The sequence below is a fragment of the Antechinus flavipes genome, chromosome X (assembly GCF_016432865.1).
Source record: "Antechinus flavipes isolate AdamAnt ecotype Samford, QLD, Australia chromosome X, AdamAnt_v2, whole genome shotgun sequence".
Classification (NCBI taxonomy): Eukaryota; Metazoa; Chordata; class Mammalia; order Dasyuromorphia; family Dasyuridae; genus Antechinus; species Antechinus flavipes.
Window position 1 is genome coordinate 18,700 of NC_067404.1, and position 144,179 is coordinate 162,878.

General features: G+C 33.8%; 5 protein-coding genes across 5 annotated transcripts; 2 read left to right on the top strand and 3 right to left on the bottom strand.

Annotated features, from left to right (window-relative positions):
- Positions 1-661: 661 nt before the first annotated feature.
- Positions 662-68,663, bottom strand: LOC127542752 (THO complex subunit 2-like). The gene is made up of 39 exons (XM_051968521.1): positions 68,601-68,663; positions 66,186-66,244; positions 63,883-63,974; positions 60,859-60,910; positions 60,572-60,642; positions 57,405-57,526; positions 56,218-56,351; positions 54,676-54,842; positions 51,981-52,073; positions 46,951-47,048; positions 46,441-46,492; positions 44,689-44,861; positions 42,731-42,926; positions 39,588-39,718; positions 39,402-39,503; positions 36,259-36,343; positions 35,506-35,599; positions 35,038-35,118; positions 34,815-34,911; positions 31,745-31,862; positions 31,133-31,312; positions 29,713-29,877; positions 28,698-28,973; positions 28,344-28,485; positions 20,386-20,543; positions 19,076-19,204; positions 18,095-18,226; positions 17,823-18,007; positions 17,115-17,299; positions 15,323-15,425; positions 13,558-13,976; positions 13,370-13,428; positions 10,608-10,640; positions 8,080-8,217; positions 6,939-7,008; positions 6,305-6,462; positions 2,784-2,860; positions 2,289-2,332; positions 662-927 (listed from the first exon to the last, which is right to left on the bottom strand). Exons 1-38 carry the CDS (start codon positions 68,660-68,662, stop codon positions 2,305-2,307), a joined length of 4,716 nt encoding a protein of 1,571 aa, XP_051824481.1. The 5' UTR covers position 68,663; the 3' UTR covers positions 662-927; positions 2,289-2,304.
- A 2,123-nt stretch (positions 68,664-70,786) lies between these two features.
- LOC127542704 (heat shock transcription factor, Y-linked-like) lies at positions 70,787-72,755 on the top strand. The gene is made up of 2 exons (XM_051968469.1): positions 70,787-71,411; positions 71,917-72,755. Exons 1-2 carry the CDS (start codon positions 70,839-70,841, stop codon positions 72,685-72,687), a joined length of 1,344 nt encoding a protein of 447 aa, XP_051824429.1. The 5' UTR covers positions 70,787-70,838; the 3' UTR covers positions 72,688-72,755.
- A 3,295-nt stretch (positions 72,756-76,050) lies between these two features.
- LOC127542693 (RNA-binding protein 10-like) lies at positions 76,051-113,074 on the bottom strand. The gene is made up of 23 exons (XM_051968446.1): positions 112,981-113,074; positions 108,952-109,135; positions 107,293-107,481; positions 104,606-104,675; positions 103,811-103,884; positions 102,819-102,905; positions 100,888-100,948; positions 100,562-100,738; positions 100,287-100,447; positions 100,025-100,122; positions 99,859-99,946; positions 78,806-78,992; positions 78,579-78,721; positions 78,364-78,487; positions 78,108-78,199; positions 77,850-78,014; positions 77,414-77,563; positions 77,242-77,307; positions 76,977-77,162; positions 76,805-76,879; positions 76,607-76,710; positions 76,383-76,512; positions 76,051-76,260 (listed from the first exon to the last, which is right to left on the bottom strand). Exons 1-23 carry the CDS (start codon positions 112,995-112,997, stop codon positions 76,135-76,137), a joined length of 2,754 nt encoding a protein of 917 aa, XP_051824406.1. The 5' UTR covers positions 112,998-113,074; the 3' UTR covers positions 76,051-76,134.
- Positions 113,075-115,928: 2,854 nt separating this feature from the next.
- Positions 115,929-125,471, top strand: LOC127542597 (ubiquitin-like modifier-activating enzyme 1). Its single transcript, XM_051968330.1, has 26 exons — positions 115,929-116,096; positions 118,003-118,119; positions 118,214-118,272; positions 118,379-118,547; positions 118,644-118,778; positions 119,046-119,152; positions 119,415-119,505; positions 119,630-119,762; positions 119,868-119,965; positions 120,178-120,324; positions 120,465-120,641; positions 121,022-121,126; positions 121,208-121,288; positions 121,472-121,627; positions 121,774-121,939; positions 122,541-122,737; positions 122,832-122,896; positions 123,069-123,264; positions 123,357-123,431; positions 123,695-123,884; positions 123,969-124,057; positions 124,195-124,287; positions 124,437-124,628; positions 124,717-124,818; positions 124,906-125,006; positions 125,244-125,471. Exons 2-26 carry the CDS (start codon positions 118,003-118,005, stop codon positions 125,377-125,379), a joined length of 3,177 nt encoding a protein of 1,058 aa, XP_051824290.1. The 5' UTR covers positions 115,929-116,096; the 3' UTR covers positions 125,380-125,471.
- A 13,134-nt stretch (positions 125,472-138,605) lies between these two features.
- On the bottom strand, positions 138,606-143,242 carry LOC127543246 (high mobility group protein B3-like). Its single transcript, XM_051969295.1, has 4 exons — positions 143,084-143,242; positions 142,122-142,261; positions 141,367-141,541; positions 138,606-139,612 (listed from the first exon to the last, which is right to left on the bottom strand). Exons 1-4 carry the CDS (start codon positions 143,231-143,233, stop codon positions 139,472-139,474), a joined length of 606 nt encoding a protein of 201 aa, XP_051825255.1. The 5' UTR covers positions 143,234-143,242; the 3' UTR covers positions 138,606-139,471.
- Positions 143,243-144,179: the final 937 nt, after the last annotated feature.

Sequence of the window (144,179 nt, forward strand, 5' to 3'; positions counted from 1 at the left end):
CCCGACTCTATCTAACCCTAAATGCGCGCTGCCTCCCTAAATGTGCGCCTCCCGACTCTAACCCTAACCCTAAATTCGCGCCTCCCGACTCTAACCCTAACCCTAACCCTAACCCTAACCCTAACCCTAACCCTAACCCTAAATGCGCCTCCCGCCTCCCGACTCTAACCCTAACCCTAACCCTAACCCTAACCCTAACCCTAAATTCGCCTCCCGACTCTAACCCTAACCCTAAATGCGCTGCCTCCCGACCCTAACCCTAAATGCGCGCCTCCCGACCCTAAATGCCTCCCGACTCTAACCCTAAATGCCTCCCGACTCTAACCCTAACCCTAACCCTAACCCTAACCCTAAATGCGCGCTGCCTCCCGACTCCCGACTCCCGACTCTAACCCTAACCCTCCCGACTCTAACCCTAACCCTAACCCGACTCTAACCCAACCCTAACCCTAACCCTAAATGCCTCCCGACTCCCGACTCCCGACTCTAACCCTAACCCTAAATGCCTCCCGACTCCCGCCTCCCGACCCTAACCCTAACCCGACTCTAACCCTACCCTAACCCTAAATTCGCGCCTCCCGACTCTAACCCTAACCCTAACCCTAAATTCGGGCCTCCCAACTCTTACCCTAACTCTAAATAAATTTACCTAAACTCAAAATGCTTTCTTAGATATTTATTTATTTTTAACATTAGACAGGCTTTTTTAGGTGAGAACATAAAATGGAAATACATTAACATACTCAGTCTACTATAAGGTGTTCAAAAATATAATAGAAAATGTACCAAAATAGTAAAAAAAGAAAAAAAAAAAACTCAGAAAATAATAACCAATTCAATCAATGTAAACTGTAATCAGATAAAAATTTAAATCTGAAAATGGTGTATTTCTGCTTGAAAATTTACAGGTTCCATTTCAATCTTCACCTGTTAAGAAAAAATCAATTTTAAGTGAATTCATTTATATCTAAAAACCTATAAGGAAGCTTCAAATTTCAAAATTCACATTCTGAAATTCTTACTATCTGTAAGGCCAATTCAAGCAGGTAAGCACTTTCTCTGCAATTACTATTAGGAATTGTTTAGGATTTTTTGAGATTCATATTTTTCCTTGAAACCTTAATATCTGGCTTTTGACAACAAATCTTATTTGATAACAAGAATTAAGCATCTTAATGAAGGTTAATGAAACGTGTAAAAGCTATATGAAGTTTACATTAAAAGAATGATTGTGACTATTGGTCTCATTGTTTTCTGGAAAATAGAGGCAAAATTTTAAAAAACATTTCTTTAATCAAGTAAATTAAGCAAATTGTTTGATCTTATTTTGTTAAATAATAAGAATACTTATATCCAATTACTGCAAAACTGCCTTCTATTCCCACTAATTTTTACAAATCAATGAATTCTAATCCTAAAATCTTAAGTCTTTATACTTGTGAATATATTTTATATTGTTGTCAAAGGTTATATTTGCTGCTGTAAAATATATTTACTTTGTTCTTTTCTCATCTGTTCCTTACTATGTTTCTATTTTTTAAGCATTAGGTTAAATTTCTAATTACTGTCTTGTAATATAGTTTAAGAAATGGCAGTAAATCTCCTTTCTTTACATTTTTGTAAATTACCATGGACAATTATTTAAAGCTGGTTTTATATATATGTACAAGAATTTTTTTTAGGATTTTGTTTATATAGTTTCTATTGTTATTTCCTTCCAGGTAGTTAGAATCATTTTAAATGGCATATATATAGGAATATGCATGAATTTAGTTTCTATATTACTACTTGGATAAAATGGTTTTTAAGTTAGTCCTTGGATTTTTCCAAATATATCATTATATGATTTGTGATGGTAAAGAACTAAAAATTAAGTCATCCATGAACTGGAGAATCACTAAACAAGTTGTACTATGTGACTCTGATTAAACAATCATAGTTTTACCACATCTGCCTTTACAAACTGTCAAAAGATTTTAAATATCCAAATGAATTTCTTATACAATTTATATTTATGTGTGTGCATATGTATGTGTACATGCATGCGTGTATGTATACACATACCTACCATTTTTCTCCATTGAGGAAGTCAAATGTTAGAAATTTAGACCACAATTTTCAAACAATCCTGGTAATCATTTAGTTCAACATAAATCCTACAATCAATTTTAAGCAGTTCACTTTTCAAGTAGAAAACAAAAAACCTATGGTTTTTATGATGATAATAGGCACTTATGAAATATGCAAATGCATACAATTTTTAAATAGGCAGAGAACAGAACTCTTACCTCAAAAATGGCTCCTTTATCTGTGTTTATCAGAAGATTTATGAGTAAAATTATTGTGAAGGAAAAAACTGACAACTTTATTGGTATTTTGTAATATACAAAGTTACAAATTACAACTGTTTGGTTGCAGGCAATTTACTTAGAATAATTCTCAATTTCCTCAGCATCAAGAAACCTATTGTCCTGGGGTCTTGAATGCAGGTTTTCTGTCACTGTTTCCTTCGTTTTTTTTTTTTTTTAAATTAATAATGAGAATGTTTGGAACGGGCAGGTAGTGGGAATTTAGCGCAAACAGTGGATAGAGCACCAACCCTGAAGTCTGCCTCAGAAAAAAATGAGAGAATGTTGTGAATTGACTACTGTGGCCAAAAAAAAAAAAAAATTACTAAGCATTTTTAAAAAATTCAACTTAAATCGTGATTAAATTTATAGTAAATTCTAAATAAGGATGTTTTCGATACTACTATAATGTCATAATTTTATTTTAAAGGATATTGTTTTTTTTCTTCTTTTCCACTTGTGGTTTCCCGTTTTTCCTTCTTTTCTGTTTTTTCTTTATCATGCCTGGATTCCTATAAAAATCAGAAGAATTAGTAGAACAGAAAATCAAATGAAAAAGCTCTTATTTGCTCTTATAATATTCACATTATGCAAATAATGTTTCTATTAAAACTTTTTTAAAATTTACTTACAAAAAGCCAATTTTGTATTCTTTTATTGTTCCAAACCTTCCCATGACACAAATTTATGATAAAAATGTATGAATAACATAAAATACTTCTTATAAAAAACATTCATCTCTTATTCATGGTATATTTGCTACTTTGTTTTTATGTATTGTCTGGAAACAATCATTTACTAAATACCTACAATATTCAAGATACTATGCTAAGCACAGAGACAAATATTTGAATAAGAAATTGTGAATGCATTTTCATAATCTTAAAAGAAGAAAAGGCAAAATAAGAAGCTTAAGTAGAACTATACAAATTAAAATTAATGGAAATAGGCATTTCTTAAACTTTATTTTCATCTAAACTATAGAAGTAAAACACAAATGTGCACCCACAATTTCATGGAAAAAAATACACTGAACTTAAGTGAATTATAAGAGTCATATTAACACCATAAAAGGAATTTATTCTCTCATACTTTCCAGTTAAGCAAGTAAAAGTCAAAAAAGTTATCTCTTGCCTATCTCTGAAAAACCGTTAAACAAATTTTAACAAAAATTAAAGTTATATGTCAAAAAAAATATTATGACAAAATTGGATTTGTATCAGAAGTCTGGTATTACCTCAATGTCAGAATATAAATCATAAAATTATAAGCAATTTTTTTTTTAGTAGCATTTTATTAGGAAAAGTACCAGTAATTTAGCATAGTGACTGGGCTGCTGGGGTAAGAGTCAGGAAAAATTAAGTACAAATTTTGTTTTGGGGAAAGGTTGATTCTCTTCATTATCAAGATGATTTAGACAATTTCTCTTAGACTAAGATGTCAATAATCTAAAATGATATATCCCTTCACCTTAATATAGGCCATATTTGTTCCTATGTTAATCTGTCATTATCACTAATGGGAATCTTTGGATTAAGATGTCAAAAAAATCACCTTTTTATTAACAACCTGTTGGTATTCTTTATAAAATTATTAAAATACCTAGAAAATTCCAATAAGAAAAAGTTACTATGAGGCTGAAAAGACCAATATAGCAAAGTATTTTACAAACCACAAAGCAGAGATGGAAAAGTAAACATCAAAGCGGTATTCATTCAGCCACTATCAAAATGGTCTAGAGAGAGTGTGAATGGAAACCACCTGGAAAGCCTTCGAATGAAGTCAAACATTCAACACTGAATAAGAAAAAAAATCAGTGTGGCAATTCTGTTACTCTACACCTAAAGTCTAAGAAAGGTCAAATAGTTGAAATCAATCAGGTTTCATTTTAAATCAAGGAAAAGCAGAAAGACGAATTCTAGAATTTCATTATCTCTCTAAAAAAATTTTGTTATTTTTTGGACCCTGAAAAAAGGAGCTGTCTGGCAGAAATTCTGGAAAAAATGAAGCAAAAATGTAAAACTTCTACTATAAATGTAATTGAGACGTGTTTAAAAAAAAAAATTGGAAAAGAAATCAAAGATCTTACTAAATTCTTAAGAAAATGTTTAGAAAAATTGTTTTAACATATAATGCTTGGTTTTGGGGGGATGGGAAAGGAAAAATATTTGGAATTCAAGATTTTGCTAAGGCGAATATAAATGAAACAATAAAATAACAGCTTGAAAATCTGCCTTTTCTCCCTCCCACATATATAAGCACTTTAAAAATATTACCAAACTTATCCTGTCAAACCTCATTTTGCTCCCGCTCTGTCCTATCACAAAATTTCCTTCCTACTTACCTTTTTTCTTTATCATTTTTAAAATGTCTTAATAGGTCTTCCTTATCTCAAGTTTCTCTGCACTTAAATCCTTCTGCAAAAATAACTTCCAAGATTTAACTATTTCCTTTCTTTTTGACAACTGCTAGCTACTTACAGCCTCTATGAGTTTTGTAAATTATGAGTATTTTTATTTTTCCTTAATTTCATGTCTAGAAAATTCATTTCTCCTCCTCTTCCAAACATGGTGCTATTATGGAAAACATTTTCATAATAGTTATGATTGTAAAAGAAGGCACATACCCAAAAGGGAAAAAGAAACAATACTAGAAAGAATAATGAAAATATATTTCAACATATATTCAGAGTCTCTTAAGTCTTTTTCTGAAAATAGCATGTTTCTTCATAAACCCTCTATACTTGTTTTGGATTACTGTATAGCTAAATGAACTAAGTCATCATAATTTGTAATCACACAATGCTGCTGATGCTGAATATATTTTCCTAATTTGGTTTATTTCATTTTGCTTCAGTTATTATATGTCTTATTGCATTATCTTGAATGTAAATTTATGCTGAATGTGGTGATTACATACATATATAATGTATATATATATATAAAAATATTATATTTACATAAATATATATTGCCTATTCTTGTAGTATTACACGTATTTAAAAATAGTCAAGAATGAAACACTAAATTCAAAGTAACACAAGTTACTAATATACAGTTCTCTCAAATATTTAGTAAATCAACCTTAACTTGATACCATCAATTTCTATGTTCTTTCTGTCTTTTCTGGATTTTCAGGATACCATTCCGTCCTACCTTATGTCCTACGTAATGCTCTTTAATATCTTATTTCCCAGATATTGTTCAAGATCAAAATCAATAATCCTGAGTTTTCCCTGCATTGAGTACTCTTCCCTTCTCCCTCTATATTTTATCATCTCTACAGAATCATTACCAGATCTATCCAGTACTAATCTAGTACTAATCTGTCTTTTTCATCATTTATCCAAGGTGACATCTCAGACGACAAAATTCATTATTTTTCTTGCTATAGCTTATGCTTTTCTAAAATTATTTATTACTGTAGAAGAAACCATCATTCAGATAATTAATTAAATCAACAAAGTGATCTCGGTTCATAATAGAATTAACTTTTACTTTTCTTTTAAAGCTAAATGTTCATAATGGTTTTATTCTTTTTCTGTTAAGGGACTGAATTTTTTTTTTTTTTTGAGTTATATTTTCCAGAAGAATTAACCCAGAATACAAGAAGCAATGAACTGTGAAAGAGACGAAACCCCCTGAACTGAAATAATTTGTGTTTTTATACTCTTGTATATCTGGTGCATACAATTAGCACCCCTGGACTACCCCATCTTCATGATCTAATACATTTTTTTTTTTTTTTGGAAAAAATTAGTTCCTTTTCCCACCCCTAATGCTTTCTGTGTGTTTTTCCCCATGAGTACTGCAAGTTGTTTGTACTTATACATGTATATTCTCAAAACTCACCACAGCTTATGAAGTCTATTCAGAGCTTTGGTAATAATCTTAGTTTTTCACATGTTTCCTGAAATTACGGTTTATTGGAGACCCTATTTTTGACAGCAAATTTACCTTTCTGCCACTAGAACTGCTCTTCTCTGTCTTCTCAGTTTTAACTGAGTCACTTTTTTCTTTTCCAGAAGATTTTGACTTAATTTTTTCCTTTTCTTTTTCATTCAAATGAGGAGAATCAGAAGGACTTTCACTTGTACAATGTTTCAAAGAACTAGCTGAAATAACAATTAAGAAAAAGTCAATTTTTTTTTAAATTTTTAGTAAAAAATTTACAAACATAAGGGAATTAAGTAGCTCAAAACGCAAAATAACAAAACAAAGCAATGAATGAAGTGAAGGCTAGACTTACTACTTTAACATCTGAAGAGAAACAATTTCCTGACAGAATAAGCAAGGGAAAATGCAACTAAAGTTAGCAAAAGTGGAGATATACACACCACAAAAGAAAATATTACTTTAAAAAAAGGTATCAGAACTCTTGAAAACAAATCAAGGTTGCCATTGTTGTTATAGGAATACCTTTGGCAAACTTGGAGCTACTCCTAGTTCTGCACTACTCCTTTTATGAACTTTAAATAAATGTCTGAAATTTTGCTCTCTGGCACTGAAGAAAGTTTATTTTTTGTTTTAGACATTTATCTTATCTTTACATGTAATATTAACAAGTTTTAACATTATATGAGCTACCTACTTGCTCCATTTTCTTCTTTACTTCTTTTAGTAGACTCTTGTGGGAAATCACGATCATTGTTTGAATGATCCTAAAGTCAAATAATTAAATCCTGTAAACTTTTTGTAAGAATTGTTGTTTTTTTTTTAAGTACTGAGAAATGTGAAGTTATTTATACAGATTCATGCAGTAATATTTTCATATCTTATTTTTCAACTTTCAATACTAAAATAATTTTTTTCTATATACCAATATTACTATAATCACAGCTGAAAAACACTGACTTCAGTAGTAAGACGGTCTTCACAGGATCAAGGAACATATCTGATCTCTTTTCTACTTAAAAGTATAACAAATCCAAATCCAGAGTAGAATTCTTATTACATGACCTATACTTCCTGACCTATAAAAATATAACTCGTTATTTAATTAAAGAGGCAAAAAGTAGTAATACTTCAATGAGTTAGTAATTCCTTTTACTCTATTCTCAGAAAATTTTTGTTGATTTTTTTTTAGTTCACAGTAACTTTACAATATTTTAATCTTTGAGATGGAATCAATGGACCAACCTAGATCAGATTTTGCCCAGAACAGCTATGTTTTTCAAAAAATCAAAAATCAAAATGAGCCTGATTTCAGGTGACATTACACTTGAGTTAAAACAAAACAGCAACGCGGACATAATTGACATTTTAAGACTAAGAAGGAAAGTCATTATAGAACATATTAAAATCATAGCAGTCAAATAATGAGCATTAATTAAATAAGGCAGAATTACAAAAAATTAATTAAAATGTTAAAAGAACTAATAAAATGACTTCAATATAATATGATCTTCTGAGAAAGAAACAGACAACAATCAGAAAGGATTAAAATAGCAACAGTTGTACTATTAGTGGCAGAAGTATCTATATTGAGGGGTTCAAATATCAGTTCAGCCCTAGAATCTGATTAGCCCTTATATCTATACTTTAAAATGTATTGTAGGACTTTGAAATTAAAAATGTGGTTAGCTTCATGTTGTTTTTTAATAAATATTTATCATCTATCTCCAATGTGTACAGTCTTGCAATTATTGGAAAATTAAATAAAAGCTTGTAGAGATTATGATTATGCATGAATAGTTAATAAATTTTCATAGTCATCTTGAAAAATTACAAACCCTTTTCCGTTCTTTCCTGTCCTTGTCATCTTTCTTTTCTCTCTCTCTGGATCTTTCCCTGGACTTGTCCAAATCTTTCTTGTCCATTTCTTTTTCTTTATTCTTGGGAAGTATTGGAGTAGCATGGTTAATGCAATGCTGTGACATTAAGGCAACATTATTAAAGTTTTAAAGTATTTGAAATTAAATAGTATTGATGAAGAGGGGAAAATGCGATGACATTTAAATTTAAATGAAAATTTAGGATTAGTGCCAAGCTCTACTTATTTCTAAGAAATAAATTATTCCAATGGTCCAATTTGGGAGCTAAAGAAATTTAAATGTAATTCATAATACAGAATTGGAAGGATGATAATTGAGATACTAAAAAACTTCTGAATTTTAATTTTTTTATTACTCAAGAAAAATGGGAAACCATGCTTGCTCGGATAAATTCTACTGTCCAATTATAAAGAACAATTAAAAATTTTACTAAAAATCTATGAGAAAATGAAAACTGCTACACTGCTACTAATGTACTTCGCCAATATAGATACACACAAAAAAACTCAATACGTATTACACATATAATTAACAATGTTAATTCACACATCCACACCCATCAACCTACACATACCCAAAGACAGACACACACACACACACACAAATACATACACACATACACACATGTAAATTCTGCTGGGAAAAGACATGAGCAACTATGGGTAAATCAGGAAAGTCTTCTTGCAGCTCTGTAGAAAAACTGAAAAGTCATTTTGAAGAATAGAGTTAAACAAGTTTCTTATGATGCCATTATGGCACAAAGTTGATAAAGTAATATAAAAAATAATTTTTAGAATAGAGGATTAGTAATTTTTACAATTTTAAGTTTGAGAGAAAAGCTTTAAAATTTTTTCATTAATGTCTTTTTACATCAGATGGCAGATGAGATGGAAGTGTCCTAGAGTTTTCTTATTTTTCCTCTAATAATAATCACAATCACCTATGCCTGTCGATATTATGCAATTCGATCAATCTTTCCCCAAATGATGATCACCAGGAACCACCCATTGTTTTAAAGACTTTCCATGATTTCTGTTAAACATTATAAAGCATTTATCAAAAAAAAAAAAAAAATTAAGCAAAACAAGCAATTATTGGCAAATAAATATAAAGGTTTCAATCTAGTCTCTGTTTTATGAGTTTTTTAGAATTATGTTGGCCAATGACTTGATCAGAACTGTTTTTCAAAGTTATTTATTTTTACAATATTGCTGTTATTGTAAAAATTTGGTTTTCTGGTATTTACTCATTTTACATCACAAGGAATCATTCTAAAACATAAGAGTACCATGATCAAGACAGGGGGCAAAGCGCATATATGTATAAAATATACTGACTGAAAAACTCGATAAAGAATGTATATTTGTTCCTTTTAGGACATGCTAGTTTATAACAGGGATTTTGTATTTTTTTTTTCTGATGTACGAGGGGAAGAGTGACAGAGAGAAAAGATGAATTATTTTATTCTTTGAAAAACTTGTTAAATTGTTAAATTTGTTTAAAATTTAAAAAACAATTCATATTATATAGTGTTCGTGTTAAAATATTAAAAAGAATAAGGACAAAAGGAATTTTATTTACTGTAACTAAAGCAATTTATCATCCTCCACAAGAAGGCAATAATGAAGAAAAACTACAAATGTTCCTAAGGTAAAGTATCAAGTAAACCGCCATAATTATTGCATATTATTATTATTATTACAACTACCATAATATAAATATTATTAACATTCAGGACAAAAATCATTACTTGATAAAAATTGCTGAACATCTAACTTTTAAGAAAATAAACAATCCCACACCAGAAATTTAAATCACCCCTATTTAATAAATATATGCCATTAATAGAAAATCCTAGCAAATCAACAGAAAAACAAAACATTCAAGAAATAATTTCAAGAAATTAATTGCATACAAAAACAGGTGCAATAAAAAGGTAAGTCAGAATATATATATATAATAATAATATGTTAACTGGCTAAAAGTTATAGTATTAAATATACTTTTAAAAAATTATTAAAATAATTTCTACTAGTGAATTATCAATACCACCACTTCAATCAACAACCTCAAATATTCTTAAAGACTAATGAATCCAAGACAAGATAAGTAAGCAAATCTGATACTGTGTAAAGAAGCAACTCCACTGGAGATGATTATTCCTTCAACAGATGCTATTGCACCAAACCCTTACAATTATTGGGTGATTTTTAAAAGAAACCTATGGGACTAACATTAAAAAAGACAGGAAAACTTGGTTTGGTATTGCACCCTAACAAGTTGCTTTTATTCTGCCTCTATGGTATCTTATTATTCTTGCTCTAAAAGACCAATCTATTTATATTCCCAGTGTTAAACATACAGTTTTTGCATGTAAATAGTTAAAAATGTTTTTCTTCATTCACAACTCCAAAGCCCTATGCAAAATACTATATTATTATTACTCCAACGAGGAAATTCTATTATTTTATTTAAAATAAACAAACCTTTGTTGAGGATTCCTTGACTTCACAAATATCCTACAAAAAAGAAAATAATACACAAGTTAGCAGTTATGAAAAAACTTGAAAAATTGTGGAAAAGACATAATTTTAAAAAAACCAATGCTACTTCTGAGAAGTAAAAGTAAAAGTTTGAATTGTTTTGAATTTTGAAGGTTTACATTAATAAGAACATTGTTACGAAAATAACAAAAAACTATATCACATCTGTACAACTTCAGCAAAAAAAAAATTAGTAACTTTATAACTTTCATTTTTAAATTAAATAATCCACAAAATTTCAAAACAATTTTTTTAATCACTTATTTTCATTCATTGTTTTCCCTTTAAGAAACATCTCTAGCACCATCTTGGTGTCTTCATTCCCAAAATAATTATTTGGGTGAAAGAGAAGATGGATTAACACATCATTTTTTATTTATTTATTTATTCATTCATTCATTCATTCATTTATTTATTCATTCGTCTGTTTATTTATTTATTTGTTTGTTCATTCATTTATTTATTTATTTATGCATGCATATATATATATATATATATAATAATATAATATATGTAATATATATTATATATATATAATAATATATCTGATATATATATATATATAATATATATATATCAGATACATTTTTACATATGTATGTATGTATATATACACATACACATACACACACACACACACACACACACACACACACACACTTAAAAATCTATCTGCTTTCCCTCCCACTCAAATTTAATCTATTTAGAAAAAAAAGGTTGTTTCATTATTTTTAGTTCTATTCTCAGACTCTTGAATGTATTAGAAGTGAAATAAATAAAAGATGACTGATTTTTAAAGTTCATATATTATAAAAATTTAAAGAATCCATAAATTACACTTAAAATAGAGCTTTAACATGCTTTATATTTACCATTTCATTCAATCCTTACAAAATACTGTGTGGTATATTTCTGCATTTTATAGATTAGGAAACTGAGAAAAATAAGGTTTTATATAGGTTTTGCATATTAAAGTTCAATACATAAGCATCATTTTTCTGTAGTGCATAATTAGACATTCATTTCCCAATTTTATAAAACATTTTAAGAATTAGGAAGAAAGGGAATTTAAAAAAGGAAAATAGATTTAAAATTTACAACAGTGTAGGTGGGTAGGGAACAGCATTTTCTGTGATCTCAAAAGAATTAAAAACTTAGGTGATGAACACCAATTAGGGAATGGCTGAACAAAATGTATGAACATACATACATATGAATGTAATGGAATACTACTGTGTAATAAGAAATTAGAAGGATGCTCTCAAAAAACCATTTAAAGACTTACATGAAATAATGCTGAATGAAAAGAGCAGAACCAAAATTTACTCTTTGCTCCAACACAATTTATTCATTCTGGAAGATACTATTCACATCCAGAGGAAGAACCATGGAATCTAAATATAAATCAAAACAAACTATTTTCTTATTTTGTGTTTTTTGTTTTTTTGGTTTTTTTTAAGACTTTTCTTTTTGTTCTATTTTTTTTTCATATGATTAATGTGGAAACATTATTCCACTGTTTGTCAACTTGAGGAAAAGAAAAGGAGGAAGAACCACAAAACCTACAACATAAAAGTTTTCAAAAAATGACTGCTAAAAATTCATTCTGTATAACTGGAAAAATAAAAAATCATTTAATAAAATAACTATAATATTAATTAATTTAATAATAATTTAATGATTTATAATTTGTTTATAATTCATTTATTTAATAAATTGTTAAATAAAAATTTAATAAAAATAAAATGAAACGAAGGAGATAAAGAGGGAGAAAAGGTGGGAGTAAAGAAAGGAGAAAAATGAGAGAACTTAGAGAAGAGCTAAAGGGAGGAAGAAAAAGCAAAATAATGACAAAAGGCAAAAAGGATAAATGATGAAAAGGGAAGGGAAAGGGTCAGAAAGAAGAAAAAAAGACAAAAGAAACGAAACACTTTAAAATTGAAATGATGTGATGAACAATGTGAATATAATACAGTTAAGGAGTATATACTAGAATATCTCAATTGTATAGGTAGAGAAATTTTCTACGCAACCTGTGCCCTATGAGTTAACCTAAGCTAATTTATTCCAATTGGGAGATGAAAATTAAGATAGCAAAAATGCAACATCGATCAAGGTTCTAGGACAAGTGACTGTAAGATGATTTCAGAAAAACTTATTAAGATCTACGCAACTAATACCAAATGAAGTCATTAAGAGAAAGTTGCAATACAGTAACAAATATACGATACAAGGATCAATCTTGAATGATTTAACTACTTTCAGAAATGATTCAAAACAATCTCCAATTATTCATGTTTCCAAAGAACTGATGTCATCTGAATATACATTAAATCATATCATTTTTCATTTTCTTTTTTCTCAAGTCTTTCTGTAGAAAATGACTAATGTAGAAATGTTTTATATGATTACTAATCACCTAAAGAGGAAAGGAAGAAGACAAGAAAGGATGGAAAACTGGAACTCAAAACTTCAACAAAAAATGTTTTAAAATGCTTACCATGTAATTGGGAAGAAATAAAATATAGTTTTTCAAAATGCACTAAAACATTTTTAAAAATACAAGCATGCATTTAAAGGAGAAAAGAAAATGTTTATGCATGTCATAGAATATATGATTACTCATACTCAAAAGGAACATAGATGTTAGAATTTCAAACAACTAATTTCAAAATGATTTTTGGTATTTGCAGATTCACACTAACCTTAACTGTGGATGAATGCAATGGGGATAAACGAATATCAAGTTTTCGTCGTTTCTGTTCTGTTATGAGAAAAAATAATTAAAAATTATTCTAAATTAGTTTCTTCATCAATGATTGTAAGGAAACTCAAAAAGAAAAAAAAAATTCTTTTCATTAAAATACTTTCTTTTTTTTTTAATTTCTCTTACCCTTTTCAGATTCTGGCATTTCCAGCCGGAGACCAGATGACTTTAAGAACCCAGTAACTGATTTTTCTCCTCCTTTTGTACTTTCCTTGCCTTTGCTTTCCTTTGGAACATCTCTTTCTCTGGATGGCTCCTTTTCTCTTTCTTTTTCTACAATCAATTTTGAATCTATGTTGACCACACTCATCTTGCATTTGTCATCCTTAGAAGCTTTTTCTTCCTTTTTAACTTTTTCTTTATCACATCTGAGTACTTTTTCTTTTGTTTCCCTTGTCTTTTCATCTTTATTTATCCGGTCATCTTTTGGTTTTTCTTTACTCTCTTTACTAAGTAGTTTAGTCTCAGCAAAAGCAGGTGGAATCTTTTCCTTTTTCTCTTTCTCTTTACCAGTTTTTTCTTTTTCATTGTCTTTGATAATTTTGCTTTTTTATAAAACAAAGAATGGATACAGTTTCCAATTTAAAAGATATGAACATTTTAAAATATACAATCTTAGTTTCACATTAATAATTAAATTATCCAATTTTTGCTAAGCATCACCAGTACACAGTACCTAAATACAAGCTGACTTCCTATTTGATATGTTCTACAAAGAATACCATAAGATCCAGAAGGTACAATCACTCATATAACAAAAACTCTATATGCTAATTATACAACCTTACGTTGGAGATGATACTATATGATTATCCTGTATACAGTGAATATAAAAATTTTTTAAAGTTTCCATGTAAAAAAGGGAGAAATTAAATGAATGGAAAATTTGTCAAGTTAAATTGAGCTTATTCCTGATTTTTTTTTGATCCTGAGACCAAAGCTCTCTAGCTCTCTAGATTAGGAGCAAAGTGTTTTGGAAAAACTTATGGTTACCTGGAGTGGATGAGAAAAAAAAGAGAACAAAGTAAAAAATGTACAATAGTTAAAAAAAAAAAAAAGAAAAGAAAATCTACAAGGTAACCAAGGAAAGATAGTAATTCATGAATATTAAATAAGAAGTATTCAAAGCTTTAAGGGTATAATTTATAAGGCTGGTTCTTTTTTAACATCTCTATCTCCCTTTTGTTAGGCACCAATCTGATGATTTAACCTTTCTTTTCTTGTTTACTTCTCTTCTTTTAAAATATCTGTAGAATAGCATTTGTTAGGGACACAGTAATATTTACACTTATTTGTACAGCATGGAATTAGGGCTTCTTTAATTTTTTAATTAATTTTTTCCTTAATGAAGGTTCAATTCTTTAATGAGGGCTCAGATTTAAGAAATAACATCAATGTGGTTGATAACAACTAGAAAGTGTGAATGTGAAAAGAGGAGAGACTGCTGAATTGTAATAGCAAAGAAAAGCACCTAAAGATAAAAATATTCTTGGATATTCTATTGTCAACACACATTTACTACCAACTAAACTGCAAGCATAATGTTAAATGGTAGGAATATAGTCAGTAAAGAAAAAGTCCTTCATAGATGAAGTGTCTTATATCATTGGATCATAATATGTACATAAGGAAGTAAAAATACTATGAATTTAAAAAGTTTAAAAGGCAAAATTCTGGTTGATAATGGTGATTTTATACTTGATCTTGTTTATGGAATTATAAAATAACAGTCAAACCTGACTTCCTAAGTAATAAGGCAGCAGTAACTAAATGCATCACCACTATACAACATAAAATGTCTTACTAAATTATATCAGATCTAGAGAAAGAAAGGTAGCATAATTAAAATTCATTATAATAATCAGATCAGATAAAACAAGGTTACACTTACCTATTGAAAACACTGTTTCCATTAGTTGGACTCATTTTTAATGATGTACTGGCTGTTTTAGTAAGAACTTTCAGAGAACATTGAAAATTTTCTTTTAATTTATCTGGAATTTAAAAAAAAGATTTACATGATAAATCTCTAAATAAGTACAAGATAATTGAATAAATTACAGTAATACAGAATACAAAGCCTTTCAGTCATGCCCAACTCTCCATGAGTCCTTTTGGTGTTTTCTAGACAGAGATACGAACGTTTAGTTCATCTTATAGATCAAGAAACTGAGGATTTATCCAAGAAACCAGATTTGAATGCATGAAGATGTCAGGAAGACTAATACCACCTAAAGCTAAGCTTCCTTTTTTCAGGTAACAATCCCTTAATTCAGTCAAATTAAAATTTCCTCAGCAAAAAATTCTAATTTTCTGACTCCCAATAGCAATTTATAGCTTGTTGGAAGCACCACTTCCCCTATAGCATGTAGGTGTGTTGGTGGGGGGATTAACAACAGTTTCAGATATTATCTTCACATTAATATAAAGGAATTATAATATAAAGGGCTGCTGTGACTATACTATTAATACAGCATTTTTGTTCATTTAAACCCCAAATGCTGGTAGTTAATCTTTTTTTTGGCACCTCACAAAATATCTACAACTTAAACAAATAACAACTTTAGAGACAAATGATTTAATTTGGCAATAGTAATTAACAATAAAGATTGATTTAAAAAATCTTCTCTTTCAGGTAAAATTAGAAATAACAATTAGTTGTTCTATTAAGTAGAATTTTGTAAGAAAGCATCATTAAAAATCATAATAACCAGAGAGAGAGAGACAGGGGAAGAAAAAGAGAAAAATAATACATATTGAGAATTCTTAGTTCCTAACTTGTTTCTGCTTTCTACTTTGTCTCTAGTTTGTCACAGAGGTATAACTCTTAACTTGAATGACAATTTCATCTTACTCCAAGAAAAAGTACTCATATTCTTTGTCTATTTTCTCTATAATCTTTACAATTTTTCATATTTTTATTTATTCAAGTAAATAGATCTGTTCACTAAAATAAATGAATTTATGAATTCTGAGACTTAAACGAAGTCTCAGGAAACACAGGAAGGGATCAGGTTATTTCAGACTGCAAAAGCTGAAGATTTTACATTTGAACTTGAAGACAAATGGAAGCCACACCTTAATAGTGTGGCTGATATAGGCAGATTCATGTTTCATAGTATTTCTTATAGGCTGGAGTAACTGAGACCCTCTTGCAATTATCCTGACAATAGCATAAGAAACACTGAGACTGCAGCCCACCTCTTCCTTGCACATTTGCAGTCTATTCATAACATACTAAGAGTTCATACATTTTAACACAATTACATTAGTGATATGTTCTCTCTTCTCTATGATAAATATTAAGGTCCATATCTTTGAGGCTTACTACTATAAGGAAAAGAACCACAATACTCCAATTTCCTTTCTCTTTACACATCTTCAAAGTAGAATTTTATTTCTAGAGCTCTCTCTCCTAATTTTATACATACATATCATGTAATATTATAAATTACAACAATCTGTAATTGTTTATTTTTTGTCTCTCAGATGTTCAATAGAAAATGAAAACTCAATCCATGATTATTATAAATTCAATAAAACAAATAGATTGTTAGCATTTTTTTTTCATTTATATCTATTTAGAATTAGTGAATATACACAAAATATTCAAGGACATTAGTATCTCACTAAATATTTAGCACATTAATTTATTAATTCCCAGAATTTTAAAAATGGTATACCAGTGTCTTCAGTACTGCTTTCTTCCACTTTAGTCGCAGTTATGGAGAGGGATGTAGTTAAACCAACACCACCAGCACCATTTTGTATGGGTGCAGCAACAATATTCCTTGGAGGAGGGTCTTTGTGATGAAATTCACTTTCTGGTATCATAGAAAGTTTTCTATTTTTCAACTGCCCAGAATATCTTAAAATTATTTAAAATATTAAAAACACAAGTGTTAATAATGAACACAATTTTTTTCATTACAAATGTAAATTTAAAAAATTTTTATTTTATCTTAAATTTGATTCTTTAAAGAACTAATATTAACTTTTATTTTGATTTTGACATTATATGAAAGCCTTTTAAGAGGTTGAAAAAATAAAGCCAACTCATTTACAACTGCACCTTCAAAAATATAATATTCAACTCAATATCAAATTTAATGTAACAAGGAAATATTTGTTACTAAAGTTTTATTAATATTTATCAAAAACAAAATTTAACTCTTTCAATTCTTAAAATACCATTTTGACTCAACACTATCATTCAATACATCGTATGCATTCTACTTTACCATACCTTATGAAAAAACTATGTTTAGAAAATAGTATGACTTTTACAAATTGTCAAATTTGTAAATCCCCAAGGTCAAAACAAAAGTATTAGAAAGATTTCAAAATCTACTTGAACTATTCTAGTAAATGATTTTAATATAAATTTATACCCCATAGCCAATGCATAAAGATCAGGCCTCTTTCCTTTCTCTTCTTGACAAATCTTAAGGACTCGTCTTTCCAATGCATGACCCAGGTTCAGGACTTTTGGATACCACGGTAGTATTTTTGTAAGGACAACCAAAATATTTCTGATATGGGTATATTCTCCAGTTTCAAGGCAATGTACTGAAGCCTAAAATACAGATTTTAAAATAATGATTCAGGTAAAATAATAAAAGAAACAAAATTTATCACAAAATCCTTAGTTTGTTCTTGTTACCTTTGTTAGCTTATAGTGCCATTTGTGTACCACATGTCGGAAATTCTCATAGTCTAGCTGATCAGCTTTGTTTCCACCATCAAATCCAGTTGCTCTTAATATGGTAAGGAAGCCAGGATAATTACCACATTCCTAAAGAGCAAATTACATTTTAAACCTCAAACAAAACTGCAAACATTTCCAAACATTTATAAAGTACAATGAACATGAAAACAATAAATCCATAAGTATAACATTTAAAAATTAATATTAGTCCCCACAAATGATATAAAAAAGAACTCTAAAATATAAAAAAAAAGAAAATCCATATATTTAATGTTATACCATATCCAAAGATGAACACAAGAATCTTGCAATTAAACCTTACAAATTTTCAAAAGGTACCCTTACAACGTTTCTATAAAGAGAGGCAGCTAATCAGCACAGTGGATAGACAGCCCTGAAGTTAAGAGGACCTGAATTTAAATCTGTCCTCAGACACTTATCATTTCCTAGCTGTGTGATCCTGGGCAAGTCACTTAACTCAAATTGAATCACCAGCCAAAAAAAAAAAAAAAAAAAATTTAAAAAAAGCATTTTCTATAATGTGGCAAATTCTTTTTCATGTTATTCATATTCTATGAATTTATGTTTTGATAACTTAGGCCCTGGATTTTCATTATTTTCATTCAAAAAACTCACCTTAAATTTATCATCTTTCCCCAGGTGCTAAATGTAATTTTATTTGTATTATGGTTTATGTAGAAAATGATATTTAATATTTCTGTTTTTTGGTAATGTTTCCAAAGTTCCTATTAATATAAAAGTTTATATAAAATAGGTACAAAAGAGATACACCAAGATGGGAAATTTCAAATAGAAAAGGCTACTTTACTTTTATAGGTAAATTTTGTATTTTATATTTTTAATATTTTAACTATTTTTTACATTTTAATTACACACTAATATTAATTTTAAAAACTTAAAACATTATTTTCTTACCTTTTCATAAATTTTTCTGTCACTATGCCATTTAGTTACAGTTGCTAGCATATAACACAAAAATCTGCCATATCTACTTGCTTCATTCTCAGTACAACTTGCCACTGTGTAAACTATATCAGAAAAAACCTGCAAAGATGAGAATTTAAAATATACAAAATTTTTTTTCAGCTTAAAAACTGATTTATTACATTTCAAACTCAATTATAAATTTTCTTAAATATGATTACAACAATATTTTTTTAAAAATACTGAAATATCATGCTTAAGATGACAATTTTAGTTTAAAAACACAAATATATTGACACCAAATAAATTCAATTTTATTTCTATTCCAAGTCACATCATAAAAAGCAGAAGTTTCCATCATTCATGTGGACAAGAGCAGAAGGCCCTCAGAAACAAGTTTAAGTGGATGATTGAGAAAAAAATGAATTGAACTGTCTTATTGAAATACAATTTTAAAAAATATAAACAAAATATAATTTATATTTAAAACAAAATAGTGACAGCTTTAAATATTATAGAAAAAAATTAAACAACTTCATGTACATTATGTCTATTTCATCATTTACTTCAATCTTCTCCAATAAGATTTTTCTTGTCACTATGTTACCAAAGTCCACCTTCAGTATTTGACCTCCCAACGAACAAAATAAATTAATTGAATATTGTCTGATTTGTCCTTGATCAAGTCAACAACCACTAATTAGTTCAGCTTTCTTTACAATTGTTTGAATTGTTCTTCCAAAGTTCTGCAATGATTATTAAGCTCAATCTAAAATTTAATATTGTTTCATTCCCTCTGTATTTATCATAAAGTGATGGGACCAATTTCCAAGATCTTAGAGTTTTTTGATGTTAAACTACAAATGTTTCATATTCAAAAGGTTTTACAGCATATCTGAGATTCTCAATTTTTCTTTCAGCAACCTAAATTCCAATTTTTGATTTTATTATGAATTAAAAACTTTAAAATTTCCAACTTTAAAAAATGCATTAATATTTTTGAATACTAGACTTGTGATATTTAAATCTAGTCAATAATTCTAATATCCAATAAATACTGCTTAGGAAAACATTCTACAAGAAGACAATGAAGTTGCATAACTTCATGTTACATCCAAAAATAATCTGTGCCAATCTGGTTAAATGTGGAGATATTTATTTTTAAAATTCTGAACAGTAATTGTCAATTTTATTAAAATAAAGTACAAAACTGATTTCCAAGCAAAAGTAATGATGAAATTAGAGATTTCTGAAGGAGAAAAAATTTATACAAAATTAAAAAAAGTTTACAAATAACTTACACGATCATAACAGAGAAGAGTGGAAAAATTAGGAGTTTTCTGTTGGTGTACTAACTCCACAAAATGAGAACAATAAAGAGCATCTATGGCAGAAAAAATGCACCGAGGAAATAAACACAACTGTAGAAATTTTGTGATAGTCTCGTTTTTGGTAGACTCTATAGAAAAAATAAAATAGAATAATGATGTTCTTAAAGACAAAGATTTGCTTAAATTCATTTAAAGACATATTTTTATGTGGCAGATGGGGAGACAGAATAGAATAAAATAAAAGATGCATTTCTTAAGATACCAAGCATATACTATTAATTCACTTGAAATAAAAATTCAATCCATTAAGACAATTTTTACCTTAAAGGAACTTACATATTACAGCGAGAAGAAAATATATAATGTAGAGCTAAGAATTGTAATGATATGAAAATGAAAACTAATAAGAGGCCTTTCATTTCTTTAACTTCATTTAAGGATAAGGAAACTGAAGGAAAGATTTACATTCTATTGTTTTCCAGGCATCCAGGTTAAGATGCCTCTCAGGTTAAACTTATTACTGTTTATCTCATGGCCACACAACTATTTACAAGTATATACTGAGCCCCAACTTCCCCACTCTGCTTTCTCTCCTCTCTGAACTTTTTAAATAAAGGACTTATCAACTTATACCATCTGCTGCCCTTTCCAGTTTTAACCCCATAAGACAAGATAATTTCTAGTATTTCTGAACCATCCTCTTCTAGCTTTTTTGTGTGGTCTTCCAAGCTTGAGGGAAAAGTTTTTTCTTTCTTCCCATTTTATATGTGCCAAGAATTAGCATTTAATAGTTCTTAAATGAATCCAATAGCATATGAAATATGTTATATAAAATGACAAAATATATAAAATTTACATATCGTCACTGGAAGGAATATATATATACTGTGAGCCCACAGATCAGAATCAGGTCAGAATAGTAGTAAACAATTGAAATATCCCTGAAAATTTAGGAATCCCTCTCAAAGTTTCTTCTTCCCTGTAAACAAAGCAGGTTAAACATCAAGAAATAGGCTGAGTAAATTAGTGAACAAGAGAAAAAAATTTTAAATTACTATGATGACATCAAGATCAAAATACACATTCAAAATAATACAACAAAGTCAAAATTTCTATATCCAAAGCCTCCAATAAACATATGAGTTGCTTTCAAGGCCGAAAAGCTCAAATTCTGAAAAATCAAGAAAAGAGAGTTAAAAGAAAATCTAGGAAGAGAAATGAGTGATGCAAGAAAAATATGAAAAAGGATCAACAGCTTGATAAAGGACACATTAAAAATTAATGAAATAAATATCTGAAAAAACAAAATAAACCAAATAAATAAATAAAACAAAAATCCACTGCAGACAAAACTGTCTTGAAAAGGAGTAATGATGAATTGGAAAAAAAAGCAAAAATTCATCAAAGAAAAAACTTCCTTAGTAATCAGAACTGGTCAAATAAAAAAGGTACAAATATGAAAATAATTCCTCAAAAACTAGTTATAAATAAGTAGAAACTAATTTAAGAATCAAAAGTTGGAAAATAATGTTAAGCATGTCAGTTAAAAAAAACAACTGACTTGGAGTAACAGATTACAGATAATTTTGAAGTTATGGGAGTTTCTGAAAGTCATGATTCCCCTCACCCAAAAAAAGAAAAGAAATCAAATATCATTTTCCAAGAAATTATGAAGGAAAATTGTCCTAATATTTTTAAAACAGAAGACAAAATAGAAATTGAAAGAATCTACCAATCAGGTCTATTAAAAAACATCAAAATGAAAACTTCCCAGGAACATTATTGTCAAATTTTAATTTCCAATCAAAGAGAATATTGCAAGCATACAGCAAGAAACAATTCAAACGTTATGGAACCACAGTCTGGATAACACAGTCTGGATATTAGTTAGCAAAACTTTCTGGGAAGGAGGAGATTATATGACTGTTAAATAAAATAAAGCATTTTCAAAAATTCCTAATGAAAAATCAGAAAATCTGATTTTCAGAAGAAAGTTCAGAAGACTTTCAGTCTTGTTAAAAAAATGCTCTAAATCACTTTTGACTAATTGCTATTAGAGTTGTTGTGAAACTTATTCAAAGAATTTGGACCTCTGACCAAAGGTATGCACACAAAATTGGACACATCTTTTGATCCATCAGTAGGCATATAACTCAAAAGAGATAAATATTTATAGCAGTTATTTTCTGGGGGCAGAGTATTACAAATTGTGAAATGGATGAACAAATTGTCACAATTGTGATAGAATGCTGAAAAATCAAGAAAAGAGAGTTAAAAGAAAATCTAGGAAGAGAAATGAGTGATGCAAGAAAAATATGAAAAAGGATCAACAGCTTGATAAAGGACACATTATGTTTTAGACTAAGGAATGTTGATTCTAAACAGGATTCTAAAAAAATAAAAAAGAAATTAGTAGAACCATAACCTTGTATGCAGTAGTAATATAAAATACTATAAATGACAGCTATTCTCAGAAATAGTGATGCAAGACAACTCTTATGAATTTAGGATGAAAAATATTATTTCCAGAGAAAGAATGGGGTCTGATACCAAGTTGAGGCTTATTTTTATTTTATTTTGGTTTTGACTTGTGAATAAATGTTTTATTTTAAATGAATAAAATATGGAAATATGTTTTACATGACTACACATGTATAATCTGTGGTGAGCTTTTTCTTCTCAAACACAGCCAGGTGATAAAAGTTCAGATCTTTTATTATCCCAATATAGCCCGGTTAGCTTAGAGGCCTATCTCTCTGCTTGGTTCCAAGAGCTCCCTCCAAATGTCACCAAATCCAAAGGTTTTGTCCTTCAGCCTCTGCCTCTGCTTTCTTCAGCCTCCAGCCAGCTCCAATTCTTCATGTCATTCCGGTGAAATCTGATCAAGAGCCTCTGTCTGTTTCTTTTATACAAGAGGGAGGAATTGTGGGATATGAGAGAGAGGGATTATGGGTTTTCTCCCATAGTGCTCTCTGGCCCTAAGAGCTTTAAGGGAGGTGTGAATTCCCAAAGTTACAAAGTTTACTTTGTGAAGCTGGCATACTTGTGAACTCCAATGAGTAAAGGTACAAACACAAGCATTGTACTAATTAGTTCCACTTAGTACCTTGTTTCAGGTTCTGCCCAAAACATCTTCTTGTAAGATTAGATCAACTGTAATGAGTTAGCAGTTTGTAAAGATTCCAACATCTCCCCCTTTCTTTTGATTTAGAACATAGGGTGGTCATGACCTCCCTGATTTCTCAAGGAGGTGAGAACCCCACCTAAAAGGTGATCACGCCTTCCCTGACACCTCAGGAAAGGAGATGAAAACACCAAAGGAAATAGGAAATCAAATCAGATTAGCGGGTTTCTGAAGGGGCTCACTTGAAACAGGTATGAAACAAGATGTACATAAATCCATCCGTATGGGAAGCATTACCCATAATTACATAAAATACATAAGCACATAGCAATATAACACAGGCTAGTAGTAATGTAACAAATAACATGAATCAACCTGAAAATTTACAAATGTCCATAAGTCCTAGAAATAGTCCAAAAAGGATTCCGTTGTCCATTAGTTCATGTGCCAGGAATCCAATAATTCCTGTAAGCTCTGAAGTACTGCAAAAGTCTCATTAACAATTTTTCATCTCAGGGAATCCAATGATTCTTGCTGTTTTTTCAAGAACTGAAACAGTCTCATCTTGTGTTAGGAAATCCAATGATTCCTGAAGATTTTAAAAGCCCTTTTAACAGTTTCATAGTCAGCCATCTGATTCTTTCTCCATCTGTGGAAATATAAGCAGATCCTCTTCCCCAAGCAGTTAATCTAATTCCCTTCTATTTACCAAATTTGGGATTTCTCCTCATCATCTGGTAATTACATTGGAGTCGTTTGCATTGGATATTGTCTTGTTGTCTTAAAAGGCCTGTATTCTCCCCAACTGTAATCCTGATTGCTTTTCTGTTGGTTGATGACCAGAGTTCTGAATTTCTAAAGTCTCTCTGGGTGTAACCTCAGCTGCTATCATGCCCCACCTGTCCTTTGATTGATACTTTGGAGCTGGGTCCTGCCTCTCATTCCTCTGGGTCAATCTACATTCAGAGGCCCAATGAAAGCCTCGGTTACATTTTGGGGCATGGGATTTTGGGTTTTCTCTCACCCTATCTTCTCATTGTATCTCTGTATCTACATTGGGCTCTTAGATGTCCAACTTTTCCACATTGAAAACATCGACGAGTTTCTCTAGAATTCCTCTGCCAAGAAGCTCCTTGTCTTTCCATGTTCATCATAGTTTGGGCATAATAAGCATTTGTGCCCACTGTGGCACAGCGTCTTATGATCTCTTCCAAAGGAGCATCTTTGTCTAGCCCCCATAAATTCTTTTGCAAACCTCATTGGCCTTTTCCTTAGCCAAATGTCTGGTCATTATTTCTGTTGCTGCATTGTCTCCAATGGTTCTTATTACAGCTGTTTGCAAACGTCCCACAAAATCTGCAAAAGGTTCATTGGGACCTTGTTCTATTTTTGTGAAAGCTTTATTTCCATCTTTCTGTCCAGGGAGAGAATCCCAAGCTTTTATTGCAGCCTTAGAAATTTGCTCATACACTGTTATGGGATAATAAATCTGTTCTGAACTCTCTGCATACTGACCTTGACCAGCTAGTTGGTCAAAAGTGATTTCTCCAATAGTTCCTGTTTGCCTATTGTGTTGGGCTTGAATCCTATATAATTCATGAAACTCCGAAAGCCACAATAAATTTTGTCCTGGTTCTAGACATGTTTTAGCGATGGATTTCCAGTCATTCGGGGTTAAGATTTCATAAGACAAATTATCTAATAACATCTTCACATAAGATGATGTAGCCCCATAAAGAGTGCAACCCTTTTTCAAATCTTTAATTTTTTCCAAATTAAAAGGAGTATATTTTCTCTCTTTTTGACCTGAAGAGTCAAGCTTTTCAATCACAGGATATGCATTTATAAAATCAGATATATCTTCTCCTTCATTTTTTGCTTTAATTAATGCTTTTTTAAATCTTTTCAAATTCTGCTTTACAGGAGAAGCTGACTGTGTTTCTGCCTCTCTCCCTCCCCCTTGTTCCACCCATGAAGGGTTAATTGCGGGGGGAGGGTCATGAGATGTGGAATCACCTAATTCCTCCTACTGTGAAGTATCATACTCAGAGTTGTAATTAACTCCATTCTCATCTGATTCGTCTTCTTTTTCACCTAGTAAAGTTGGCACTTCTTCCTCCTGTACTTTCCTTTTCATCATTCTATCACTTAAATAACTTCTTATAGCCAATTGTATTACATTATATGTATTAATTATTGAGTTAGGCCCATTTTTATTATAGAATTGACAAAGATCCTCTCCTACCAATTTCCATTCATTTAGATCTAATTCCTTTTCCAGAGAGAAACAAGGACATATGTCCTTTACAGTTTGTAAAAGTTCAGTGATTTGCTGTAAACTTATAATTAGACCTTGGCTTTCCATAACTTTGACAATGCTCTCTAAACATTTTCCTTGAACAGAAACAGGCTGTTTTCTAAATATCTGTCCCATCTTAGCTGAAATTCTACTTTAACTCTTTTAACAAAATTTCTTTGTTGTACTCACTCTAATTTCTGGGTCAAGAAGACTTTTCCACTGGATCAGGATCAGAGGCTTTTACACTGGAATCAGGTCCCTGTTCAGGCGCCAAAATGTGGTGAGCTTTTTCTTCTCAAACACAGCCAGGTGATAAAAGTTCACATCTTTTATTATCTCCAATATAGCCCGGTTAGCTTAAAGGTCTATCTCTCTGCTTGGTTCCAAGAGCTCCTTCCAAATGTCACCAAATCCAAAGGTTTTGTCCTTCAGTCTCTGCCTCTGCTTTCTTCAGCCTCCAGCCAACTCCATTCTTCATGTCATTCCGGTGAAATCTGATCAAGAGCCTCTGTCTGTTTCTTTTATACAAGAAGGAGGAATTGTGGGATACGAGAGAGAAGGATTATGGGTTTTCTCCCATAGTGCTCTCTGGCCCTAAGAGCTTTAAGGGAGGTGTGAATTCCCAAAGTTACAAAGTTTACTTTGTGAAGCTGGCATACTTGTGAACTCCAATGAGTAAAGGTGCAAACACAAGCATTGTACTAATTAGTTCCACTTAGTACCTTGTTTCAGGTTTTGCCCAAAACATCTTCTTGTAAGATTAGATCAACTCTAATTAGTTAGCAGTTTGTAAAGATTCCAACAATAATTTACATCAAATTGCTTGTCTTGCCAATTTCCTTGACAAGACTGAATTCTGACTGGAGAAATCACTGTCATTTTACCAATCCAAAGCAGTATATAAAACAATGATCTTTTGGCCTATTCACTACTGAGCCTTGCAGGGATTACAAAAATACACAATAACAAAAAAAGTAGTAAGACTAGGAAACACCAGTGAAGAGATTCTAGGAGATTCAATGCTATGTAACAGAAAATTAGACGCCATATAAACCTTTGTAACCCACTATTCATTTACAAAGTCATCGTTTCAGGTTGCTGAGAATAAACCATAAAATTTGAACTACACATGCCAGATAAAAATCCAGAAATTTTAAATTCAAAATGAAAAAATCTCCACTAGACTGTACCAATTAACAGATAACTAACATCTTGCAGTCCACCAGACAAGAATTGTAAAACTGACAGAAGGACAGAACTTCAAATACCCAACCCACTTCCCCCCAAAAGGCATACAAAGTTGATCACTAATATCCAATTAGAAGAAAAAAACAAAACAAAAGGAAAACATGAATTCAATCAAAAGTCAAACTGATCAAATAATGACTCAGAAACGTCTACAAACAAAGCTTTCAAGAAAAATTCATACTGGACAGAAGTCTAAAAAGAATTCCTCAAACAGTTGAGACAAAAAATAGAAAAGGGGCTAAAATTTTGAAAAAATAAAAGTCAAGACTTTAAAAGGAAAGGCTATTTTAAAATCTCAAGATCTAGAAGTATCAGACTGCAAATTATATACTACAAAGCCATAATCATTATTCCTTAGGTAAAAAGCCTAAAGATTATAGATAAGAAATCCAAAGATTATTCAACGGAACATAGAATATTTATATAATTTATAATTATAATAATTATGATAATAATAATTTATTGTTTGCTAAGATCCCTGCTATTTGGCAGAAGTCACTATTCAACAAAAAGTGTAGAGGAAATTGGAAAGTGACAGAAACAAGACACACCTAATAGTATATGCTAAAATGAGATTAAAATGGTTACATTATTTAGATATAAATATTCACATATGCAAATTAGTGGATTACAGGAGAAATAATCTAGGATGTCTATGCACTGTGAAAGTGTGAAACATTCAGAAAAAGCAAAAATGAATAACTGAATTATAAAGATTTTAGTTTCTTGCATAAAAGCAATGCCAAAAATATCAGAAAGCAAGAATGTTTCCTTAATAGCTTCACTCAATTTTAAATTTTATTTTAAGATGGATTAAGATTATAAATAGGCACATTTAAAGTTAGAGTTATAATAAAGATATTTTAAATATAGAAAAATGTGTTCTCAATCAACTAAATCACACACAAAAATCACAGCTTTCATGAAAGTTTTCAGAAAATTTTAGGCAAAATGTAGAAAATGGAAAAATATATTTTCTTTCAATTTAGGTGGTTTATGCTATGAATAGGGTCTGAAAACATAAAACCAATTCTCAGCATGCCCAAATAATGAAAATGTAAACTGCTATAAATTTTTTTTTAATTTTTAGGAAAAATTATATTTAGTATGGCATAAAACAGAATAACTTTGATACTGTACCTAAGAAAAACTAAAAACAAGATTTTTGCTAATATTTTGGACGTTAATATGATAAATATGAATAAAAACATAACTCAGAAAATTGGCAGTTAAATTGAAGAGATCATGTAGACTTACTAGCTAAGAGCCAATTATCTTTTTCCAATTTTAGTCTCTGTAGAACTCTCTGAACATGTTCCATCTGTTTTTTTTCTTCTTCTAGAAGTTTATCCTGAAGAGCAGTACAGCGCTCTTTTTCTTTTTTCTTTTTATTTATAGGCTGTCAAACATAAAAGGAAGTGAATATTTTTCTAATTGAAATTTAATTGTAATTTCTTAACTTATGAGCAAAATTAACACTAACCTGAAAATTTAAAATTAAAACTTTATACTGACACAAATTACAAAAATGAATACATAATAAAAGTAAAGCTTTAATGAAAATTTAACATAATTTTATTATTATTTGGAGTTATTCCAATAAACACATACCATTTCCTGATTGTCATCAATTGCTTTCATCTGAACTTTAAGTTTATGGACTTCTCTTTCATAGCTGTTGTGGGGTACTGCAAGGTCATACATTGTTAATGACCAGAAAGTAGCATAGAACTGTGGACTGATGTCATCCCATACTTTAGAAACATGTAAAGATATGACAGCTTTATGTACAGGGGCCATCACCAACTCACAGGATGCAATATATTTATGAACTTTGTGTTGCTGTTTATTTCCTTTTTCAGCTTTTTTAAGTTCATCATATTTTGACTACAGATAAGGAGAAAACACAACAAAAATGCCACTAAGTATTTTGCACTGGTATAATTTCTTCATAGATATTGTAAATCAACCTATCACATCAGATTCTATCAATCTCAAAATTAATGACAACCATATTTCAGTAATGAAAATATGGATGAATGAGTGAATTGATGATAATCCTGATAATACAAAGACAAAATCTGACAATCCACCTCAAGGACTTAATAGCATCAGGATAGATGAAAGTCCTAAGAATTCATTGGTGACATGAACAGCAAAGCCTAAGGCACCCTTGGATCAAAAGGCCACATGATTATAATAACCAAGAGAAGGCTGACCATAAACAGAACTGATGGATCACTCAGAGATAGTGGCAACATTAACTCTTTTCCTATCCATACCATGTGAACACTTAAATCTGCATAGCTGAGGAAAAGAGGGGAAGGGGAACACCAGGCAAGAGTACTGCAGGACAATTTGAGGTAACATAACGTCAGGAAAAAAAGCAAACGTGGAAGTTAAGGAGTCTAAAATTAGAATTTTAAAAATAAAGATCTTATACAATGAAAAACTAAAAGAAACAGATTTATATTCTTAATTTTACTGAAATATTGAAATTGTCTCCATAAGGAAATTCAGAATACTAAACATCTACCTAACTTTTATCAGCTTAGTAGCAACTTAATGAATCATAGAAAATTTGAAAAAGATCACTCATTATTAATGAAAAAACTCTTCTACTTACTGATATGTGGTGTGCATACATTGGTCTCGACAAAAAAAATGCTGCATCATGAGGTGTATGATATTCCTTGCAGAGTACATCAATTGATGGCACTCGTTTAATATAATCCTCTGTACTCAGATTAGATGCCAAAAATCCACCAAACTGTACCAGGGTATCATGACACTTAAGTAAAAAGAAAAATAGAAAGAAGCTAACAGAATAATATATACTTGCATCTGAGAACTTTTCTCAGGAAACCCATCATTCCCCTCCAAACAAATTTAAAATAATACCTTAAGTCTAATTAAATTTTTAAAGTGCCAGACAAACTCAGCAAAAAAGTCAGAATACTATTTTCTTTTGGGGGGAGAGGAAGGGTAACAAGAAAATTTAAAATGTCAGCAGAAGTCTATGATTGTAAAGATCTATGCAGAGCCAACACTTGCTCAACAATTAGTCAAAAAGAGATTATACGGGATCCTTTTCTAGTACTGGATACAGTTGGGGCTCACTGGCAACCCTATTTCTCACATCTGAATTAAAAAATACTACTTGTAAGGTTTATAAGAGGGACAGACAATTCATTATTCTATAACCCTAAAACTTCTGACTCTTTTAACTCTACTCCCACTCCCTCTTAAAAAAGGACCTCAGAAAACATCCTCTGAAATGTTGACTGCCACCTTTCTTCAGCACTAGCTGTAGCATTCTGCTTGCCAATGCCTTCTATCTTATGTGGATATAAGACACAGCTACAATACATATTGTCCAGAGTATGGAGTTCCCTGAGCTTTTACCCTACTTACTATACTATCATTCTCACAACACTCACTCACTGCTCACTCTTGTGAAGAGGTTCTTGATTATGCTTCCCTTCTTATACCAGATCTAAGTAATCAAAATCTGATTCCTTTTTCCTGATAAATATTACTCTTTCCAAAACAAAAAATGGATAGAAATTTCTAATTAAATATCTAGATCATTATTTCTGACCTTACAAAAGAACACTTCTAAGCCACAAAAGGAAAGTACAGATTGGCAAATATTTAATTTCTAATCAATCAAAATTGTTCCCCAATATAATCATTTTGTCTTCAACTTCATTATATATCCTATTCTGTTCTTTGTTCCTCCTCCTCAAATAACTCCCCCATTAAAAGGTTTGTATCTATTAATAAACTATTGTTTTAATCAGAAAAAAAGTGCCTTACACTAGGATTTTGTTGAATTTCACACACTACAACTGAATCATAGGCTAGTGGGATTGTTCACCTATCCATACAAGTATTAAAAAGTTTTATTTTTATTGCCTTTTCAGAAGGTAAAGTCATTAAATTTATAGATCCATGTCAATAAATTAAACATACTTATTCAAAGGCAAAGCAAATTAAAAATTTAGGCTAGAATACGAAAATAACTAAAAAAGCAGGTGAAATACCTGATCGTATAACTTGCCCACAAGCTTCAAATGTTTCTCTCCCCCTTCCTGGAATATTACCCCATTCCTCTGCTGAGCCATAAGTAAACATAAAGGAAGTGCAAGATCATGATTCAGAAGTGCATCCTTTAACCTCTGAGAGGATTTTTTTGTGTTCCTGATCTGTCCAAAGTAGCCACCCTATAAAGAAGAAAAAAAAAGCTAACTAGTCAGCATATTTATCAAATCTAACAAAATAAAATACTCAAGAAAAATAAAAATGTATTAATAATGATTAAGATAATTATAAATACATGACTTTAAATATAATTTTATCAGAAAAGATATTAAGGAAACACATTTTCAAATTTTCTCAGTCAATGCAAATAAAAACAAAAGCAATATAGCTAAATCCCTATTAGTTCTGCTTTTTACTTTTTCTAGTTTCCTAAACTATTTTCAGCATACCACTGTAAAACAAATACCATGTATTCTTTTTCATAACTGTAAATATAAAAATTTTAAAACATAATTGTTCAAGCAATTACTGCCTCATTTTACACTGAAGAGAAGAAAAGGAATTTTGGAAAACAGAGGAAGATCTAGTCAATTAAAGAAAAAAATGATGCTTACCTCAGCTTTTAGCTGTTCTCCACCAGTCATAGCCTCTAATTGTTCCACTGTCATTTCTTCTGTAATCTCTATTCCTGCCATTTTTTGTACTACCTCTTTCAATATAAGTAGATCAAAGCTACTCACAAGTTAATAAGGAAATTATGTTAATATGAATTTAGAGAAATGAGAATATGCAATGTTTTTAAAGATTAGAAAATTAGAAAGATATACAAAATATACAAGAAAATTTGAGTTCTTAAATTTACTAACATTTAATTGAACTCAAAATAAAAGTGAAATGATTTCTTTCCAAATTCACACAATTAGTGCCTTAACTCCAAATCTTTTCAACTTTTCCAATATAGTTTCCTATAAAATGATAAAATGCTGTATTAAATATCACACATAAAAAAGATCAAATCAAACTCTTTGTTGAAATGATAAAACATACCAAAATATGAGTCAAGAGAAACTGGACTAAAATCCTTAGGAAACAAGATTAACAAAAATATAGTGGGGAATATTATCTTTCTAAAAGTAATGTTTCTTAATTACATAAAACTTCATTTTTAATGAAAGATCCAATTTATCACTTCAGAGTCCAGCTTGCTGGAATTCAGGAATTCTTAATTTACATACAAATTCATGTAATATTCCACAGTAAAAAACATACTGATTATTCAATTTTTCACTGCTAACATGTCTGGTTCAATCTTTTCATTACTTGAACCATGTAATTCTAAAATTGTTTTTTTCTTTTAATGCTGAAAAATTTTTAAAAAGAAACCCTAAAAGAAATTATCATGATTAATCAAACTGCTTAATTTATCTAGTTATTCAAAACTGTTAACTAAGGAACGTTATATACAAAATATAAATAATAAAACTAATGGCAATATTCTTATCACTATCAATCAATGAATTTCTTCAAAGAAATCTATTTTCCAGATTTTTGTTTTTTAACATAGAGTTAATTGTATAAGTCCCAAAGATTGTTTCTTTTTAAAATATTTTCTACTTTCACACAACTTCAATTATTTTGTCAAAATATTTTTGTGCTTTCACAGAAAAGTTTTCTAAGGAGAAAACTAAGGAGAAAAGTTTTCCTGTCTTCCAAGTAAGAAACTGTTGAGCAATTACTATGGCTGGTCCCTTACAATTTGTAATGTGTACAAAGGCTGAAGGCAGAACTGGAGATCTGGAGAGAATGTTACTAAGTGAAAGGTTACTGTACCAAATGGTCAATAGTTGTTGTTAATATTAAATAGAAAAGTGACTGTTGGAGAAGAAAGATGTGAAAACAGAAGATCAATTAGGAACCAAATCCAACAGCACAAATGAAAAGTGAGCTTAGATAGGCAGCTCTGAATGAAGAAAAAAAATGAATTCAGGGGAAGTGTAAAGGGCTGAAACTATTGGGTTGATTGCACTGAGGTCGGTACTGCTGAGCACTTGAGGCTAACTACTGATTGGAAGATATTCTATGGGCATATGCTTGGAAATGGTCCTTCCCACTATCCGTGCTGGCTCAGTAACTGGGACTGGGGGTGGAGTAAGACGAGCCAGGGACACACTCTAGGCGGTAGATGACAGAGAATCTCTTTCATCCCCTTCACTGCTACCCCTAAAAACCAAGAATAAAGACAGACTTTTGCTTATCCTGACTCAGGCTGACTATGGGGTGTCCTAGGTGCTAGCGCAGTTGTTATAGGATAGAGTCTCAAATAGACAAGATATTTTAAGTGAAGTCACATTAAAATAATAATGAGGTACTGCTAATTCTATGGTTTCAAGTATATAAAATCAGAGTGTCTTTCACAAAAATAAGAAATTATAGAAAAGAAAACAATTTGGAGGAAAAACTAATGAGTGCTACACTGTTTAGATTTCAATCATCTGCACAAAGGATATTTAATCCACTGAAGATGTCAGTGACAATCACATTAAAAAAGAAAAGGACACAGGATAAAGCATAACATTTTATGATAACTAGTATGTTTTTTAATATGGATTTGATATGGCTTGAATATTAATTTGCACAATAAAATGAAGTAGCCTCTGCTTTCAAAAAGATTATATTCAAGCTGAGTGTTATGTTATGTAAAATATGCTATATCTGAACTCACTCTTTCCAAAAGTCTTTGAGGTATTCAAAGGAAAATGTTTATCTTCAAAGTAAATGGAATTAGGTGCCCCAAGAATGGGACTTTAATGTCCCAACTGAAATCTGAAGAACACATTAGTACTAATTGTAATAAAATAGAAGTGAAGAGGAGAGTAAAGAACAAAAATGGTACTTGGGCTAAGTTCTGAAGGAAATAAAATAAATGCAACTTGCCAAACTCTTTAATTCTACCATATTGGCCTTCACTCTATTCTATTCATAAAAAACATAATTTTTTATTTCAACATACTAAATTTCTAAAATATGCCATATGTCCTTCCCTCCCTCTCATAATTTTCTCTTCCTTAAAGATGTAGTTTTAGACAAAATCTTTAGCCTTTCTTCATAGTGGCTTCTCTTCCAAGCCATCCTGACTTTAACATCTCTACATATATTTATTACTTGTACTAAGTACTTTGCAAGAGCCATAGAAGGTGCTTAATAAAAATAAAAAAGAGACATTTATCTCCTGCTAAGACCTTATGATGTCATTAAACAAAGAATATGGAAGAGAACACAAGACAAAACCCAGGAGAACACCTACAAAAGTGGCAATATGACTAAGTACCAACTTAGTGATCCAAAAAATGAAAAAAAAATTACAGCAATATCCTTAAATTTTCTAAATATTTTACATATTACTCTACTAAAATCACAACATATTAGCAGAATTCATAAGCTGGAATCTGTGTTTCCATTTCTGAAGTATTATTCTCAGTGGAAATCAATGTTATATATAATGATTTTTTTTTTTAAATCATTAGCATTTGTTAGGAAAAATTCAGATAAAAATTACAAAACAAAATCTGAACTGAATAGCATTTTGAAATATAATATTAGAGACAAAACTACAATAAAAGAACTACATTACTTAACTTTTTATGAAAACATATTTGGATTAAAATCCAAACTTCACAAACTTACCTTTTTCCTGCCTTTAGCTGGTTTGCCACATACTGCAGAAGGCCAGCAAGTTCAATTGGATATTTGCGGAAAACTGCACCACAGAAACAAGCAAGACCTACAACATATAAAAAATAAAAAAAAACTTAAAATGTTATGGAAGCACAGTATTATAAAGAATTCAAAAGCATTCATTCAAAATAAACACTTTTCTGGATATCATGATAAACAAGAAAATACTCACTTTGAAGCCAGCTTGAAATGGTTGTGTCATCATGTTTCATTCTTTCCTTCTCTGGATTAGCCAGAGCTTCAATAATGCAATCTTTTACAAAATTAAGAGAAAAAAATTATTTTGAAACTTTGGCAATAGAAAATAATCAAAACACCAGCATGATTCTCGATGCATTTCCCCATTTGTTCTAATTTGTCCTTAATTCTCAAAGAGGAAGACATCAGGGAGGACTTAGAAGTGAATTAGATTTGAGAGGGATTTAAGAATTGGATTTAAAGTTAACAGTTCACTTTGCCTGTAACAAGATTTTAGTTAACAATTTTATGCAAATTGTACCACATAAATATTTTTAAGAATCATTCAACTTTTTAAGTTTTTGTCCTAACATTTTATTAATTGATAAATATTAAAACACTATTACCACAGTTTTAATTTTTTTTCTGTTAGTTCAACGTTTTTTCCTAAATAAAAGGATACATGCCAAAACATCATAATTCAAAGATGTTAGATATTTCAAGGAATCTACCACTGGTGTTATTAAATTATCATATTTTTGTATTTGTGATAAAATCTGAAAGATATAAAACCAGAAAAAGTGAACAATTTTGAACCCAGTTTCATATTATATGTAAAAATATGCTATATGAACAAATCAAAAGGAATTTTCAAACTTTAAGTTGAAATATATTTTCAAATTTAAAAAGTGCACTTGTCCCATATAATTTTCAATATTTCAAAATAGATGAATTTTCAAATAAATTTAAAACTGCTTGTTTTTAGCAAAATCTAATTTAAATGAAAGGATTAGCAAGAACATTTTCTATAACATATGCTATTATCTCATTTTTATTTATAAGTACTTTATTCCCATATTAAGCTTTTATAGCATAATAATGCAAAGAAAGGGGGATGGGAGATAGGTCGCCTATTTTGGTCTTTATTAGTTGTTGCTACATTGTTTTTCAGTTGTGTTTGATTCAAGACTCCATCTGGAGTTTTCTTGGCAAAGACAGGGCAATGGTTTGCCATTTTCTTCAGCTCACACAACAAAAACTGAGGCAAACAAGAATAAAGAGGCTGGCCCAAGGTTATACAATTAGAAAGAATTTAAAGTTGAATGTGAATTCTGGAAGAGCAGACTTCCTAACTCCAAACCTGGTGCTCTATCCCTTGCGCCACTTTATTGCCCTGTCGGCATGTTTTTAAAATTATATAAACCTCATAACCTACATAATCAAACAAAATAGTTGGGTTACTGTGGCTCAGCTTCCCTATCTGTCTTCCAGAAGGCTTTACATTTTCCTTGGTGAGACGCCTATGGAAAAGAAAAAGGACATGAGTTTCATTATTTTAATTTATTTTCCAAAGATTTCTTATGAATTACACTTAATAAAAGTAAAACTAAACATGCTTCCTAATTATTTTTAATTATTTGTTACTTTTTATGTCATGTGTGTATACTTTGCCAATTTTTTATCTTATAAAGTTAAAATATTCTTCCATATGAAGAGTATAGAATAAAGTTCCTGTAACTAATTCAAAATCACAGTAAGGCAGGATATTAAGTTCTATCAGCACAAAAACTATTTTCTCCTTATCATTTGATTCTGTAGCTCTAATTACCTTAAATATCTTAAAATTTTCTATACTTGTTGCTTCTAATTCCTTATTTCAATCAAGAACAATAAAAATAATAGCTAATATTTATGTAGAGTTTACTATGTGCCAGTTAAAAGCAGACAGATGCTGGCTCAGTTTTCCTCAGTAAATCATGTCAAATAATTAGAGAAAAAAAAAATGGCAAACTACTTAAGTATCTTTGCCAAGAAAACCACAACTGGGATTACAAATAGTTAGATATGACTTTGGAAATATGGTCCTCTTAGCAAAAAGGTCTAAAAGATGGTCCAAGACTTCAATCATATTAGAGGAAGTAATTTAGAGGGGGATCCTATAAAGAAAGGTTAAATACAGGAAAAGAAGATATAACAGAGAGAATAAAGAATGAGGACTAAGAAAAGACCAATGAGTGTGGCAATTAAGAAACTATCAAGTATAGAGAGAGTAATTTTGGTAGAATGATAAGGCAAGAAGTGAGAGTGCAAGAAATGTAAGCCAAAAAGGGCACAAGAGAAATAGAAGAATCAAAGAGAGTGTTATTTCAAAATGGATAAAGAGGAGGACTTCAATGCAGAGAATGAAAATAAGTGGAAGAAGATATCAAAGAGGATACAATATCTTACAGAAAATACAATGTTATGCAGAATTTAAGGGTGAATTTATGAGGAAGAAAAAGCATGATTACTTAACATCAATAAGGGTCTAACACCTAAAATAATAGAACATAAATGTCCAATGCACCTGAAATACTGCATTATTTCTCCAACATCATTCAGTAGGAATAATGCAAGGATGAATTAATATATTGTATGGACAAATCCATTTTTTCCCCAATTTGGAGGGATGGAATTTCACAATACAAAGTATTACTTACAAACTAGTCTCTAACACAAAGTAATATATATTAAGCAATAAAATGTTTCTGTTCAAATGTTTCTGAGATACATAGACTGAAAAAAACCATTAAAAAGTAAGATATCAGGTTACTTAAAGCTTCTCTCTATTTAGAAGGGCACATATTTAATGTGCAATTTTGTCATTCCTTAACATTTATTTTCTTTTCTCTATTGAATTAGTTTGATCACTAACTTTTTCACTACTTGAATTGTGAGAGAAGGAATTATGGCACTAAAGTACTTATAGCAAGAATGTAATATAAAGATGGAAAATAAATCTAGAAAACAAAAAACAAAAATGTATCTGCAATTTCACAAGGAGTTGCAATATGTTTTCTTTATTGTCTTTAACCTATTTTCATTATTTTCTTTTATAACCAAACCACTCCTCAAATTTAAAAATACATTATATAATCAAATTGAAATCCAAAAATTCATCTGGAGGAATATGCTTAATTTACTGCAATTTCCTTGCTTTCTCTTGATTTTTGCAAGACCACTGGGCCTTCTAAATGTAATCTTTCATTCTTGTCACATACTATTAGCAAAAACAACAAAGGAATGATAATGTAAAGATAAGCAAGATAACACAGTATGTATGAAACTAAATAATTCTGAAAATTTAAAAGTTTAATTGTTTGATCATTCCAACCATTATAGACTCTTCATGATTGTGGGATTTTTTGGTCATATTGCAATGGTTTGCCATTTCCTTCTCCAGTTTATTTTACAGATGAATAAACTGAGTCAAAAAGGGTAAAGTAATTCATTCCAGGATTATACAACTGGTCTTGCTAACCAATTCCATTTAGCTAATTTGGAACTAAGCATGTTTTTTTCTTAAATGCCCATTTCATTTAATTTAATATAACTTACATTTTCAAATTCACTATTACCTTTGCAGTAGAAAATTACATACCAATAACTTAGGAAATGGCTAAATAAATTATGGTTTATAAATATGATGAATCAACATAGAAATTACAAACATCAAGAACTCAAAATGAACTGAAAAAAATGAAAATATGAAGAATCCATAAAGAACTGCAACGTGTGAACAAAACCAAAACAAAAAGAGAAGAACTTAATGCTAAATAAACTTAGAAAGTTGTCTCAAAAGTCTGATTCCCTTGCAAAAAAGGTTAGATTTCAGACACTTCTCCATTTTAGTATATAATCTAGTTCAAGTATCTATTTTTATCAATTAAGGAAAGGATAAATAAAAAGCAGCAAAATAAAGGTTTAAAACCAAAATTACATTTTACTATATTAATCTGCAAGTGATAATTTAATAATTAATGTATTATCATTAATAATGCTAAATAATTTTCATTTAATTCCAATTAATATGCTTCTTTATAAATCTTTTTTTTCTCTAAGATCTGACATATCTATGTACTTTTCTTTTTTAAAATTTTTACTAACAGCTATTGTAGCTACATCTCTACCCATTTCAACCAAGTCTTAAATATGTCCTATACAAAAGGAAAATAAGCACCCTTATCTGTGGAGAGGACAAGCTTGGAATTTAAGGTATGCAACACTCAGTTTCATAAATAGCATCCCTTACTATTTTCTTCAAACAATTTTAAAGTTCTCTGAAAACATAATTTACTATTTCTCTCCAAATCCATATTTTTAGCCATTTAATTTGATTACTCCATTATTTTAATAACTTGTGAACATATTATACTACTTTTTACACACACAGCCTATAAATATGTATAAGACACAAATGGTTTTTTACAGATTGTTAGCTAATATTCACCTTTAAGGATGATACAAAGCAAATTGGAAAAGAACCTAAATTTTTACACTAAATCTACTAGTTTACTTTTCCTATTAAAAAGCACTTACTTCATAATATATTTGGCTCTATCAATTGTTTGAGCTTTAGCTTTTATTAAATGTGGATGATTATTGTAAGTTTCATTCTTCCACTGGCCATATAATCGATACCTTAAAAAGACAAATACAATAAATACAATATATAAGCAAATTTGATAAATAAAAATAAAGGGTGAAAAATACTTTGGTATTTACCTATATTGATAAGGAAATGTTTTGAACATTCCCCAAAGTTCTTCAGACATACAAGCATTGCAGTCCATCAAAGTAAGAGATGGTAGAAGGACTTGGTCAGTAATACTGAGCAAACAACTAAATAAAATTTCCTAGGAAAGAAATAATATGTGGAAATCAAGAAATAATTGTGTTATAATATTAAAATAAGAAAATGCCAATTTCAAAATTTGGTACAAATGAATGACTTCAGGACAAAATTGAATTCAGACATTTAATTAACTGCCTATAGGTAAGGGGAACTTTTAGTCAGTTTATTTATTCAGCCCTGCTGTCTCTACTCTCTCCTGAAACCAACTGAATGATAAGACAGTTTCTAAGTAACTGTAACATCACATGATAAAGTCTCCTTGGCTGATTCTTCAACTCAACACAAATGCACTGAAATACTTTTGGGTTTGCTTTGATTCAGAATTCTCTTTTCCGTTTGAGTTTCATGCTATTTCTATCTACAACCCAATCAAAATCCTGATAACTGTTTCCTACAGACGCTCAGATCACTCATTTTTTAATTCCTCAGCAAGTTTAACATTCAGTTCACAAGTTTTATCTCCCCCCCAATTCCTGTCTTCATACTTGGCAATTTCAATATTAAATTTATTAAATGTTAAAATATTAAATATTAAGTAAATTTTTAAAAATACATTTTAAATATAGAGTCCCTTCTCTTCCATGAGTAACTGCTCCATCGCATCTCACTCACAAGGACAGTAAAATCAGACATAATGATGAATTTTCTTGACAGACACATAGGCAAGAGGAAGATATAACTTGAATGCCAATACATGAAGAAAATCACAAAATTATTCTAACGATCTAATAATGACTATGTTACAAAACTTCAGATACTTTGACGAAACAAAAATATTAAAACTGCCCTACTTATTTCTTCATATTCTCACCATCTTCTCTTTATCTTCTTCATTCCTTCCATCAGACTGAAACTAAAATAAAATATACAAATGTTAAAATGGAAACAAAATGGAAATAAATTAACAAAACAAAAATCTTAGACTTCTGAAGTTTTATTTTAAAAATTGTATGTATCTCTTGCCCTTTCCTAAGGATTGCAGCGCTGATTATTTAGAAGACAATTTCATTCTAATTGACAAAGAACTTGGCTTTTGCCAAGTTCCAATTTGGGCTAAAGTTGGTTTAATTTTTAAAAAGAGAAAAAGAAGAGAATGAACAAATTATATAAATTATTGAGTTTTGTTATGTTTCTAGAAAAAATTCAAAAGTTTAATTGAAATATCTCACTGATAAAAATCCTTAAAATCAGGACTGAAAGAATAGATTATGCCAAACTACCATTTCAATGGTAGACAAAAAGAATTTTCATTGGTAGATTAAAAACTAGTAACCTACTTTTTAAAAAATATATGAAGAAACAAGTGCTTAAAGAGATCTAGAAAAAGGCATTGACCCACACTTAACACCATACACCAAGAAAAAGTCAAAATGGGTTCATGATTTAGGTATAAAGAATGAGATTATAAATAAATGGGAAGAATATAGGATAGTTTCCCTCTCAGACCTGTGGAAGAGGAAGGAATTTATGACCAAAGAAGAACTAGAGATCATCACTGATCACAAAATACAAAATTTTTGATTATATCAAGTTAAAAAGTTTTTGAACAAACAAAACTAATGCAGACAAGATTAAAAGGGAACCAATAAACTGGGAAAACATTTGTGCAATCAAAGGTTCTGATAAAGGCCTCATTTCCAAAATATATAGAGAATTGACTCTATAAGAAATCAAGCCATTCTCCAATTGATAAATGGCCAAAGGTTATGAACAGACAATTCTCAGATGAAGAAATTGAGCCATTTCTAGCTCCAAGTCATTTTTAATCAGAGAAATGCAAATTAAGACAACTCTGAGACACCACTACACACCTGTCAGACTGGCTAGAATGACAGGGAAAGCTAATGATGCATGTTGGAGGGGATGTGGCAAAACAGGGACACTGATACATTGTTGGTGGAATTGTGAACAGACCCAGCCATTCTGGAGAGTAATTTGGAACTATGCTCAAAAAGTTATCAAGCTGTGCATCCCCTTTGATCCAGCAGTGTTTCTACTGGGCTTATACCCCAAAGAGATACTAAAGAAGGGAAAGGGACCTGTATGTGCCAAAATGTTTGTGACAGGCCTCTTTGTAGGCCTGGAGAGACTTACAGGAACTGATGCTGAGTGAAATGAGCAGGAGATCATTTTATACTTCAACAACAATACTATATGATGATCAATTCTGATGGACATGGCCGTCTCCAGCAATGAGATGAACCAAATCAGTTCCAATGGAGCAGTAATGGACTGAACCAGCTATACCCAGCGAAAGAACTCTGGGAGATGACTAAGAACCATTACATTGAATTCCCAGTCCCTATATTATTGTCCGTCTGCATGTTGTTTTTTTTTAATTTCCTTCACAAGCTAATTGTAGAATATTTCAGAGTCCAGTTCTTTTCGTTCAGCAAAATAATGGTTTGGACATGTAAACTTATTTTGTATTTAATTTATACTTTAATATATTTAATATATACTGGTCATCCTGCCATCTAGAAGAGGAGTGGGAGGAAAGGGGAAAAATTGGAACAAAAGGTTTGTCAATTGTCAATGCTGTAAAATTACCCATACACATAATTTGTAAATAAAAAGCTATAATTAAAAAAAAGAGAGAACGAGATCTAGAAATGATTGAATTATTGGACTAAATAAACCAATAGCCAAATTAAATATGCCCTAAGAGATGTTTCCAATGGGAGACCTCAAAAAAATTTTTACACACATATTCTATTTTTAACTTTAACTAAAAAGTTGGTGTGTTGCTATAAATATTTTGGAGCTATGTGCATCTTTTTTTTTTTTTCTATCTTTGAATTCCTTGACATATAACCCTAGCACTGGAATCAACTTTATTCTACCTTTTTTTATCTTGGATAAATTGACTCTCAGAAATACGCACTTTTAAAATGTTACTACAGCTTGTTCTATTCTCTCATTGAGAAATCTTGAAATCATCTTCATGTAATTTATTTTCAAAATTGTTTTAAATGGAAAAAACACTTGATGTTTTATCAAAATCATTGCTTACCTCTTTCATAAATGCTTTTCCTAAACGTACTACTTTTGCAAATAAAACAGCATCATGAGACAAGTTAGGACCAAGGTGTGAAAGCATACTGAATACTTCCTCTCTTAAATCTTCAAAATTCTCTACTTGCTTTGGTACTCTTTTGTTTTCCCAAAAAAGAATAGGTGCTCCTTTAGCACCTATGGGTATTCCAAATCTAAAAGATGTGAGAAGAAAATCTTTAAAAACATTCATCTATTATCTAGTTCTTTCATATATAATATCATGACTTGTTGGAATTCTCAGACTGTTAATTTAAGATAACATAAGAAAAAAATCATCATTATCATCACAAGCTATGCACCAATTTTTACCACAGAAGATGAAAATAAAAAGAAATTCCTCTAAGAAATGAATGAAACATTCCAAACTAAAGCAACACAAATGTTGGTAATTATTTCAAAACCAATATTATAAAGCAAAGAGTAAAGAGTGAAAAAGAAAAATCATAATTCTTTAAATTATACTATTTAAATTGTTAGTTATTAATCATTACATCAAGCAAATAACTAAAAACATTTATTAAAACTCATTACTAATACCTGTAAAATAGTTATTAAAATATCTACTACTGGAGGAAATTTACAAGAAAATGAAAATTAAAGAGGTAAAAATGATATATAGTTTAAATTCCACAACAGGAAAACGTAAATACATGTGCAAACAAAAATACACATAATTAAACAAATGTAAAGGAAAGCACTACCATCTGGGAGATGGAACATTAAATTCTGAATGAAACTTGGGATCCTAAGAGATTATGACAATATAAAGAAAAGAGTTAACTAGAGAAAAGCAGGGGGGTTGGAGGACAGAATTCAGGGATCTTGTAGAATAAAATTAATAATAATCAGAAATATTAATTAACTATGTATCTAAAGTAAGAGAATAAAGCGCTTCAAGATTTCTATCAAGATATAAATATGACAAAGCCCTCAATCAAAATAGAAATTTATTAACTAAGACTTCTGTTTTGGATGTTTTGAGTTTTAACTAAAGATAGTTTAAACTACTTTTTTTCTCAAGATATCTAAATGTTTAATTATATCCAGGCTTTTAAAGTGAGCATCTGTCATGACCCAATAATATATTATCTCTCTAAAGAAAAGGAGGAAAAAGCTTTATAACATCTATTTTTGTAGTGGCAAAGAAGTGAACACTGAGAGGATACCCATTAATTAGAGAATGGTCTAGCGTTAGACCATTTGAATGAATAGAATGCTAAAGTGTTATAAAGAATGATAAAAGATCTATGTAATTTTAGAGATATGAAGATTTGTACAGATTAATGCAATTAAGTGAACATAACCTCTGGACCTTATAGTAGTATAACATAAACACACATCACATATAGTTTATTAAGCCATTCAACAATTGATGGGTATCCCCTCAATTTCTGATGTTTTTCCCCTTTTTAAAAAAAAATCTCTTTTGGAAATCATGTCTAGTAATAATGTTGTTAGATCACAGGGTATGTGAGAATTGGTAGCTCTTTGGGAATGTACCATATACTTTTATCATTTATAAATTGGGGTGTGGTAAAAGAAGCTTTAAAACATTAAAAAAACTGGTCAAAAAAAAACTCTTAGTTCCATTTTTAAAAATATGAAATCATTTATATTTTAAGGATAGCTAGATGTCATAGTAGATACTAATTCAAGAATCAGAAAGATTTCAATTCAGATCTGGCCACAAACTATTTAGTAGTTGTGTGAATCTGGACGAGTCAAAATCCCAATTGCTTTCAAAAACAAAACCAGCTCTCCCCCAAAAAACTTAACAACAAAAAGTATCATCCATATTAAAGTATAAATGATACTTTAAAAATAAAATAAACTGAACATTCCAAGGCAATTACGATTAAAAAAAATTTTACACCAATAATTTTTTATATAGTTATCTGAATCATAGTAACTTACTTTCGATATAAAGGTTCAATAGTTACATGAATAAGTTGACAAAGAGCAAACGCTATTGCTTTCTCAGTAGTAGCATAAAAGAGAGGCATCTGATCCATAATATTTTGTGCATGTTGCCAATCACCAATCTTCAATAATGCTTCCAATATACCAAGTTTCTGATTATCATGAGGCTAAAAGAAAATATATATGGCATATAAAAATTTTACGCAATATAAAAAATGAAATAATTCTAATTCTAAAAAGATAATAGTAATAATTTTTATTACTATGGTTATTATGATATTTTACATAGCAAACAGTTGGTGCCAAGCACTGTGTATTTGTGTGTGGTATATCACAACAACCCTGTTATTAAATAAGAGCTTTCAGGCCCTATTTTTACACTTTAAAAAACTAAACGAACATGGATTAAAAAAAAATCAAAATTTCTAAAGTTCATTTGAAAACACTTAAGTCCAGAATTCTAAAAACCACAGCAGTTCTTAGCAATCATAGTTAACATAACTAGACTAATCAAAGAAAAGTAACTTTTATAATGAAAATAAACCAATAAAATTTTTATTTAACTGAAATTATTAATCATGTTTAATCAATTATGTTTGATTTATTATTTAATGCATTGCAAATTACATAGACATTAAAATAAAAAAAATTTAAAGTTAGAAAAGCTTTTTCTTTACAAAATAAAATAATGTGCTTATCTTTAAGGATGTCAATTGTTATAAAAGTAACATTTCTATAACATTTAAAATTATTTTTCCTAATTCTATTTCTATTTTCAACAGGCTTCTTTAAGAAAACTACATCCAGTTAACTTTTGAAATTGAAGATTCCAGAGCCTCTCATTTGTGTTTTTAAAGGATAAAATTGTTCATGAGAAAAAAGTTGCATCTAGATGGTGACTAAAGTGGTTAGAAATCTGGCCTGAAACTGTTTTTGCCCTGACTCTCTGCAACTATAAAAATAAATGACAAGTGCTTCAGTATCTGTGCCAAGAAAATCCTAAGGATCACAAAGAGAGAAATAACTGAAACAAATTATCAAAACATATATGTATATATAAATTAACAATTTATTCTATGCATTCTACTATCACTGACTCCTCAGAAATCACCAAGTACTGAAAAAATTAATGTTAATGAAAACAATCAGCCCCTGTTAAACTAAATTTTTCTCAGAAATGAATTAAAAGCTAATTTATGTTTAAAATATCATGGGAAACAGGAAAGAATTGGATGAAAGGTATTTAAAATGTGACCTACCATACATTTCACTTCAGATATATCCTGCATTATTTCATCATTTCTTTCTCTAGTTCATTTTACAAATGAAGAAATGGAAAGAAAGTAAGTCAAGGAACATGCCAATCATCACATGACTGACACATGTCTCAGGAAAGAATCACATATAAAAAGAATGAAAACTTCAAATTCAAATAGAACAAACTAAAAAAAAAAAAAATTCACACATTCGACTCAGTGGAAGTTGAAAATAATTACCTACTTGGAAAATAATAATGAGAAGCAATATTCCCTGGAAAGCAGGAAAAATGATCCCCTTTAGAGAGCAAGAGAAACAACAATGGCTATTCCAGAGAGCTCAAGCGCCCAATCCCTGGATTCATCCACTAGAACTAGTCCTAGATTGTGCATTTCCGGCTACCCCCTTCGAGACTGCCCACATAATTGTCCTATAGAGAGAATAAGGGCTCGCCCATGGAGACAGCAATGATTATTCCCACCTCCAAACCCCAGAAAGAGTCTGGAGGCCGGCTGCCAGAGAGACCTTATATGGATACCCCCTGAAGAAAGCAAGAAAGAGAACACAACACAACTCCCTTGAGCAACCACTAGGGCTATCCCTGCATACAACCTGTCAATTTACTCCCTGGAGAGTCCACCCCAGAAACACTCAGGACTCCCCATTGGGGGAACCACATGGGGTTAGGTGACAGCAAGCAGGTCTACCCTCTTGAAGGATGACTCCTGGCTACCTTGGAAATACAGGTAGGATTATCTCCTGGAGAGTGCACAAGAGACACCCCTACTAAATCACACAAACACAAGGACCCATGCACAGAGTCAAAGTTCAACCTGCAAACCATAAGTTTGGGACATTGTTCCCCTGGACTCCATCAGGAGAGAAGAACCTTAAAAATAACAAAATAGGAAAAGAAGAAAGAAAAAACAAAGCCAGAAAGACAAAAGAAGCTGAACCCCAAAATGCTACCCTACTGACAAGGAAGATCAAAACACAGACCCAGAAGAGGACAAAATGCCCAAGTGAGAAATCTCAAAGGATGATGTAAGGTGGTCCCGAGCACCAAAAGCCCTCTCGGGATTGCTCGTAGAGGATTTCTAAAAAACAAAGAAAAAGAAAGGTAAAATGGAATGAATTGAGTTTCACGAAGTGGCATAAGAGACTTTTTACAGACAGCGAAGAAGTTATGTAAAGGAGGACTGATTCTTAAGCTCCATAATGGAGGTTCAGAGAGAATAAGCTATTCATTCCAGTGGGTAGACATTACTCTTGTCAATTAGGGAAGCAAAAGAAAAAAAGAGAAACTGTAGAAATGCTAGAAATTTAATTAGTAATCTACTTGAAAGTATTAACAGATTTTATAAAAGTGTAAAAATAATAAAATTTGATGTAAATAACTGATAATAAATCCTCACAAATTAGCAGCTAATGACTCTCCAGAGCAGGAAATAGAAAAACATTTTTGATTCTACCTACCCAGGAATTATATGTACATAATTATAAAACAATTCATACAAATAAAATCAATTCTAAATAATTGGAAAATTTTCAATTGTTCACAAGTATTTCAAGCTATTTTATAATTAAAATGACAATTCTACCTAAATTAGTCTACTTGTTCAGTGTCACAAAAAACAAAAGGCCAAAAAATTCCAATTGCCTCAGCAAACAAACAAAAAAGAAATAGTGGCAGATCAGTGGAAATAGGTTAGATACACATGAAACAATAATCAAGGCCTAAGTAACCTAGTGATTGCTAAACCCTCGAATTCCAGATTCTGAAATAAGAACTTTTGGAAAAATTTCACAAAAAAATTGGAAAATAAAATGTCAGAATATTAAAAAAGACCTATCTCTCACACCTCATACCAAATTAAATTCAAGATGTATACATGTTTTAGATATAAAGAATGATATCAAAAACAAACTAGGAGAAAGGATAATTTTCATATGAGGTCATCAGAAAAATTTATGGCCAAAGGACAACTAGAAAAACTATGAAATGCAAAATGGACAACTTGGATTACATTAAATTAAAAAGGTTTTTCACAAACAAAACCAATACTAAAATTAGAAAGGATGAACAAAACTGGGGAAAGTATTTTATACCCTTTTCTGATAAAGGCCAATTTCTAAAATATAAAGAGAATTGACTCAAATTTACAAGCCATTCTCCAAATGATAAATGGACAAAGAATGTGAAAAGCCACTTACAAAGAAATTAAAGCCATTTCTAGATAAAGATAATGATGAATGTTGGAGAAGATGTGAGAAAACTACGACACTTACATTACTGGTAGAAGAGTGAATGAATTCAACCATTCTGGAGAACAATTTGGAACTATGCCCAAAGAGCCATCGAACTTTGACCCAGCAGTGTCTTTACTAAGGCATCGAACTTACCACACAGAACTTAAAGGAGGGAATGTGCCAAAAGATTTGGAGCAGCTCTTTCTGCAGTGACAAGAAACTGAAACCACGTCAGTTAGAGAGTTATGGAATAGGATTTTTCTAGGTAAGTGAACAGAACCAAAGGATCATTTTACACAGCAATAGTCAGATTGTACGATCATCAATTCTAATGGATGTGACTTTTCAACAATGAGATGACTGACACCATTTCCAATGATCCTATGAATAATAGAGGCATTTGCAGCCAGAAAAAGGACAGTGGGAACTGAGTGTGGACTGATCACAAAATAGCATTTTCACTTTTTGTTAAACATGTTATGCTCTTTCATTTTTTCCCCTTTTTTCTTCTGTCTTTCTCTTAGGTTTCCTTTTATTTCGATTTTTCTTTCCCAACATAATTTATAAGGAAATGTTTAAAAAAAGAATGTCCATGTATAACCAAAAAACAGTTGTTTTTACTTTAGGCAAATAAAAACTTAAAAAAATAAATTTAAAAAGCAAAATAAAATTAAATAACAAAAACGATAAGTATTTAGGGGTTAGAATTAGGCTTAGGGTTAAAGTCAAGTACTTTAGGGCTAAGAGTCAGGTTTAGGATTAGGACAGTTTCGAGGACAAGTAATACGTCACAGCATATGTATCAAGATGAGATCACTAAGGGTACATGATTTGAAACTGAACAATCATACCATAAGAAAATTAAGGAAGCATGGAATATTTTACTGTTATATCTGTACACAAATAATGAGTTTGTGATCAAACAAAAAAATATTTAATTACATGAAATTGAAAAGGATTTGCAAAACAAAACAAATACAGCAAAGAATACAAGAAAATAAGATGATAGCTATGATGTATTTGACTGCTTTCAACAATGTAGCAATTCAAGATAATTTCAAGATTTGAGAGACAAAACACTATTCACATCCAGAGAGCTACAGATAGAATGAATGTGTTTTGAAACATTGCATTTTCATCTTTCTTTCCTATTCTTTTTCATCTGCTTTATTTTTTTCTTGTATTTGTTTGTTTCCATATAGTTTTTCTTGTGCAACAAGACAATTATGGAAATAAAGTTAGAAGAACTACACATCTAATTTATATCCAACTACACGTCATATGAAGGCAGAAAAATTTAGAACATAAAAAGCAGAGGTTAATTTTGAAAACTGCATGTTTTTGGAAAAATAAATATTTTTCAAAAATTATTTTAAAGTTATAATAAAAAATCAGAAAATAGTACTAGTTGGTTGAAGCAATTTTTTCTGCGAAAAGGCATTATTTCTCATATTTATAAAAATCCCAAAGCTATTTTCAATGAGAAAATGAACAGGCAGTTTTAAGCTAAACCAAATCAAAACTATTTACAATCTGATGATTGTAAATGATCTAAATAAATGTAAGGTACTACTTCACATCTATCAAATTGGTTAATATAACAGGAAAGAAAAATAACAAATATTGGAGGGAATGTGGGAAAATTTGGACAATATGCATTGTTGGTAACACAAACTATGCAACTGTTCTAGAGAGCAATTTGAAACTACACCCAAAGAGGTATAAAATTATACTTTATTCTAGTAGATGAGTATTTCAAAAAATCAAAGAAAAATGAAAAGAAGCCAAATGTACAAAAGTGGCAGCTTTATTTTTTCATGACAAAAAAGAATATCCATCTTTCTTGGCTATTGGAGTATGGCTATAGTTGCAGAATATGATGTGATGAAATATTATTATGCTATTCGAAATGCAAGAACACTGCATTTCAACAAAAATAAATATATGGATTAAAGAAAAATATACAGAACCTGGAAAACATTGTACAAAGAAAGCAACATGTAACTTTATCAACTCTGATCAATCCAATGATCCAAAGATGCCAACATCTTATAGCATAAAAAATTTAAACTTTTATGAGTTTAGTATGTTAGTAAAGTTTTTAGTAAAGCATTCCATACCATTCTTGTGGAAAAGATAACAGATAAAGAAATAGTTTCAAAGCTGGCTAGAGATTATAATAGTTAATATGGACATTGAAAGTGCATCATACATTATCATGTACCTCCATAATTTATTGACTTGTTTTCCTTCTGATGCTTTTCCCCCTTTTGAACTGATTTCTTTGCACTACATGATGAATTTGGAAATACATTTTTTTAAATTGCACATATTTAATCTGTATCAGAATGTGTAGTTTCTTGGGGGAGTGGAAAAAGAGGGAAAAATACTTAGAATCTAAGGTAAATGTTTAAAACTATCTTTACATGTTTTTTGGAAAAATAAAATAGTACTAATAAAAAGAAAAAGAAAATAAAAACAAAAAATAGTTCATCATTGTGGCAAGAGGTTTTCAGTTGTTATCTAAGGAAATATCTGGATTTGATCCACTAATATCTAATATTTTTTCACACTCTTCAAATTTGCAGGTAATATCAATTATTGCTAGCATGTATCTTATAGAACACTGGGAAATGAGTATGGTTCACAACATAGTATTTGCGCTCTTTCTGTTTTTGCTTGCATTTTTGTTTTTGTTCCCAGGTTTTTACATTTCTAAATCTGATTTTTCTTGTGCAACAAGAGAATTGTACACTCCCAACTCTCGATACATATTTTATTTAATATATATTTTAACATGATTAACATGTTTGGGACTGCCTCCCATCTAGGGAAGGGGGTGGAGGAAAGGAGGGGAAAAGTTGGAACAGAAGAAAAAGCTATAATAATAATAATAACTCTAAAAAAAAAAGATTTTTTTCCAGCAAAAAAGACCACAACATGTGAGAACTCATATAAATAAATAAATAAAAAGATCCCACATAGACGACTGAAGAGCAAATAATCAACTAACACTTTAACGTACTGTATACTAGGCGACATTCTGATATTCTGAGATATATATTTTAGAACTAAACAATTGTAACAAAACATTTTTTTAAAATAAAACCAGAAAATTTAAAGGCATACAAATAATAGAATTATGTAAGTCTGGAATATCTGGGATTTCAGCAATATTATCTTTGAATAAGTCATTTCTACTCCATGTACTCAATTTGGCTTCTTTAAAATGCAGATATTTTCACTACCTTTTAAAGAGTATAATTGTGAGGAAAGTACTTTATAATCTATAATTTAAAAACTTTTTTTTTCAAGAGGATAGTGTTATGGACCAGCAAAGTCTAGATAACAAAACTGAAAGGAAACAAAACCAATCTATTACTTGGAAGTACAAAGTATTGACATTGTAAACTGTGGCAAGTCATTTTGTGTCATTAGGAAGGAGCTGAACAATATGATTTCTAAGATATCCATGATTTCAAATTCTAAGATAACTTGAATTGAGAAAAAAAGGAAAGAAAGGCTAAAAATAGCATTCTACAATCTATATTCAGATTTTTTGATACATTATTGAATTAATATTCTTGACCTTTTGTTTTTCCATATAAATTGTATTATTATTTTTCTAGCTCTATAAAATAATATTTACAATTCAATTGATAATAGTTAAAATAAATAGAATAATGTAGGTAGAACTGTCATTTTTGGTCGTCTTGACCTGCCTATGAGCAATTAATATTTTCCAACTATTTACAAGACTTTATTTGTATGAAACTTACATGTACATAAAGATCCTCCAAATCTGTAAGATTATGTTGCAGCAGTACTGCTACAACTCTATATAAAGATGATGGAGTCTCTCCATTTGGATCCTAAAAGTAAAGGGAAAAAAATCAGTAAATAAAAGAAAACAGTCATTATCAAACTACGTAATGAATATTTTATGAAAAAATATATATCCCAAGTATAAGACAAATATATTGATATTGAAACATATGATGATTTTAAAAGAAAAAACCACCCTCCAGCTTCTGAGGATAAAATATGTATAAACTGAATCAATCAAAAGGATTTTTCTAGCAAAAAAGACCACATATTTGTACTTCATAGATTAAAAACTTGCTACACAGTTAGAAGAATGAAGATCAGATAATCAACTAGCATTTTAACCTCAACATTCAGATAAAAAGACAAAAATTAGTCCCTGATCTCAAGATATGAATAAAACAAATAAAAATATTGGTATAGTCATGAAAAAATTTTATATAGAAGGTAAAGCTTTTTTTTTTTAATTAAAAGAATTTTTTACAAGAAACAAGGCATTGCAAAAGTTATTCAAGCTCAAGTTAGAGACAGCACAAAGGCAGAGATGAAGAATCAAACAGGAGGAACTTCACATGTGTGATTCAGCTTACTTGATCTCTAAGAAGAAGAAAAATATTCAGTAAAGCAGTTCTCAAAAAATATATATAATTTAGACAACTATAGGAAAGAATATTAAAAATCATCTATAAGCAGAAAAATTTTATGAAAATAAACTGGCAAGGATGACAAAGAACAAGATTGGCCAATGTTTATATTAGCCCTTTATGTAATAGCAAGAAACTGGAAACTGAGTGAATACCTATCCAAATACATGCAAAAATAATTTTTAACATTTAACTTTGGAAAATTTTTATTACAAATTTTTCTCCCTGCCTCCCTACCCTATCTTCAAAACAGCAAGCAATCTAATATAGGTTAACCATTTGCAATTTTCTAAACATATATCCATCATGCTGCACAAGAATAATATCAAAAGGGAAAAAAAAAAAAGAAAAAATATATAAAGTATCACTTTAGACCGCAAATTCCATTTCACATTTTAAAAGCAATATTCATTAATACAGTTAATTCAATACCACTTTGAAAATTTTAATACTGAACAGCAAAGTAAAAAGATCTATATTGAAGAAAAAATTTCTAGAAAGAAATCTAATGAACTCAGGATACAAGATAAAACATTTTCTGAACAAGATAAATTCAAGAACTTGCTGTGCTTAACCATATCTATTTGTTTCGGCAAGTCTAATTTTTGTTTATTTAGTCAGGATGTTCAGGGAAAAGAAATACAAAAAATTTTATTTCCTCTAAAAATTTATATAAAAAATGCTAGGAGAAAGTAATACATTTCAAACATGACAGACAGCCAATACAAAGAGGTGGACGCAAAAAAAAAAAATTATTTATGAGAAAGAAAAAGACCAGTTTAGATGAATTGCAGAGGTCATGAGGGTAGAAAGATAGAAAAAAGTTTAGATTTATATTTGATCCCCGATTTACAGAATATCACTACAACTGGTTAAGTACGACTGTGCTTTCAACAAAACAAAAAAAAAAATTTTTTTATTAAAAAGCTGAGTTAGTTCGTTATTTTAGCATGGGTAAAAATGGAATTAGATTTTAATAATTTCAATCTATGGAAGTCAATGTCATCATCAAGAGAAAAAACTACAGAGAGGAAAATAATGAGATAATTATAAACAGGGAGTATAATATCAACAAAGGTAGCCAACACAGACAGTGAAAAGATAACAGATTGATCTTTATGCTTAAATTTAATCTTGTCACTATCATGCCAAAATATACTGGGATTTTTGGCTAATTTCAATCACATCCAACTCTTCAGGATCCCATTTGGATTTTTCTTAGTTTGTCATATCCTTATCCAGTTCCTTTTGCTAGCGAGAAAATTGAGGCAAAGAGAATTCATGTAGCTAATAAAGCCAAATTTCAATTTAGAAAGACGACTATTCTCTTGACTGCATCACCTAACTACTCAAATGAGCTTTTTGTCATAATTTTACACACATTATTTAACATCTCATTTTTGTATTTAATCTTCTGAAGCTTAGGAAACCACACAAACTTCCAAACTAATGCTGGTGTACACTAGCCAAAATATATTTTCCCAGAGAATTTTCTGTATCAATGAAAACGTAAGATCAAATAAGTAAAGTAATTGTGGGAATTGCTTTGAAAACACTTAAGAAAACTGATCTGAACCAAACGTATTTCCAGAGAAATCAAAATGAAACATGTTACTGTGAAATAAGGAGGTAATGAATGGAATGGAATATATAATGTATGCTGTGTAAAATGAACGTAAATAAAGACAAAGTGAAAGGAGTATGGACAGAACTAAATTATATAATTAATCATATATATTTCTTCCCCTTCTCAGTGAGAAAAAAGTAGGACAGGCTGAATTAGAAATTAAAAATGAAACTGAATTTTAAAAATTTTTAAATTTTGATTGGCAAATTTCTTGTATCTAATCATCTTATATTAGTTTCATGAAAATTAAGACCCCAGAATTTAGTACCATGACCTGAATACAACAAATTACTTTATAAATTAAGCTATTCTTTAAAAAGTAAATTAGTGATGATTCGCATCCTTTAATACAAATCAGTACCAAACATATATAAATACCTGGTAAAACTTGAATCTGAACCCAAGAATATGACAGAGTGTTTCAGGTTCACACAAACAGGTGTAGGATTGGATTAAAGACACAAAGAATTCATCATGTTCTGGCCTGCATTCATAAACTTCTAAGATGATATCCAAAACTCTATTGGGGTCCAAATTAAAGCATCCTATAATGCAAGATATAAAAAAAAATTGGAATTATTTCTCATTACAATGTATAATACTATACTGGGGAAAGTGAACTCTATCAATATCACTAAGTCTTGATTTTGACATAATTTTAATTAGAAAAAAATTACAAATAAATAAAAGCTTAAAAAACTTACACTCTCAAAAAAATGAATAATCCTCCTGTAATATCAAATTATGCACAGAACAAAATATGAAAATTATTCATTGTCAGATACCTGTGTTAAAAATGTAATTCATCATCCTAAAGAGCTTTAAATTGAAAATAGCAATTTTCAATTATTAACACATTACAGTTCAAATTTACAATATTACTTTTTCACTTTACATAATAAGCTATGCCAGAAAATTAATACCAATCAATATTTATGTTTTTTAAGTTCATTTGTTTTAATTTAATATTTTTCCCATTATATAAAGCACATATTTGTATAAAAGTGATAACTACAGAAGTCCAAAATGTCTCAGTTACTCTTACTAATGAAAAGAGATTTTATATGCAAACAACTAAAAACTTTTTATAGAAAATTATAATCAGAGAGCAATTTTTTGCTCATAATTTAAGTACAGATGGCAAGTATGAGATAAGAATGAATGGTTGTAGATGATAGATGTGATTTTTGGAAATTCTCTATGCTCCAAATTTTAATCATCACAAATGGAGAATAGGCTTACTTTTCAATAGTTCTGAGGTTTTGTTTTCTGGGATTTTTTAAGCCCCTTAAGTGGCAAAACCTTTTTTAAGACCAAAACAACTAAATGTATATACTCTCATTACTTGCATTTTTATCATTCTGAAAGGCAAATAAATGGCAAATCAACAATTAAAAATAACTTGAGGCAAACAAGATTAAGTGATTTGCCCATAGTTCTTAACTGAACAAGCTACTAAATTATCCCATGAGAGGAATTTTATCTCAAATATTTACAAAAATACCATTGGAGTCCAAAAGATTATTTTTATTTATTTATTTATTATTTTGTTTATTTTATTTGTTTATTTATAGGATAAAATGTATTTATTTTATTTATTTAAGATGAAGAGAAGTGTTCAAGTGAAATGATTAAATACATAAAACCCAGAAACCAGGAATAAGTTGAGAATCACTTGCATATCTGAATCCTGGGAACTGAAGTGGTGATCAAGTAAAACAATACACACGGAGAAGGTAGGGCTCAGGACACAATGCTCACATTAAAGAAGAAAAACAAAGAGCAGAAGAAATGAGAAGAGTTTCTTGGAGAAATAAGTAAAAAAAAATTTTTTTTGCAAATGAGACATCTGACATTTATTCATTTGTGTCAATTTCATAAGGAATAATATTTGTGAAAGTTAAAATAAACTTTCCTTACCTATTAAAGATTTTATATTTTGCAAAATTAAATCACTAGTAATACTTCCAGATAAATCTTGACCTAATTCAGCAATCAATTTTGCATAGCCTTCATTCTCTTCTCTTAACAAGTTGAATTTTTGTTGCTTATAACTGAAAGGAAATAAATATAAGTCATTTCACTGTCTTTTTAAAACAGACTTTTGTATTAGAAGAATTTTAACATCAATAATTCTTGCCGTTAATTTATTAAATAAATAAATCTTTACCACCACTTCAAGCAATATTCTCCTATGATTTGCATATGAAAACGCTTTAGTACTTTGAACCAAACATTGCTGTTTTACCTCCACACTAACCTCCATAGCTACTATTCAAGGAAAAATTCCCTCATCAAATAAGAGCTAATAAGCTAACTTAAGTGAAATAACAAAGAACTCTGATGAACATATATAGGATTCACTTTTCTAAACTATTTAATTACAATCACTTCAACCACCACTATCCTGAAATAAGTTTTAGACTTAAAACCTAGAAATCAGCCCTGACTCCAGGTCCAAAAGAGCGCCTTCTTCCTTGTCATGAATAGACTAGTAAGACCTACTGTTTTGAGAATATACCTCATAAATAAGCAGTTTCTTACCACATGATTTCAGTGGAAATTATTTTAAAGAACATCTATTATCCTAATGCTTTTTTCTTACAGATTATGGACCCAGATTCTACATATAGTTACTTTCTTTTTACAATGCAAACTCCTTGCGGGAAGAATGTTTAATTTCTATTTATATTTCCAGTACTTGGCATGTTAAGTGCTTATTAATGACAACACATAAAATGTTTTGTAAAATCCCAACTGATTTTCTATATAATTCATAATAATAACAGGGTCCAAAAAGTAATCAGAATAATCTACTTCTCACTGACAGAATGGTTTCAAATTCCTCAAAAACCTGCTAAAAACAGACAAATTAAAAAAAAAAATACCATTCCCAATCTATAAACAATACAGAAAAATTTTTTTAAATTTTAAAACCACAAAAATGTCATATTAAATTACGATGAATTTTATGTTCTTAAATTAACATTCAATGCCAAATTTGCAATTTTTTTCATTTTTAGCTTTTTTCTTTTTTTTACGTGGAATGCAAATAAAATATCAATGATGTCAGTTACATAATTTGCTACTTCAAAAAGGGCACTTACAAGAGTTTTGTCTTGATTTTAACAGATTTTTGGTTAAATTGCTGGGATTGTTTAATAAGGCCTAATGATTCCAATGTTTCTGGTTCCAAACGTTCCTTCAAGATCTTTTCTGAAACAAAATACTACCAAAAGAAAATAGTTAAAGCAATTTCATTCTAAGAATTTTGAGGACAAAATTCAATTTAGTTTTAGACAAAATGAGTAAATCTAAGAAAAATCCAAGAATTTCTAAAGCAATAGATATATATGTATATTTATATATATTAAAAGATTAATCAACCAATAAGCATTTATGAAGGGCAGCAAGCAGAAAATAAAGGCACAAAAGTAGAAAAATGAATTTTCAAAAATTAAAATCAAATGCCCCAAATGTTTTTAATCTATTAAACAGCAGACAATATAATCAACTAACAATTAGGAAAATCTGAAGCACCTAATTGGCAACATGGAATTTTGCCATATAATCAAGTGGATTCACCTTCCACAGATTTAATTCAGCCTCAGACACTTACTAGCTATGTGACCCTGGATAACTCATTTCATCCTGTTTGCCCTAGAGTTTTTTACAGATTACGGATCCAGATTCTACATATAGACTGAAATGTAAACTGAAATAGAATATTTCACAATATACTGAAAATAAACTGAAATAAACTGAAAAAGAAAATGGCAAACCACTCTAGTATCTGTGTTAGTGAATTTAAGGAATCTTAAAATAGGATGTCCTTTTTATGTTTTTTAACATTCAGCTAATCAAGGCATTCTTAAAACTTTTCTCTAGCTTTTTTCCAGGGAAATTGTTCTTGTTGTGAAATACCTCACATTCTGTCTCTCCTTCCCCCCACCCCAACTTGTATGAAAGACTTGGTCATTTGGTCCATTCTAATTTTTGGTGACATTGTTCCTTAAGCAATGTCTTTTTACCTTTTGTGCAAATTATTACATTAATTTCTCTTATAAATAATTTATTTTTAATAATTTTTAATTTAATTTAAAAATAATAATTTTTAAAATTAGTTCATTCTTCCAACTTCCTGACTTTGAAGCTAATATTACAGTTAAGATTTATGTTTTTACAAAATCATCTGATTACTGCACGCTTAATGTGAGATTTGACAGTCCACTTTGTGGATCAATTAGACTGTGATCAATTAGAAGCAGACTGATTCTGGACTTTATTAGTCAGCATAGTTTTGTTGGCAAAGAGTAATAAAATTGCAGGTTCCTTTTGCTTTGGCATTATTTCCCTGGTTATTGCTGCATAGGTTTTAGACAATGTAGATTTGAGATTGTGTTCTGAACATATGATGTGAACACACGTATTCTCTTAAAAGTCCAATATACTATTTACTGCCCTTCTCAGATAAGTTCCCCTTCCTCAACAATCTAGAGTTTGTGACTGATAACAAAGAAACATTTCCCATATGTCTCCTAACTTCTATCAGAATTAAATCTAGTGGTGTGCAACCTGGAATGCTATCATTAGCTTTTTGGAATTAGCCAGAAGTAAGCGTAAGCTTAACAAGGAAAGTAAAAATACTGCAAACAATCAGTTAACCCTGACTTTTTCTTATGTTAAATTAAAAATAATAATAATAATAATTGTAATAGCTAACTGGAGAGTGTTAACAGATGGTTTGGGATTTTATGGGCTTATAAATAGGCTGAAATAAATAGAAAGCACAAATGGAGAACAATAGGTATTTGAAAATCATAGGCATTTTCTCTGATCCTGCAGATATTATATAATATAAGGATAATTACTGGGATTCCCAATGTTAGGAGCTTTTGGTTTACTTTATTATTGGGAGAATATTGAGAGAATCAGGAAAGGAGCAATTTCTTCCAATTTAACAAATTACAATAGCCTAACAGGAATTGTCAATTCTCCTTTAGTTGAAGAAGATATATGAATATTTGATCTCATAAAGCTGAACTTCTATAAATTCACCAAGTTTTCATCTTTTAAGATCTGAAATTATTTTTCTTCTTCTGAATTAATAACTAATTATCATTAATTTTCTCCTCTTTCTACTCCTTCATCTAGAAAACAACTAATATGAGAAAACTTGGAAAAAAACAGTCAAATTAAGAACTGGATAGTAAAAAAAACTAAATTTAGGTTAATAGGTGGATTTTTGCTCTCCCCTATGTTAAACACATAACATGGAAAATGTTAAGTCTCTATGACCAAGATTACAACTGTTAACAAAACAGAATTGATTGTCACTCTCAGAAGCCATCTCTTGAACTTTTTAAGTCACAGATCTTTCTAACTTCTTATTGTCATCCACTGTGTTTGTGATCTTCCTTGAAATGGATTCTGTATATTTTTAGAAATATATTTCAAAATACATAAAGAAAATGTATTTCAAGATAATTATGCATATGTATGCTAATTTATGTATTGAAAAAATTAGTGTCAGAAAATAATTATAGGTTTCACGAGATTGACTAGGTCTGACCAGATTGGTTAAGAACCAAAAAGTCAGATTATATTTCTCTGGCATCTTTTATAAAAATATTTACAAAAATATAAACTCAGATAATTTCCTTCATCTACTACATGATCATCTTTCAGGAAACTCTAGCTTAGTTAGCTTATTGGAATTTATAGCAGTTGATATTGATATACAGTAGCAATCAGTCCCCCAGCCGCTATTTTTCTTAAACCAATTCATGTTTGGCTAGAATATTCATGGCCCTAAATTATAACAATGTCACACTCTTAATATCATGAATAAATGAAGTCATCCACTACCATTATATGCTTCCTTACAAGATTTGTGAATTTATTTATTCAGCACCTATTTCATTACAATTAATATATATATACAATATAATTATAATTATCCATGTCGTTTACTTCTTCCTTCAATGACCTTCATTCAAATACTGTCACATACAGTATTTCTGGATTTTCCCATAAAAAATACTACTTTCTCAATATATATGCCCTTTTTATTTACCTAATTATAATGATTCTTAGATCAAAGTGCTCTGCTATTCTGTCATTTTTTGTTCTCTGTCTGCACAATTTTTATTTTGCGAAGTTATTAAGGTGCATACTACACAAAATTTTATCTTTTAAATCCCTTAGAAGAAAGATAATAGAGGTTATACTATTCATATTATTTCAAAAAAGAGGGAAATTTTAAAAAACTTACCAAACATGCTAATACCAATTGTATGAAATGCTCTCTCTTACTTTTTTCTTCTAAACAACTTGTTTCGATATCTAGAAAAACAAAAGTAAAGCATTTTTTGTTACAAGTAAATTTCCATAAAAATAATTAAATAATAATGACTATGTCAAATGAAGTTCAATTATATTTTCATTCATTAAGAACAAAAAGTTTACTTATTTTTTAACTATTTATAAAATAGAAAAAACAAGATTGAAAAATGCATAAAATAAAGTTTTCTTATTAGCAGAAACATAGTTTCATCCTACCTAATATGCAGAACACATCAGCTAGAATTGAGGGCACATCATCACGAAATTCCTGTTTTAGAAAAATATTAGTTAGAATTCTAGAATTTAAAAAAAATTTTTGAGTAGCTATAAAAGCATAACATAATATGTATCAGAATTACAAGTTTTGCCATTGCAATACACAAATGTTAATAAATTCTGAATAGCTATAAAGCATAACAACATATAAAAATTACAAACTCTGCATTGCAGTACATGAATGTCAATAATCATTAAAATTTAATAAACATAAATCTAGGGAAAGATATCCAAACCTAAAAAAAATCAAATAATTTTTAAACTATCATCCTTTTTAGACATTTTGTTTATTTTTGAAACCATATTTCCCCTGTCAATATACTATATCTAATAAAAGGCAATAAAAAGAAATGAAAAAGCACTAGAAAGAGTACAGTTCACATTACATACCCTACAATGACCTACATTTCTACTTGCTACAATTAAAGAATGTTACTTTTTTCCTTTTCATTTCTATTGTATTTATTGACAAATGCCTTAGAGAAGATTTTAAGATGACTTTCATAAGGGATATAAAATGGAGGAGCATATTATGTGTAGGCAGGGTAAGAAAATAAATTCCTACACCAACAGCACAGACTCCCTTCCTTTTGTATGTTATGTAGCTAACTTATTTTTCTCATCAGTTTTTAATCGGGTAATTTGAAATATGATACTATATGATACTTCAACATTTTTATTTACTGATTGCTATTTTTAATGTCTTTGATACTTCAAATGAATATATCTTTAATAGCCTGGCACAATATGAATAAATTTAGGTAATATCATTTTTATTATATTGGCTCTACACAATGAGAAACCTTATTTACTTGAATATTGTTTTGTAATTACCTTAATAGTTCCTGTATGTTTTGGCAGGTGCCATTTCAAGACTTCTACAATTATTTTTAATGAAATTTCTTTTGCATTCACCTCTTCCTGCTACATATATATTATTGGTATTTGAAAAAAATAAAAATGATTTGGTGGATTTATTTTATATCCTGAAAAAATTATTTCAACTAGTTTTCTGTTTCTAAACCAGAGATATAGTTTTTTCAATCTAGCATTTCTAATATGACACCAAATCATAATAATAATCATAAACATCCTTGCTTCACTCCTGACCTTACTGGAAAAGTTTCTAGGTTGCCTCCATTACATATAATACTTACTCTTGCTTTTAGATATGAATTATTATTTTGAGAAATCTTCTATTTATTTTAAAGGATTTTAATTTTTTAAAGAAATGAGTGTTGTATTTTTTTAAAAAATGAATCTAATGAAATATGATTTTTGTTCTATTTGTTTCTAATATAAACAATGAAATTTATAATTTTCCAATAATCTTGATAAATCTTTTAGCATCGCTAATGAAGAAATTTGTTTTGCTTTACTAAGTTTATAGGTTTAAATTATTTTTTCAGCTGAAAAAAAATAGAGGAAATAGAGAAGGGGAAAACTGTTAATTAAATATGCCAAATAAAATTTATTTTTAAAGAAATAATACAAAGAATCTACTAGTCTTGTCTGAAAATGCCCATAAATGTCATCAAATACATCCAGAGAATGATCAATCACTGCCAGTGGAAAAAATATTAGAAGTAACTTAAAAGAAACAGTTCAAATAAGTAATCAACAAACTACAATGAGAATGGATGAATAGAAATGTTTTAACTTCTATAAATTCTCCTTGGTTTGTCCTTTAAATTCTTTTATCAATTTTTCTAATCTATCCATACATTTCTTCCATTCAGCGAAAAGATTTTTCTCATATGTAACACTACCTCTTAATGATTAGAATAAATTCATTTCCTTCATTCCTCTCTTTCTTTAAAATACAGATCTAAGCAATGTTTTCTGCAATAAGCTTGTTACCTATGATTAGTGAAGTAACTTCTCAGTCTAGGTAGGAAATTTAAGGAGACAAAGAGAAGGAAACTTCTAATAGCATAAAATAGGAAAAAATTAAATAAAACAAAATCAGAACTAAGAATGTGTGCCTTCACCCACAAAACAAAAAGGGAAAGGAGACTCCAAAAGACAGATGATTTGTGAGAGATACATCTAAAAAATAAAGATTAATAAAGATTGTAATGAAAAATTGGAGCAATATTTTTATTTTTAAAACACAGTAATGCAGTTTGCAAGGCATGCCATGTTTGATCAATTAGAAAGCAATATAAAATTATTATAAGAAAATAGTTTAAATAGCTATTTTTGAACTAGAGATTCTGGTTTATTTCAAAGACTTCTTATGCACCAAAGCATTCAGATTAAGTTAGAAAAAAATAAAGATAACGAAGGTTCACAAATCGGTGAGTTTGCAAATGTAGAATTATTATAACTTAAAAAAACGAACACTATCATTTTAAAGAAACTTCAGAAGCTATGAGAATAGATGCCAAATGAAACACCATCAGAAAAGTAAAGGGAGAATAAGTGTGTCAGTGTGTGTCAAAGCATGTGTGTTTGCAAGTAATTATAATATCCAAGGTTGGTTCCAATTAACATAGAAAAATCATATTATGTCAAACTTACTTGATATGCACCTGCACAATTTGATTGCTTACCATCTGAGGGAAGAGTGAAAGGAAAGAGACAAGAAAGGCAAAGACAGAATGTACTCCTCAAAATTTTAAAAATGTTAAAAATTGGTTTACAAAAATGGTAAAATATATATATTTTTCAAAACCTTGTATTTATTACATAAAACATTAAAAACAGCATTTTTTCTTAGTAAAGAATAATTTTTTGTAATATGGTTTTCTTCAGATAATGTATATTACTTTTAGTCTACAAACATCTTGATGTCAGTGATTTTAAAATGTAAAATTACTTTTATATTGAAATATATTCAAATATTCAAATACAAATATATTCAAAAAGAAAATCATTTTAATTTCTAAGAAGTGTTTCTGAATATTATTTTTTATCTTCCCTTCAATATGAAAGAAAAAGCAAACTTATCTAAATACTCACAATAATATCGCTGAGAACATTGGATGCTTGGTCATGCTTTAGCTTTCCTTGGATGACATGATAAGAGAGCTCATAGAAAGCCTGCTGAATATCTAATGGGGAAAAAATCAGCAGGCAAATTTTCACATTGCTTAGATTTTTCTATTCTATACCTCCATTAATATATTTCTTATGATTATAGCAAATTCAATTCACAAAAAAATTTTGAAATAGAGAAATATTTTAACAGAAAAAAATTAATATTTTATATAAATATAATCCAAATCAACTAAAATACACTTTTACCTAAATTAATATCCTTATTCTGTGTCAAACAAACTATTAAAAAAATCATTTTATATAGCTAGAAAAAATAAATTTAAAAAATAAAAAATGTCAAGAATATTCAGGGAATCAGTTTTTCAAAAATCTAAAGGAAAATGACTTAAGCAGTACCAAATATCAAGTTCTATTACAAAGTCAAATCTGACAGATTCATGTGACCCTGGGCAAATTACTTAACATTGTTTAAGGAAAAAAAAGAAAAGAAAAAGAATAATGAGTCAGGCATACATTAAGTGCACAATACACCAAACTACTATAATAATCAATACTTGAAAGACAAGAAATTACTATTTGAAAAACAAATTTGCTAAAAAAGAAAGTTTGGCAGGAAAAGAAGTATAGCTCAGTATCTCACACCACATAAAAATGCTAGCATGGGGAAATTAAAGAAATGGAAAATTTGACATCAGATCTATGGGAAAAGGCCAAATATGACTATAACAAAAATAAAATGACTTTGATTATATTAAATTTTAAAAATTAGCAAAGATTTAGAAGGAAAGGAAGAAATAAAAAATTATACAAATTTTTCTGACAAGGTCTTCCTTCTCAAATATTGAACTCAAATAATGAAATGAATCAAACTTAAAAGAATATAAGTCATTCTTTAACTGCTAAATTATCAAAAAAAATATCAAAAGATATCAAAAGCTCAGAAGAAATCAAGTTTATAATCATTTGGAAAAAATGCTCTAAGTCACAATTCAATATAGGACTTTGAAAAAACTATTAAAAATGGAGACTAAATCAAATGCAAGGTTGGAGGAAGGACAAAGAATAAATCATATAATAATAATGTGATTAACAATGGCAAAAATCAGGCCACAATTTTTAAATACCAAAAAAATTCTTTAAGCACTCTCAAAGAGTTAAAAAAAATAGTTCAGCATATTAGGAAGGCAATTAAAAAACCAAGTGGACAAATTTAAATGAAACATCAAAAAAACTAAAACACAAAGACTTTAATATAACTGAAAGCAAAAAAAAAAAATCAATTAAAAACAATAACTAAGTTTTTTAGACTAAATAGATTGTGAAAGTAATCAGATTTTAAAAAGGAATAAAATCAGAGTAGAAACAAAGGCAATTATGAACAACTATTTCAAACCAGTATCTGTCAATTAAATTGATAACCTAAAATAAAACATTTATTAAAATGTAAAATAATCAGAAAATTAATAAAAAGATGATTTATATAATCCAATATCAGCAAAAAAAAATTTAAACAAGTACCAAAAGAAAAAACTGCAGGGCCAGATGGATTTACAAATAAAGAAAAAAATAGCATTAATACAAAGAAAGCTATTTTTAAAAATCCTACCAAAAAATCCTACCTTCTAAAATACAAATATGATGTTAAACGAAAGATGACTTCTCAAGATAGAAAATAACTGAAAAAATATAGCTAAAACTGATGTAAAAATTTTTAAATAAAGTAACAAAAATACTACACAAAATAATACAAAAAGTTTTTAACAAAATACCCAATGATATTTTAAAAACATATCAGAATATACTAAAAATAATTAAACCTTTCTTTAACATAAATACTATCTAAGATTGGGGTAAAAGCAAATCTCTATTATCATCATTACTTTTTGACCAAATACTAAAAATGTTTAGTGATAATAAAAGAAATGAAGTGACTAAAGCATAAACAAAAAGAAAATATTGTATTTTTGCAAATGAAAATTTAATGGCAAAACAGACAAAAAATAAAAAAATATATATTGTGGGTAAAATTCCTCTAAAATATTAAATACTTTTTTTTCTTTTTTTGAAATGGCTGGGATAATTATTTTAGAAAACAAACTGGACATACTCTTTGAATCATACATACGTTGATTTAAACTTATATAAAAAACCTGAAAAGAGGCAGTACTATTTGGAGAAAAAAACAAATCTGTATATTTGTTCCCAACAATAAGATGTCAAGCTATAATACAAAAACAAAGTACTAGAAAAATGTTATAACCTACCTCTGAAAACCTTATTTCCATGGCCTTTATTTTCACTAAGCATACGGCATAATTTCAGACTGAAATAAGAGAAAATTCGTGAATTAATTCATCATGATTTAAAAAGAAAGTGTTACTTCAAAGGAAAAGTTACCTTAGAATGATATTTTTAAATTTTTTTTAAAAATGGAACCAGAGTGCTACTAAATATTCTTCTAAAATCAAGTAAAATCTTAATATCTAAATCAAAGATTTTCTTCTCAAAACAGAAAAAACTAAACACAGATAAAAATACTTAACACTGATGCAAAAAAATTTAAATAAAAGCAAAAATACAATACAAAGATACCACAAGGATTATATGCTATGATTAAAAAAGATTTATTCTAATTTCCCAATCATTGTTTCCATATTAGAAAAATTATAATCATATATTAACATAACCAAAAGAATAAAAAATCATGATAATATTTTTAAATCCACATCAGAAAATTACTTATAGTTAATAGTCAATAGCTGGGATTTGATATATTCTAATTCATTACACTAAGCTTTTAATTCCATTTCTAAGATTTCATTTAGTGCTTTTAGTTCTTTTCCAATTTTTCCTCAAGTTTTCATTTTACTCATGTTTTAACCACAACTTTATTATAAAAAAATTTTAGTTGACTGTGGTCATGCTATTAAAAATTTTAAACATATAAATGTTTGTTAAAATTAAACTAATTTTTAATTCTAATTCAGCCAATTTTGCTTCTTTTTTAACTTAAAGTTTGTTTTATTCCACACAATATTGAAGATTCTACATTATTAAATATTTTCATTTGTAAAACAAAGATAGACAAAATAGCCTTTAAAGTTCCATCAATGCTGAAAAATAATAGGCAATTCCAAGTGTTGCAAAAGATAGAATATTGTGTTGAATTGAAATGAAGATTTAATGCCTATTTTAATTACTTTTAAGATGAACCAGTTTCCTGTTTCATTTAAGAAAACCACCCACAAATGGCTCCAACTAATCTCCCATTCTACACTCTTCTGTCTGTGCTCTTTCATAAAGGATCTCCTGTTTCTCATTGGAGAAGGAGAAGCATTCTCTACTTAGTTAATGCACTTTTGCAGAAAATATTTACTGAATTTCTAAGGTGAATGAAGAAAGAAAAAGTTCTGCACTTTTATGGCCTAGAGAAAGGAAGACAATAAACTGGAGAAACCACAACACAGCTGGGAAATAAATAACAAATTGCCAAGACTTATACTGTTTGTGACTAATAAAAACAAAGATTTATACAGCCCTTCTGATTACCACTGTTATATATATGCTTTACTACTGATGTCTCATTTACTAAAATACCTACAATTTTCCACATGAGTTATGTGAAGCAGATAAAAGCTTGGCAGAATCTGAAGCTGAATTTCAACCATTGACTTTTTAACTTCCTGGATATAAATACAATGAAAAATACAATTTTTATCACTAGTCACAGAATTGCAGATTGCAATCCTCCCATTTCTGACTCTTCCACATGTTAATTCAAATAGAAAACTTTTGCTCTTATAACAGCTCTTAATAAGCTGTACCCTTTTTTACATTTCAGACCATTATCCCCCTTTTTAGAACATTTTTAAGAACTTCCAATTACTCTTTAAAGGCTCTTTTCTTTATCTTTTCTCCCCTTAATTCAGTATCTCCATTTTCACATATTTTTGTTTTTTAAACACCGTTCATGTTATTTCGATTATACTTATAACTTTGAAAAGCAGTATTTGGAGAGTATATCTTTCAAATGGTTTATACAAAAGGATATGTAGATGTATGTACTTATTTTTTAGTTAGTTCCAGTTTTTAAAAATTAAATATATTATATGAATTTAACTTATACGTATGGTTAGAATGAGGTATCTGTAAAAGTCTGTAAGGGCAGTTTTACTAGGTAGTGTAATGTATATAATATCTGTTTTTAATAAATACGTAAATTTTATTTTAAAGTTTTCTAAATATTTTTTGGTTATAAAGATTTAAAAATTTCAAAAGAATTCTTATTATATTATATTGTTTGGTAGTAAGAAAAAAAATTTACCAAAAAATGCTTACAATTAAAATTAATTTTAAATAACAAGTGATGTCGTTTCAATAATTTGTTTAAATGACTTCTTATAAGACGATAAAAAACTCTTAAAAATTTTTAAATGTTTAAACTTTCTCTACGTATTTACAGATAAAAATTTAAAAGTGTTTTTTAAATATATTTTTTCTGGAACATTTATATTAATAAACTTATTTTCTAATGCAGAAAAGACGGAATCTTAGGTACAGAGAAGATTGAGGCCTAAACCGTTTTAAAAAAAAAAAAAATTCCATCATAAAAAACTTCCTTTTTAGAATTAAATAAATAAGTCTGTTTTCATTCCCACGGAAATTCCACAATCACTCACAATTCGGTTTTTCCTGATTTCTCCCAGTTCGTTATCCACTCCGCCGGGACCATCGACGCCATTTTCCGTTTAGATCCTGAGGAAGAAAGGTCAAAGGGAGATACAAGGTATTCTGGGAAATTTTACGTCGAGGCTTCAATAGGTTTAAAAAAAAAAAAAAACGTCTCTTTTTTTTTTTTTTTTTGACGTTCACGAGGGAAATCTCGATATATATCCCAGTGAGAGAGAGAAGATGAGAAAACTTGAAATCTAAATTTTTTTTATTTTTTATGTGTAACGGGAAATTTTTTTTATTGAATCGTACTGCCTATTTCTTTCCTTCGATTTCTTCCTTATATTTAAAAAAATCCCTTAATACTCGTGATTTCAAATGTTTTATTAATAGAAATAAATGTTTTGTTTTATCAAGTTATTCACGCACCCGTTAATATATCATATTTGTTACTTTTATTAGTAAGATAAGTCAAGTATGCTCATATTTTTCTCCCATGTTAAAAAAAAATTCCCACATTACTAAGTCCTGTTTGGTGATAATCTTTGTAATATGTTATTTTACTATCCTAGCTAGTATTCCAATAAAGATCATTAATGTTAATTAATGAAATTTATCAAGTTTTTTTTATTTTTAATTCTCCCAATTTAGGTTATCATTACATAAAGATAATCAGTTTTACTTTTTTTACTACATTCCATAGTATTTGTTATACTCTCATAATTTCTATTGTCTAGTGATATTAATTGGTTCTGTAATTGGTTCTCTAATCCCTTCATCCCTTAAAGTTAACTTCTTTAACTTTAACTTTCTTTTTTCTCTATTTAAAAAATTAAAATTAAAATCTGAAAAGGATGTATTTTAACATTTAGTATTTCTGCTTCTCTGAAAAATTACGTTTTTATGCCCTATTATTGTTATATTGGTAAACTCTTGTAAAAATAGTATGTAGTAGTGAAAAAAAATGTTTTATTCCTATTTCTTACCAATTATGTCATATCTAAAATTCATTCTTACTGATTTTTCAGATTATATTTGACCAATTTCTCCAAATTATCAAATTTCTCTCATCCTTAACTCTTCTACCACCTTCCTACATCTGATTCTACATATTCTTCTAAAAATCCCTCCTTTAAACTGTCCTATTTCTAAATTTAGAACTTTTATAAATTATAGACATATATTCTTCCCTCTTAAATCCACATATATTAATGAGAATAAGATACTACACAAGTCTTCCACTCACCTGTTTTCACTGTTTTTAGAGTCATCATACTTCCAATTTAGCTTCCTTATCCAAAAGTTTAATTTTTCAGAATTATTCTTTCATGTTCATCTCAATCCCAAGTAGTCTATACATAAACTTTCAAATTATTCAAGTATTGATAACATTCTTGATAACACAAATAACATGAATTTGATATTTTTGGGTCCCTTTATGATTAAGTCATCTCATTTCTCTTGTTATATTTTCTATCATGATCCAATCTTTTTGTCATAAATAGAAATGGCTTCTTAAATTTTATTTTCTAAGTATGAACACAGCTCCTCTCCATCCCTGTAATAGCTAACTAGTGGGTTCTTTTTTCTTTTCTTATTATAATCAAGTTATAATCAAGACTGCAGATAAAAGTGATACTACAGGCTTCAGGTTTTTCATGTTGATTTTCTCAGCACTATCTGGGGGCAATATGTCCCTGCACAATGATATCCAAACTACATACTCTCATGATAAAACCTCTTGTTCCCTCCATGGCTATAAACTGCTCTCTGCTTTAACCTGAAATCAAAATCCAGGACACCATCCTCTATTCCCAAGCAGCATTGAATTTCTTTTTTGCCTTTCATACTAAGAACATAATATTCTATTAGTGAGATTTTACCAGACTTTATTAAGAAAATTTTACATTTGAAATATTCTTTAAAAGAATAAATAAGATATTAGTAGAGGGATATTAGATTTCAACTTATCTCTTTTGAATCATTTACAAAATTTCTTTATATGTGTATTTTGTTTTGTATTTAAAATAAAACTTAAATGAAAATTTCTCATATGATAGTTTATTTGGACTGTTTATTGTTAGATCATTTGCTAGGAAACCAATCATCTTGTGATGTCATAGCTATGTAACTAGAGCACCATTATGTTGTTCTAGAACTGTTTTATCCAAGTTCACTGTTAGTGGCAGTTGAATCTACTTGATGCCAAGTGGCAGGTGGTTAAACATGAACACTGATTACTAATAATGGCTGAGAAAAGTAATCAGAAAAATATAGAAGGATTCGAAATGGCACTTTCTTTATCAGAAACTCAAGATCTCTCTCCTCAAGATGGAACTATTGGCTCAGAAATGTGCATTAGTTCGATATTTTCTTCATCTACTCCAGTATGTGAGCAGACATCAGCTGGTGATTCTGATTTGAGGTCTCTGATTGAAGAAAATGCTTTTCAGGCTTTAACTGAGAGACCTTTGATAAAAAGACCACGCTTCACATTGTGTGATGTAGGCTCAGTAGAAGATAATGATTTTCTCTCTCTCACTTTTCCAAAAAAGCTTTGGAAAATAGTAGAAAGTGAACAATTTAAGTCAATTTGGTGGGATAGTGATGGGACTTGTGTAGTGATTGATGAAGAACTCTTTAAAAAAGAAGTTTTAGAAAGAAAGGGCCCTTTCAGAATATTTGAAACAGATTGTATGAAAAGCTTCATTCGACAGCTTAATCTTTATGGCTTTAGTAAAATGAGACAGGATTTTCAAAGATCTGCTTCTCTTGCTGATTTTTTAGCAGAAGAAAAAGAAGTATCTGTTTTAAGCAAGGTAAATAAAAATAATTTTAATTCTCTATAATTGTAAATGTAAAGATTTATACAATTAAGTAATTTTTCTAGTAAGATTTTTATTATGCTCATTTTAGAAGTTCTCTTTATTGTTAAGTATAATTAATAATTGTAACTACCTGTCATTTCAATATCCTTAAATTTTGTTTTAGAATTAGGTGCTTTTATATAACAACATATTAATCAGAAAATTAGGTATAGTTAAAAACATAATAAAAGTTTTGTATCCTATATATTAATTGTATCTTTAATAACTCAATGATTTGTCAATTTTTGTCATTTTATCTATTCATATAAACATGTAGTAGTAATTCTTTAGTTTCTTTCAGAGTGAATGTAATCTTAATTTGAATTTTTTTTAATTGTCCTTAAACTCTAAAGATAATTTTATTTACAAAAAAGACTAGTGATATTTTTTGCTATAAGCTAAGTCACTATATGATTTGTAAATGTGGAAATAACTTTTTTTTTTTCTTTCTTTTTAGTTACAGTTCTACCATAATCCTAATTTTAAAAGAGGCTACCCTCACCTTCTCGTAAGGATGAAGAGAAGAGTGGGCATTAAAAATGCATCTCCAGTTCCTTTCTCATTAGACCAAGATTTCAGTAAGAGTTGCCTTAAAGTAGGGGGTAATTTAGATAGTCAGAAATCTGACTTAGTTGCTGAGTCTAGTGGGAAGAATGTATTTTCTACATCTACAAATTCAAATGTGCAAAAATCTATGCTGAGGAAGCTTGCCACTACTAAGAAACTTACTAGTACAACTACCCGAATCAGAAGTGGTTTTTCTACCCCACCAGCAGCTTCTGTGAGACCATCAGAACATATTGTTGCAGATCAAAATGCTAGGCTTAACCAGTTGACTCCTTTTCATCTACCCCAACATAGCACCCATACTCAAGTGAATACTCATGATATAGATTCCACTACAACTACATCTGCCACTTCTCTCTATAGGGTTATACCTCCTGTTCAGAACAGTCCTTTTGGGCCTATGATGGGACTTCCTACTTTTCCAGCAATGTATCCTGATTTGCCAGCTATGCAGGCTCATTTAGCTAGTCTGCTGCCATTTTGTAACCCATGGTTCTCAATGCCTATGATAGCTGCTGCCTCAGCTATTTCAATGTCTAGATCTTCCCATCACCGGACCCCTTCTTATCACCATTGCCCTAATTGTAATTGTTCTTCAAGCAATGTTCCATCTACCAAAGGGGCTCCTAAGGGTAACGAATATGCAGGATACCAAAGATAAATCTTTTTTCAAAAAAAATTGCTGATTGCTGAAAAAAATTATGTAATCCTGCAAGTATTTTATGACGAATAAAGTTAATTGTTCGTTTTGGTTTTTTTTTTTCTTTCTAGTTGCATCCTACATTACTTAATTATGTTGATCTAAGATTAATTTTGCAAAAGGAGGTTTAAAACTAAGATTGTTTATATAATTTGATCGTAATTGTTAAAGAAATATTCCATCTATCAAAGGGGCTCCTAAGAGTAACAAATATGCAGGATACCAAAGATAAATCTTAAACAAAAAACGCTGATTGCTAAAAAAAAATTATGTAATATCCTGCAAGTATTTTATGACAAATAAAGTTAATTGTTTCGGGTTTTCTTTCTAGGAGTATTCTAATTATATTGATCTAAGATTAATTAGCAAAGAAAAGGCTTAACACTAAGACTGTTATATAACTTGAAATTTCAATTTCAATTTTTTTCAAATTCAATTTTTCAAAAGCAAGTAAATTCTTACCCATAAATTCCTGAAATATGATTGCTATTTACAAATTAAAGGAAAATATTTTTGAAATGTTATAATACTGGATGTTTTTGTTTTAAATAAGCAGACATTACTCGTTTTTCAAAAGGCTTTTTCACACCTAAAAAAGATTTCAATTCAACTGGAAGACAAAAATTGATGAATTTTTTGAATTTGGGAGATAGTTGCCAATAAGGTGACATTAAATCAGGCACTATTATGTGAAAGGAAACAAGCAAATCAGACTAAAAGGTCCAGTGTTAAGGTTAATGAACTTTTAGGTTGATATGTGTATAAATTTTTGTGAATACTCAACTTCAAATCCTCCTTAAAGCTTATTTTTCTAATAAGCTAATAAGTCAAGCCTAAGTTGTTGAGAACCACCCATGAGAAACCACCTCAGACACTGCATAACTTGCGCTTCATAAGTCTCTTTCACATTCACATCTCAAATATATCCTAACCAAGCTTAGGAAATAGAGGGAACAAAAATGTCATCTTAAAAACATTTTTTAAAGGGAATTCATATTTTTCTGTTATTAGTACTTAACTGCCACTCTTATTGATAATAAACCTAAATAGAAAGGGGTTGATTTAAACGAGTTGAGCCAGAAACAAAACCTGATTATCCTAACAAACTTTATTATATAATGAAAGGAATATCAAAGGTGACCCATCAGACTTATGTCTCATGTTGACTCTTTGCTAATCAGGTTGTTGCAACAAAAAAGCAGATGTGTATATGTGGTGTTGCAACAAAAAAGCAGATGTGTATATGTGGTATCAGCAGTTTTCCCTGTTCATAAAAGTTTTGTCTTCTACCATTATATTTTTTGGTTTCTATGGATTCTATAGCAAAAAAAAAATCTCTAAAGGTGATAAGAAGGTTCAAGTTTTCATTTTTGAAAGAGCACACAAAATGAGGAAAATTTTAAAGTTTAAAGAAAACTAAAGGCAGGCAAAAAGTCAATAACCAGTAAAACCATGAAAAACAGGGATCAATTTGTTGAAATAAATGAAAAAAATTATTTATTATATTTATTAAATACCCCTTTATTATATGCCATGTACTAGCAATGTATTGGCATTGGAAATATATTGGCACAAAATATATGAAACATTGTCAAACTTACATTCTATCAGAGATGTGGGAATCAATAGGAATATAACAATGGGAATATAACAAATACATAAAAGTAAAATAAGATTCTGGACAATTTCCATACATTTCCCTATCTTATCCACAATTTTGAGGCTTTTTGTCTAGCAGCCAGTTACAAAACAATACTACCAAATACATAAAAAATAGAAATATAACCAGTTGGTGGCCACTGTGGGGCAGAATTTGGCCATTTATTCATTTACTAACTCTTTAGAATCAGCTAACTTTTAAAAATACTGTTTTGAGGTCTACAAAGGTTTAAGATTTATATCATTTAATTTTCATAACTTTTAAATACCTCTTTGTAAAAGTAATTGATTAGCCACATCAACATGACTGTAAAAATGAGATAAATCTTAAATCTTTGCAGGAGGAGACAATTTCTAATTCTGTAATAGCAGGATGAAAATTAGTATAAGTTGCCAGAGATCAACTTCTAATCTTAACTGTGTGCTAATCAATGAGAATCTTTAAAGATCCATTCTGCATTGTGATGTTCCCTCTATTTCAATATATCACTGTAGCTTGCATAAACAAAGAGAAATTTTAAAAGGGAAGCTGCAGATATAAATTTTCTGAAAAAATACTTAACTATAAGGGTTGTTCAAAGAACAAAGTAAATTATTGATTTTTATTTTAACAAATTTTTCTATAAATATTTCATACATAATCTTGGGGTAGAAATGGGAACTATAATTGTGTTTCTAACTCTAACCCTAATCTTTATACTTTTTGTATACCAGGTTCCTCATACCATTTTTTTCCCTTTTCTCCCCTTACTCAAATTTCTAAAGTTCATTCCTAACTTTTTAGTGTACTGGCCTGTATGTTGCCTGGTCTGAATTTTTAAGGAATATAAGTTGGAATTCTAATTAGAGAAATAGAAGGGTTATCAAGCCCTGCTTTGAACTTTCTTGATTTTTCCAAATATCAGCTAAATATGTAAAAGTCATATAGGGTAATAATTGGTAACAGTATGGTTCTTAATAAGTCAGGGAAAAATATGGCTTATGAGAAAATATTCTGCAAGCTCTAAGCAATGAAAATACAACAACAAGAATCTCTGTTGGCAGAAGAGTCGGCAGTGGTCTCAGGGGCAAAAAAAGACATAAGAAAAAAATGGAGCAAAACGGGCAAATTAGAAATAAAGCCACATATATGGACACAAGGTTTCACATTAAGAGAATATCTAGAGGGGACCACTGACATTGGTTTAAGTGAAAGTTTCAGAAAATAAATACAAGGCAATCTGAAATCGAGGCAGCTATCTGATATGATCACCTTGCAGCACAGCTTTGTGAAACTTTTCCACATTACAATCTTTTCCAATGAATGGTATGATGGTAACACCTAATCCTAAATGAAATATCTCAGTGCAATACACTTAAGAAATAAAGCCAAGAAGCTTTCAGAACGCAATCATTGATTGCATTTTCAGAACTCTATCCATTTGGTACTTTTGTTAGATCTTTAAATGATACTAGATCTCAGGCCTTCTTCTGATTCAACCAATCCTAGGAGCCCAGAGATCATTCATAACTTTTGTGGTTTTATTAGAAAATTAAAAGGACACACAGGGAAAATGGGAGGTCATAATTTTCCAACAAAAGATGCAAACTAATGGTAGCCTCCTTTCATGTAAACTGTGTGTAGAGAGGGTGTGTGTTTGAACAAAGGAAGAGTCCAAAAAATCCTTTGTGATTTTCCACCATTTACTCCCCAAACCAAGATGATTGTCCCAAAAGAGAACAAGGGGGTGGGGAGGTGCCAGGTGGGGCTCACTCAGCCTCACTGAAGCGGGTCAGCATGGTCTTGTGCAGAGTTCCCTTGTATGACTCAGATGAAGTGATGCTGTAAGAGCTGCCCCGAGAGCCAAGGCCAGAGCCCCTAACCCTTGTCTGGGCCTGAGGATACAGAAGAAAAAAAAATAGTAAGAATAATTCCCCAAAACAAGTTCAATGCAGCTAATTACTAATAAGAATAGATAGGAGCCCAAGAAGCAAAAAAAACAAGATAAAGGTCTCACCTCAATGGGGGTGATGATGCCCTGTTTCTTACGGCCTAATCCACTACCTTCTTTCCATCCCATGGCTTGCAGCATGCGACTACCAATACTGTTGCTACTCAGCCCATCTTGAGCTGATTGTTCAAGGCCCCTACAACATGAAATGGAAAGAAAAAAAAAAAAAAGTGAGTTCCTGAACTTGAATTCACCTTATCCAAGCCCTCAATGCCAAATTCAGAACTCACAAAGAAGTGGCAACCATGGTTCCAAATTTCTTCTTTTTGGGTTCTGGAGGCTCAGGAATGCCATACTTTTCACGACGTTCTGCTGCTCGGTCCCGATATTTCATCTTTTGATAGAAGAGAAAAAGTTATCAGAGAACATGAGAACAAAGAGAGGAAATAAACATTAAAAAATATATATTATGACAGAAATAGTCTGACCTCCATATCATTCTTCTCCAGTGCCTCTAGTTCATTTTCAGACAGGTGGGCACGCCGATGAATCTCTAAGTTTTGCTAAGGGAAGAGAAATATGATAGTATGAGGTTCATAATACAGATTTCCCCTCAAATCTAGCTACCCCCATTTATCTTAGATTCCTCATCTTCTATACCTTGTGTAATCCAGAAAGTTGCTGGTGGCGAATCAGAGCCTCCTTACTAGGGAATTGGCGTCGGCAAAGAAGGCAAGCTAGCTTCTGCCAGTCTGTGAGCCTCTCCTCCCTTTCAGTACTCCTCTCAATCTCCTCCTCACTGTCGCTTTCTCCACTATATGCAGCCACTAGTCCCCGGGGTGGACTCTATAGATTATGAGTAACATCAATAACTGAGCATCAAGAAAGAAAATTTTCTTTGAGCCCTAAAAATTCATGAACTCACCAGGCGCTCATCACTGGTAAGTTTTGGGAGCTCCACAGTGGCATGCTGTCTCTCAGCAAGTGTACCCTAAATAAATAAGGGAGACGGTTTATTCTTGGGCAAAAATAAAATAAAAAGGAAGAATAATCGCAATAACAAGAAAGTTAAACAAAGAATAGATAGCTAAAAGTACCTTCTTCTCAAGGATAGCATAACCAGCATCAGCAGTAGCGGATTCACGCCGCTCATCCTCCCGTAGGGCACTCACAGGCTGGAAGCTATTTTTGAAGTTTTCCTTCTGCTTGTTGAGGCTGCGGGCCCAGCGTTCCATATCCTTTGCAATCTGAAAGGATTACGGAGTTAGAGGGATGATAAGTTGTTAAAACATAGAAACTGTATGGCTCCAATGATTTAGACCGGAATACCTATTTGATTATTAATGGTTCTCTAGTCATTATATCATACTGCCTCTCACAGATACTTTCAACTATTAGAAATATCCATCCAATCAATGTACATTCATTTATTCATTAGTTCTTCTGATGATTCATTCCTGTTTTCATTTTTTTTCATTCATTTACACAGAGTAATGTAAATCTATTCTCAAAATGTTAAACGAGAGAATTCACCTGTTGTGCTGTCTTGGTCTTGTGCTTCTCCTTCTTCTCCTTAGTTTCTTTCAAACTGATCCCTGTATCTTTGTGCCCATCAGCTACTTGCTCTAGAGCAGGTACATAGGTGCGCCTTTCTCCATCCCAGTATAGATAATGCTGAGATTGAGCATTATAATAATACTAGATATGGAAAAAAAAATCTGAATTCAAACTAAGTTTCCTAGCTAAAACAATGTAACAAGATAAAGTATTAGGGTTAAGCTAAGTCCCCACCTGAGAGTTGGCATCATAGTAGAGTCCAGTCTGAGGATCATAATAGTAGCCTGAAGTCTCATCATATTGGTAGGTAGAAACATCAGGGACAGCTAAAGAAAAAGAAGGAAAAGTAAAAGTTCCAAGATCCTTTTCCCAATAGAACCTAAGATCTTAAATGCTTAAGTGAAGATATAAGGAATAATAATATACTCTAGGTAATAAAATGCTTGATAAATAGTTGTTTAAATAAACTACACTCCCACATGAAACTCACGGTATTGGCCATAGGAATCCTGAACAGAGGGACTGGCAGTAGCTGATGATGCAGAATTAATTGGAGCTGAGCTCAGAAGCTCTGCCTTCAAAATAGCAGGAGACACAATTGTGTATGACTGGGCCTAGAGATTGAAAGATAAGGAAAGCACTGTGTACTTTTATTCCTTCAAAAGAAAGGCCTCTAGAGATCACCTTCCCTTGATACCATCTCACCTGGCTAATGTTTACTGTATTCTGGGTACTGCCAACCTCAGTACCTGACTGCTGATAGACAGTAGGTTGGACATGGTGGAAAGAGTGTATGAGTGGCATGGAATCTACACCAGTTATGCCAGGCTCCAGGGAAGTCTCAGAGCCTAAAGAATAAGATCACATGAGTTAGCATTAAGAATATACTCCTGCCCTTGGCCCAAAAGCCTAGTTTTACAAGAACTACTCACCCATTCCTGTCAGGTCCCCTTTGCTGGCAGCCATACCTACAGTCTTGGCACTTTTAATATAGCTGCTATGGCCATACAAAGTGGCTTCACTTCTTGGTCCACAATAGCTTTCATCATGCTGATAGTAGCTATAGTCGGCTACTGGCTCCTCTGAAGTCATCCAGTTTCCCTCTCCACCGTGGGATGTCTGTAAAATTGTTGGGAAAAAAAATCAACATGGAAATATGACTATATACTTGAAAAGAGATCTCTTTCTATACCTGATATAATATAGGAATTTGTTGACAAGAGGAAAAAAAAATTAAACTCAAAACTTTTTAAAATGTTAATATTTTAAAAAGCTTTAAAAAATTTTGAGACTAAGAAAATGAACCAGTATTTTCAGATCTAATATCTCTATTAGCTTTAATAAATAATCAGGTCAAATAATGAACAAAATTCATCATACTGTTTAGACAATACTAACAAAAGAAATGATAAGAAAAATTCTATTCAAAATATGTCATACTTTGCAATGAAATCTAAGCAAGCTAGAAACTTCAGTAACTAAGCTGTGTCCCTCCTCCTAAGATTAACCGACTGCATGTAGGCTTGAAATCATAAGAAAACATAAGGTCCTGTCACAATTACTGGGACATTATGAACTTTCAATAAGATTGAGTCCCTAGAAACTAAAAACATGTTTCAAAATTAGATTATAAAAATCAGAACTCCAGGATGGTTACAGAACATTGTCTTTCATAGTAACAAATGATTTAAAGAGATAAGCAACATGAATTCTTTCAATAAACAGTCTGTTAAATTATAAGAAACTCTATTTTCTTATGTTCAATCACCACTAGCCCATTTATGTTGTGTTGTGTAGCCACAGTAATACTTCATGTAGAAATGAGAATATTGAGGCCAAACACAATTAAAACTAAATTAAGTGACAATTTAAACACAGAACTTTAAGCAAAGACCTAGCTCCAAAAACACATAATATATGTAATATTATTTAAAAGCACCCTGACAACTTCAGATAAATTATGACTATGGAAAGAATTGATATTATAAATTTGAATTTAACAAACCGTCAAAAATAGATTTCACATTAAAATTTTTGTTAGTAGATGTTTGTAAGGCTTATAATCTTTATGCGTCCTGCAAGGTTAAAGTGACTTGGCCAATAGTAACACAGCTGGTGTCTGAGTCATTGACATAACAGAATCTACCACAATGCCATCCATCTGCCCCATATCATGCCACATAACTGCAATTTAGGTGCGACTTAACAACTACTCTCATGAATAGTTATCACACACTTTGGAAGACATTTACCATCTGGCTGCCACCTACTATAGAATGCAGCTGTCCCTGCTCTGCCATCTAGCTGCACCCCCCGGGCCATCTTCTTACCCACCGCTCTGCTATCCAGCTCCTTCCCTTTGCACGGCCCCCCACGGAGGCATCTTTCTGGGCCTCCTATGACATCGTCTCTGATGTGTAGCTGTCCCCCACTTAGGCCACCGGCTGCCCTCAGGGACCACCCATCTGCCCCCCACTGTGCCAGGGAGGTGCACCCAGTGTGTCGTGGCTGCGTCCAATCTTCCGTTTCTACAGCAACCAACACTATGACATCCAATTGCCGCCCTCTATGACATCACATCTGACATATGGCGGCCTCCCCAATACTTCTCTGCCCCCTCATGCCATCGAGTGACCACCAATGTACCATCTAACTGCCCCCCACCAGGCTCTCCCGTTTGTTTTCTTTGCCTGCCCCAACAGTGCCGTGTACAGGCCCCCACAAGGCCCTCTCACAGCACCCCCAAATATTAATCTAGATTCCATCTTTGTGCCAGTTAATGGCCCCCACAGTGTCTATTAGCTATCCCACCCTGTGCCATCTAGCTGCACCCCCCGGGCCATCTTCTTACCCACCGCTCTGCTAGCCAGCTCCTTCCCTTTGCACGGCCCCCCACGGTGGCATCTTTCTAGGCCTCCTATGACATCGGCTTTGATGTGTAGCTGCCCCCCACTTAGGCCACCCTCCTGCCCTCAGGAGCCACCTGCCTGCCCCGCACTGTGCCATGGAGGTGCTCGCAGTGTGTCATGGCTGCGTCTAATCTTCTGTTTCTACAGCAACCAACACTATGACATCCAACTGCCTCCCTCTGTGACATCACATCGGACATATGGCGGCCTCCCCGACATCTCCCTGACTGAACTGTAACAGGGATCTGCCCCTCAAGGCCCTGTCAAGCTGTTACTGTACCATATAACTTACCTGTTCCTTAGAGTAGTCCTTGCTGTGCCTTCTGATCACCACAGTATACCATCAAACAGCCCTCACTGTTCCATTTAGTTACCAGCATTGTGTTGGTCCCATTGTGACAAGTAAATGTCCCCATTGTACCAACTATTCTGATGTGTAGCTGTCCGCCACTCAGGCCATCGGCTGACCCCACAGTGCCATGGAGGTGCTTGCAGTGTGGGAGGCACATGTCCGTCGGTGCCCCCCTTATTGTGACATTTAGCTGCCAGCATTGTGCCAGCTACAAACTATCTGTGCCCAATAATCCATCTGTCTCTCCCCAATAAAACATCAGAATGTGCCCAATTTGCCAGCTGTCATTCACCAATATTCCATCTGTCTCTCCAATAATGATCTGGCTCCTCAATATACAATCTGTTTGTCCCTAAATTATCATCTGTCTGTCCCCAATATTCCATCTGTCTCCCTAATATAGCATCTAGCTGTAAAAATTGTGCCATCTAACTACTCCTGTGCCCCTGGGCCAGCGCCGCATGTGCCATCTAGGTGTGCCCAGTGTGTCGTGGCTGCGTCCAATCTTCCGTTTCTACAGCAACCAACACTATGACATCCAACTGCCGCCCTCTGTGACATCACATCGGACATATGGCCACCTCCCCGACATCTTCCTGACCCCTCATGCCATCGAGTAACCACCAATGTGCCATCTAACTGCCCCCCACTGGGCTCTCCCTTTTGTCTTCTCTGCCTGCCCCAACTGTGCCATGTACGGGCCCCCAAAGGGCCCTCTCACAGCACCCCAAACATTTATCTAGGTTCCAATCCTGTGCCATCTAGCTGCACCCCCCGGGTCATCTTCTTACCCACCGCTCTGCTATCCAGCTCCTTCCCTTTGCACGGCCCCCCACGGTGGCATCTTTCTGGGCCTCCTATGACATCAGCTATGATATGTAGCTGCTCCCCACTTAGGCCACCGGCTGCCCTCAGGGGCCACCCGCCTGTTCCCCACTCCCCCATACAGGTAGTGTGAGAGGCACATGCCCCATCGGTGTCCCCCTTACTGTGACATCTACCTGCCAACATTGTGCCAGCTGCAAACAGTCTCTCTCCAATAAACCATCAGAATGTGCCAAATGTGCCAACTGTCATTCACCTATATTCCATCTGTCTCCCCAATAATGACCTGTCTCCTCAATATACAATCTGTCCCTAAAATATCATCTGCCAATCCCCAATATTCCATCTGTCTGTCCCCAATAACTATCTGTCTCCCTAATATAGCATCTAGCTGTGCAAACTGTGCCATCTAACTACTCCTGTGCCACTGGGCCGGCGCCGCATGTGCCATCCAGGTGCGCCCAGTGTATTGTGGCTGCGTCCAATCTTCTGTTTCTACAGCAACCGACACTATGACATCCAACTGCCACCCTCTGTGACATCACATCAGACATATGGCGGCCTCCCCGACATCTCCCTGCCCCCTCATGCCATCGAGTGACCACCAATGTGCCATCTAACTGCCCCCCACTGGGCTCTCCCGTTTGTTTTCTTTGCCTGTCCGAACTGTGCCATGTACAGGCTCCCACAAGGCCCTCTCACAGCACCCCAAATATTTATCTAGGTAGCTTCCTTTTGCCATCTAGCTGCACCCCCCGGGGCCATCTTCTTACCCACCGCTCTGCTATCCTGCTCCTTCCCTTTGCATGCCCCCCCACAGTGGCATCTTTCTGGACGTTCTATGACATCGGCTTTGATGTGTAGGTGCCCCCCACTTAGGCCACCGCCTGCTCTCAGGGGCCACCCGCCTGCACCCTACTCTCCCATACAGGTGCTCAAAGTGTGGGAGACACATGCCCCGTCGGTACCCCCTTACTGTGACATCTACCTGCCAGCACTGTGCTAGCTGCAAACAGTCTATCCCCAATAAACCATCAGAATGTGCCCAATGTGCCATTTGTCAATCGTCAATATTCCATCTGTCTCCCCAATAACGATCTAGTTGACCCTAAAATATCATCTGTCTGTGCCCAATATTCCATCTCCTCAATATAGCATCTAGCTGTACAAACTGTGCCATATAACTGCTCCTGTGCCCCTGGGCCAGCTAAGCATGTGCCATCCAGGTGCGCCCAGTGTGTTGTGGCTGCATCCAATCTTCTGTTTCTACAGCAACCGACACTAAGACCAACTGCCGCCCTCTGTGACATCACATCGGACATATGGCGGCCTCCCCAACATCTCCCTGCCCCCTCATGCCATCGAGTGACCACCAATGTGCCATCTAACTGCCCCCCACTGGGCTCTCCCTTTTGTCTTCTCTGCCTGCCCCAACTGTGCCATGTACGGCCCCACAGGGCTCTCTCACAGCGCCCCAAACATTTGTCTAGGTGGCTGCCGTGTGCAATCTAGCTGCACCCCCCGGGGCCATCTTCTTACCCACCGCTCTGCTATCCTGCTCCTTCCCTTTGCACGGCCCCCCACGGTGGCATCTTTCTGGGCCTCCTATGACATTGTCTCTGATGTGTAGCTGCCCCGCATTTAGGAAATCGGCTGCCCTCAGGGGCCACCCGCCTGCCCCCTACTCCCCCATACAGGTACTCAAAGTGTGGGAGGCACATGCCCTGTCGGTGTCCCCCTTACTGTGACATCTACCTGCCAGCATTGTGCCAGCTGCAAACAGTCTCTCTCCAATAAACCATCAGAATGTGCCTAATGTGCCATCTATCAGTCACCAATATTCCATCTGTCTCCCCAATAACGATCTGTCTCCTCAATATACGATCTGTTTGTCCCTAAATTATCGTCTGTCTGTCCCCAATATTCCCTCTGTCTCCCTAATATAGCATCTAGCTGTACAAACTGTGCCATCTAACTACTCCTGTGCCCCTGGGCCGGCTTCGCATGTGCCATCCAGGTGCGCCCAGTGTGTTGTGGCTACGTCCAATCTTCTGTTTCTACAGCAACTGACACAATGACATCCAACGGCCGCCCTCTGTGACATCACATCCAACATATGGCATCCTCCCCGATGTCTCCCTGCCCCTTCATGCCTGGCCACCAATGTGCCATCTAACTGCCCCCCACTGGGCTCTTCCTTTTGTTTTCTATGCCTGCCCCAACTGTGCCTTTTACAGGCCCCCACAAGGCCCTCTCACAGCATCCCAAACATTTATCTGGGTTCCATCCCTGTGTCATCTAAATGCCCACACACGGTGTCTATTAGCTGTCCCCATTCTGCCATCAAGCTGCACTCCACGCAGCATCTTCTTACCCACCGCTCTGCTATCCAGCTCCTTCCCTTTGCACGGGCCCCGAGAGTGGCATCTTTCTAGGCCTCCTATAACATCTGCTCTGATGTGTAGCTGCCCCCCACTTAGGCCACCGGCTGCCCTCAGGGGCCACCCGCCTGCCCCCCACTGTGCCCTGTCGGTGCCCCCCTTACTGTGACATCTACCTGCCAGCTGCAAACAGTCTGTCCCCAACAAACCATCAGAATGTACCCAATGTGGCATCTGTCAATCACCAATATTCCATCATTTCCCCAAGAATGATCTGTCTCCTCAATATACAATCTGGTTGACCCTAAAATATCATCTGTCTGTTCCCAATATTCCCTCTGTCTCTGCAATATAGCATCTAGCTGTACAAACTGTGCCATCTAACTACTCCTGTGCCCCTGGGCCGGCTCCTCATGTGCCATCCAGGTGCGCCCAGTGTGTTGTGGCTGCGTCCAATCTTCCGTTTCTACAGCAACCGACACTATGACATCCAACTGCCGCCCTCTGTGACATCACATCAGACATATGGCGGCCTCCCCGACATCTCCCTGCCCCCTCATGCCATCGAGTGACCACCAATGTGCCATCTAACTGCCCCCCACTGGGCTCTCCCTTTTGTCTTCTCTGCCTGTCCGAACTGTGCCATGTATGGGCCCCCACAAGGCCCTCTCACAGCGCCCCAAACATTTCTCTAGGTGGCTGCCGTGTGCAATCTAGCTGCACCCCCCGGGGCCATCTTCTTGGCTCTGCTATCCAGCTCCTTCTCTTTGCACGGCCCCCCACGGTGGCATCTTTCTGGGCCTCCTATGACATCTGCTCTGATGTGTAGCTCCCCACTTAGGGCACCAGCTGCCCTTAAGGGCAACCCTCCTGCCCCCCACTATGCCATGGACGTGCTCGCAGAGTGGGAGGCACATGCCCCGTCGGTGCCCCCCTTACTGTGATATCTACCTGTTAGCATTGTGCCAGCTGCAAACAGTCTGTCCCCAATAAATCATCACAATATGCCCAATGTGGCATCTGTCAATCACCAAAATTCCATCTGTCTCCTCAATAATCTTCTCTCTCAATAATGATCTGTCTCTTCAATATATAATCTGGTTGACCCTAAAATATCGTCTGTCTGTCCCCAATAACCGTCTGTCTGCCCAATATAGCATCTAGCTGTGCAAATTGTGCCATCTAACTGCTTCTGTGCCCTGGGCCGGTTCCGCATGTGCCATCCAGGTGCGCCCAGTGTGTCGTGGCTGCGTCCAATCTTCCATTTCTACAGCAACCGACACAATGACATCCAACTGCCATCCTCTGTGACATCACATCTGACATATGGTGGCCTTTGCCCCCTCATGCCATCGAGTGACCACCAATGTGCCATCTAACTGCCCCCCAATGGGCTCTCCCTTTTGTCTTCTCTGCCTGCCCCAACTGCGCCATGTACAGGCCCACACAAGGCCCTCTCACAGCACTCCAAATATTAATCTAGATTCCATCTTTGTGCCACCTAATGGCCCCCACAGTGTCTATTAGCTACCCCACCCTGTGCCATCTAGCTGCACCCCCCGGACCATCTTCTTACCCACCGCTCTGCTTTGCAGAACCTTTGCAAAACCCCCCACGGTGGCATCTTTCTGGGCCTCCTATGACATCGGCTCTGATGTGTAGCTGCCCCCCACTTAGGCCACCGGCTACCCTAAGGGGCCACCCACCTGCCCCCCATTCTCCCATAAAGGTGCTCCCAGTGTAGGAGGAACATGCCCCATCAGTGGCCCCCTGTAACATCTACCTGCCAACATTGTGCCAGTTGCAAACAGTCTGTCCACAATAAACCATCAGAATGTGCCTAATGTGGCATGTGTCAATCACCAATATTCCATGTATCTTCCCAATAACCATCTGTCTCCCCAATAATAATCTGTCTCCTCAATATACAATCTGTTTGTCCCTAAATTATCGTCTATCTGTCCCCAATATTCCATCTGTCTCCCTAATACAGCATCTAGCTGTGCAAGCTGTGCCATCTAACTATTCCTATGCCCCTGGGCCGGCGCCGCATGTGCCATCCAGGTGCGCCCAGTGTATCGTGGCTGCGTCCAATCTTCTGTTTCTACAGCAACTGAGACTATGAGATCCAACTGTCGCCCTCTGTGACATCACATCGGATATATGGCGGCCTCCCTGACATTTCCCTGCCCCCTCATGCCATTGAGTGACCATCAATGTGCCATCTAACTGCCCCCCACTGGGCTCTCCCTTTTGTCTTCTCTGCCTGCCCCAACTGTGCCATATACAGGCCCCTACAAGGTCCTCTCACAGCACCCCACATATTTATCTAGGTTCCAACCCTGTGCCATCTAGCTGCACCCCCCAGGCCATCTTCTTACCCACCGCTCTACTATCCAGCTCCTTCCCTTTGCACGACCCCCCGTGGTGGCATCTTTCTGGGCCTCCTATGACATCGTCTCTGATGTTTAGCTGCCCCCCACTTAGGGCACCCTCCTGCTCTCAGGGGCCACCCACCTGCCCCCCACTCCCCCACACAGGTTCTCACAGTGTGGGAGGCACATGCCCCGTCGGTGCCCCTTACTGTGACATCTACCTGCCAGCATTGTGCCAGCTGCAAACAGTCAGTCCCCAATAAACCATCAGAATAAGCCCAATGTGGCATCTGTCTGTCCCCAATATTCCATCTGTCTCCCTAATATAGCATCTAGCTATACAAACTGTGCCATCTAATTACTCCTGTGCCCCTGCGCCAGCGACGCATGTGCCATCCAGGTGCGCCCAGTGTATCGTGGCTGCGTCCAATCTTCTGTTTCTACAGCAACTGAGACTATGAGATCCAACTGTCGCCCTCTGTGACATCACATCGGACATATGGCGGCCTCCCCGACATCTCCCTGCCCCCTCATGCCATCGAGTGACCACCAATGTGCCATCTAACTGCCCCCCACTGGGCTCTCCCTTTTGTCTTCTCTGCCTGCCCCAACTGTGCCATGTATGGGCCCCCACAAGGCCCTCTCACAGCGCCCCAAACATTTATCTAGGTTCCAATCCTGTGCCATCTAGCTGCACCCCCCGGGCCATCTTCTTACCCACCGCTCTGCTATCCAGCTCCTTCCCTTTGTACGACCCCCCATGGTGGCATCTTTCTGGGCCTCCTATGACATCGTCTGATGTTTAGCTGCCCCCCACTTAGGCCACCCGCCTGCCCCCCACTCTCCCATATAGGTTCTCAGTGTGGGAGGCACATGCCCCGTCAGTGCCCCTTACTGTGACATCTACCTGCCAGCATTGTGCCAGCTGCAAACAGTCCCCAATAAACGATCAGAACAAGCTCAAATTGGCATCTGTCAATCACCAATATTCCTCCTCCTCAATATTCCTGTCTCCTCAAAATACAATCTGTACCTAAAATATCATCTGCTGTTCCCCAATATTCCATCTGTCTGTCCCCAATAACCATCTGTCTCCCTAATATAGCATCTAGCTGTACAAACTGTGCCATCTAACTACTCCTGTGCCCCTGCGCCAGCGACACATATGCCATCCAGGTGCGCCCAGTGTGTCTTGGTTGCATCCAATCTTCCGTTTCTACAGCAACTGACACTATGACATCCAACTGTCGCCCTCTGTGACATCACATCAAACATATGGCGGCCTCCCTGACATTTCCCTGCCCCCTCATGCCATCGAGTGACCACCAATGTGCCATCTAACTGCCCCCCACTGGGCTCTCCCTTTTGTCTTCTCTGCCTGCCCCAACTGTGCCATGTACGGGCCCCCAAAGGGCCCTCTCACAGCACCCCACATATTTATCTAGGTTCCAACCCTGTGCCATATAGCTGCACCCCCCAGGCCATCTTCTTACCCACTGCTCTACTATCCAGCTCCTTCCCTTTGCACGACCCCCCATGGTGGCATCTTTCTGGGCCTCCTATGACATCGTCTCTGATGTTTAGCTGCCCCCCACTTAGGGCACCCTCCTGCCCTCAGGGGCCACCCACCTGCCCCCCACTCCCCCACACAGGTTCTCACAGTGTGGGAGGCACATGCCCCGTCGGTGCCCCTTACTGTGACATCTACCTGCCAGCATTGTGCCAGCTGCAAACAGTCAGTCCCCAATAAACCATCAGAATAAGCCCAATGTGGCATCTGTCTGTCCCCAATATTCCATCTGTCTCCCTAATATAGCATCTAGCTATACAAACTGTGCCATCTAATTACTCCTGTGCCCCTGCGCCAGCGATGCATGTGCCATCCAGGTGCGCCCAGTGTATCGTGGCTGCGTCCAATCTTCTGTTTCTACAGCAACTGAGACTATGAGATCCAACTGTCGCCCTCTGTGACATCACATCGGACATATGGCGGCCTCCCCGACATCTCCCTGCCCCCTCATGCCATCGAGTGACCACCAATGTGCCATCTAACTGCCCCCCACTGGGCTCTCCCGTTTGTTTTCTTGCCTGTCCGAACTGTGCCATGTACAGGCTCCCACAAGGCCCTCTCACAGCGCCCCAAATATTTATCTAGGTTCCAATCCTGTGCCATCTAGCTGCACCCCCCGGGCCATCTTCTTACCCACCGCTCTGCTATCCAGCTCCTTCCCTTTGTACGACCCCCCATAGTGGCATCTTTCTGGGCCTCCTATGACATCGTCTCTGATGTTTAGCTGCCCCCCACTTAGGCCACCCGCCTGCCCCCCACTCTCCCATATAGGTTCTCACAGTGTGGGAGGCACATGCCCCGTCGGTGCCCCTTACTGTGACATCTACCTGCCAGCATTGTGCCAGCTGCAAACAGTCCCCAATAAACAATCAGAACAAGCTCAAATTGGCATCTGTCAATCACCAATATTCCATCTGTCTCCTCAATATACAATCTGTACCTAAAATATCATCTGCCGTTCCCCAATATTCCATCTATCTGTCCCCAATAACTATCTGTCTCCCTAATATAGCATCTAGCTGTACAAACTGTGCCATCTAACTACTCCTGTGCCCCTGCGCCAGCGATGCATGTGCCATCCAGGTGCGCCCAGTGTATCGTGGCTGCGTCCAATCTTCTGTTTCTACAGCAACTGAGACTATGAGATCCAACTGTCGCCCTCTGTGACATCACATCGGACATATGGCGGCCTCCCCGACATTTCCCTGCCCCCTCATGCCACTGAGTGACCACCAACGTGCCATCTAACTGCCCCCCACTGGAGTCTCCCTTTTGTCTTCTCTGCCTGCCCCAACTGTGCCATGTATGTGTCCCCACAAGGCCCTCTCACAGCGCCCCAAACATTTATCTAGGTTCCAATCCTGTGCCATCTAGCTGCAACCCCCCGGGCCATCTTCTTACCCACCGCTCTGCTATCCAGCTCTTTCCCTTTGCACGGCCCCCCATGGTTGCATTTTTCTGGGCAGCCTATGACATCGTCTCTGATATGTAGCTGCCCCCCACTTAGGCCACCCGCCTGCCCTCAGGGGCCACCCGCCTGCCCCCCACTCTCTCATATGCGTTCTCACATATGCACATGCCCCGTTGGTGCCCCCCTTACTGTGATATCTACCTGCCAGCATTGTGCCAGCTGCAAACAGTCAGTCCCCAATAAACCATCAAAATAAGCCCAAGTGGCATCTGTCTGTCCCCAATATTCCATCTGTCTCCCTAATATAGCATCTAGCTGTAAAAATTGTGCCATCTAACTACTCCTGTGCCCCTGGGCCGGCTCCGCATGTGCCATCCAGGTGCGCCCAGTGTGTCGTGGCTGCGTCCAATCTTCCGTTTCTACAGCAACCGACACAATGACATCCAACTGCCATCCTCTGTGACATCACATCTGACATATGGTGGCCTTTGCCCCCTCATGCCATCGAGTGACCAATGTGCCATCTAACTGCCCCCACTGGGCTCTCCCGTTTGTTTTCTTTGCCTGCCCCAACAGTGCCGTGTACAGGCCCCCACAAGGCCCTCTCACAGCACCCCCAAATATTAATCTAGATTCCATCTTTGTGCCAGCTAATGGCCCCCACAGTATCTATTAGCTATCCCACCCTGTGCCATCTAGCTGCACCCCCCGGGCCATCTTCTTACCCACCGCTCTGCTAGCCAGCTCCTTCCCTTTGCACGGCCCCCCACGGTGGCATCTTTCTAGGCCTCCTATGACATCGGCTCTGATGTGTAGCTGCCCCCCACTTAGGCCACCCTCCTGCCCTCAGGAGCCACTTGCCTGCCCCCCACTGTGCCATGGAGGTGCTCGCAGTGTGGAGGCATATGCCCCATTGGTGCCCCTCTTACTGTGACATCTACCTGCCAGCACTGTGCCAGCTGCAAACAGTCTGTCCCCAATAACCATCAGAATGTACCCAATATTCCCTATGTCTCCCTAATATAGCATCTAGCTGTACAAACTGTGCCATCTAACTACTCCTGTGCCCCTGGGCTGGCGCCGCTTGTGCCATCCAGGTGCGCCCAGTGTGTTGTGGCTGCGTCCAATCTTCCGTTTCTACAGCAACCGACACTATGACATCCAACTGCCACCCTCTGTGACATCACATCGGACATATGGCGGCCTCCCCGACATCTCCCTGCCCCCTCATGCCATCGAGTGACCACCAATGTGCCATCTAACTGCCCCCAACTGGGCTCTCCCTTTTGTCTTCTCTGCCTGTCCGAACTGTGCCATGTATGTGTCCCCACAGGGCTCTCTCACACAGCCCCAAACATTTGTCTAGGTGGCTGCCGTGTGCCATCTAGCTGCACCCCCCGGGCCATCTTCTTACCCACCGCTCTGCTATCCTGCTCCTTCCCTTTGCACGGCCCCCCACGGTGGCATCTTTCTGGGCCGCCTATGACATTGTCTCTGATGTGTAGCTGCCCCACATTTAGGAAATCGGCTGCCCTCAGGGGCCACCCGCCTGCCCCCTACTCCCCCATACAGGTGCTCAAAGTGTGGGAGACACATGCCCTGTCGGTGTCCCCCTTACTGTGACATCTACCTGCCAGCATTGTGCCAGCTGCAAACAGTCTCTCTCCAATAAACTATCAGAATGTGCCTAATGTGCCAACTGTTATTCACCAATATTCCATCTGAATCCCCAATAATGATCTGTCTCCTCAATATACAATCTGTTTCTCCCTAAAATACCATCTGTCTGTTCCCAATATTCCCTCTGTCTCTGCAATATAGCATCTAGCTGTACAAACTGTGCCATCTAACTGCTCCTGTGCCCCTGGGCCGGTGCCACATGTGCAATCCAGGTGTGCCTAGTGTATCGTAGTTGTGTCCAATCTTCCGTTTCTACGGCAACCAACACTATGACATCCAACTGCCACCCTCTGTGACATCACATCGGACATATGGCGGCCTCCCCGACATCTCCCTGCCCCCTCATGCCATCGAGTGACCACCAATGTGCCATCTAACTGCCCCCCCCACTGGGCTCTCCCTTTTGTCTTCTCTGCCTGTCCGAACTGTGCCATGTACGGGCCCCCAAAGGGCCCTCTCACAGCACCCCAAACATTTGTCTAGGTGATTGCCATGTGCCATCTAGCTGCACCCCCCGGGCCATCTTCTTACCCACCGCTCTGCTATCCAGCTCCTTCCCTTTGCACGGCCCCCCACGTGGCATCTTTCTGGGCCGCCTATGACATTGTCTCTGATGTGTAGCTGCCCCATTTAGGAAATCGGCTGCCCTCAGGGGCCACCCGCCTGCCCCCTACTCCCCCATACAGGTACTCAAAGTGTGGGAGGCACATGCCCTGTCGGTGTCCCCCTTACTGTGACATCTACCTGCCAGCATTGTGCCAGCTGCAAACAGTCTCTCTTCAATAAACCATCAGAATGTGCCTAATGTGCCATCTATCAGTCACCAATATTCCATCTGTCTCCCCAATAACGATCTGTCTCCTAAAATATCGTCTGTCTGTATATTTTATACCATCTGTCTCCCTAATATAGCATCTAGCTGTACAAACTGTGCCATCTAACTACTCCTGTGCCCCTGGGCCGGCTCCGCATGTGCCATCCAGGTGCGCCCAGTGTGTTGTGGCTGCGTCCAATCTTCTGTTTCTACAGCAACCGACACTAAGACATCCAACTGCCGCCCTCTGTGACATCACATCAGACATATGGCGGCCTCCCCAACATCTCCCTGCCCCCTCATGCCATCAAGTGACCACCAATGTGCCATCTAACTGCCCCCCACTGGGCTCTCCCTTTTGTCTTCTCTGCCTGTCCGAATTGTGCCATGTATGGCCCCCAGAGGGCCCTCTTACAGTGCCCCAAACATTTATCTAGGTGGCTTCCTTTTGCCATCTAGCTGCACCCCCCCCCCGGGGCCATCTTCTTACCCACCACTCTGCTATCCAGCTCCTTCCCTTTGCACAGCCCCCCATGGTGGCATTTTTCTGGGCAGCTTATGACATCGTCTCTTGACATGTAGCTGCCCCCCACTTAGGCCACCCTCCTGCCCTCAGGGGCCACCCGCCTGCCCCCCACTCTCTCATGTAGGTTCTCACAGTGTGGGAGGCACATGCCCCGTTGGTGACCCCTTTACTGTGACCTCTACCTGCCAGCATTGTACCAGCTGCAAACAGTCTGTCCCCAATAAACCATCAGAATGTGCCCAATGTGGCACCTGTCAATCACTAATATTCAATCTGTCTCCCCAATAACCATCTGTCTCCCTAATATAGCATCTAGCTGTGCAAACTGTGCCATCTAACTACTCCTGTGCCCCTGCGCCGGCTCCGCATGTGCCATCCAGGTGCGCCCAGTGTGTTGTGGCTGCGTCCAATCTTCTGTTTCTACAGCAGCCGACACTATGACATCCAACTGCCGCCCTCTGTGACATCACATCGGACATATGGCGGCCTCCCCGACATCTCCCTGCCCCCTCATGCCATCGAGTGACCACCAATGTGCCATCTAACTGCCCCCCACTGGGCTCTCCCTTTTGTCTTCTCTGCCTGCCCCAACTGTGCCATGTATGGGCCCCCACAAGGCCCTCTCACAGCGCCCCAAACATTTCTCTAGGTGGCTGCCGTGTGCAATCTAGCTGCACCCCCCGGGGCCATCTTCTTGGCTCTGCTATCCAGCTCCTTCTCTTTGCCCGGCCCCCCACGGAGGCATCTTTCTGGGTCTCCTATGACATCTTCTCTGATGTGTAGCTGTCCCCCACTTAGGGCACCAGCTGCCCTTAAGGGCAACCCGCCTGCCCCCCACTGTGCCATGGACGTGCTCGCAGAGTGGGAGGCACATGCCCCGTCGGTGCACCCCTTACTGTGATATCTACCTGTTAGCATTGTGCCAGCTGCAAACAGTCTGTCCCCAATAAATCATCACAATGTGCCCAATGTGGCATCTGTCAATCACCAAAATTCCATCTGACTCTCCCCAATATTCCATCTCTCTCTCCAATGTTCCATCTGTCTCTCCCCAATATGTCATCTGTCTCTCCCCAACATTCCATCTGTCTCTCCCCAATATTCCATTTATTTCTCCACAATATTCCATCTGACTGTCCCCAACATTCCATCTTACTCCCCAATATTCCATCTGACTCTCCCCAATGTTCCCTCTGTCTCCCCCCAATATACCATCTATCTATTCCCAATATTCCATCTGTCTCTCCCCAATATTGCATCATTTCTCCCCAATATTCCACCTTTCTTGCCCCAATATTCCATCTGGCTATCCCCAATATTCCATAATTATCTCCCCAATATACCATCTCTCTTTCCCCAATATTCCATCTCTCTCCCCAGTATACCATCTGTCTCCCCCAAATAGTTCATCTAACTCCCCCCAATATTCCATCTGACTCTCCCCAATATCCATCTGACTCTCCCCAATATTTCATCTGTGTCTCCCCAATATTCCATCTGACTCTCCCCAATATTCCATCTCTCCCCAATATTCCATCTATTTGTCCCCAATATTCCATCTGACTCTCCCCAATATTCCATCTCTCTCTCCAATGTTCCATCCGTCTCTCCCCAATATTCCATCTCTTTCCCCAATATTCCATCTGTGTCTCCCCAATATTCCATCTGACTCTCCCCAATATTCCTTCTGTCTCTCCCCAATATTCCATCTGACTCTCCCCAATATTCCACATGTCTCTCCCCAATAACCCATCTGTCACTCCTCAATATTCCATCTACCTCTCCCCAATATTCCTTCTGTCTCTCCCCAATATTCCATCTGACTCTCCCCAATATTCCACATGTCTCTCCCCAATAACCCATCTGTCACTCCTCAATATTCCATCTACCTCTCCCCAATATTCCATCTACCTCTCCCCAATATTCCACCTGCCTCTCCCCAATATCCCATCTGTCTCTCCCCAATATCCCATCTTTCTCCCCAAATATTCCACCTGATTCTCCCCAAAATTCCATTTATCTTCGCAATGTTCCACCTGTCACTCCCCAATATTCCATCTCTCTCCCCAATATCCCACCTTCCTCTCCCCAATATTCCATCTCTCCCCTATATTGTATCTGTCTCTCCCCAATTTTCCATCTCTCTCCCCAATAATTCATTTCTCTCCCCAATATTCCCAATCTCTCCCCAATATTCTATCTCTCTTCCAAATAATCCATCTCTTTCCCCAGTATTTCATCTCTCTCCCCAAAATTCGCTCTCTATCTCCCCAATATTCCATCTCTCCCCAATACATCATCTGACTCTCCGCAATGTTCCATCTGTCTTCCCCCAATATTCCACCTATCTCTCCCCAATAATCAATGTCTTTCCCCAATGTTCCATCTGTCTCTCCCCAATATTCCATCTGACTCTCCCCAATACACCATCTATCTCTCCCCAATATTCCCTCTTTCTCCCCAATATTCCATCACTATCTCTCCCAAATATACCATCTGCCTCTCCCCAATATTCATCTGTCTCTCCCTAATATTCCATCCCTCTCTCCCCAATATTCCATCTCTCCCCAATATTCCATCTCTCCCCAATATTCAATCTCTCTCCAATATTCCACATTTCTCTCCCCAATAATCAATCTCTCTCCCCAATAATCCACCTGTCTCTAACCAATATTCCATCTGTCTCTCCCCAATACTGCAGCACTCTCTCCCCAATATACCATCTGTCTCTCCCCAATATTCAATCTCATTCCCCAATGTTCCATCTGTCTCTCCCCAATATTCCATCTGGCTCTCCCCAATATTCCATAATTCCCTCCCCAATATTCAATCTCTCACCCCAATATTCAACCTGTATCTCCCAAATATGCCATCTGACTCTCCCCAATGTTACATCTGCCTCTCTGAAATATTCAATCTCTCTCCCCAATATTCCATCTGCCTCTCCCCAATATTCCATCTGCCTCTCCCCAATATTCAATCTCTTTCCCCAATATTCAATCTCTTTCCCCAATGTTCCATCTGTCTCTCCCCAATATTCAATCTCATTCCCCAATGTTCTATCTGTCTCTCCCCAATATTCCATCTGACTCTCTCCCATATTCCATCTCTCCCCAATATTCCATCTATCACTCCCCAATATTCCATTTATTTGTCCCCAATATTCCATCTGTCTCTCCCCAATATTCCATCTGGCTCTCCCCAATATTCCATCTGACTCTCCCCCATATTCCATCTCTCCCCAATATCCATCTGTCTCTTCCCATATTCTATCTCTCTCCCCGATATTCCATCTGTCTCTCCCCAATATTCCATCTCTCTCCCTAATATTCCATCTCTCTCCCTGATATTCCACATCTCTCCCCAAAATTCCATCTCTCTCCCCAATATTCCATCTCTCTCTCCAATATTCAATCTGTGTCTCCCCGATATTCCATCTCTCTCCCCAATATTCCATCTGTCTCTCCCCAATATTCCATCTGCCTCTCCCCAATATTCCATCTGACTCTCCCCAATTGTCCATCTGTCTCTCCCCAATATTCCATCTGTCTCTCTCCAATATTCCATCTGACTCTCCCCAATAGTCCATCTTTCTCTCCCCAATATTCCATCTCTCTCCCTAATATTCCTTCTCTCTCCCTGATATTCCATGTCTCTCCCCAAAATTCCATCTCTCTCCCCAATATTCCATCTGTCTCTCCCCAATATTCCATCTCTCCCCAATATTCCATCTGTCTCTCCCCAATATTCTATCTCTCCCCAATATTCCATCTGTCTCTCCCCAACATTCCATCTCTCTCCCCAATATTCAATCTCTTTCCCCAATATTCAATCTCTTTCCCCAATGTTCCATCTGTCTCTCCCCAATATTCAATCTCATTCCCCAATGTTCTATCTGTCTCTCCCCAATATTCCATCTGGCTCTCCCCAATATTCCATCTGACTCTCCCCCATATTCCATCTCTCCCCAATATTCCATCTATCACTCCCCAATGTTCCATCTGTCTCTCCCCAATATTCCATCTGACTCTCCCCAATACACCATCTATCTCTCCCCAATATTCCCTCTTTCTCCCCAATATTCCATCACTATCTCTCCCAAATATACCATCTGCCTCTCCCCAATATTCCATCTGTCTCTCCCTAATATTCCATCCCTCTCTCCCCAATATTCCATCTCTCCCCAATATTCCATCTCTCCCCAATATTCAATCTCTCTCCAATATTCCACATTTCTCTCCCCAATAATCAATCTCTCTCCCCAATAATCCACCTGTCTCTAACCAATATTCCATCTGTCTCTCCCCAATACTGCAGCACTCTCTCCCCAATATACCATCTGTCTCTCCCCAATATTCAATCTCATTCCCCAATGTTCCATCTGTCTCTCCCCAATATTCCATCTGGCTCTCCCCAATATTCCATAATTCCCTCCCCAATATTCAATCTCTCACCCCAATATTCAACCTGTATCTCCCAAATATGCCATCTGACTCTCCCCAATGTTACATCTGCCTCTCTGAAATATTCAATCTCTCTCCCCAATATTCCATCTGCCTCTCCCCAATATTCCATCTGCCTCTCCCCAATATTCAATCTCTTTCCCCAATATTCAATCTCTTTCCCCAATGTTCCATCTGTCTCTCCCCAATATTCAATCTCATTCCCCAATGTTCTATCTGTCTCTCCCCAATATTCCATCTGACTCTCTCCCATATTCCATCTCTCCCCAATATTCCATCTATCACTCCCCAATATTCCATTTATTTGTCCCCAATATTCCATCTGTCTCTCCCCAATATTCCATCTGGCTCTCCCCAATATTCCATCTGACTCTCCCCCATATTCCATCTCTCCCCAATATCCCATCTGTCTCTTCCCATATTCTATCTCTCTCCCCGATATTCCATCTGTCTCTCCCCAATATTCCATCTCTCTCCCTAATATTCCATCTCTCTCCCTGATATTCCACATCTCTCCCCAAAATTCCATCTCTCTCCCCAATATTCCATCTCTCTCTCCAATATTCAATCTGTGTCTCCCCGATATTCCATCTCTCTCCCCAATATTCCATCTGTCTCTCCCCAATATTCCATCTGCCTCTCCCCAATATTCCATCTGACTCTCCCCAATTGTCCATCTGTCTCTCCCCAATATTCCATCTGTCTCTCTCCAATATTCCATCTGACTCTCCCCAATAGTCCATCTTTCTCTCCCCAATATTCCATCTCTCTCCCTAATATTCCTTCTCTCTCCCTGATATTCCATGTCTCTCCCCAAAATTCCATCTCTCTCCCCAATATTCCATCTGTCTCTCCCCAATATTCCATCTCTCCCCAATATTCCATCTGTCTCTCCCCAATATTCTATCTCTCCCCAATATTCCATCTGTCTCTCCCCAACATTCCATCTCTCTCCCAATATTCAATCTCTTTCCCCAATATTCAATCTCTTTCCCCAATGTTCCATCTGTCTCTCCCCAATATTCAATCTCATTCCCCAATGTTCTATCTGTCTCTCCCCAATATTCCATCTGGCTCTCCCCAATATTCCATCTGACTCTCCCCCATATTCCATCTCTCCCCAATATTCCATCTATCACTCCCCAATATTCCATTTATTTGTCCCCAATATTCCATCTGTCTCTCCCCAATATTCCATCTCTCTCCCTAATATTCCACCTCTCTCCCTGATATTCCATGTCTCTCCCCAAAATTCCATCTCTCTCCCCAATATTCCATCTCTCTCTCCAATATTCAATCTGTGTCTCCCCGATATTCCATCTCTCTCCCCAATATTCCATCTGTCTCTCCCCAATATTCCATCTCTCTCCCCAATATTCCATCTGTCTCTCCCCAATATTCCATCTGTCTCTCCCCACTATTCCATCTGTCTCTCTCCAATATTCCATCTGACTCTCCCCAATAGTCCATCTTTCTCTCCCCAATATTCCATCTCTCTCCCTAATATTCCTTCTCTCTCCCTGATATTCCATGTCTCTCCCCAAAATTCCATCTCTCTCCCCAATATTCCATCTGTCTCTCCCCAATATTCCATCTCTCCCCAATATTCCATCTGTCTCTCCCCAATATTCTATCTCTCCCCAATATTCCATCTGTCTCTCCCCAATATTCCATCTCTCTCCCCAATATTCCACCTCTCTTGCCCCAATATTCCATTTATTTCTCCACAATATTCCATCTGACTGTCCCCAACATTCCATCTCTCTCTCCAATATTCAATCTGTGTCTCCCCGATATTCCATCTCTCTCCCCAATATTCCATCACGTTGTCCTCAATGTGACATCTAACTACTCCTGTTCCACTGGGCTGTTTCTGTTTTTGCACTCCAGATTGCAACATACATGGAATAGTAAATCAAACTGTGGAATAAATAGTTTGAAGCATCATTAACAAGTTGGTTAAATTAACTTGCACCCACTCTCTAAAAACTACGTATATAACGCAACAAATTTGAAGGGGCATTTATCATATTATTATTAAATTTGAAAAATTACTTTTCTTTTTTCTTTTTTCCTTTCCTTCTCTGCTTTCTCTTTCTTTCTCTGGCCAGTCTCTGAAATTTTTCCCACTTTCCCTTTTGTCTTTTAATACAAATTTACTTTCAGATTGATACCACACTGATAATAATAGTGGTTGGACCATTTTTTCCATGTTTCTCTTCACTTGATTGCCTTTGTGAAATTAACTTTTTGACATCTTTGTTAATTGATTTAAAAAATACCAATGTTTTCCCGAATATTTTTCTGAAAAATTTCAAGTCATTTTTCAAGTGATTACCAAATATCACAAAATCAAAAGGAAAGAAAGATGGAACAAATTTTTATCATAACATTACAAATATATAATTTCCAGTCTTAGAAATTTCATAGAAAGACTATTAAAAAGAACTGTCACTAAGAGAAAAAATACTTTTTTATAATAAGAATGTTCTTATTTTACACATTATTTAAACAAACAATGCAAAATAATCATGCTCTCCCAATTTGAATTTGGTATTGCCAGCCAAGTAGGGTTATTAAGGTAAACAACAACATTCCCAGAAAACAAGAGATATCCTCCATGTGGGAATTTAATAAGTTTTTGTTGGATGGTGTAATAAAAAGGTTTCGGCCTTGTACCTGTGAAATGGCCCACTGGGCAGCTGCAATTGCTGTACTAGCTACAGAAGTAGCAATGATACGGTTCCCATCACTGGAAGACACATCCCTGAATGAGAAAAGAGAAGCTTGTAAGACTAGTTATAAGGGAACAAATTTATGGTGAAAAAATAACAATGGCTCTTACCTTTTCGAACCTTTAGCAAATTCCACATTAATTGTCTTGCCATCAATGGTGAGAGGAGGATGAAGAGCCTGGAGAATCTGAAGAAGCTGAGCAGCTTCCTTCATAAAGGGATGAAAAAAAGGGTGAGATCTGAAGCAAAGTTTCATGTTAAGCATCAGGGAGGGACAAAAAAAAAAAAAAATGAAGGATTGAAGGAGGCCCACCACCCTGGGAGGCCAAGCCTTTGATTATCAGGCCTGACCTCCCCCTGTGCCGCTCTCACCACGATGGTAGATAGCTGGATGAAGGCAAAGCCTCGATTCAGCTGTGTCTGTTTATCTTTGATGACACGGACATTGGAAGAAGACAGAACAGCATAGGGTGCTAGAGCCCCTAGAATTGAGTCCATGGTGCTGTGTGGATTCAGATTGCGTAGAATAATGGCTATAAAAAGTTAAAATGTCATCAGAAGGCAGGAGAGGTTCCAAACCGGATAGGTTTTACCCACCCAAATATGTTCTTCTCATGCAGAAGCCCCTCCCCAGTGGTTTCACTCACTGTCATTAGCATTCTCAGAACTGGGCTCAGAGCCCTGAGCCAGAACCTGAGAAGCAAGTATACTTTGTGTCTGGTATGATTGGGGTAGAGGCAGCAGGCCTTGGCTCAGCTCTCGGCCACTCAAAGGCATTGCCTGTTGGTCCAGCTGGATGCCTAATGCTAGCTTCTGTTCAGCCTCTGAAAGGGGAAAATAGAAAGAAAGGCATGGAAGATGTAAAGGAGAAAATGAAGGAATTACTGGAACAGCATAATAAAGATTTTCCACAATTATTACCACTCCCAATCCTTTATATCTCATTTGTCCAGAAAGTTACTTAACCACTCACCTAATTTGGGCACACCACATTTGAAACACTTTTCTCGGCGTTTGAAGTTCTGGACACCACACTATTTGAAAAAAATAAGCCAACCAAGAAGAATGATAGAAAGAGAAGTGAGATTTTACCAATAACAATTAGCAATAATTACTCCCTGCATGATTTATGAAATGGAGAGGATACCATGTAGCATGAGACACATTTTTGGACAATGACAACAGAAGAATTAGTTTTGCTTAAACGGATATACTTGTTAAAAGTTTTTGTTAATTCTTTTTTTCTTTTTCTTCTGTTATTCTTTTGAGTAGTGACAGAGAATAAATAACTTTAAAAAAACTCAACTTTAAAATACAACAAAAAGAAGCTGAATGTCCTATGATTTATTTTTCAAATACCATCATCCATCCTTTCAGCATTCAAACTCTCTAGAAGTTAATTACATAGGTTTCTCTCTTCTTCCCTCCACTGTGACATTCAACCAACACCTCTCACTCTGCTAATCCTAAATGCACGCACTTTTTTCACATTTGTTCAACAGAATCTTATCCTACTAAGAGCAATCTCTTTTTTTTTTCTTTCTTCCCCTATCAATCACCAAACACTCACTGAAAGATATTCTTTTCATGTATTGGTTGGATTAGACTGCTAATCATTTGATCCCTTCAAACTCCATTTTACATAAAAATAAAATTAAATTTTAAATTGGAAATTGATTTCAAGATCACAGAACTATTAAGAATGAGTACTAAGAATTCCATTCTGTCTCTGACCTAGAAAAACCTAATATTCTAAATTTCTAAGTTTAGACTCAATTATGCTATATTGGACGATTATTAAGGACTTGTAAAGATATCTTTACAGTACAGTACAGTACTATTAGAATATATTCCTTCTCACAATTTCTGGCTTCCTAGAAGGCTCTTTTAAGGTTATATATTCTTTCCTAATTATTTTCTTCAGCCCTTCTAAAATGTTAGTAACAATGATTAGAATGACAATTTGAAAACAATATGAAGATAATAAATAAAACTAGATAATGAAGTGGATAGAATTCCTCAGGAAAATTCAATCCTGAGTTCAAGCTCAACTATTCCAAGCCTCAGATATTTCCAAGCTGTAGGGATCCTGTGCAATTCACTGAACCCAGTTTGCCTCAGTTTCTTCATCTGTAAAACAAACTGGAGAACAATTCTATGAAACAACCATCAGTGTTAAAGAAGACTGCGGCTGAAAGAAGACTGAGGCTGTAAATCATTTTCCCAAAGTAATAAGTGTCTGAGACAGAATTGGTATTCAAGGTTTTTTTTGACAGGAAGTATACTGCACAACTGTTAAAAGTTCTTGTCTTTCTAAAAATTACTTTTAAATTTAATTTATAGATTTGATAAATTACAATAGAATATAAGTTTTCTGAGTAATGGAATGATTTTATTTTTTGTTAAATTCACCTGAGTTAACCAAACTGGGCTTTGGAAATGATTATATACTTATTAAGTTTTAAATGAATGAAGAAAGAAAATAAAGAGAAAGAAGGGTAAGACTTAAAAGTTAATATTATAGTGTCTCCAAGTTTAGAAAGATTTTATTATTGCCCTTTATTTTCAAAGGAGTTTAATGATTTCTTAGAGGGAAAGAACTAATCTGTTTGTTCACATAAGATAGAATTAGGAACATGTAAAAAAGTAATTCAAATAATATGCTTAATTTTAAGCGAAAACATTGTGTCACTTAAAAGTTACCCTAAAGTGCTTACCCATGATAAATGGTTCACTTACATTCTTTAGAAAAAGCATGGATAACTTTTTGTTGGAGTACTTGTAAAATGAATTTTACAAATTCAAGCTGAGCTAGATGACCTCTGAATTATCTTCAAGGTTTAATATTCTGTGAAGCCTAAGGTCACTGAATAACACAAGGCCAAGCCTCAAGGCTCATCTCACCTTGTTGCAAAGCCAATCCTCATTAATTTTAGGCTTAGGATCACTGTAGTGCATGGAAACCTTCTGACCCAGTATGTTGAGGAAATGCTGTGGGAAGAAGGTAGTCAGAGTAAAGCCTGGGCTTACAAGGAAAGTGTGATCCATTAGCTGAAAAAAAGATAAAAAGGGACCAGAAAGAAGTAGCTAGTAGGGGGCACATCCAAACAGATATGAACACACATAATTCTTACAAGTATCAGTATGTACAGTCTAACCAACATTTGACCTCAAACATCTAAGTCATAAGAGTTTGTAACTATAGAGGTCTCACACCTGGGATTGAGAAAGGAAAGAAAAATTAGAAAGAATAAGAAAAGATAACGGAATTTATGATTTTTTAAAAAATGCTATTAAGCCTTAGATCCATCATTACAGTCTAATGATCTTTTCTGGTCCTGACTATGCCCCTTTATCTCCACTGCTATATACTTGCTTATTGTTACCATTATTTCTCTTAACTTTAAAGATGTTCCCAGTTAGTTTCAGGGGAAGTTAACAAATTCATGCCAATTCAAGAGGCTGAAGAATTTCCTGAGTCCCTCACAATTCAGAAAAATTATTTGGGTCCAACTCTGAATTTAACAATATCAACAATCCAGGAATTATAGCTTTACACCTCTTGAGTTGGAGTCATGGGACTAGAAAGATCAGGAGAAGGGAAAGATGACTCCCCTAAATATCCCTTTGATGTCTTTTTCTCCACACTATGTCAATCCTAACAATAAATGATGGATGAAACAGGAGAGACAATAATTCTAATTGCTGACTTTAGGGGAACCAGTAAAAATGGAAGTTTTCAAGGTCTGACATAAGAAGTGAAAATAAAGGGGAAAAGAAGAGAAGTTAATAGTTTTAAATATTACAGAACAAACAGTTGCATTTGTATGAACTACTCTGCACAGGCTTTTAAGAATGTAACCAAAGGGGAAGAGGTTCAATTGCAGTAAAGCAACCTGATTGGCTTCCATCCATCTTGTAGCGTCGTGCAAATGATTAAATTCAACAAAGGCGAAGCCCCGGCTCTGACCTGGAGATAGTATTCAGATACAGACAAAGTAGGTTAGTCAACAGTTTTATTCACATTGCTTTCCTTAACACTGGGGTTTGGACAGAGAGAGAGAGATAAGTGAGGAGTACATATGGATTAGTCAAATAACAATTGTTAAATACCAACTATATACCAAGTGCTGTGCTAAATGCTAGAGATAAAAAAGGGAGAAAAGGAAGTAGACATCAAAATTAGTGGAAATAAATATAGGTGGAGGAAGGAAAAGTAATAGTAAAGTAAAATGAGAGAGATATCTCAAATGTTCAGATTTTCTCTGGAATCTGTAAAATAAGTTTGACTCAGAAGCTACTTTGGCAATGTAACTTATTAATATTCAATCTTTCAACTAATTCCATGACTTAGCTCTATGGTTTCTTCTTGTTGCACCTAGAGAGTGAGTTGAAACAGTGGATAAAAGCAAGAACCAGACTAGAATGTCGTAAAGATAAAATAAAATATATAACAGCATTTAGCACAATTCTTGGCACACACAATAGTTGACATATATATATTCTCTTCCTTTTATACCTGAATGGGAAAAAAGAATGGAGGAGAAACGGTAGAGGAAAAAAAAAAACAACAAATTATCCCCATCCTTCTTAATTCATCTGATTAATAAATGCTCAGCTAATAAGGAAATAAAAGAATGGGGGAAATAAATACATTTGTAAATAGGAAAAAAAATGGAATTAAAACCTACCAGATGATTTGTTTCGCATTAGTCGCACTTCCCGAGCTTGGATCCCACGAGTCTGAAGCTGTATTCGGATCTACAAAGAAGACAGTAAGATTGGGGTGTTAAAAGGACTAGTCAAAGATTTTTGAAAGCAGGAGCTTTCACAAAAATCTCAGTAAACTGGGTAGTTTCTGGGCTAAAGAAATGGACACACAAATTTATATTGAGATAGCCCAATTTCCTAAATCTGACCTTTTGTTAGCCCTTATTTTCTCATGGACTCCAAAGGAGACAAACTCAAAGGCCAGTTACTGTTAATATATAATATATTATATGCATGTATATATACACATATATATAATAACTCTTAACAGTACTCTGAATCACTGCAATATTCATATCACTGATCCTGCTTCAGGCCATCCCCCAAAATCATTATCAAGGGAAGCAAGAAAAGGAACTCTTTTTTTAAAATATCAACTATCAACTAACTGCTATCAGTGGAAAAAATTTTGAAACAATTGTACACATTCCCCAATCCCTACTCCCATCACTAATCTTGTTACCTGACCCAATAGCCATTTTCTAGAGGAGCAACACTTGGGGAGTTTCAAACTCCCTGCAGATACTGCAGCCTCTACATAACAGCTACTAAAGACTCAGAAAATTCTTAATACTAGTCTTTGGCCCTTTCAAGTGCTTCAATATCAGAAAGCATTTTGTTTTTGTGGTTTTTTTTAATCAAACGAAATTACAGTAAAGAGATACACTGCTATTTGTTTTGCTACTATTTTAAGGACAGATCTTTCCATTTAACTTTGTAATGAAACTTCCAATACATAATTTTTTTCCAATCAAAATGTGAGCTCTTTGAAATCAGGATCAATCTTGCCTTTCATGCTAAATAAATCGCTAAAAATGCTAAATAAAAAAATTTCCTTGTATTTTCCCATTCTTCTTACCTTGTGAGAAACTCCTAATTAGTCTCTAGTTAATTCCCTCCATAATTCATTAATTCAACAAGTACTTATTGCCAATTATAAGTCAGGGGCCTCCTCTCCCCATAGAAAGTTAAAATATTTCAACTTGTTTACTCATTCTAGCCAAAACCAAAAACTCTCTCTGACTTAGTTTAATGCTACTTTCTCTTATCACTTACTTTGTACATGCATACTAATCTTTACTCAAAAAAACACTTCTCTAATCATAATGAATTATTTACCAATTATAACCAAAAGCCTAAAAATTAAAACTAAAGGCATAACAACATCCATAACTCAAGTGACTTTAGTCATTTATACTACTCCTTTTTCTCAATTTCCATAAATAAATTATGTCATATACTTTTTTGATTTTGCTCAGTTATTTTGGGCTCTCATTACTTTATCCTTTTTCCTGAAGATGCTATCTCATTTGAACTGACACAAGGCAAAAGCAGATAAACGATTATGACCCCATAAACTGCAATTTAAAAAATCAATGTCTCTAAACAAATAATATACTAAATCTTCTTGAACACATAATATACTCTATTTACTTCATTGGTAGGATCAGGCAATAAAGAGGGGAAAAATAGATACTATCTTTTATTTAATAGTTTTTCATTACAATGGAGATCAATGAAATATTTTTTTAAATCCCCAAATAAGAATTTTCCTAAAGCACAAGCCTCATTTAAAAAATCTTCAGTGATTCTCCAACACTGAAACACAAAACACCTGGCCAGGCATTTAATCTTACTGTCTTTCCAAATTTATTTTTCCCTTTTTAAAAAATTCCTCTAAGAATCCTCAAGGTCTAGCCAAAATGGACAGCTAACATTATCCAACTTCAAAATTTTACTCACTTTCATGCAATGCATTTGCACAACCATCTTCCATGCTTGAAATCTCTTCCTCTCTGAATCCTTAGATTTTTGTCAGTGTTCAATTTCTTCTTCAAGCCTTTGCTCATTGCATCATTTCTATTTTTAATGCTCTTTCCCAATAAAATTCTATTTGAAATTATATTCCTTGAATATTTCATGTCTATTAATTGAAATGAACTGATTTTAGACCATAAAGATATGTAGAACTAAAAACAAACGTGGAATTAAAGTGGAGAGAACAAGGAATCAAACCTCCAGAATAGTGAGAGATAGAGAAGGATCTAAAATATAAGGCAGGGAACACTTAAATATCATTGTATGAGCAATAGGGAACCAGCTATTGATAACATGGAGAATAGTGGAGGGATGGTGAAAGCATAATTATCTAAAAAAAATTCCTAGGAGCCAGAGAAAATGAAATTGAGAAAATAAAAGTAATATTAAAGACCAGATGAAGGGACTGATAGAATGTCCTTAAAAAAAATCCAGAGATCATTCTATATCCTCATAAGAGACAAAAATTACAAATACCAGCAACTTCTATTGGGCCTATAAAACAAAATTCTGCAGTGCACCCCATCCTTTCAAGCTAGAAGCTAGGTTTACTCCCAAAGTACTTCTTTACCCCTTGCAGCACCCAAAAGTTATATAGGACAAAAGGAAGCATTTGCTCTTTTCAAAGAATACCTCCAAAAATTCTCTACAACAATGATATTTTATAGTCTGTACCTTTGAAGATTACAAATTAATGTCCAACAACTGTAAGGCTCCTTGCACTATCACCCATTTTAGCATGATTCTCCCAAAAGGACCCAGATAACCTAAGACAAACAACATAACGTACATCATTTTCAGTAGCTGCCTGTGGCAGCATCCTCAGCATGATGATGTTACTGGCCTTTTCCTCCTCCTCTCCTTGCTCTGTCCGATAATCCTGATCCCGGTAGTTACCATCTCCAGGGAAACCTAGTGGCTCAATAGAGCTATCCCACTTACGCTGTGTTTCAGAAGTTAAAGATGCCTCATAAGAGTCCTAAGTATAATAAGAAAATAAAAGATTCAATATGGTTTACTTTGAGTCTGGATATTTCATATGGTTGTCCAATGGTACAGTTTTAACACAAGCAGGACTTGGATACAAATAGCTTTCTTCAGGTTTGCATAAAATTTCAGACACAGTTCCATCTTTACTCTCGTTCTCTTAGAAAAGATAGTAAAGGTAAGCTGGAAAGATGAAAGGCCAAAAGTGAAATACGCATTATTCTCTCCTCCCTTTTTACTATAGTGGAACCATCTAGATTCAACTGGTCTCCTATGCCCTCTATTGTGAAATTTTCAAGTTTCTTAGATCAATAAGTCTAACAATTTTCTATTGTTTGTCAGTACCAGTTATTTTTCTGTTCAGGGTCCCAGAAAAAAATCAGCCAACTCTATCTAAGTACTATATTTTCTATGCAAAATAACTAATGAATGGATTTTTCTTTCTCATAAATTTTCCACCATGCATAAGTATCACAAAGATTGAAGGGAGATGAATCTAAAGAGGAGAAAGATAATAATAAAGGACTGACTAGACATGGCCTGACTAACAAGTTAGGAAAATTAGTTACTCAGTTTAAAAATACTCTGTAACATGTCCTACACATGGTAAGTAATAAATATTTGCTAAATTGAATTATTTTATTTTGTGCAAGGCCAAGGATCAGCCTACTTTCATTAGAGAGAAAATTGAACTGATACATATGGATTTCTCTAACTATACATAATTCTATGAAAAAGAATGAATGTTGACCTTATATTAAAATACTATGTAACATTAGGTATTGAGTATATGGCTTAACTTCTACGTCTCAGTTAATTCACCTATAAAGTGGGGATATGATAATATGTGTTTATTCAGTTTATATCTCATAACAATCAAATGTTAATTGAGACTAATAATTATAAGCATTAACAATAAAAATAGCTAATATGTAAAATATCAAATAATCAGTAACCACTATTCTAATTCTCACTAATGATTTTAACTCAAAAGCAGACTGGTCTTTTTTTTTTTCATAGCTCCAAACAATTTCTCCAATTACACTAAATTTTGAATTCTTATCCAGACATATGTTCTTCATAAGTTTATTTCAAAAGTGTCAGGTGCCAGCTAAGAAGCTACTATTTTAGGGTAGTTTGCTAGACATGAAAAAAGAGAGGATAGTGATGTAAAGATACAGAGGTAAATATACTCTTCTCTTAGCTTCCAAAAAACACACACACACATACACTCATATATATGCATGTATATATATGCACACATACATGTTCTTCAAGTACCTCAAAACTAGAAAGTGAATAGAGAAACCAAAAGCCAAAGAGAGACAGACATCATATGTGAATTAGATGTAAGAGAGGAAGAGCTACACAAAGTTGCCAGAATTAGAATACTTCTCATGAGTACAATAGAGATGAAAAGTGAAAGAAAGCCAATGAGATTTTTCTTATTCTTAAAAATTACTTCAGCACTCTGCTCCTCAGATGAGTCATAGTCATGTTTGAATAACTGGCTGTTGAAGTCGCGGGGGTAGGAACGGTAATCCATATCTCGATAATCATGGTCTCTCAGACTTCGGCTCTCTACTCCCTCATCTTGGGAGCAGTCGGAGGCACGGTATCGGCCAGTCCTGTCTCCACGGCCACCTCTGCAGAGTAAAGACATGAGCAGATCATATTGGGCTCACTCTAGGAATGGTTCTAAAGCATAATGACCTAGTTGTAATCAAGAGTCCACTCTAGTCAATCTGTCTAGAAGTAACTGTGAAACTTTCAATAGATGGGCTTTAATCAGTGCCACAAGCACAAAGATTTGGTCCTAGCCTTAACTGTTAATTTTTATTAGAATCTACACATGCAAGTTTCTGCAATCTGGTGAGAATGTCCTTAAAATTTGATCTAAGTTTAAAGGAGCGGACATCAGGCACACTCCCCAAAGTAGCCCATGACATCTTGTACAACCACACCCCCATGGGGGTAAAAGCATATGCAATTTAGAGAGAGCAAACTCCAAATTAGCATCATTATTTTGTTGATCATCCCAACCAAATAAAAGGATAAAAATGTCAATAATGCGATTAAAGTTAACCGTCAATGAAAAAATGTTTAAATAATTTGAAAATTTTAATAGCTTCTATGCTATTAGTACTATGCTAGGCATTTTACATAATTTTTTTCAATTGATCCTCACAACAACTCTTGGAAATAGCATATCTCCTATTATTAATATCATTTCCATTTTAGATGAGGGAATACAGACAGAGGCCAATTTGTTCAAGGTTACAAGTACCTAGGATAGAATTTAAACACAGACTTTTCTAACTGTGATTCTCTTCCCATTATTAGAGCTATTCCAAATAGATTGATGATCTTTGAGAACAAGTTAAAGTAACAAGCATTAGAATCACAGAATTAGTGTTAGTTTCCATATAGTTCAATTTATACTAATCTCTTCTGACATATACTTAAATTGTTCATCTAATTACTCCCAATAGGGCTCATTCCAATTTGAATGAAATCTTAGTTTTTGTAATCTCTATAACTAAAAACATGATACTTTTATATCACAGAGAATTATGTATTAACTGTCTTTTTTTATACTTAAATTTTAAAATAACTGAAATTGCTTCATTTGTAATTTAATATTTTTATTTTCACATTTCTGATTATTTGTATATAATATGTAATTAAGATTATTTGAGTAAATTGTGGTATCTGATTGTTATGGAATATTATTGTTCAGTAAGAAATGACCAACAGGATGATTTCAGAAAGGCCTGGAGAGACTTACATGGATTGATGCTGAGTGAAATGAAATCATTATATACTTCAACAACAGTACTATATGAGGATCAATTCTGATGAAAGTGGCTCTTTTCAACAAGATCCAAATCAGTTCCAAATGATCAGTAATGAACAAAACCAGTACACCCAAGAAAAGAACACTGGGAAATGAATGTGAACCACAACATAGCATTTACACTCTTTCTGTTACTGTTTACATTTATGTTTTTCTTCCCAGGTTATTTTTACCTTTTTTCTAAGTCCGATTTTTCTTGTATATCAAGACAACTGTATAAATATGTAAATATTTAAAATAAATATTAAATATATAACTGTATAAATATATAAATATTAACACATTTAATATGTATGGGACTACCTGCTATCTAAGGAAGAGGATAGAGGGAAGGAGGGGGAAGTTGGAACAGAAGTTTTTGCAATGGTCAACATTGAAAAATTACTCATGCAAATATTTAATTTGGCGAATATTATACACATGTGTTTTTAGCTATAGGAGGTAGAATAAGGAGCACTCTTTACAAAAAAAGCCTTAGTAACTAGTACCTCAGTTTCTCAGTTCAGTTTAGGCTGCTATTAGTATCTAGTGAAATGGGTCTAATTTTTCTAAGCATTCAACTATTATTTTAAGCAAGTATTTGATTTTTTTTGTTTGTTTCTGCATTTTTTTTAAGTACTAATTCTTTTTTGGTACTTCTTTAAAACAAAATGAACAAAAAATGAATACTCCCAACATACACGGTTCAAATTCAAATTCATGATCAGTAGGTGATTGGCATAACCATTATTTAGTCTTTTGTATTTATGATTTATTTATCAATACATTTTTCAATATTTAAATTTTTTAAATGATATTCGCTTTATTCTGCTTCAGAAATCAGGTTTTCATACATTCCTCCCAAATTTCTCCTTTGTTTTTTTGACAAAAAAAGTATATTATATTAATGTAGCATTATTTGTTTAGCATTCTCAATTACTATGCATCCCCTTAATTCTCATTTAATAATTTTCTAAATTATTACTATTCAGAGCTCAGATCTTTAATGAAATATGAAGACTGCCCTATCTTCAATCTTCATAAAGATTATCAAAGCAGAAGGATATATATTTCCAAGCAAAAATACTAAATTCTTAATAGCATGCATTCATAAAACCATTTGAGGTTTTCAAAATGTTTTACCAATATTTTTATTTTATCCGTAGCTTAAGAAAAGTAGCTGTAATTTTCCCCATTTTTGTAGACAAGGAAATTTATGGGTCTGATCTAGTGTCACATGGCTAACAAGTATATATGAGGAAGGATTCAAACTGAGATCTTCATTCAAGGGCTTGTATACTAGAGAACAGCAGCAATTTTCCAGACTTCCAGAAAATACCTTACAAACCTCTCTTAAGAGAATACTACTGGGTTAGAAAATAAGTTCCTTTTTATCAGTTTTCCATGTCATGTGTCTAGTAATTCAAGATGCAAAGAGAGGCAGGAAACCAGTCTCTTCAATTTTTCACATTTCTGCCTCAGCCTGGTAATACCAAGAAATTGTGCTAGAAACTTATTTCCACCTTTCATTTACTGTTTCTACAACTTTTTCTAATGGAATATGTGGCATCTAAAGATATGACTGAGAATCCAGCATTTAACTGCTATTAATATTGCACAGAGAAAGTATATATAGATAGTCAGATGTTATATGTCAATTATAATTTAGGTAGCTTCTAGAACTTTCCTTTTATTTATTTATTTTATTTATTTACTTATTTTGTTTATTGCATACCTCCAGCTAAATGGCACAATGCAGTCAGGAAGACCTAAATTCAAATAGAATAGCATAAAGCACTAGGCCTGGAATCATGAAAATTTATCTCTCTCAGTTCAAATTAAGCTTCAGACACTTCCTAGCGGGGTGACCTTAGTCAAAACCCTGTTTGCCTCAGCTTCCTCATTTTTAAAATGATCTGGGGAAGGAAATGACAAGCCATTATCTACTATTTTTGCAAAGAAACCCCTAAAATGGTCCTGACGAGTTAGACATGAATAAAAAATGACTGAATAATAACCTCACAAGGCAATTACCAACAGTTGTATCTTGAGCAAATTATCACCTCTCAACTTCAGTTTCTTCATATAGTTCACAGTATTGTTATAAAAATCAAATAGGGCAATTACAGAGCTTCACAAACCTTAAAGCATTAAAATATGCTAGCTAATATCATTATCAGTAACAGAAATGAATATTTAACATCCTAAATGTCTAGATTTTGTTTCTTTTTTTTTTTGGCTGAGGCAATTGAGGTTAAGTTTCTTGCCCAGAGTTAGAGTTAGGATTATGCCCAGTTAAGAAGTAATTAGTTTAAATGTCTGCGGCCATATTTGAACTCAGGTCCTCCTGACTTCAGGGCTGGTGCTCTATCATCCACTGCACTACTCAGCTGCCCCTAAATTCTAAAATCTTTAAAGAGACAAGTTCTCAAAAAAAAAAAAAAATTCAAGAAGATCATTCTTTCCCCCAAAATCTTTTCTTGCACTTCCTAATCTCTCTGGAACAGATTTCCCTGTTGATTATTTACAATTTATTCTAAATGTATCTAGTTTATTCATAACTGTATGTTGTCTCCCCTATTAAATTTTGAGTTTCTTGAGAAAAATAACAATCTTTTATTTTCTTTATAATTCAGTGGTTACTGATAGACTTACCTTCTTTCATACTCCATGTCTTGGATACTTCTCTTGGGCCAATGACTTCTTTTCACTTTCCAGAGACGACTACTACCACCCTTGCTTCCAACACCATGTTCTGCCAGCCTGCAGGATGTGTTTGCTGGAAAGTTGAATAAAATGTTAGAAACTGAAGGGGAAAAGATTTGCAAGGACAGAACAAAACAATACCAATAAGACTATTTGCTTAGCATTTGTTACAGAACAGGAAAAATGTATGAGAGTTTTCTAATGGTCAAAAAAAATTAAGCTGAAGAACCTGAAATTGGGTGTTGAATCTTCAATTCATCATAATTACTAAGAATTAACTAAGTGCCTGAATTTTGATTTAATTATAATACAAAATAACAATATAATGTATAAATCTGTTGTGGGAAAATTAGCCTTTTTTTGGCTTGTTATATTTCAAGAGAGAGAAAAAATAAGTAGAAAATGGAATCCCTTTAGGTGATTTCAAGATTTTTTTTTTTTTTGCCAAAAATTTTAGTTCAAGTTAGAGCTAACATTTGTTGAAATATTATTGGGAGTAATATTGCTGCCTTAATAGAAATACCTTAGTAGTCCAATTTCTTTCTACCTCCAATACCTCTAACAATAATTCATAGACCTATTTTTCTTTAACTCTAGTAGGAAAAAAACAAGTTTTCTTGATTTCTACCTATTTTATGACATGTCTCCCTTATTCTCAGACTTCACAAGGACTATTACTTTTTTATGTGATTCTAAGCATATATTTTTGGCCTAAAGAAAATGCACAAAAGTATTTATAGTTTCTAGCTTTATTTTCTTCTTCCTGATTCTATGATTCTTCTGTCTTCAAATTTCTATATTTTTATTAAATTGTTCCTTCTCTGAATATCATCTATTAAAGATTCTTGTTCAATTTTTAAAGGAAGTTCTATTTAGTTACTCAATTTTACATAATATTAATTTATACTTTTATAATGGGTTTTGAGAGAAATGATTTCAAGGAGGGAAAACTGGAGTTTAAAAATATAGATATCATTTATCACAATCAATAGAGAATGGCAATTATACAAGTCCTCTGAATCTAAGCCAAAAGCAAGGGCCTTGACTTGATTTTGCTACCATTCACCAATGATTTTAGCTGCATTACTTGCCTAAATAAAGTATTAATTTTGACAAATACCCTCCAAATTATAATTTTATCTAACATTAAAGCTAGAAATCTCAAGAAAGTTGTTCAATTATTTCAGGCACCTCAAGATTCTTTTGGACTATTGTCAAATTTATTGGAGTAATTTGTTACTTTCTTATCATAACAACAGATTGAAAAATTAAGGTAAAGTGGGTTGCTATGTATTAAGGGTTACATGATAAATATCTAAAGTTTGATTTCTAGTTTGGAAAGATAGTTGTCCATTTTTTGTCCTTTCACTAAATTTTGAACACATTTTGTCACTGAATGGCTTTCTTCTTACCTTATAAGAATTTTAGAAAAAATGCTGTAGTAAACTGGGGAAAAACGAAAAAACAGTTCTTGTATATTGTTTATATCTTCTTTCCTCCCATTACTTGAAAGCAAGATACAAGCAATTAAGTATAATGTTTTTTAAAAAAACGTACATGGGACTGGGTATTATCAGTGTTAGGATCAAGGATATTGTTTATTTATAGGATCAATATTATTTAGGTCCAAATTGATAGTAACTTATTTTTCTTGAAAAAAGATAAGAGAACAAAGAATGAGAAAATTATAAATTACAAAGAATTCTACATTCTACATCACAATTAAAATTCTAAGGAGGTGGATTAAGAAAAGAGAGAGTTTCTTATTTTGTCAGGAAATATTTATTTTTGGACTAACGTTCATATAGGGTCAACGGGGTGAGAAGAGTTTAATGCTTGGATACCTCCAATTTCTCAATTATGTGTAGAATTTTTTGTTTTAATACTTTCCCACCCTTTCCAATATTCTCCAGGAAATAAATTCCATCCAAAGTAGGGGAAAATAGCATAATGGTTTTCTAACAGAGGGTTTTAGGAACTCTATTTGTGGCTTTCAAACAGTATTGTATGATGTTTTTTCGAAGCTCACATTTTAACAATGTTTCAACATTTGAGGGGAAGTCTAACTTGGTGTCGTGTTCAACCTTTCAAGTAGTTTTTCCCTCAACAGCTGTTTAACCGTTTTTTAGCTGTTGCTTCCCGCCCACCTAGGCCTATCCATTATTGACTTTTCAGGCACATTTTTTCACCAAGTCATTTTTCTCAAACCAAAGTTAAAATTATCCCATATCCCTACCTCTCTCACTCTTCAGTCTGAATTTGTGACCCAATATCTCTTCAGTTCTCCTTCCTCCCTCACACTCACCTCAGTTTGTGAGGCGAGGAGTTCGGTGAGACGCCCCCTCGCTCTGGCGCACGCGCCAACGTATAACGAACTACACCAAGGCTCGCGCACCCTGTCACATAAATTGGGTTATGGACAAACTAATAATAGATAACGCACTATAGTTCCTCCTCCCTTCCCTTCACATCCCTCCCGGTCCCCAGTCCCAGGTAAAAACCAAGCACACACTACCAAATGAAGTCTCGAACCACCAACATAAAATGGCGGCCTTCGCGATTCTTGCGGCCCCACCCCCACCCCAACCCAAACTCCAACTCCAACTCAGGATTTCCTTGGCAAACCTTATTAAGTCTCAGTCACCATGGCGAAAGTCCCAGTTTGCCGTGTACTCATTGGAGGTTGCGGTATGCGCGTTTACCACATCTCTATTCTCATTGGCCATTTTTTGCGTCACTGAGACTTTAGACTCCCAGGCCACACCCTGGAAGGCGTGGCTATTGGTGCAATATATCCAACAGCTTAGTGAAAAAGTGGGAAAAAGGGGCGGGCGGGCTGGGGGGGGAGGGTTCGGGGCGTGGTGTAGTGATTTTTGGTTTGTAGCGCGTTTTGTATTAACAGGTGCAGTGAAAAAGGACTTTTCTTAACCCAATCATCCTGAGAAAGTAGACTGTTGCTGTAGATGGCTCTCCACAAGACATCTTAAAACGCAGCGTATTTTTACGAAAAGAAACAAATCAAAATCGTTCACAACCAAAGCACATCCATCGTCAACCCCATACTGGTATTTGTGGTTTTATTCTTTTTGACTAGTGTAATCATAAGTTTATATGAGAAAAGTTTTTTTTTTTATTGTCTGACCTAATTTTCACGAATTTTATGTTAAAAGTGTTATTTTGTGTCTCTAATTTCCTTAAAAATATTAGTCCTAACTTCTCTAGTTACTGTAGTGAAATAATGCTGACTAAGTTAATTCCGCGAGCTGCAGTTATTTTTGAATATAATACATAAGATTCGGGTTTTTTTTCATTTTGTCGGCACAGTAACTTACATATATTGCTTTAACTTTACACAAGATTTTAATTAAAATTACGAATGTAAATTTAAGAATTTCAAACTACATAAAGCACTTTTATCAGAGCAAAGGTTCATACGTTGTTCAAAAAGACGTAGATGCTCTGATGAGAATATTTAACATGTAACAAAAAATTCCCTCGATTCTGTTTTTTTTTTATTGTTTTTAAAACTAGATTTATCGAACTCACTGCAGTCCATAAAATTAAATGTATTCTTTTAAAGTTCAAATTTTGGTCGCAGAGTCAAGGAAGCAGCTTTTTTTTTTTTTCAAACTATTGTCTGGCCAAAAAAAAAAAAAATACACCCAGGATTCCTTGCGACAAATTTTGGACTATACCATACTTTTTATTTTGTATTTCGGGAACACTGAGAACGCTTCCGAAAATTATGAAAAAATACAGAAAATATGAACAAATTTTGTAATATAAATTATTGAATTGTAATATAAATTATTGCAGTGGTAGAATTACTATTTTATGGTACATTTACAGTCGTTTTATTGCAACAATTTCACCCCTGTAAAGTGGTACAATCCTTTTTTGATCCGTCGGTCCCTAGTTAGTTTTTATCTTTTGCGTTGCAACTTGCGGTAGTTGGAGAAGAAGGCGAGGCTTCGACGGGGGAGAGGGGGTAAGACTGATCCAGAAAAGGTTAAAAGAGAGCTAATTGGAAAAAAAAGGTGGTTTTTTTAACTTTTTAATTGGTGAAGTTTGGAAAAGGGTGGGATTCAAGTGGGAATAGAGTGTCTGAGATTGTAATAGGGGATGAAGGAAGAGATTCATTTGAAACGATATGGTGTTTGGGGTTTTTTTCCTATTACTGTGGTAGTTTAAAAAATATTCAATTCTCTCATTCTCTTGCTTTCTGTCATTTGATCATGTGAGTCTTTTTTCATAAGTCGTTAATAATTCACAAGTGAAATGCTTGATTTTTACTCTTATTTGGGAAAAGAAATTTCCGAAAGCAGCTGCGTCTGTGTCCATGTTTGATTTTTTCAATTTTCTAGGATCCTTATTAATTATAATGTTTGGAGCTTCTGGGGAGTGAATTAGAATTCTTGGTTCACTTTGTTGGTTTGCATAATAATAGAAATTCGAATCAGTTAGATCAGAACTTTTGATGGGGGAGGGGGGAGGCGGCAAAACCACATCCGGGACTCCCTAGTTGCGTCCGCCATTTTGTGTCTATGGTACAATTAAAAGTGAAAGATTAAAGTGGCTCATTTTAAGGAATAAGTTTTAACTATTTTAGCAAGAAAACTGGTAAGGATCCTAAATAGTTCGTTTTTCCTGGTCTCTATTAAGTTCCGTCGCATCTCCGCTCGGGAAATTACGGAGGAAGTTCCCCCTTAAAAAATAATTATCCCGCAAAAATTGTGCACTTTGTATTATATTACCGAAATCCGGCACGTCGGTTTTCTCTCAAATTAATATCAACAGTATTATCCCAAACTTCAATCTCCTGACTAGTTTCCTTAAAATAAAACCCCAATTTTTTCATCGAGTTTCCCCGTTTATGTAAACCTAAATATAAATTTTGATCAATTTACTTTCAGTATGTGTTTCACAGTTAAAAGTACGCTTTCATAATTTGTCATTTTTTTTTCCAACCAGATGTCCAGTTCGCCTTTGTCCAAGAAACGCTGCGTGTCCAAGCCTGATTCTAAGTCTGGTTCCAACCACTCTCCTGCTCACCTTGTGCCTGCTGAAGCTCCCACAGCACCTGCCAACGTAGGTATCATCACAAAATATTACATATTGTGAAGAAAATTGCAATTTGATGTTTACTATTCGCCACTAATTCCAATTCTTAATACATCTTTAGGGAATGGCAAAAAATGGAAGTGAAGCTGATATAGATGAAGGTCTATACTCGAGACAATTGTAAGATCAAGGAAAGTTGAGAGGGAAGGGGAATAAAAAGGAAGTGATGCAAAATCTCTTCCTAAGACCAGTCCTTCTTAGTGCCTTGCCATCATTCTCTTCTCAGATATGTCTTAGGCCATGAAGCAATGAAGCGGTTACAAACATCCAGTGTTCTGATATCTGGCCTTCGTGGCCTGGGTGTTGAGATTGCTAAAAACATCATCCTTGGTGGAGTCAAAGCTGTTACCCTCCATGACCAGGGAATTGCCCAGTGGGCTGACCTCTCTTCCCAGGTAATCTTTCAATTCTCATTTCTTTTCTCCCATTAAAAATTTAAAGAGCCAGGAGGCCACAGTAATCCAGTTGTTTATTTTCCTTTTCTCTATCAGTTTTATTTGCAAGAAGACGACATAGGCAAGAATCGTGCTGAAGCATCACAACCTCACTTGGCTGAGCTCAACACTTATGTACCTGTTTGTGCATACACAGGTCCTCTCACTGAAGACTTCCTGAGCAGCTTTCAGGTATGCCAAAAGTCTTTATTGTTCTAATATTATATACCCAATAATGATGTTTTATGTATATCATATATTTCATTACTATAACATGTTTGTTGTATTGCATGTCCAATAATACTTATATATCGAAAATCTTAACAAATGACTGAAATTTCTTTCTTCCCTCCAGAATCTCCTATAAAACCATCCTTAAGAAGTTCTCAAGTTAATTTATCTCATTTAAAACTTTTTTAAAATTTTTTTACTTAACTGTTGTTTCTTCCTCCACCTTAGGTGGTAGTTCTCACTAATTCATCCTTAGAAGAGCAATTACGTGTGGGTGAATTTTGTCATAGCCACACTATCAAGCTAGTAGTAGCTGACACTCGTGGTCTTTTTGGGTGAGTATTTTCCCGGGAAATTTGTTGACTACATGTATGTGACTCATAATTTGAATCAAAGAGGTATACATCTTTATGAATTAACGGGTGAGTCAGGAATAAACAGGTCAAAGAATACCAAACCTAAACAAATCTTTCAGGACAGACTAATGGATTGTTAGATAAGTGTTAAAAGAATCAGGGAAAGATTCAGAATAAAATTTTAGAGATATACTATGTCAAGAGATGATAAGAATTCAATGAAGTAAACTTTTTCTTGCAGGCAACTGTTCTGTGACTTTGGGGAGGAGATGGTCTTAATTGACTCAAATGGAGAACAGCCCCTCAGTGCCATGGTTTCCATGGTAACCAAGGTGAGAAACTGATGTCTTAAGGCAGTGGAAAAATTGGAAAGATTGAAAGTAGTTAGTTTCCCCCAAAATTAAAGGAAATGCTTTGCCCCCATCACATCTAGGTTTCTTTTCATGATTTACTTAGGATAGCCCAGGGGTGGTGACTTGTCTGGACGAAACACGTCATGGATTTGAGAGTGGTGATTTTGTCTCCTTCACTGAGATACAGGGTATGAGTGAACTTAACAGCAGCCCACCTGTAGAAATTAAAGTGCTAGGTGAGTCAATGGAGGATGAAAGTATGTTTTATTCAGAAGGGCCACAGTTGGCAAACATTGGGGCTGAGCAGCAACATCTAATTCCTGTTCTTTGATCTCTTACAGGCCCATATACCTTCAGTATTTGTGATACAACCAAGTTCTCAGATTATGTTCGAGGTGGTATTGTCCGCCAGGTTAAAGTGCCCAGAAAGATAAATTTTGTAAGTCGTGTGAATGGGAGTTATTAGAAGATGCTGCATAATAGTCAAGTTCCAAGGGAAATCTCTTCTTTGTTGTCCCGACCCCATTTATTGCTGTTTGTTTTCTGTCTTCCTTTTTCAGTCTTCCTATATTGCTATGCTTTCTTTTCTTTAAATAAGAACTTAAATGTTTTTAGACTCATTGTTCACCTATTTTACTCTTTTTCTTTCAGAAATCCCTGGCCAAAGCACTTGCTGAGCCAGACTTTGTGATGACAGACTTCGCCAAATTTTCACACCCTCCTCATCTGCATATAGCCTTTCAGGCCCTGCATCAGTTCTATAGCCAGCATGACCGGCTGCCCCGTCCCCGAAACCAGGTACTTGTTTTTCAGAAAAAAGCAAAGGGATGGAGTTGGGATGAAGACTCTTAGAGAGCCCACAATATTTTGTATTGTGTTGGGGAAAGGTAATTTTGGGAGTTACTGTTTTTCTGAGTTTACATTTCCTTTTTTAATAGGCAGATGCCACAGAAATGGTTGGATTAGCTCAGATGGTAAATGAAGCTTCCCCACCCCATGTACAACAAAAAAATTTAGATAAGGAGTTGGTGCAGCAGCTAGCTTACATGGCAGCTGGAGACCTAGCTCCCATCAATGCCTTTATTGGAGGTCTGGCTGCTCAGGAAGTAATGAAGGTAAGGAAGAAAATAAATTCTGGAAACCACTCTCAAAGAATGAGTGGATAACCATGTTTTCAAAATATCTTTTACTTTTATTTATCATGTTAGTGAGCTGAGTAGGATATGCTTTTGCTCTAAAATGAACTCCAGATTATGTTTTTGTTTTTATCAGTCTGTCTCCATTTAAATTGATTTATAATTCATTTTGCCATTGTCCCCAAATCTGTATTGCCTTCTTGCTGTGATTGGATCTGTTTCCCTTGTTTGGGTTATTGTATTTTAATTGATTCTATTCCTGCCACACCACACACATGAACCCACTTCTCTTGCATTGTGATAATGTGTTCACCCAAAAGAAATTTATTTTCCCTAATTTGTTTCTTTCTCGCTCTTAGGCTTGCTCAGGAAAGTTCATGCCTATCATGCAGTGGCTTTACTTTGATGCTTTAGAATGCCTGCCTGAGGATAAGGACACCCTCACAGAGGCCAACTGTCACCCGGTATTTATTCATTTAGGGAATTTTTTACTTAGGAAAATTTTTATTTAGGTTTACTAATCTGAATTATTTTTTTTCCTTCAGCGTCAAAGTCGCTATGATGGACAGGTAGCTGTTTTTGGCTCTGACCTTCAGGAGAAACTTGGCAAACAGAGATATTTCCTGGTTAGTCTAAAATGTTCCAGAGTGTTTTAACTATTCCTTAGTTCATGTAACTCAGATCTGATTTCCAAGTCCACTTAGATGTATTTAAATCTCTTTTTTTGTCCACACTTCTTTATTTGTCTATGGTATTACCCTAACAATCACATCTTTTACTTGTCCTTTTATTGGTGTCTCTGTCCTCAGGTTGGAGCTGGAGCTCTGGGTTGTGAGCTGCTCAAGAATTTTGCCATGATTGGCCTGGGCTGTGGAGAAGGAGGAGATATTACTGTTACAGATATGGATACTATTGAGAAGTCCAATCTTAACCGACAATTCCTTTTCCGACCTTGGGATGTCACGGTAAGGACTCAAGGAGTGTGTTAAGAATAGGATTTGTAAAGGTTAGATATATGCATGAAGATGCTTGTTCAGAATATCAGGGCAGAGATGTTAGATCCAAAGTGCTGAGGTATAATTTTGTGTTTTGTGGTGTTCTAAACCAACAGAAACTGAAGTCAGACACAGCAGCTGCTGCTGTGCAACAAATGAATCCACAGATGCATATAACCAGTCACCAAAACCGAGTAGGACCTGACACAGAAAGAATCTATGATGATGACTTTTTCCATGCCCTGGATGGTGTGGCCAATGCACTGGATAATGTTGATGCCCGTAAGGATTAGAAAGAGGGATTTCTTTCTTTGTTTAAATCATCTTTAATTAATTTAAGAGAGAACTTTTTCATTACTAAAGAATTAAAGGAAAACTCACATTTAGAGTGTTGTTGGAGTTTAGGCTTAAGGCCAATAATGTTACAAAACACAAATACAACCAGGATTGTGAAAGCCTTACCAAAATAATTTCTAATAATTGAAAATATTTAACCTGAAGAAAAGACATAAAGGGAAAGAGCATTTAGGTAGAAGAATTAATTCACTTCTATTTTATTAGGAGGGATAAAACTTATATAAGCAAATAAGTGGATGTTGTTTAAAAAAAAGAATTATTGAAAAGTAAAAACAAAAATTGAAACATACTGAAAGATACAGTATTCTTACTCATTAGACATGTGCAGTTGATCCCTTTTGGACATGATTTAGAGTGTCTTCCAACCAGAAGACAACATTGTCAGAAAAATTTAACGTGTGGCAGAGAGGGTATTTTTTTTCAATTGCAAAACTTGGTCAAGATGACCATTGAGCATTTATTCCTTTATTTTCCCCATTTTTCATGATGTGCTTTTTTCCTTAGTGTTTTCTTTTTTTCATTCTAGGAATGTATGTGGACAGACGTTGTGTATATTATCGGAAACCACTACTGGAATCAGGCACACTGGGAACTAAGGGGAACATTCAAGTGGTGATACCCTTCCTGACAGAATCTTACAGCTCCAGCCAGGACCCCCCTGAAAAGTCCATCCCAATCTGTACACTCAAGAACTTTCCCAATGCCATTGAGCATACCCTTCAGGTCAGAGACTTAAATAAAATTACAGTTGGGGTAGAGACAGGTGGAAGTAAGGGTTTTTTTCCCTTAAATAAAAATTGATACTTGTCCTATACAGTGGGCCCGGGAAGAGTTTGAAGGCCTTTTCAAACAGCCAGCAGAGAATGTTAACCAGTATCTCACGTGAGTGTTGCTTGTTCCTTATCCCATAATTCTAGGTTCTTAGCCCAGGGTAAGCTACCAGGACACAGGACATCTTTACTTGTCTAGATAATAAAAATTCTGTTTTAAGGATTTGTTACTATTTTTTTGTCAACCTGACTACCAACTTTCATTTACTGTACCCAATATGCAGTGACCCAAAGTTTATGGAGCGAACTCTCAGATTAGCAGGAACACAACCCCTGGAGGTGCTAGAGGCTGTACATCGCAGTTTGGTATTGCAACGCCCTCATGACTGGGCCGATTGTGTGAGTTGGGCTTGCCTCCACTGGCACTCCCAGTATGCCAATAATATCTGTCAACTGCTGCACAACTTTCCTCCAGAGCAGGTATTAAATTATTTTTCCTTTCAACAGCATCTAGGCTTAGAGAAAGAAAACAGTTATCTAACAGGCATTCCTTATTTTTTAATCTCTGGTAGCTCACAAGCTCTGGCACTCCTTTCTGGTCTGGACCTAAAAGATGCCCACACCCCCTTATCTTTGATGTCACAAATGTGAGTAGTGTGTGTATCTGTGTGTTTTACTTTTTGGAGCCACAGAAAGTGAATATCCAAACTTAATAGTTAAAAAATATTTTGATTTTGAGTAAATGAATTTAGGGTTTAAGTCCCATCTTCACTTTTATTATCCATGTGGTCTTAGGTAAGTTATTCTTTGACATTAAGATTTTGAGGGTGGTTTTTTTTTCTTTTCAGTTCCTTTTTAAATACCTATATCACTGTCATCCATGATCGTTTTTTTTGTTTTCTCCACATAGCCTTTACACCTGGATTACATCATGGCAGCTGCCAATCTTTTTGCACAGTCATATGGACTAGTAGGTTCAAAGGATCGGGCTGCAGTTGCTACTCTTTTACAAACAGTGCATATTCCTAAATTCACTCCTAAATCTGGGGTCAAGATTCATGTTTCTGATCAAGAACTACAGAGTGCCAGTGCCTCTGTTGGTAAGTTCTAGTTATTTACTTCTGTGCTGCTGGGATGATTAGTTTTATCTTACAACATTCCTTTTTGTCTTTTCACTTGCTTAGATGATAGCCACTTAGAAGAACTGAAAACTATGCTACCTAGTCCTGAGAAATTGTCTGGCTTCAAGATGTGCCCTATTGACTTTGAGAAGGTGATAAGATGCTATGGGTCCAGGTTATAATTCCAAGGGGGAATGTATGTGTGTATGTTTGCTTAGTGGAGGGCTCATGTGTTCCTTATTTGCAGACTTTGTAAGTTCCTAGCTATCCTATTTAACCTTTTATGTAGGACAATGATAACAACTTTCACATGGATTTTATTGTGGCTGCTTCTAACCTGCGCGCTGAGAATTATGACATACCCCCTGCTGACAGGCACAAGGTAGTTACATGGTTTTATGTGTATATTCTTTGTGTATATTATGAAGACATACGTTTATATACATGCTCATACATAAAAATAAACATAACTTCATTTCTAAGATTGATCTAAAGGTCTGGGATTTGGGGGGGGACATTTGATACCTACAGAGCAAATTGATTGCGGGAAAGATCATCCCAGCCATTGCCACAACTACTGCTGCGGTGGTGGGGCTTGTATGCCTGGAGCTGTATAAAGTGGTACAGGGACATCAACGACTTGAAGCTTATAAAAATGGTTTCCTCAACCTTGCCCTACCCTTCTTTGGCTTCTCTGAACCAATTGCTGCACCCCGCCACAAGGTAATATTAAGATGTTCAATAACTTGACCCAGGGGAGGAGGGAAATGTTTGGTGGGAATTTATAGATCTCATGTTTTCTTAATCACAGTATTATGACCGTGAATGGACTCTCTGGGATCGCTTCGAAGTCAAGGGGTTACAACCTGGGGGTGAGGAAATGACCCTCAAGCAGTTCTTGGACTATTTCAAGGTAGATATCTATAAGACAAAGGAATGAAATAAGGGAGCAAGAAAAAAAGGTGAATTGACATTTCTGATGTATTTTTTACTCTATCAGACAGAGCACAAGTTGGAAATCACTATGTTGTCTCAGGGTGTGTCTATGCTCTACTCTTTCTTTATGCCAGCTACAAAACTTAAGGAGCGACTAGATCAACCGTGAGTTTTTCAGAATAACAACTGAAAATAGAGAGAAATCTCTTGTTTGTAAACAACTACTTAGGAAAATTGCTAGACCCAATTTTGTTCCCTTCCTACAATGATTAATTTTGCCTTTTTAGTCTTATTTTTAAGTAGGTAATGTTTGTTAATACATCCTGGGCATGAACCTAGGGGAGGTGGGAAAAAAAATTTTTGGAGACAAAATTCTTCTAATAACTGTTTTTTGGACTTTAGAATGACAGAAATTGTGAGCCGAGTATCAAAGAGAAAGCTGGGCCGCCATGTACGAGCATTGGTGCTGGAGCTTTGCTGCAACGATGATAGTGGTGAGGATGTGGAGGTGCCTTATGTGCGCTACACCATCCGTTGATCCTTGGCTGCTGTTTTTTCTAACCCTTCTCCATTCTTCATTCTTTACTATTCTTCCCCCATCTTGCCTAACCACTTTCTTTCCCCTGTAAGGCTATCTAAATGGCCCAAGTCTACAAAGCCAAGTCCACTGATTTACCTCTGCTCTTTTTAGCAATCAGGGCATATGGGGAAACTTTCTAACTACTGTTTGAAACTTGAATTCAAAATAAAAGAGTTATTAACAGAAATTGTTGACAGTATTTTTATGTGAAATATACTGAAATCAAAGATTGGTGAAGATTATGTTGAGAAAGATTTGAGAATACATATACATTTTATTGGGTATAGCTTAACAATTTAAACTAGCCCTAGGTGAAATTTAAATACAAAAGAACAGTAAGACAGATAGTTATGTGAGAGAAAAAGCTATGATACACAAACTATTACTCTCAAATGAGAAAGTCAAGACATCTCTACCAAATTCTCCAGGGGTTTGCCCAAAGTAAAGAGTTCAGGAAAATTAACTAAAATAGATATCCAAATGATTCTGTTGAAAAAAGGAATGAGTCTTTATTATCTTAAATTTCAGATTTTTGGTTTAAAAAATTACCCAGTCTTAGATAAATGTTGTGTAGTCTAAGTCACAAGTATTCTTGCAAAAACAATCAACAAGATGATCTAATCAGAGTAGGCTGGATGATGACAAATAGGGAGTATTTTGTGTGTAACTCAAGTTTAGAAATAAGGGATGAGTATGGGAGCTTTTTCTTTCTGAACACAAAAAATTATATAATAGTTTGAATTAAGGTAGTATCTGTGTTGCCTTCTTAAATATATCTTGCATACCATTTTTGGTCCAGATGTCCAGTTGAATTGATACATTTAGCCACACTCATCTTTTTCCATATTGACCCATTCTTAAAAATTCATGGGGAAGAAACACATTTCTTCACCAACCTTCCTAGCACTTAAATTTTAGTTCACAAAACTAGTGTAAATTTCTGTCCTTTTATTTTCTAACCCTAAGCTTTTATTTCTTGTTTCTATGAAGAAATACTAATTTTGAAACACTAGTTTCTGTGTGAACAGAATTAGATTCAACTTCAACTCTATTTTCAGATTTTTATATTTTTTCGTTTGTGAAGTGGAATTGCAGAATTGAGAGGATTAATTTACAATTATTAAGTAGAATTTTTGTAACTCTTCTGCTTTATAATTCTTTCCCTCATCTCTGTTGTTATGAATCCGAGGGCCATTTTCTAAATTTGTATCTGACAGGAAACTTTTTTTACTCTTTCTACCCTTTCCTGTTAGACTCATAAGGATGAAGATGAATTTGATAATATGATTCCTATAATTCTGATGTGAATAGAATAGATAACTATTTTTCCACCACAAAAAAATGCAAAACCCACTTCCTGCAGGAGTTGTTCTTTCCTCCCTGCTCCTCAATGCATCTCCCCATTTACTGATCTGTAGTACACAGAATAACCTTTTCCTGATCCTATTATAAAAGCTAGTTTACTTGTTGACAAGGTAAAAGCATCAAGACAGACTAGTCTATAATGTTTTATGTTGAGGATAGTATGATGTAAGTCTGGGGTAGGAATAAACTATCAAAATGGAGAACAAAAGTTGTCTGAAAGAATTAAAATACAAATGATATGGGCAGCAACATGAATTAGCATACATTCAGGTATAAAAGGTTTTGTGGTTGAATGATCAAAAGCAATAGACTGGACACTATGTGCATTCAGAAAAAGAATTAAGGAGAAGATATAAATTAACACATTCATTGTTCACATCTTTTTCTCCCATAACTTTTTGCTCTGATTTTTTTCTCTCAACATATTTCATAAAGTAATATACATTTGAAATAATTCTTTTTAAAGTATAAATGGCAATATGGATTTATACTATTGTGACTCATTAAAGGTATCCTCATATCCAGTTAAACATGTTTCTATAAATCTTGATTTCCAGCACATTGCTAGGGAAAAAAATGGATAGACATTAACAAAAGCTCCTACTCTTAGCAACTTAATAATTCTTTATGAATAATAGCTTTTCTGAGAGGCTTAAGATTGAAAGTCATTTAAATTGGATAATAATGATTTTCATTACCTTTTTATAATGTAAATTAGCTATAAATTTATGGTATCCTGGGTCAAATATTTCAAGCACATGAAACACATTTAAACTGTAATATCACACTGCTAAAGCAATGAATGCTCCCTAAAGAAAGCAAACTAATGAGGGGAATAGGAAACAAGGTAGTGAGAAGCAGGAATAGAAAATGGAAGTAAATTCTTTGTTTTTCCTTAGTTGCCTTCTATCCCTTTTTCCTTATCACTATATGTTTGAGCTACATATTAAGATGAACAGCTAAATATTCATCATTAGATGATGTAGCTTTCACTTATTTAAGGATTAGATATGTAGGGATTTTCATTTGACCCTACTTTGTAACTTTCATAGAAGTTGCATCTCTGTCATAACCTCTCATCCTCAGGTTGCCATGTCCTGACGCTCAATTTCCCTGTAGTTCTACTAACCTATTATGTAGAGATCAATTATTTCGCCCTTTGCCCATATAAGCAGAATACTATTCATCATTTCTCACACTGTTCTCACATTTTAGTGGGGTTTTTTTTTTTTTTACATTTTAAAAATTATCAGTATTTGATTTTTCAGATTACATATAAATATAATTTTCAACATTCCTTTAAGATTTTGTTTCTGCATTGCTTAACCTATATTGGATTGCTATCTAGAAAGGAGAAAATAGGGGAGAAAAGAAAAATATTTTTACAACACAAGGCTTTGCAAAAGTAAATGTTGAAAATTATCTCTCCATATATTTGGAAAATTTAATTAAAAGCTTAAAAATATCTAAATGTCTTTCCTTACCTCCAGCAAACAATCTGAAATAAGTTAAATATTTGTAATCCTTTTAAACACATTTCCATATTTGTCATGTACAAGAAAAATCAGACCAAAGAAAGAAAAAAGTGAAAATGTTTAAATCCACAGTCTCCATAATTCTCTGGATGTGATTGGTATTTTCCATCCCAAGTTAACTGAAAATTTTCTAAATTAACAAATTGACATTCTCATGATTCTTATACTCACAATATATTCCCAAAACAATTTCTTGTTCAGATTTTACCAATTTGTACACATACTTTTTGTGGGGAGCTCCATGGCTTATCTGAAGGCATTCTGGTGCCTTTAGTTTCTAGTGAAACTAAAAGTATCAAGAGTAGTCTCTGGGATAGCATTAGTGGGAGAATGAGGATGAAAATAGACATAAATTTGGTCTATTATCCATCCAGTCAATTTATCTAGTCAAATTAGTTTGTTTTAGAATCTTCACTCCTAAATCCTCATCAATGAGTTATTAAAAAATTTGTAATTTACAAGACCAGTTTTAAAAAATCCTGCAACTCAAATCAACTGAAAACTGGCAGTCTTTCCCTGAAAGGTCCAATAAATTTAACTTTAAATATTCTCATTTCCCAAAATATATGGAAGTTAGCGGTATAGCACATCTCAACATTGTCTCTTAATTTCTCTTTGAAGAAAGCATTGCTTCAGGGACTCATGAGGTTTTAGTTTAAAGTTTGTCAGATCTCAGGGATAACAAATTTGTCAGTCAAAAACTATATCCTGATTGGGACTAGCAGTACTCACTTCAATCAAGAAAAATACTTTTCACATTAGCTTCCCCTATCCCATAAAAATGATTCTCCATACATAATCTGGAAGTTGATCACCTTATCCCTAATATTCTCTGATTTTTTCCCTCTACTCAGTCATGATGTGAAGCATGAGGCTATTTTATCTTGTACCAGTTAAATTTGTTCAGAGGGGGCAGCTAGATATCACAGTAGATTTAAGAGAAACTGAATTCAAATCCAGCCTCGGACAATTAACACTTAGTATATGACTCTGAACAAATCATTTAATCCCAGTTGAATTGCCAACAACAACAACAACAAAAATTATTCAGGTTTGATTTTAGGATAAAATACACTCAAGTCATTTAACAAAAATAAATTTACTTAGCCTTCATAGTAAGTATAAACCAGTTAAGTGGCACTTAGCTACTCTGAATATAGTTCTTCCACTTTTTTTTTCAAATGAAAAAGCTCACACATGATTTATCATCACCACTACTCACTTTAAAGGAGAAAAAATTTTGAAATGGAGTATTCTAGAAGTAAAAGGACATGGATACATAGCCAAGAACAGCCTACAAACAATGTTTGTATTATATTTAAGTGGTGTAGGCCTCAAGGTGCAGGTGAAAGGCAGGGAAAATTAACCTCTATTGAAATGAGTTCAGTATTCCCAGTAAAATAAATAGAGACTAAACCAAAATTGCAAAACTGCCTATATTAACATATGGTGAGATTATTAATGTGCTCCCTGTAAATTCTATTGTGAAGAGACATGGAAGGAATACCATTAGACAAAATCAGGCAATTAGTTGTTTCCTGATAATATGAAAGGGAAGAAAATGGGAAAGGATAGAGAAAATTACCTCACAACTGCACAAGAAAAATAAACAAGATAGTAGAAAGCAATGGAAAGGACTTTATATTCTCTCCCTATGTTCATCAAAATTGCATATATATGGATATATATATATATATGTGGAAATAATTTTCATTCAACACTGAAACAAAAGAAAAAGAGGAAGGAAAATTGGTGAGTAATTTAAAGGAAGTAATAGTCCTAAGAAATATGAATTCTAAAGATATATAAAGATGTAATTTTAGAAGGCAAAGTACGGAAATTTACAGGATTATCCCAAATTGGAAAATGGATGAATAAATTATGTTTTATGATAGAATACTTTAGTGCCTAATTTATCAGCATAATGATCAGATAAATGCTGCTCATTTTCTGATAAAGAATTTGGAACACTGAATGAGACAAATATTTTTGGACCTGGCTATTTGTTTTCAGAATTTTATAAAAAGTTTTTATCATATTCTCAATATTAGATTAGGCATTTGGATAGGAAAGTGAGAAGATGAACATTAACTAATAAAAAGTTTGGGGAAATCATCATATATTAATTGGGGAATGTCTGACTTTTATTCCAAAAATAATGAAAATACCAGGTTTTTAAAAATGAATTTAAGGAAGTTAAAGACACTGGAGACTTCACAAATTACATCTTTGTTATACATGGATATTAACTTTTTAATATACTTTTTTTCTTTTCTTTTTTTTTTTAATAACTTTTTATTGATAGAACGCATGCCAGGGTAATTTTTTACAGCATTATCCCTTGCATTCATTTCTGTTCCGATTTTTCCCCTCCCTCCCTCCACCCCTTCCTCCAGATGGCAAGCAGTCCTTTACATGTTGAATGGGTTGCAGTATATCCTAGATACAATATATGTGTGCAGAACGGAACAGTTTTCTTGTTGCACAGGGAGAATTGAATTATTATAAATAACCCGGGAAGAAAAACAAAAATGCAAGCAGTTTATATTCATTTCCCAGTGTTCTTTCTTTGGGTGTAGCTGCTTCTGTCCATCTTTGATCAATTAAAGCTCTCTTTATCGAAGAGATCCACTTCCATCAAAATATGTCCTTATACAATATCGTTGTCGAGGTATATAATGATCTCCTGGTTCTGCTCATTTCACTTAACATCAGTTCATGTAGGTCTCTCCAAGCCTCTCTATATTCATTCTGCTGATCATTCCTTACAGAACAATAATATTCCATAACATTCATATACCACAATTTACTCAACCATTCTCCAATTGATGGGCATCCATTCAATTTCCAGCTTCTAGCCACTACAAACAGGGCTGCCACAAACATTTTGGCACATACAGGTCCCTTTCCCTTCTTTAGTATCTCTTTGGGGTATAAGCCCAGTAGAAACACTGCTGGATCAAAGGGGATGCACAGTTTGATAACTCTGAGCATAATTCCAAATTGCTCTCCAGAATGGCTGGATGTGTTCACAATTCCACCAACAATGTATCAGTGTCCCTGTTTTCCCACATCCCCTCCAACATTCCCCATTATCTTTCCCTGTCATTCTAGCCAATCTGACAGGTGTGTAGTGGTATCTCAGAGTTGTCTTAATGTGCATTTCTCTGATTAATGATGATTTGGGGCATTTAATATACATTTCTTTACGAGTCATGTTGAGCAAGAAAAATCAGAATAAAAGGGGGAAAAACAGAAAAAAAGTGAATATAGCACTTTATTAATATTCAATTCTCCATAGTTCTCTTTTTGGATGCAAATAACATTTTCTGTCTAAAATCTATTGCCTTCAATCACTGAATCACTAAGAAGAACCATGTTTCACAGTTGATTATTGCAAAATTTTGCTACTGTTGAATATAATATATTTTTGCTTCTACTTGTTTTATCATTGTCCAGGTAAAGCTAGGCCTAGGTTTTTTTCTCCAGGTTTCTAGTGGCTTAGTTTGTCTATTTTGCATTTACTAAATTTTTTTAGTTGTTTTTTTTTTTTGTTGTCATTTTTTTTTTCCCAATCTTCCCCTCTCAGAATCAGACAAATCATAAAATAAAGGAACCAGGGGATTAATAGAATCTTGGAAAACTTTAACATGCTGAACCTCTGGAGAAAATTGAAAAGGGACAGAAATGAAAATTTTTTTCAGCAGTCCACAAAAATTGATTATGAATTAGGACATAAAAATTATTTTATTTTCTCTATTTCTCTCCATTATTCTCTATTTCTAGAATAAAATATGGAATAAAATAAAACAGGCTTCAGAAACCTTTATCAACAATACCACTGGAAGGGATGAATTTCTCAATAAATCATTTAAAATACTAAAAGGTAATGCTGTTAAAGTGCTGTAGTCAAATTTGGAAAATTCAAATAGTGCTTTCTAGACTGGAAAAGATATGTTTTCTGTCCCAATTGTGATTGAGAAATGCCAGGGATTTTTCAAGTTACCAACCAACAAAATTATACTTGCTTGTATAAGAGGAAGAGAAACTAAAAAAAATTAGGACTACAGAAAGGCAGAAATAGTAAATGCTTCCTTTTCAGATCATGAGGCAATGAAAAATATATTAAACAAAAGGGTAGAGAAAGATAAGACTAAAAAACAATTGGAAATTAAATAATCTAATTCTAAAGAATGAATGGAGGGGCAGGTAGATGGAGCAGAGGATAAAGCATCAGCCCTGAAGTCAGGAGGATCTGGGTTCAAATCTGATCTTAAACACTTAACACTTCCAACTGTGTGACCCTGAGCAAGTCAATTAACCCCAATTGCCTCAGAAAAATAAATAAATAAATGTTTTGTGTATTTTGTATGTTTTGTGTATAAATGTAAAACCTAGGCCTAGCTTTACCTGGAGCGTTCTGAAAAAATTGAAAAATTATTTTAACAAGTAAAGAGCAAAGTAAACAGGAAAACAGCAAACAAAAATATATGCCAACATAAATTCAAAAATTTAATGTTACATAATTATAAGAAATTATTTACAATTATTTGAAATAAAAAAATAGTTTCATATTCCATTATGTCTTTTAATTTTTTTATTTTTGGTACTGATTTTGACTTTATTTCTTTGTAGTTTGAGCGAGGTAACAATTATGAAAATGAAGAGACAAAATGACAGGTTATTTACAAAAGCTAGTACAAGAATTCCTAGACTGTGCTTGTTCCCACAGGATAAGTGGATAAGTAGTTTATCAGAAACAGTATACAGAATACTATGCCAAAATAAAGTCAAAGTTGAACATAAGGGTTGATATAAGCATTTAGAGATACATGAAAACTGTAAAATAGGTACTTTTGATTATATTATATAAAAAAGTTTTTCACAAATAAATTCAATATAGCCACAAATCTAAAAAAAATTTAGTGTCTTGAATAAAGACCTCATTTTGAAAATTTTGTTTAAGAAGAACTAAAAGTCATGTAGAATCCTATGAAAAAATTCTCTAAACCACTATTGATTAGAGAAATGCAAATTATACAACCTTCCATCTAATATGTCTATCATAAGAGAAAAATGACATGCTAGAGTGGATGTAGAAATATTGGCTAATCCATTGTTAGTGGAGTTTCGAATTGGTCCAACTCTTCTAGAGAAAAATTTGCAATGCTCAAACTGCTAAGAAAAAAAAACTGCAATCTTTGATCCAAGAATACCATGATTAATTCAGCATCTCAAAGGCATCAGAGGGAAAAAAATATATGCACAAAAATATACCAATACATTTTTTTAAAATAGTGGCATAGAATTAGAAATTGAGAGGAAGAAGCAATTGAGATTGGGAAAGACAAGAAATCTCTTCCAAAAGAAATTTAGGGTTAGGGATATTCATGCAATGAGCATAAGATAAAAATGGTAGACACTAAAGAGAAGTAGAAGAGATTATTAGGAAGAAGTGTCAAGAAAATACAAAAGAAAATTGTATAAGCAAGATTTCTATATCATCAATAATCACATCATGATATATAGACATCCTGGAATAAAATAAAATAAGCTTCAGAAAGCTTCATCAACAATACCACTGGAAGGGATGAATTTCTCAATAAATCATTTAAAATACTAAAAGGTAATGCTGTTAAAGTGCTGTAGTCAAATGTGGAAAATTCAAATAGTGCTTTCTGGACTGGAAAAGATATGTTTTCTGTCCCAATTGTGATTGAGAAATACCAGGGATTTTTCAAGTTACCAATCAACAAAATTATACTTTTGCTTGTATAAGAGGTTTCAACAATATGTAAATTGAAAATTATTGTAAGAGCAAGGTTGGTTTTTAAAGAAGAGAAACTAAAAACACCTTGTCAACATTCACTGGATTATAGATACACAATCTAAGGAAAAAATAAATCTATTTCTGATTCATTGTTTACATAAGATCTTTGTGTAGATTCCTACAACAAATAACAAGTTCTCAAAGAAACAGAAATATTAAATCATTTTACTTGTTTTATGAGGAACTTATATGAAGGTTAAAAAACAATTTAGAGCAACTCTTTTGAACATCACTTTTTCACACTACTGAAGTTAAAAACCATTTACAACAATGAGGAGTGCTATTGCTTCCTTTCAAAGGTTCTAACTATGTTGCTTGCTATTTTGGAGAAGGGAAAAGCAACAGGACAAGGAAAAAATAATGGGAACACAAAAGTTTTGCAAAAGTAAATGTTGAAAATTATTTTTGCATTTATTTGGCATTGAAAGTGTTGGGAGAGGGAACAGATTCTTGCTACTTGCTATCTTAAGGAGTCTTTTCTAAGTCCTCAGTTCTTACCATATTAATTTTAATATTAATATGAAGATTATAAATATAAAATAAAGCTTGTTTGAAAGAACTAGGAATTGAGTACCTCATCTTTTTGTTCAATAGTATTATATTTTTACAGGTATTACAAATATGTTTAAATAGTTTTCAATATTCACCTCTGCACAACTTTTGTGTTGCAAATTTTTTCTCCATCTTCCCCTGACAGCAAGCAATCTGATATAGATGCAATTCTTCAAAATATGTTCTGTATTTGTCAAGTTGCACAAGAAACACCAGTTATTCTATTTTTAATATGTATAATGCATTAGATTAGCTAAAACAACAATAAAAGGAAAGTGACATATGCTAGAAGGAGTTGTGCAAAAAGAGGTACACTAATGTTCATGTTCCTCTGGAGCTATATGTTATTTACAACCATACTGGAAAAAAGTCTGAAATTGTGTTCAAAATGCAATTTCATCACAATCATCACATTGATAATATGACAAAAAAAAAAAGAAAATGTATGTTGAGGGAAAAAGAAAATGTATGTTGAAAGGAATATGAAAAAAGTGAGACAAATGCATTTGGAAAGGGCAAACAAACTATACATTCTTTGATTGTGTAATCTAAAATCATCTCTCCCTGTCCCCCTAAAAGCTCTTTTTGTGGCAACTAAGAATTAGAAATCATAGCTAAATCAGGGAGTGGCTAAATAATCTAGTCTATGATTGTAATGGAACATTACTATGCTATAAGAAAATTACTAGTAAGGTGATTTTAGAAAAACCTAAAGTTAACTGATGCAAAGTGAAATGAGCAGAACCAGAAATATTCAATGAAAAACTCTTAATGACAAACTATTTTTAACAACACAACAATCTATGTCTATAAGGAGTCATTTATACAGAAGTACATTAACTCCAGAGAAAAAAATCTTTATCTGAATACAAATTGAAGCAAATTTTTTCATTTTCTTTCGAGTCTTTTTATATGCCTATTGTGCAAAACTTTCACAAAATTCTATTATGTATAATCTGTATCTAATTGTTTACTGTCAGGATGGTAGATGGGAGAAAGGATAGAATTTAGAACTCAAAAATTCCATCAAAAATGTTTTAAAAGTTTTAAATGCTATTACAGAGAGATCCAGTGTTACAAGGGATGTATATCAAAAGAAAAAGAGAGAGAAGGAAAAACACATAAAACACACAATTCAATTATATTTCTAACAATTCTATTTTGAGTTGGCAAAGAATGGAAAATCAAGGAATGCCATAAATTGGGTGATCTGAATGTGATAAAATATTGTAGTTAGAAATCATCAAAGAGTTTCAGCAAAATCTGGAATGATCTATATTAGTTCAAAGTGAAACAGAATTGTTTGCTTACCTGGAAGAAAAATTATTTAATTCCAATTTTACCAAATTCCAAAATGAAATAATGAAACTCTACTAATGGAATAATGATGAATTTACATCTTAATTTTTTTGAAGCATTGCAAATACATTTGTATTATTGTATTGCAAACACATTTTGCCTTCCTTTTCATTGAGTGGAAGGGGAAGAGAGGGGGGAAGAATTCGAAATGAAAGAAAAGTAATTGTCCTTAAAAAAGAAAAGTATAAATGGTAAAATTTCTGCTGATAATACACTATCTGCAGAATATCTTGACTGAAATAATGTAGCCAGTGATATTTCTATGATTCAGAGCAAACTTTTGACAACTTTTTCCAATGGAAAAAATGGCTGAAATGTTTCATAAAATATAAACTTTTTAGTAATTACCAAACACCTTTGAAGTTCTAAACTTTATTCAGATGACTGTGTGGAAATTGTGTGATTGACTAGCTATAATTCCCACCTTGGGAAAAAACTCAGATCACAAATTAAATTAACTTAATCAAACTATCCTAATGATAGCAATAATCCTTATCTACTCTTTAACTTGGAGAAAATGGAATATTCTTACCTAGGAAAATGACTCAATCTTTAAGCAAAATTCAAAAATTAAATCACTGTTTTGTAATACAAAAATCTTATTGAACAGCTTTCAAATGTTTTGGGAATTTGAGAGAAAGGTTTCATTAAACTATTTAATTTATATTAATATTTACTAATGATTGAAATATTTGCTAGCTTTACAATTATCATTTTAGTCTCAATACTGGAAGTGCAAATTTAGGGTTAGGGTTCCCACTTTTGTAGAAAAGAAAACTGAGGCAAATGGCAGATAAGAGATTTTTCTTAGATAATATATAAAAAGTCAATCTCTTCACTCCAGATCTTGTGTCAAACTGTTACCACTTAGGTGTCTTTAATATACAAAACTGATAAATGTAATTGAAAACAAAAACACTTTTTCCTATCAAATCATGAGAATAAGCTAGATTTAATATTTAAAGAAAATGTATAGAAACTAGTAACTTTTCAATATAACAAATTTTTAAAATGTTCAGATGCCAGTATTTTTTCAATGTAACTGGGATACACACACACACACACACACACACACACACACACACACACACACACACACACACACACACGTGTGTGTGTGTGTGTATATATATATATATATGTATATATATTTTTTCCCTTTAAGTTTAAGAACTTCATTTTTGAATACTACTGTCCTAATATGTGTTAATATCACTCATAAAATTTATTACTTCAAGAAGTTTCTCTATTTGGATTCAATTATCCAATCTTTATCTAAATATAATAAAAAAACATTAGTATCATTCATACCTATACTATTTATATAAAAAAATGTACAATGAAAAAACATGCCCTTCTGTATTTGAACACTAGGAATTAAATTAGTTTGTTTTTCTCCATTTAAGTGAAAATAGCTTCAAACTGGCCTATTTTTAGGAAATCTGATTTAATACAGAACAGCAAAAAAAAAAAAGTCTATTACATATGTAGTTATTTTCTAGTTTTGAAATAGAAAAGTTGGATACTTTTTAAATATAAAACTGCGTTTATGATAGTTTATCTCCATAAATATAGGTTACAGAATTTTAAGACTAAAATAATTTAAGATTTTCAATAAATGGCCGTAGGGTAATTAGTGGTAGAAAGAGGAGCTCAACATTTCCTATAAGTCTGATAAAGAGTAGCCTCTATATAGTGTATAAACTATAATAGGTACAATAATATCCTATTTTATATTAATTCACTATAAAATGTGAAATACTTATTTAGTACAATAAAGCTAACTAAGGTTAATTATCACTAATTCAGGAATTCTGATGTTTAAACCTAATGGCTGTTGGTTAAATAAGATTCCAATTTGAAGGCTGTTTTTTTAAAATACTTTTTAAAATGAATGTATTTACTGAATTACTACAGCTTGATGACTATGCTCAGTGAATTGCCTTCCCTTTTTAAAATAAAACTTAATTTCTCAGTAAAATTTATTTTGATGTTACTTAGAACCATCTTATGTCCATTAATGATAATTTTTTCATTTGCTCTAATGCTTAGTACACGGTCAAATTCAAATAAAATATAAAACTCAGGAAAGATGCTGATTCAACATCAGCAGTTAAGCAAATTTATAGTGCTTTTTTTGTTGAGAACCTGAATAGAACATTAAAAAAAAGTTGAAATGTAGAAAACATCAGATGTAAACTATACATTTTTACTTGATATTGCAGAAATTTTAATTTATCCATATTTTAAATAGCTTAAATAAGTTTAAAATTCATCCATTTCCTGTTAATACTTTGTAATATATACGTTTTTAATTTTGTAATTAGCTTAATACTAGTTTATAGATAAATTAACTAAAATTATGTTATCAAGATAAACTAGATAGCAGCAGTGGCTATTATTTAGTGTCCAAGATTTAGGATTAGGGAAATATCATCATAGTAATGTTTATAATAGTTTTGATTATAAGACTGAATCAATTGATCCCCAAGATGTATCTGCTTTTAAAAATTACTACTAATTTTTAATCTTGTGAAAAACAATTTAAAAATGTTAATACTGTTTTATTTATTGTGGAAAACATTTTAACATCCTAAACATACAAAAAAAATTCAAATTTCCTATTAGGTACAGAATGTTTTGACTTCCATTGCTGCATTGTCCCTTAAGTTTTTAAAAAACGTTTCCATTTTAAAACAAGAGCATTTAACAATCATAATCAAAACTTTTCATGCTAGCTGAAACCCTACCCCCTTGCCACATTTAAGAATGGCAGCAGACTGCTATTTCACTATATACCAAATGACAATTTTAAGCTAGATGGACATTGTATAAAGCTACTCTAACAGTGCATGCTTTGGGCCATGTCTCCTAATGAAAGAACTAAATTAATTTCCCCTTTCTTATGTTGTCATAATTCCAAATATGACAATTTGTTTAGTACATACCAACACAAAAACATACATATATATATACACACACGTGTGTGTAATTACACGCAGGTATACATTTATATTGTATATGGAGATATGTACATACTTCTTCCCCTCCATATAGAGAGAGAATATAAGTTTACAACCTGGGATTTCTAACCAATAACCATAATTATCACACATGAAAATCTGTAACACTTTTTTAAATGCTTTGTTTTACCAATCGCAAAGTGCATAGAGAGGGGGAAAACATTAAATTTCCTTTTCATTTTTAAAATGTTTTGAAATATGTACAATACTGATACAGTTTCAAGGTGCTCCTAACACCCACAGCCATGATATATAAATAGGTAAAATACCCAGACTACCTGTTTCCAATTTTACAAGTTAAATGCTAGTAATGCAGTAGACACTGTATCAATAAAGGTATTTTAGTGTTTCCCCAACTCCATGGAATTTAAGACAAATATATAATTTTATTCATCTTCCTCTTCTTCTTCCTCCTCTTCTTCCTCTTCTTCTTCCTCCTCTTCTTCCTCCTCAACCTTTTTCCGGGAACCTTTAGCTGTTCCCTTTGCACTTTCAAACTTTCCTTTGGACTTATAATCAGCAACATCCTATATAAGAAGCAATTAAGAGAATTATCCAATAAATTTATAGAAAATTATATATACATATCCGTAATTTAAATATAGATGATGTAATTAGAAACTAAATTATTATTTGTCTGAAGAACTAAAATATTTGAACTAAAAAAAATTTTTTCCAATGGACAATGTGGACTGCTCAAGTTAATAAAAATATTATATTACTAATTAATGGTGCTGAAAGATTTTTCAACAAAACTGTGTTTAATAGGTTAGAGGTTAGTAAACTATCAGATTAGAGTGAAGAGAACAGATGCTAGACAAAAGATTGACGGAATAAGAAAGGAACCTAATTATAGCAGTGTCATTGGGTATGAAGGGCCCTAGGCAAGGAATTCAGAAATTAGCAAGAGAGGTAGCGGCAGCAACAACATGCCTTAGACCAGCTTCAAAGTGCTTGTAGAAGAATAGCAAACATCTGAATCAATTTGATAAAGGGAGAACCTAGGCCAGAATCTTGAAGAGTTCAAGCTAGGCCCTATATCAAATTGAGCTAAAAGCCTGGAGTTCTCTTTATCCCAAAGTTCCTAGAATAACAGAACTATTCGAAGTTAAAGACCTTGTGGAAGGAAAAAGGATCCAGTGGTCACCACTTAACTAAAAGAAACTCCAGAAAAACAACAGGAATAATAGCTTAAATGAAAAATTTTCAGATTAAGAAAATTCAAGTAGTCGAAAACCATCAAATATGGAGGGACCACAGGCATATAGATAGAAAGACAGCAGGCCCTCTACTATAAAGAAGAAAATGGAGTTAAAAAACAAAAGGGTGGGAAGTTCTATCTACTACATACCACTTCCCTACCTTTTACCCCTTACCCCGACTCGATCCTTCCAATTTACAGTAGATTCAGTAACTTAATTCTGGATTTTTTTTTTCAGTGTCTACTAAAGAATTTGTTAATAAGATTCAAAGTGGATGGATTAACTCATATATAAGTGGTTATACAGAAAGAGTTCCAATGGAATATTGCAGGGATCTATACTTGACAGTTTTTGATATTCAACATTTTTGCAAATATACTGGAAGAAATCTGAAAGGATCTTGATAGGTTAGATAATCCAAATGAACAAAATAAAGCAGGAACAATGGATGATAATAGAAAAAGGATTATAAGGGTGACGTCAGAAAAAGTGAATTGTCACAAGAGTTTAATAACTAACTGGTAAAGATTATAGTAGGAACATTACGAACCACTGAATTTGAGGAGTCAAAAATTATGGTTCATAATATGCACTATATATGACGCAATAAAAAAAGACACGAATAATTTTTAAAAACTAAGGTTGTTTGATTTTTTTAAAATTATAAAGCATTTGTATAACTTTGTAAGCAACACAAATAAAGGCTTATTTAAAACTAGAGCAGGGACCACCAAATAATTGATGTTTTTTAAATTAAAGAAAAGCTACCAGAAATAATAGATAATTGAACCAAAAACACACAAAAATACTTTTCCTTTAGAAGCAAATAAGAAATGTGGAGAGACTTGTGTTACTCAATAAACAAAGGTAAAACAAGGTAAAAAAAAACTGCTCTGTGTGAAGTTTTTAGCTAAAATTAGAAAAAAGTAAAAAACAAATATAGACAACTTAGTTGGTAGAGTTGAAAGACTTTAAATGATATTTCTAAGTTTGATAGTTAAAATTAGCATTGAAATAGGTATCATTTTTTGAGAAAGGCATGTAAAGTTTGCTATGTTATTTGATAGTTTTTATCTTACCTTTTCATATTTTTCCTTCAGTTTTGCTGCCTTATTATTGTATGGTTGCTTTTCACTATCACTCAGATTATTCCACATCTCACCAAGTTTTTTTGCTACATCCCCAATGGATATCCCAGGATTTGTAGATTTTATCTTGGGGCGAAATTCTGAACAGAATAGGAAGAAGCCAGACCTTGGAGAAAGTTACAGATCAAAATTATATACATAATCACACAGCCACACAGCCACACACACACACACACAACACAGACACACACACACACACAGTATTTGTTCATGTGTGTGTATAACCTAAAGGATAGCTAATTACATAACACATTTGTATTAGCATTTTAAAGTGAACATAGAAGTTCACAATGGAAATCATAAGGATGCTGTCAATAATTTTTGAAGTACTTTATAAAAATACACACACACACAATTTTTGAAGTACTTTATAAAAACACACACACACACACACACACACACACACACACACACACACACACACACACAACACACACACACACACACACACACACACACACACACACACACACACACACACACACACACACACACACACAACACACACACACACCACACACACACACACACACACACACAACACACACACACACACACACACACACACACACACACACACACTCTGGAACCTGTTGGTTCCAAAATTAAACATAAACATTAAATTAAACATTTTTTAATAAAACCTGAAAAAATGTCTCCAATATTTTGCAGAAAATTTTACTTACGGCGGACGTTTGGGGGCATTGGGATCCTTTTTTTTCTTCCCTCCTTTAGCAGGTCCATAGTCCTTCATCTCTCTGTCATATCTCAATTTATCAGCCTTTGCCATTTCATCAAACTTGGATTTTTCCTTCCCAGACATATTCTTATTTAAGAAAAAAATTTTTATGTTACATTAATTTATAAATTTTTTATCCATACAGTACCCAAATCTTATTATGCTTATGTTTAAAAATGGAAACCTCCTGAAAACTACATATTCTTATGCTTACTTTTTAATAGTTCCTTGTTCACAATAACTACTGAATAAGTATTGAATATATAGAGAATTTGTTTTATTCAAATAAGATAAGTCAGTAAAACAGGAAATAGTGCTACTAACTAGTTGGTTTTTTTAAACTTCTGCTATTCTAAATTAGAAGTACTATTTCACTGATATGTTTATTTTACAATATTTATATTAAAATATCACTTAATGAGATACACACATATACAAAAGCAAGCTGCAAGAAGTTTTGGATGACAATGTAGGAATCCAATATGAATTTAAAGTAAAATTCTACTTTTGTTTTTCAAAGCTCTGGACTAATTATATTATAAGGTGATTATTATTGTTTTTTGCCAGTATTTTAAACAAGCTTTTATAGGTTATTCATTTTCCAGTTATGTCTGTTACCTCATTTAGGATTTTCTTGGAAAAGATACTAGATTAAGTACCACTTCCTTCTGCAGCTTATTTTCAGAGGAGAAAATTGAAGGCAACAGAATTAGATGATTTGCCTAGGGTAAAAGGGCTAGTAAGAGTGTAAGTTTAGATTGGATTAGGAAAAAATGGGATTAGGATGTTAAAGTTTTGCAGGCTCTAGATACACTTTTATCTATTAGAACTGTCTTTAAAAAAAAAAGACAGAGGGATGTGAAAAAATTATCATAAAATATTGCTTTTCATAAATGAATAAAATTTTACCTTCCATCTTTCTGAACACTTCTTTGAAAATTCTGCAAAATTGACAGGAACTTCAGGATTTTTTTTCTTATGTTCTTCACGACATGTTTGTACAAAGAAGGCATATGCAGACATTTTGCCTTTAGGTTTCTTTGGGTCACCTTTAGCCATCTCTAATGTGCAACTAGAAATAAAAATTATTCATCATGTAGGAGAAACCAGTGTAACAGAAGTAGAAGGGTAGTCAAATTTTCAAATATTACAGATTTTATTTAACAATAATTTTATCTTGTTTTAAGACAATAGTAACAAAATGCATATATTACAAAAGAATAAGGATTAATTCTCTTAGTATTATCATTATTATTTTATATGTGAAATAATTGGGGCAAGTGTTTTCCTGACTCCATATCTAGTGGTTTATATCTTCAGTCATTTAACTATCTCAAATACAACTTTAATAATATTCAAACAAGTTTTTGGATTAATGATTTTAAGAATTTTACATGGCAATGGCATAAAAGTTTGATTATCTGGAAAGTTTTCACATAAAACAGTTGTTAGTATTTAAAATTGCAAAAATAGTCACTTTCAAAGCTTTCCTTTTTTATTTTAGTAAATCTCAAAATAGATGTCATTCCTGTGGTTGAAAAAAAATTTCTGTGGTACAGATATATTTTATTCAACCTTAATGTGCTCAATATGTGTAAAAAAATTTTTTTTAAAGCAGGAACGTTTTTTTTGGTAACATGAGAAATTGAGAGAATAAATTTGTTCAGGAAATAAGAATTTTTAATGCTTATGTTTTTTTAAAAAGATCTTTACTGTTTAATTGTTTTACCTGGGATTTTAAAGGGTAAATACTTTTGTTTCAATATAGCTATTTTCTAGGAGGTGGGGGAGAAATTTAAATCTGCTTTATGCTTAGTTGTGGTTTCAGGGACGTGATGCCTGTTTTAACTAAAATGGCTTCTCTGTATTCACACTGCTATTCCTAACAAAGCCACAGTCTTCTTCCCAGAAACTGCTATGTGATAACTGGAAGTAAATTATTTTCAAGGCATTTTAAATCAGAAGTTTACAAAAGGTTTTTTGGGCTTACATTTTATGACTGGGG

Excerpts from the sequence above, each read along its gene's own strand:
- LOC127542752 (XM_051968521.1), bottom strand. The coding sequence starts at position 68,662 with ATGGCGTCGATGGTCCCGGCGGAGTGGATAACGAACTGGGAGAAATCA. Across the intron at positions 28,486-28,697 it reads TTGATGACAATCAGGAAATG|CCTATAAATAAAAAGAAAAA; the intron begins GTATGTGTTTAT and ends TATGTTTGACAG. Across the intron at positions 2,333-2,783 it reads GGAAAAGAAGAAAAAAAACA|TCATAAATCTTCTGATAAAC; the intron begins ATATCCTTTAAA and ends CAATAATTTTAC.
- LOC127542693 (XM_051968446.1), bottom strand. Across the intron at positions 104,676-107,292 it reads AGGCAGCTACTGAAAATGAT|ATCCGAATACAGCTTCAGAC; the intron begins GTACGTTATGTT and ends TCTTCTTTGTAG. Across the intron at positions 99,947-100,024 it reads TTTGCTAAAGGTTCGAAAAG|GGATGTGTCTTCCAGTGATG; the intron begins GTAAGAGCCATT and ends TTTCTCATTCAG.
- LOC127542704 (XM_051968469.1), top strand. The coding sequence starts at position 70,839 with ATGGCTGAGAAAAGTAATCAGAAAAATATAGAAGGATTCGAAATGGCA. Across the intron at positions 71,412-71,916 it reads AAGTATCTGTTTTAAGCAAG|TTACAGTTCTACCATAATCC; the intron begins GTAAATAAAAAT and ends CTTTCTTTTTAG.
- LOC127542597 (XM_051968330.1), top strand. The coding sequence starts at position 118,003 with ATGTCCAGTTCGCCTTTGTCCAAGAAACGCTGCGTGTCCAAGCCTGAT. Across the intron at positions 120,642-121,021 it reads CTGCTCAGGAAGTAATGAAG|GCTTGCTCAGGAAAGTTCAT; the intron begins GTAAGGAAGAAA and ends TCTCGCTCTTAG. Across the intron at positions 124,629-124,716 it reads TTGCTGCACCCCGCCACAAG|TATTATGACCGTGAATGGAC; the intron begins GTAATATTAAGA and ends TCTTAATCACAG.
- LOC127543246 (XM_051969295.1), bottom strand. The coding sequence starts at position 143,233 with ATGGCTAAAGGTGACCCAAAGAAACCTAAAGGCAAAATGTCTGCATAT. Across the intron at positions 142,262-143,083 it reads AGTGTTCAGAAAGATGGAAG|AATATGTCTGGGAAGGAAAA; the intron begins GTAAAATTTTAT and ends TTCTTAAATAAG. Across the intron at positions 139,613-141,366 it reads TGAAGGAAAAATATGAAAAG|GATGTTGCTGATTATAAGTC; the intron begins GTAAGATAAAAA and ends CTTCTTATATAG.